The sequence below is a fragment of the Callospermophilus lateralis genome, chromosome 14, assembly GCF_048772815.1.
Source record: "Callospermophilus lateralis isolate mCalLat2 chromosome 14, mCalLat2.hap1, whole genome shotgun sequence".
NCBI classification, from domain to species: domain Eukaryota; kingdom Metazoa; phylum Chordata; class Mammalia; order Rodentia; family Sciuridae; genus Callospermophilus; species Callospermophilus lateralis.
The window spans coordinates 95,191,506-95,332,685 of record NC_135318.1 but is presented as its reverse complement, the minus strand read 5'-3'; the positions used below and the strand labels follow the sequence as shown (position 1 = coordinate 95,332,685).

The window sequence follows — 141,180 nt, the reverse complement described above, 5'->3', positions numbered from 1 at the left end:
TTAATTCTTCCTCCTTGCTCTCCCCCACCTTTATTTCTTGACCCCTGGGTCTGGTGTTTCCCTCACTTCCTTCCCAACCTCCCAGCAGCCCCACCAGAGGGGACAGCTGCTCTGGGTCCTCGGTAGAAGAGGGCACTCGTTAGCTACTGAGCAGTTAACCGGAAGATGCACTCATTGGCCCTCCTCCAAGCACCAGACACCCCTCCCGTGTCCTGCCTCCCCTGACCCTCAGGGCAGTGGAAACAGCTCCCGGCTGGCTGCCTGACCCCTGTCCCTGGGACCTAACTGGGCAGGACCAGCCATGGGGCTGCCCTCCAGCCCTTGTCTCAACGTCACCTAGTGCCTCTTCCACCCACGGTGTGCCCCAGGAGTCCTTGTCCCCTCCTGGACACCCCAACATTCACTTTCCCCAAATCTACCTTAAAGGGGACAGCAGAGGATGGGGTCATAGAAGGGACCTCTAAGAGGATCCTCGGTCCCGAGCAGTCCCCAGAAGCCCCACGTCCCCTCCACATCCCAGGCGAGCCCTAGCCAGCCAGCACTTACCTTGTCCCGCTGCATCCCGGGTGCTGGCGGGAACTGCTGCTGGCCGCCCTGCTCCCCAGCCCAGGCAACCAGGACTGCCCGGCACGGCTGGCAGCTGCCTCATGTTTGCTGGGACCCAGACGTAATTGTCACCAGTGGCTTCTCCCCCGCCCCCTGCCCACACCCCTACCCCACCCTGCCTCCCTGCCTCCCAGCGCTCCGCCCTCCTGCTCCGCCTCCCTCTCCCTCTCCCCCTCCCTCTCTCTCCCTCTCACGCACATGTGCACGAGTCTGTCTTGCATCTTTCTGGTCCCCTCCCAGGCTCTCTCTGTACATGGCTTCAAATCCTGGCTCTTTGTCCTGTCCTCCAGGTCATGTCCCCTCAGGTGTCTGTCCCTAACTCACTCTCTCTCTCTCTCTGATCACCCCTCTTCTTTGTTACCAGGGGAGGTTGCAACTGGGGGTGCAGAGGGTGCAGGGGGTGCCCCGGGTCAAGGAGCAGCAACTGGTGGGAGCTGTTCCCGGGGCAGGGGTCCTGTCCTGCCAGGGGGAGCTCTAGGAGCCTCTTGGTGGCATTTTCCAGGCGGCCCCTCCCTGTCCTGCGCCCCTCCCCTAGGACACAAAGTGGGGCACTTCCAGGAGGAGAAGCTTGCCCCTGGCTGCTGTGGCTTTGTAGGGGGGCTTGCCACCAGGACAGATTAACAGCCCGGGGCGAAATCGTCAGGGTGACACTCAGGAGTCCTTCCATCTCTTTCCTCTGTCCCTCAGGACCCTGAATCACCTCCCTGTCACCCCTGGTAATCCTTGCAGAGTGGGAGTCTCCCCGAAGCGTGGACTTTTCCTATTTCCCAAATACCACTGTCCTGGCTGCCTGGCTCTGAGGTTGGGAGAGCATTCAGGGCAGCAGAGGGACCTCACCAGATGCTCTGGGAGGATGGTGGCGGCAGAGGAGAGGTGAGGGCCCCGGGGATCCCTGGGGGGAGAGGGGGTCTTACTGCCGTTTGGGGGGGCGGGCTCCCTAGCTTCTTCTCAGCCCTGGGGAAAGCACCCAGGAGCCGGGTGCCTGAAAGCTCTGCCAACTTTCCCCTCTGGGTGCCTGGAGGAGCCCGCCTGTGCGGTGCCTGTGGTTCCCATGGCAACAGAGCCCTGGCCGCCCCCTCCTTTGCAGTGTGCTCAGGAGCTCACAGCCCTCCCCACCCCACTTTTTGAGCCAGCCAATTAGCCTCAGCGTTCAGATGCTCCGGGGAAGAAAACAGCCTGGAGCTGTTGACCCACTGAGGCAAGGAGGACTGTCCCCAAAGGGGAGGTGACAGTCCAGGTGTCTGCCAGAAGCTCCCTGAGGATTATAAGCTGGGCAGACCCCAGACTTCCAGTCCCAGAGCAGCACTGCCTGACAGAGGGGAGCCCCTCGGCAGCTGGGGTGGGGACCAAGCTCCCTGGGGGCCATCTGCCTCAGGGTCAGAGCCCTGCCGCTCCTCCTAGCCAACTTCCAGGAGCTGGGTCTGCTGGCATGTTGTCTTTGTGGGGGCCTTGGGAGAAAAGTGTCTTTGTCCCACTCTATGATAAGGACAGGAAGACCCGGAAAAGTTCAAAGGTCAGCCAGTCCCGGGCTGGTCAGTGCGTGAAGGCTACTCCTTTACCCCATGGAGCGCGGTGGGCAAGACCTGCCTGGCCCGCCAGGCGCCAAGTCCCATGATCCGCCTGGACACTTCCTCAGGTACACACAGGCTGCAGAACCAGGGCCACAGCAGCCGTCCCTGAGCCAGGCCCTCTGCAGTCCCCTGCTCAGAGGCCCTTCCTGGGGATTTGTGACCTGCACAGAACAGACTGGGACTCCCCTCTCTCCTGCTGGGCCATGGGGCAGGGGCAGGGGGATGGGGGTGGTAGAGGTGGCAGTGCTCTGGGAACTTGCCCTGCAGCCCCCTGAGGTGGGCGTCCCCCTTGGGACACAGAAGTGGGTGCATGTGCCCTTGCCAGGGTCCTTGTGTCACCACACTCTCTTCCTCCTCTGGCCCCCATGGGGGCCTTTCCAGGTCTCCAGGCACTGCCCCTGGGGTCTCTCTGCTGGGCCTCTGGAAAATAAGAATGAGAAATGACCAAAGTGGGGCTCCCCGCCTGGGCCCCACAGACTCCCCCCAAAACTCTCAGAGTGGCCGCATCAGTCCTGTCCAGGTGAGGGACTTCCCTACCCCTGCCCACGAGTCTTGGGGTCTTCTGGCCCTTCCTCAATGTCTGTCCATAACTCCTCTGCCTTAGGCCCAAGTTCAAGGCCCTCCTCCCCAGGACCCCCGATCTGTGGAGCCCCCTCCCCTGTCCTTTCCTCAGCCCTTGCTTCTGCTGGGCCCTGGCCGAGGAGGTGGAGGAAAGAGAGAAGTGCTGGGTCCGAGTGGGCCACTCCACCCCCGGAAGCCCCTGCCTGTCAGCAAGGCCCAGGGGCTGGAAGGGGGCCTCACCGTGCACATGGAGCCCCTCTTCACGGGAGCACTGAGAATGTCTGAGGCCCCCAAAGGCCCCTGTCTGGGCACTGCAAACTCAGGAGTGTCACATGACTTGCGCTGGTGCAGCTGTGGCTTTGGAACCTACCAGAAGCAGCTTAGCGGTATCTCCTTGAAACCTCCTCTGCCCACGGCCCTCCCAGAGCCCTAGGGACAGTTGAGGCCAAGGGCACTTCTTGGTAGGGAAATACAAATGGCTATCTATCGTGTCACATCACACAGCTTGGCCCCTCCGGTCCACTCTCCTGTCCAAGGTGGGAGTGGTGGGAGGCGCGCTGCCCACAGGGCTGTGCTCAGCTCCAGCTGACCTCAGCTTGGTGAGGTCGCAGACTCCACCTCTTTCTGTTTGGGGTGCATCCAAGGGTCTCCAGAGCCTGGCCCCCCTGTCTGGATTCTCAGGGGACCACGGAACCCGCAGTGCCCAGTGGCAGACTTGCCTTCTCTTGGCTCAGTTCTGTCCCTTCTCCAGGTGGCTTCCTGGGACTGAGCTAAAAGACCCCATGCCGACTGTCAAAAGGGCCTTCATGGAGGCCACCCGTCCTTTCCGTAGCTCTGCCACCAGCCACCAGCTCATCTCCCACCTGCTGGACTGTGCAGGGGAAGGGCCTGGACACATCAGCCACTGGATTTGTTAAACTGCACGGGGCCCGTGACACGATCTCAGGCTCTCAGGCCCACCTTCCTTGTGGCTTGAAGGGCACTCCTCACCGTCCCCTAGGGCCTAGTCCACATCCTCTAGTCCCCCTCCTCTCACCCCAGCCCCTGGTTGCCAGCCCCCTCCGTGTGGGCAGGACCCCGTGACCCTCCCCATATCCCACGTGTGTCACTCTGGTCAAGGCTGGGTGGGGGTCTTCTCCCTGGGCATACCCCACCTCCCTCCTCACCCAGGGCTCTGAAACTCAGTCACCATGTGTAGGACAGAGGACTGTAAGGTGCTCCAGGATGGCACTCCAGGACAGCCAAGGGAGGACTGGGGACCTCTGAAGGGGCTTGGTTCCAGTAGCACATGGTGTGGGGAGCAGGCGGCCACCAGCCTCCCGGGTCAGTCCCTGGCATTCCAGCCTGGAGAGGCAGGGCCCAGGGAGAGGCAGGCCCTAGGCGCTAAGCAGAGGGTCTTGGCTCTAGCAGGTGGGAACAGGGACACTGTTATTCTGAGCAGGGCCACAGACTGTCAGGCTGGGCGCGGAGGATTCAGAAGGCCGCCATCACCGTGGGTCCCTTTGGGTAGGTGGCGCCCTTGGTACTCAGCCCCTGTTCAGTGTCCATGTTCTGGTTTTCTCAATCAAGTAGCTGAGTAGCGCTGGCCACCTGGTCATTAGTTCAGGTAAGTGTGCAGTACACTCCCTGATGGGTACTCAGCTCAGCGAATACAGGTGAAGTCACATTGTCCCAGCCCCATCACGTGGCCCTCCTTCTGCACACCCAGCCACTGCTAGGGACCTCAGATGTCCTGGCCCATGTGGCGTTTCTTTGGCAAAATCTGCCACAGGGCTTTGTGCTGGGCAGCCAGGTGGAGCACCTGGCAGAACTCCCAGGGCCCCCAATCTGTCATCTCTTCTGCCACAGGGACACCAAGGACATCTGATTCAGATCTCCCTGGAGACAGAGCCTCCTTCCTGTGCTCCCGCAGGGAATGGAAACAGCGGCTCATCCAACAGGAAACCCCCAGGCTCAGCTCCAGAGAACCCGAGTCCAACTTATGTGAACTTGAACCAGACAGGTGACATCATGGAGCTTCATCTGCTCAGCACATATGACAACTGCCCCCTTCAGGACCCCTGACATCCGCTCCTGTTGGAATGACAGACGAGACTGTGACCACAGGGACTTTGTTTCACATATGAAGTAGAATTTGCCTTGCAGAATCCCAACATTCTAAAACCAGGCGACCTTCCCACATCATTTCCACCTCTTTGTCAACTGCTGAGTGCCGTCCCCAGCCCTGAACGACGGGTGCTCTCTGAACAAGCTCTGGTGCAAAACCAGCATTCAGCAGGGCTGGGCTGGACTTCTGGATGCTAGATTTGAAGTGTGGCAGCCACTGGCCAGTTCTCAGGAAGCATATCAAAGTCGACTTTTAGGACCATGACTTCTGATAATGGTGGAAAGGTGATTTGTTCCAAATTCCCAGCCGAGGACAACTTTAAAAGTTGCTCAGATGACTGCATGTATACATGTGACTGCATGTATACATGTGCACACACGCCCGTGCACACACACAGAAGCACCTGCACAGCAGCCAGCAGCTTTTTAACCTACTGATTTATTTAATATGCATAATGTATACATTTAATATTTACAATGTATACTTATGTAGGTCTATTTAAGGGTGATTGAGGGCACCAGGAAGCTAACCAGACAGCCACGGATCATAGTGCCAAGACCTGGGAAAGAAGGACATCCAGAGACCTGTGCCCAGCACCGCAGCTACTTTCTCCCTAGAGGGTCTGCTGATTCCAGAAGATACCGCAAAGGTGCAGAGTTTTGAACAACTTCTGGGGCGACAAACCAGGCCCACGAGAGGAGTGTGCCCGGCAAGTCTGTTGTACTCTGGGCTGGGACCCCAGAGACCCTCAAGCTAGGAATGAGTCAAGTGGAAATGAAGAATTCCGCCCAGGGACGGAAAAATCATCTCTTTCCCGCAAGTGGACTCAAGTGACCTGGTTTGCCAGGTCCTCAGACACCTGCAGATGTAAACATAGGTTTCCTGGAGGAAGAGAACTTCGTCCTAAGCCTCCTACTGGTTTCAGATACAGTGAGTACCCAACTCAGTCAAAATCCACCAAGTACCCAAAGAGGGATAAGAGAAATCTAACAACGGCCAGGGGAAAAACAGCCACTAGAAACAGACCCATGGGTCTCCATACAGGGGAATTACTCAACTTTAAAACAGCTCTGCTGCTGGGATGGAGCTCAGCGGTAGAGAGCTTGCCTAGCAAGCACGAGGCCCTGTGCTCAATCCCTCTCACCACAAACAAAACAAAAAGACAAAACTATGCTTAAATATATTGATGATAAGAGGCAATTATAATAGAGAACTGGACATGACTTTTACATTATTTCTACTTCATTTTTTTTTTTTTTTTTTTTTATGGTACTGGAGAGCTCTACCACTGAGCTACATCCCCAGACCTTTTCTATTTTTATTTGGAGACAGAGTCTTGCTAAATTGCTTAGGGTCTCACTAAGTTCTTGAGGCTGGCCTTGAACTTGTGACCCTCCTTCCTCAGCCTCCTGAGTTGCTGGGAGTACAGGTGTGTGCCATGGCACCCAGCTCAACTTTATTTATTTCAGTGTCACCCATTGCATTTTTAATATGCAGGGTGCCACTTCCTCTGCACAAGCCGGCCTGCGAGCAAACATCAAAACAAACAAATAAAACCCTCTGGGGAAAGCCAAGAAGAGCGACTGTGCCGAATTTGAGGATGCTTGTTGGAGATGTCACATAAGCACCACCCTGATTCCCAGTGGAAAATCTGTTGCTGGTTTGTAAGATGCAATTAAACACAGAGACTCCCTGAAATTCAGGAGACCACCGCTGTCATGGGCTTTGGCCTTCGAACACGGACCCATCTCCCCTTTCCCTTGTGCCCACCCAGACCCTGGCTCTGCCTCTGGTCCAGTTAAGTCGTGATGGAAAACAGCAGCCCTTGGCCAAGGGCATTCCGCAAATCACGTTTAATTGTCACAACCCTCCATGGGGCTACGGTGCCTCTATGCTATGAAAGGAGACACCGAGGTGAGGGACCTGCAGTGCATGTTCATGGTGCCCAGCCAGCCAGCACCAGAGCCAGGCTGGGGGCCAGGTCTGGCTGCTCCTGGGCAGGCACCCAGATGGGTGCTGCTCCCCTGCGGGTGGCTGGAATCATCCCTGGATGCCTGAAGTTAGAAGAGGCCTCGGAACTCTTGTCTCCACAACCCTCATTAAGCCCCAGCTGTGTTCAGGGACCCAGCCTGAGAGACCTGGCTGCTGGGACCCCAAACCGAGGCTTCCAGGGAACGGAGAGCTGCCATCTCTTCTCTCTTCTCTCCCTTGTGGAACTCGGTTCAGCATGGCGGGGATGACGGGGACGGGCTGGGATGGCCTCAGCCATGTACACAGGGCCCTCCTGGGAAAGCTGCTGGGGAGGACGCTGCCTCCTGAGAAGCCGACGCAGGGAGGGGACGCAGGGAGGGGACACAGGGAGGGGTAGGGCCAACACAAGGTCTCCTAACCCGGTGCAGGCGAGGCTCAGGCCTTAGAGGCCTCTCGCCCCACTGAGGTCCCTTAAGTCCAGGCAGGGGCCCAGGGCAGTGGCCCAGGGCAGTGAGGGCTCAGGGGTCACCTGGCAGAGGTGAGGGCAAGAGGCAGGAGCTTGGAGAGGAACAGAGGGGGCCCCGGGTGGGGACAGGGCAGGGCTGGGCAGGGCTTCTGTCCCACCCAAGGGGCTGGGGAAGGGGTTCCAATAGGTGAAGAACAGGTGCTTCTTGGTGCTGATGTATTGCAGCAAGGAGGATAAGGGCGAGACACCTGGAGGAACCTGCAGGCGCTGTATGGTTTGGGAGGTGAATGAAGGGGGTTATGAGCAGAGAAGGGTGGAAAGGGAACAGGCAGGATGGGGCCAGGGAAGGTGGAATTGCGGGACAGCCCAGGTCTGGGGCCAGGTTGGGCTCTAGGGCAAGAGCTACAGAAGTCCTCTAGTCCAGGCTGAATCAAAGTGGGGGGGACAGGCAGTCCCAGGGGGCACCTTGCCCTGTTAGGAAGGAAAGAGTGCTGGGGGGCGGGGACCAGGGCTCCCGCCTGTCAGATCCGCTGCCGAACGGCCACAGCCGGACCCAGACGCCCCCGGGTCCCCAAGCCTCCCCGCCCTCTTGGAGACCCCTGGTCCCAGCCCCTTTGCTCCCCACCCCTGAGCCCCCAGCATGGGGGAATTGAGGGGTGCAGCAGCTCACCTGCTGGGTCCTACAGCTTCAGGGAGGTGACCCGGGGGATGTGGAAGAGCTGAGTCTCCTCAGAGCTTGTAGAGCTGCGGCACAGCAAAAGGACAGTGTCCCCAGAACAGAACCCCAGCTCCCACACAGGGACAAACCCTGATGTTCCTGCCTCTGAGGCCCTCCGAGAGAGAGGAAGAGTTTTAAGGTGCTAGGCTTGGGTGGATGTATTACAGTAAGAAGGATGTGGGGCAGACATAGGGGAGGACTTCCAGGCCACGGAACTCCTTAGTGCACGCGTCTCTTCAGGCCTAGACTATGATTCTTCTCTGCCAGGGAAGTTTCAGGAGTAGGTAGGGCAGGGGATGAGGGCCCAGTGTCTATAAAGACAACTTCCTGGGCCTCCCGTGTCCCCTCTGTCCCCTGAGATCCTGGCAGCCCCTCACCTGAGGCGTTTCCGGATGGGACGGAAGTATTTGGAGGTCTTCACAGCAAAGATGACACTGGGGATGAGGAAGAAGGTGCACCAGGCCAGGCAGAACCAGAAGGCATTCTGGAAGGGGTGTGAGGTCGGTCAGCTGGCCAGGTGGCCTTCCCTGCTGCTCTGCAGCCTCCGCACTGGCTCAGCGAGGGGTGGGGACAGCTGTGACCAGTGCTGGGAGGGCAGGGAGCAGGCCCTGGGCTGGGGGCGCCTCATGGCCTGCTCACACTGCCCATCCATGGGGCTCGATGTCCACGGGCCCCGGTGAGCTGGGACACTCACCCAGGGGTCAGCCACCATGTCACACAGGATCACACGGCCATTGTCCAGGGCTGCGGAGAGGGGCTGGCAGGTGGCGATGCGCTGAGTCACCTGTGTTGGCACATGGGGAGACCCCTGCCCGTCAGGTGTGCGCCTCACATTCAGCAAGAGGTGGACAGGGACCCACAGAGGTCCAGGGACATGGCTGGGGCCCTGCACACCGTACACAGATGCGGGCAGCGGCCCTGGGCAGGCACAGGGCGCAGGCCCAGAGATGCTCCCGCTCCTGCTCAGCTCCTGCCCTTGGCGCTGGTGGCTCGGCCCGTGCTAGGCCCGCCCTGTGCCCAGCACTGAGCTCTCAGTGACCCTCACTGGACAGCCAACACATACATGTGCATGTGCTTGCACACATGGCCTCATCTGCTTGTACACACACGCATGTGCACTGACACACTCAGGCCAGGCCAGCCCCCTGTGGCCAATTGCAGAGCCAGGACAGCTCTCAGAGGCTGTGGCCAGCGGGCGCCTGGAAGAGGAGGTGGGCTTTGACCACGGAAGGGCAGGGGCACGGCGTGGACGGGTGGCCCTCCCAGCTCACACTGGCACTGGGCAGAGGTGGGTGGGCAGAGATCAGCCAACAAAACCAGGGTGCCGATGCCAGGTTTGGGAGTTTCGGTTCAACCCTGAAAGCCTGGGGCACCTCCAAAGGACAGGGTGACCAGCTACTCCCCTGGGTGTGGGTGACCCTCAGCTGCTCTGAGGCCAGGCAAGGTCCAAGCCGCCACTCACCTCCTCTCTCACCCAGGCCAAGTACTGCGAGAAGTAGCTCAACTCCCGGCTCAGGAAGCAGGCACTTTCCTGCAAGAAAGAGGAGGCCCAGGCTGGCAGGAGGCCCAGGAGGCCAGGAGGCCAGGAGGCCAGGAGGCCAGGAGGCCCCTGCCCCAGGCCTGACACCCTCAGGGCAGAATGGGCCTCCCTGGGAGCCACCGTGAGGGTCAGGGTTAAAGGAGAGGCTGAGGTGGACCCGGTCCCCAGCCCCACTCACGTTCATCAGGATGCGGGCGGCCCTGGCAGGCAGCTCTCTTTCCAGGTCAGCGACATGGCTCAGGACGCCCGCGGTCTGCAGCTGGGGGGAGAGGAGCCTCAGCTCTGTCCCCCTCAGGGGGCAGGACAGCAGCCAGCCACTCCCCACAAGTCACCGCTCACCTTAGCAGGGGTGGGGTCAGCGCTGAGGCCCTGAGGCTGAGTGGTGGTCCCCAAGGCCCCCCACCCCACCTCCTTCCCACCTCACCGCGGCCCTCCCTCCGTCTGCAGCCCACTGTCCCACCCCTGAGGCCACCTGAAGACGTGGGGCAGCGGATTCCAGGGCCCTGACGCTGAGGTTGAGCTCTGCCTGTGGAGGAGAGACCAGGGCTGGTGGCGGAGGGTGCGAGGGGTGGATGTGGTCCCCCGGGGCCTCCCTGAGCCTCACTGCCCTCTCCCCGGCAGGCCGCAGGCCCCGGGGCCTCAGGACTCACCACCAGGTTCTGCTGGGGGACAACCTTCTCCTGATAGAGATCTCTAAGCCCATGGGCCTCCATTCTCAGCTGCTGCCCCAACGAAGAATTGCCCTGAGAGTGGACAGAGATCAGAATGTCCCCCACAAGACAGAATGTCCCGCAAGACAGGCTCTGCCTGAGAATCCTTGACCCAGACTTTCCACGAAGGGGAGGTGGGAGTGTTAGGATCAGAGGCAGAAGATGAGATTTCCTCAGCTCCAGGGAGACCCGTGCCTGAGTTTTAGGTCTGCCCCTGGCTTGTGGGGCACCCTAGTCAGCCACGGGACCCTTGTCAGCTACGGTAGCATCTGCAGACACCAAGGGACGCTCCTTGCCTGCCCACCAAGCTAGGTTGCTGCAGGGTCTCAGAGATGTCTCAAAGAGAACTTCCCAAACTCTAAATATTTGTGAACACAAAATGCCAATTCTTCCCCTGGAGGGCATCTGTCATGGGGTCCCCACGACACCTGTCCCTGCATGTTCCGTGACAGGTGTGTGCATAGGACACACATGATATCAGGCCAGTTACCTCATTTGATCTGAGGTGACATCAGTCCTTTTTATAGATAAAGAAACTGAGGCTCAGAGAGGCTGAACGACTCACCCAAGGCCACACAGCCAATTGGTGGCGGAGCTTGAGTTGGAACAGATGATGCAAAGCCTCCAGCCCAGTTTGAGGACCAGGAGCCTCAGCTGTCACTGGTGAGGGGACCCTCAGTCCCCTGCCTCTGCCCTCATCCCCTCTCCAATGCAAGCATCCTGGCCTCCCGCACCCTCGGGCCTCCTCTGCCTGCTTCTCACCTGGGCCTGGGCCAGCCCCTCCAGCTCCTGGGCCAGTTGCTGCAGGTCAGTCTTCACCACAGGCCGCTGGATCTGAGGGCGGACGGGAGAGGCCACGAGGGATGAGTGCTGAGGCCCCTGGCGACATTTCAGACATTTCCCAAAACAACCACAAAAGGAGGCGCCCTCTGGTGGAGCCCAGGCGGAGCTGCCCAGCGCGGGCTGCAGGGGGCTCCGCACCAGGAACAGCGCAGGGGGTGGGCCGAGGGCGTGGCGGCTCCCAGCAGGGAGGACCCCGGAGCAGCCGGGAGGGTTGGGAGGTGAGAGCCTCTCAGAGGCCCCTCCACCCTGCGGGGACCTGAGGGGGCCGCTGTCCACCTGCACGAGGAAGGCCTGGTAGTTGACTTTGTCCAGCCCACTGCTCTGCAGCGCCTCCAGGTCCCGGTGGGCCTCCGGGCTCAACAGCTCCAGATTCTGCACATTCGGCTTGAAGTTCTGCAAGTTCTGCTGCAGGTTGTGGGTGTACTGGGGGAGGAGAGGGAGGATGGGGAGCACGCCCAGGTGGCAAGCCAGGGTCCCAGACGCTCCCCAGGCCGGCCGTCAGGGTCACCAGCCCTCAGGACCTCCGGGCTGGGTACGCAGGACCACCCAGACGCACCCCACCCCCTGCCAGCCTCCTTTCACACCCTCTAGGACCCAGCCTCTGAGCTGCATCTACTGGCCACCAGGCTGCCAGCACGGGCCCCCCCTGTCGGTCTGGCCCCTCTTTTTCACATAGGCAGAGTTGAGGTCTTTCCAGGGCCCGAGGTTCTGAGATCATCTTTTTTCATTTGTCTACTTGTCAACTGCCACCAGCCCCCGTGACCGTGGGACCTCGTCTACCTATTCTAGACACAAGCCCCGGGCATTAGAGTGGAGGCTCCCACGTAGTGGCTGAGGCCCAAGTTTGTGGACTACAGGAAGGAAGGAAGGAAGGAAGGAAGGAAGGAAGGGAGGGAGGGAGGGAGGGACACAACTGCATTTCCAGGAAAGATCCTTGGCATTTTCCTACCATCACGGCAAGAGATTTAGGGCTCATGAAAGTTCAGTCTCAGAGTTTAACAGAGAAAAACTGAAACCAGACAGGAGGGTTCATCTGCTGGATGATGTACAGCAAATTAGAAAATGCAGCCCATCTCTGCTCACTGCTTCCCCCAGGCTGCTTCCCCACCACCACCACGGTGACAGAAAAGCCCTCACCTCCTAGGAGGGGGTCTCAGTATGGGGGGGGGTCAATGCAGTGGCCCCCAGAAGGCTCGCCTGCCTCACCGATCTCTGCATAATCAGCTGTCGTTTTCTTACTTGAGGACGAAATTTCTAAGGTCACCTGGGACAGTTGCCGGATGGACTCTGAGGACCTTAAGTTCTATTTGTCCAGACTCTTCCCTGAGCTGGACCCTTCCCCTCCCAGGACCCAGGCCTGAAACCTCTGTTCCTGGAGCCAGGACTTCCAGCCAGCAGGGCAGGGGGTCCCCTGTGCCCAGGGGCCATCCTGGCAGCCTTCACCTCTGGGGCAGTGTCCCTGGCCTCTCACTAGGGTACGCCAGCTCAGTGGACCTCCTTTCTGGGTAAAGAAGTGGACAGGAGCGAGCTGAGGTCTTAAGCCAGCTGTCCCAGGTCACACAGCTTAAGGCTTGGAGTTGGGACTGGGCCCCATGGGTCAAGAACCGGGCGGACCTGAGAGGAGTTGGGGGCGTTCTCGGGAGAAAGCAGAATCAGGAGTCAGCCTGCTGCTTCCCAGGGCAGCAGGGGCAGGCCAGGGAGGGGTGTGGGTTTCCTAGGACACTCTCAGAAATGGCTCCACCTCCCACCTCAACCAGGCACCAAGGGAGGCAGGAGGGGAGGCTCACAGCCTCCACACATTTAGAGCCAAGTTCTCAAAGTACGTCCCCTCTCTCATGGGGTGGCATCTTGGTTTGTTCTAGAGCTGCCCCTGGCCAGCATGGGCAAGCACCTGCACCAACTTCCTGTGTGACCTCTGGCAAGCGAATGCCCCAAGTTCCAGGAGGCACAGGGAGAGTCCTGGGGGTCAGGCTGGCCTTGGGTGCTGGGCAGGGGCCCGGCTCCAGTCCTGGGCCAGGCCCCGAGCACCTCAACCAGATTCCCTGGGTTCCCAGAAATGGCGCCACCCCAGAAACAGGACCCGAGGAGGAGTATCTGCAGGAGAGGTTCCTCACGGCCTTCTGGAATGTTCTCCTACCTGGCTGATATCCAGGTGCTTCTCCAGGTTGTAGGAGTCATCCAGCTGCAGGACCTTCCAGAGGGCAGCCCCTTCCCTGCACTGCCTGGGGGGAGGGTGAACACAGAGGAAGGGAGCTGGTGGCCACATCACCCTAAGGGGACAGCCACTCTGCCCTCCCGGCACTGCCGCAGCCCAGGCTCCCACTCACTGATAGGTCTGGAGGATGCTGACATTCTTCCTCATGCCGAGAAGGTGGGACAGGTTCAGGGATGGGGGCAGGTTCCCCGGGGTGTCTGCAAACTGCGGATGGACAGGGAGAGACGGGGGTGAGCGTGGTGGCAAGGCTGCCCGCTCCCCTGAGCCCACCCTGGCAGAGCAGGCCTGGGGGGGAGCATCTCGGGGACTCCAGGGCCAAGGCTGGCCTGAATGAGCCCCGGGCCCCTCCTGGCTGGGGCGATTCCCATGACTCTCTGGGAGGGTGGTCGGTCAGCCTGACCCTCGGAGAGAGCCCAGGCCAGCCCCCAGCTCACCACCGGAACGCACCCAGGGCCCCAGGGCCCCGGGCCCCGGGCTCAGAGTGGGAGGAGGGAGGGGGCCAGGTGTGAGTGGACCCACGGGGTCCTTGTCTGGAGGCGCACGGGTTCTCCCCTGTCCTGTCTCCCGGGCCTTCCTGTCTCCGTGCCCACTCTGCCCCCCTCTCTCCCTCTCGCCCCTTCTTCTCTGCCCACGCCCCCCTCAGCCGGCTCTGGGTCCCCGGAGCGGTGACAGGCCCACCTGATAGAGCTCCCCGCTCTCCCAGCTCCGGCACACCAGGGTCTGCACGTTGCCGCCCACCAGGAAGGTGAGGAAGACCAGGAGGATGAGGGGCGCGGCGAAGAGGAAGCTGAAGCCCACCCCCCTGGGGAGGGCGAGAGGCAGGCTGAGGGGGGGCAGGGCGGCTGCCCAGGCCAGCCCTCCGACCCCAGCCACACCCCAGGGCCAGCATGGTCTGAGTGGACTGCAGGGCAGAGCCTGGTGGGGAGCGGGAGGGCGGACTGGGCCTCCTGGGAGGTCCCTCCTGGTCCCACTGCACCCCACCTTGTTGTTGGGGTCCTACTGGCCCTGGCAGCCTAGAGAAGGGGCCAGCTGTTGTGTGCACAGAGCCAGGTCTGCCTGGCACCTAGTGCCTGTGGAGGTGGCCTGATCCAGAACCCAGCCTTCAAAAGGGGTCACCAGGCATGGCTGGCCAGCAGGAGCAGCACCCCAATGGGCAGTAAGGACCCTTAGGCCAGGTGCCACTGACTTGTAGGCTCTTTTGTGAGATTGCCACAGCCCCATCCAGGCTCTAAGGCTCGGAGAATGAAACATGGTGGAGTCAGCCCCCACGCTCCCAAGGGCTGTCACCCTTGTGCAGTGAACAGCCTGCCCGACTGTAGGCAGCAGCACCCTCTTAGACAACAGCTAGTGTAGGGAAGGCGGAGAAATAGGACTCTGCCTTCTGGTGGCGGTGCTGCTGCCTGGATCCTGAGGCTCTGGTCTGAACCCAGTGGGAAGCACTCCCCTGAGGACCACAGTCGTCCCTGGTGTGTGTGTTTTCTGGCCATCCTTCCTGCTCTAGGCCAACCCCCTTATGCAGATGAGGACACCGAGGCCCATGGCTGGCCATTTGCCCAGGGTCTCCCAGGAAGTAGGGGCTTCTTACACCATGAGGAAGCGGGCTCCAGCCTCGCCCTTGGCTTCCGAGTGGCTGGGGTCCTCTCTGGCAGACAGTCCCCAGATGCCCAGGCTGAGGCCCAGCAGGTTACAGGCCACCACGAGCAGGACCACAGAGCACAGCACGCAGCCCACCGTCCACCTGTCGCAGAGGGGTTGGAGCTCTGGAGGGGCTGGTACGGGACCAGGGCTAGAGTGTAGAGGAGCAGGCGTGGATGCTTCCTGAAGCCCTGCTGCTCAGGTCCCGGCACACAGCCAGGTAGAGGCACGGAGGCCCGAGGAGTCAGGGGTCCTGACTTAAAACAGGCAGAGGTGCAGGGCAGTCAGGGGTGGCGGGGGCTAGAGGTGGGGCTCCAGCAACAGAGAGGCCGGACACCCACCCTGCCGGGCCCCAGGGCCCCAGGCTACCTGTATGTCTCGTATCTCTGCACCTCCTGCAGGTAGGGACGGCTGTTTTCTTCCAACTCCTCCAGGGCCCGGCTCCAGCGGGGAGCTGCTTCCAATTCAGGGAACGCTTCAGCCAGTGTCCCCATGCCTTCTGGCTTCTGGGCCACCGCCTCCTTCAGATCTGCCCGAAGCCACAGGGTCTCAGGAGATGCAGAGGGCACCCAGGGGCCAGGGAAGAACCCCTGGGACCTAGCGAGGGCCCTCCAGGGAGGACAGCCCTGACCACCACTGCCCACTCCTCTCCCCTGGAAGAGCCTGGCCCCGGGGGGCTCACCTTTGACCACAAGCTCCATCTGCATGGCCACCAGGAACGGGAGGCTGTTGAAGGTAGTGTTCTCCTGCAGGAACCAGGGAGTTGTGCCTCCGACCCTCCAGCTGGTGTCCCAGCTTGGGGGGTCCCAAGTCACCAGGCCTCATAGGGCGGGCATCCCTCCTGGCTGCTCTCCGCTCGGGTCACAGTCCCTTGGTTCTCTTGGTCTCTGCTTTCGTCTTGCAAAGCCCGGTCTGACATATCACCCTTCTTCTCCAGAGACCCCGTCCTTCCACTCCCAGTCCCTTCCCAGACAACAGGTCACCTCAGCCATCCCCTCCTGTCCCGTCCATCCTGCACGGGACTGCCAGCCCTGACTCCAGAAGTTCAGCTCCAATCTGCCATTCCACCTCAGCTCCCACTTCCTTCCTCCCAGAACCTCCCGCTCCAGCCACCTGTATGGCTGACTCACTGTTTCCCCAACTCCAGGTTCTGGGTCACAGGTGCTGACTCACCGGCACCCTCCCCCAGGGCTATCTCCACCCAGGAGAGCCCGCCTGCCTTGCAGAGCTCAGCCAGGGGCTTGCTCACTGACCCCCACCCCACCCCACTCCAGGCCTGCCTCCGCCAAGGACCGGTGTCATGAGCCCCCAGCCCGAGGTGACAGGGGTGGCCTCAAGTCTTAGGTTCAACTGGATTCCCACTTCAAAACAGGTAAACTGAGGTCCCCGTTTGTGAGTGCCCAGGCAGGAAGAGGAGTCGGGGGCCCAAGTGGGCGCTCACCTCCTGGACCATGTTGGAGAAGTTGGCCTCGGGGACACCCTTCAGGTGATGCAAGACATTATCCATAGGGGGCACCTGCAAAGGGGCGAGATGTCTAGGGGACAGCGGGAGGAAGGGGCGGGTGCCTCTGAGCCCTCAGGTGTCAAGTGGGGACTGCTTCAGCCCAGCTGCCTGAGCCAGTGTGCGTGAAGTCCAGGGCACCATGTGTGTCCTGGGGAGAGCTCTGACTCGCTGCCAAGGTGAAGGTCACTGGCCTTGGGCTCTAGTGCTCAGGAGGGGAAGGAGCAGCCTGGGAGGGGACCAGGGCAGTGGGCCTCAGGAAACCCCAGGCCATGAGGATGCTGGAGGGTCCCTTCAGAGCCCCAAGCCTCGGCCCCTGGCCTGCACCTGGGTGAAGTCAGCGGCCAGCTCCAGGGCTTGGGCCCGGTCCCGGGTGTCTGTGCAGTCCTTCCCGCACCCAGGCTGCTGCAGCAGGGTGAGCAGGCGGTCTCGGTGCTTCTCAAGAGCCAGCACCAGCTGCTGCTGTCCCTCCTGCAGCTCCACCAAGGTGCTGTTCAGGGCACGGAGCTGGTCCGTGGAGACCTGCAGGGCTGAGACCCACACCTGGCCTGAGCTGACGCCACAGCTCCTGGCCTCCGCAGCAGCTCTGCAAGAGGAAGGACAGTCCTCCCCTCTGGCCAAAGGGACCTGTGGTCATTCACCTTTAAGGTCACAGTGGAAACTGCCCCAGGGCACGTTAAACCAGGAAGTGGGCAGGGATGCCCGAGGACACGGGGATCTGGGATGATGGGATGGGGACATCATGGGGGTGGGGGTAGGCAGCTGGAAATTCAGGGCCGGGTGAGGGTGGTCCTGCCCAGGGGGACATCTGCTGGGCCCCACCCCATGCAAGGCACTGGCCCAGCTCACCCTGGCCCAGGTTGTGTACCGAGGCCAGCACCGAGTACATGGTGCTCCTGAGCTGGCTGTGAATGGTGGGGCCGATGCTCTCACCAATCCCTGGGGAACACAGGGCATAGGGCATTCTCAGACCTGGCCCCAGGAGCTGAGGGTGACCCTATCCCCACCCCCATCCTGCTCCCCAGGTCCCTGCCCTGGCTCTGCAGGGTGCTGTTGGCTTCTCCACCCCACAGCAGGGGGCCTGCTGTGCTGGGAAGCCAGCGGGGCCATCCCGCTGTGACACGGTGTACCAGGAGAAGGCCAAGATTAGGGCCCTGGGGCCTGCTGACGCCACTCTCACCGTCCAGCTCCTTCAAGACTTGCTCCTGGGGCACAGAGAACTGCTTAGCCACGGCCTCGAGCTCCTAGTCAAACACAAGGCTGTAAGCCACCTTTCCTGTCCCTTGGCAGCCCCTTCTCTCCTGGGGACAGCACAGGGGCAGTTACTCATGTCAGCGACTCCCCAGCAGGGGGTGGCCACGTGTGCCAAGGAAGGGCACCTTTTCCCCTTTGCAGGCTGTGAACACAGGGCACCCCCTCTGCTCTGTCCTGCCTGGGCCTGGTGCTCAGGAGGTACTTGGGGACAGGGGCATTACTTGGTGCTCACCCCGGGGACATCGGAGACCAGGCCCCGGAGGCTGCGTAGTGTCTCAGGCACAGCTTCAACACTGGGCCCCATCTGGTCATGTGTGCGTTGGTTGGTGACAAAAGCACAGACCACACCAGCCCTGCGGGAGGAAGGCGAGGAGGCAAGGTTCGCGGGGCATCCGAGGGTCCGGGCCACGGCCGGCCCTCCCGCCCAGCCAGGGCCGCTCCTCACAGCAATATGATGGTGGTCAGCAGCAGGAAGGCCATGAGCGTGCCACGCTCACAGGCCATGGCCTTGTGCTCAGTTTTCACACGGCCACCACAGCGCCGGCGACAGCGGCAACAGCAGAAGCAGAGGCCGGTCATGGGCACTGCCACGAGGTAGAGGCCCGCGGTCACTGCGCACACCACGTAGCCCGCCTCGTACCGCACCACCTGGCAGGGCAGCAACGCGTCAGGCGGTCCCGACCCCCCTCCCAGCCTGGCTTCCCCGGATGCAGAGGGAAGCGAGGGTGGAGGGTGTGCCTCTCTTCTTGGTGGTCAATGCAAGGAGGACATGGTGTCCCTCCCGGCTACCATCTTACAGATGAGAAAACTGAAGTTCGGGGAGGTTCCATCTCGCTGCAGAGCTGCGGCTGGAACCCAGGCCTGCCACTGCAGCACCCCTGGAGAGGGGGAGGGATGACGGAGACCCTACCCTGGCAAGCACCGGGCAGAGGGGACTGAGCTGCCAGACGACCCCTCCTGCTCAGCCCCAGGCCCCACCCCAGCAGGTCCGCCTTGGTTCTCACCTCATCCACCTTCAAGGAGGACGGCTCGTTCAGCAGGGCCTTTACCAACTCTGTGGGGAAAGAGCCAAGCTGAAAGTTCGGGGACAGCCACTGCCCTGGCCCTGCGTCACCCTTCCCCACTGCCAGGCCCAGTGGGATCTTTGAGGCCATCTTACTGGGCCTCAGTGCTGCCCCAGGGGAGTCCCTCCGGGCAGGTTCTGGACCTGGAGGGGAGACCGAAGCCCAGAAGGGGCCTGGCCTAGCAGCCCTCCCCTCCAGGTCCCACCCCACCCCTGGCCCTCTCAACCCCAGGTGCCACCAGACTCAGAGAATGAGCCAGGCTAATGTCATGTGCTTCTAACTCAAGGTCCTCCAGTTAGAGGAGAAACAGGCTCAGAGAGGGAAAGGGGCTGGCCCAAGGTCACACCAGAAGGTTCTGGAACTTTTTCCTATGGTACGCCCCCAGGACTTCTGGGAGGAAGAAAGCTGTCGGGATGCTGGGGACCCTCCTCTCCACGTGCCCATGGACAGGGAGGCAGCTGGGGACCAGCGGTCAGAGGTGCACCAGGGGAGGAGAGGGGAGGAGCGCACTCACCCGAAGGGAAGGGGTTGAGCTGCACCACGGACAGGAAGCGGCGCACCATGCCATAAAGGGGGTCCAGGGGCCCGGGCGCCCTGACTCGGGGGGCCAGCCAGCGGGTCCTGGCCGCTGGGGAGAATGCCAGGCGCTCCGAGGGGCCGAGCGATGTGCAGTCCGTGGCCACCGGGGGCGGCAGACTCAGTGCCAGCCCCAGGCCCAGCCCCAGCAGGGGCGCCAGGAGGCCTGGCGCGCACATTGTGGGGTCGGGCAGGCGGGCAGCGGTGTAGGCAGGTCCGTCTCAAGCGGCGGAGTGTGCGGGCGACCACGGGGAAGGCTGTGCATCCTTCGGCAGCCTTCCTCCCTCTGTCCCTGCAGCTCTCAAACCGGCCCGACAGGTTTGGGCTCCAGAGCTACCTGGGCACCCGGAGGAGCTGGAGCGTAGGACGGGCAGGGCAGGGGCGGAGGCCTGGGGTAGGGGGCAGGGCCTGGGCCCGACGCCTTGGGCGGTGGGAGGGAAACCTGGGTTCCCCTCGCTCCCCAGATGCTAGGCCAGGGTTCCATGGGAGCAGGTTCAGGCGGCAGGTGGGTGCCTCTGGACTATCTGGGGTGGCCCAATTTCAATCTGGTAAAACACAGCCACCCAGTGCAGCCTGCCCCAGGGGGTCACCAGACCAGATGCACAGGCCAGGGAACCGGCTCACTTTCCCTGATTCCCCTGGGGCCTGCTCTGTCCCCATGGGTCATGCCCAGACATCACTGCCAGGCCAACCTGGAACAGAGGGGCACCTGACAGGCAGGGTAGTCCCAGTAGGGGAGGACAAACCTAGGAAGGGTGTGCCCTTCTGCCCAGCCTTGCCCCACCCAGTCACAGAAAGAACTGATCCGGGAGATGCCCAGGGATGTGTCTTCACAGGTCTCCGTTTTGTACATGGCTTATGCCAGAAAGTTGCCCGTGGCTGATCAGGTCCTGGGGAAATCTTGCTGAATGGATGGAGGATGTCCTGGTGGCAATGTTCACACCAGAATCAGTCCCAAAGGCCACCCTGAGGAGCTGACAAGAGGAGCGTCTCCCACGACACACTGGGCACTCTTCAAAGTCAACCACGTACAGATGTCCCTGTTGACACGAAACTCGATGCGTTAATACATAACAAATAGCAGGTTCCGGAACAGGACAGGGCACAGGGCCATAGAACATGATCGTCTCTGGGAAAATCACGAGCGAATCTTGCTCATCCGTGTGTCCTCATTTCTGTGCATTGGATGCATGTGACTTGTGTTAAGAGAAGTAATAGGGGTTTGTGAGGTTTCACGCAAGTCCCTCCCATGTCGGGAGCCCTGGGGGGAGGGGATGGCTTGGTGGTTTGGGTGAACTTGGGACCCCCCCCCAAGTTCAGTCCAGGGCAGTAGCTCTATGAGGTGGGTAAGAGGCATGGGGTCTGGGGACCGCCCTTGATGGAGCTAGTGACGAAGAGGGGACTTAAGTTTGGTGTAGGGTTGGGCTGGCTACGAGTTCTGGAGCCTTGCTGTTGCTTCCCATTGCAGTTTTCTCAGAGCTGGGGAACGAGGGTGACCAGGCATGGTGTCCACTTAATAACGGGGTGCAGATGGGAAATGGGACCTCATCAAAGGGTGATTCAGAGATGAGGATCAGCACTGTGGTCACACACTGGGATGCCCTGGCACCTGGTAGAGTGGGAGCAGGCTGTGGGCTGGGGAGGTTCCTGTCCCGATTCTTCCCCTGCAGGCCTCACCCTGGTGGGTAGAGAGAGGCCCTGCCCACCTTGCCCCTGCCTCGCAGCCTTCTCCCCAGACTCACAGCATCTGTGCTGGGGGCTCCTGCCTCCCGGAGGCTGCCCAGCCTCTCCAGGGCCGGTCTGCTCCTCCTGACTCCCTCCCGCTCCAGTTCAATCAGTTAGAAAGAATGTCTCCCTGGCGATCACTTTCTAACTTTAGCCCCATCACCAGCAGGATGGAAATAGCTCCTGCCCGGCTCGATATAATCCACCTATGGGGAAATTAGTAACTGCCATTGAGGCTTTCTGTACTTTCTGCACACTAGTGGCCCAGAGGACAAAAATCGGGGGGAGGACCAAAATCCTCAAGGACTTGGGAAATAAGCAGATCCTCACTATTTACTGTCTCCCCTCATTATTATAATTAACCCTGTCACTGGCTGTTGCTACTGTTTTCATAGAAGGTCTCTAATTGTGCTTGGAAGGTAAGATTGCCCAAAGAAGAATCACAATCACGCCAAGCCTCTTCCCCAGCCTGGGGGCACTAAGGTTGATGAAGACACCAAATTCACCTGTTTGACAGGTGGAGAAATTGAGGCCTGGATAAAGAGATTTTCCTGAGTCAGGGGCCAGGCCAGGAGTCAACGCCCTAGGTCTCCTTCTTGAGCTGGATCCTGATGGAACAACCCATCATCAGATTCACTGGTCAGCCCCGCCTCCTCCATCCCCAGCCTGGGAGAGCAGGTGGGCTCAGGCCTAACGATGGTGAGGCTGCTATAATTGAATGTTACATGAGCCTGAAGCTGAACAAAGATCATCCAACAAAAGCCTATCTTATAACAGTGTTGGAAGTTTCCAGCAATTTCTCAGAATCTATACAACGGTGTCCTAGGTATACTTGCACATCGCCGTGAAATTGGAAAACCATTAAGTCCATTAAGTCTGGCCACTGTAAGTGAGAGACCATCTGCACAGAGATATTTTATCCTGGTTGGAGAATGGAAAAGTGCATGTAGGTCAAGAATAGATAGGAAAGTCCCCAAACGAAAGTTCTGTGCATGCTGGGTGAGTCGGGTGAGGAATGGGTGGCCTCGGGTGGGATGGAAAGGGAAAAGACTCTTCAGTGAGCGGCCTGTCCCTGGGAATGTCCTCCCCTGAGCCTCACCAAGCAGTAAGGATGGGGCGAGGCCCAAAGAGAGGCCACAGCAAGCCTGTAAGGTTTCTAGCAAAGTGCTGAGAGTTCCTGTGCCAACCACTGCAGGCCCCAAGAGGCTCCGCAGGGCTGCTGGGTGTGGACCAGGGTGTGGGGACCTCGGGCAGCTTAGAAGTGGTCTGAGTTGGGAGGCAGGACCTAGGCAGACAGAGATGACTGTGCTCTGGTTCCCTGGGGCAGCATGAGCTTCTAGAAGCAGCAGCCTAGCACCAACTAGAGAGATCCTCCAGAAAGACTTGCTGTAGGAAGCTTCAGGTCTCACAGCCCAGCATACTGGGTGGGCCCTGCACCCTCTGTGTGGCCTGGTGAGTCCCTAGGGACCAGATAGTCTCCATGTCCACAAGACTTGTTTGTCTCTGTATCAAATGGGAGGACAGCATTTTCTGGCCAGAGCCAGGTAACCTGGTTTGCAGAACCTCAAACTTCCCAGAAGCATTGTGGGGACTCCCTCCGGGAATCTGAATTAAACAGATAATGGACACCTGTTGAAGATGAGTCATCCGTGCTATTCTAATATAGTCTCAGTTCCATTTCAGTTGGTGTAATGAATTACCTGAGGCTGGATAATTTATAAAGAAAAGAAGTTTATTTAGGTCCAAGAGCATGGTACTGGCTTCTCATGGCGGATGGAGCCACAATGGTGGGCGAGTGTGCGTAAGGGATTGTATGTCGAGATAAGAAGCCAGAGAGCTGGAGGGGCTGGTCTTGCTCCTTTATAACAACTTGCCCTCAACTAACTTCCTCCACCAGACCAGCATTAAACTCTTCCAAGGGCAATGTCCCCAACGACCTAGTCACTTTCCACTAGTCACCTCTTAAACCTTCTTCCCCTACAACATCACCATGCTGGGGACCAAGTGCCCATGAACCCCTAGGGTTCACTCAAGCTTTCCAAACCAGAGCAGCATCTCTGACCCAGTCTCTTCCCCTCCTGTTAGGGCCAGGAAGGTGGTTGGTGGTCCCCTTTTGAGGTGCCCTGGGTCTGTTTCCCCTGGGGGCTCATGACAGCATGCATCTCCCAGGCCCTTGAGCTCTGTCTGACCCTGACACCCTGGTGCCCAGGAGCTCCCCACCAAGTGTCAGAAAGACAGATCTTACCAGGCGGCCAGGAGGAAGTAGTCCACTCCCGAGTCTTGGCGTGTCCTGGGAGGACATAGGACATGGCAACAGTGGCTGGGGTGGGTGGGGGGGGACCTAGGCCTGAAGGTGGCCCATCCAGCCTTAGGAGACTGGGCCGAGCAGGGCAGCGGGCTGGCCAAGCGAGACCTGGAGTCTGCTGGAAGCTTCTGGTGGTGCCACCTGCTCTGGATTGGAGCCCGTTTCTGCTCAGCACCCAGAAATCATCTTATCAAAACGGCCAACTACATGGAACCGGGTGGAAGGGCGCGAGGTCCTGTGGCAGAAAGAATCCTGACCAACCAGAATGCTGGGCTCAGACCACAGCTAGGGAAGGTGGCCCCAGAAGGTGGCAACCAATTCAGGGACTGCGGGTTCGTAACCGCTCATGGAAGCAAAGAGACTGTCATGGGTGAGCCGACCACAGGTGACGCCAGTCACTAGTGCAGACACCTAAGGCGCTTGGTAATGCCAGGCGGCCGAGAGGTCGGAGGTCTGGTGGCAGAGCCTGGTGCCATTGTCCTGCAGCGCCCTGCCCTGCTGAGCACAGTGGGCTCTCTCCAGAGAAGCCTTGGTCAGCTGAGGCAGGGCAGGGGGCCTCCAGGCAGGACCAAGGGCGCCCGGCCTTGAGGGGCCACCCAGGGCCAGCAGGGGAACAGGTAGGTTGGGGAAACAGCCAACATGACTCTGGTCTTCCACACTGGAGGGAGCCAGGAGACTTGCCGCCCCCCTGTCTCCTCCTTATGTTCTCTGTCCCTGTACAGAACTGGCCACCTGAGCCTGGTTCGTGGCCAGAGCAGGACAGGACACACCCAGCCCTCTCAGGGTCCTCTCCCCAAGGCATCCCCTCTCCCATGCCTCTGGTGCCCCCTGCAGGCTAAGGATGGGGCTTCAAGTGCCTGGGTCATCCGGACTGTAGGACACCTGGCCCAGGTGCCAGGTGTTCCTGCTCATTTAAATACAAACATCACAAAATGTAAACTGTGGACATGTCCCCTACAAGCAACGGTGTGTGAGTGTGCGGTGTCCCCCAAGCCCAAGGGAGTGACATAAAATTGTGAGGGGCTGCTGGATCTCATGCCCTCCGCCAAAGGCATGGCAGCTGCCAAGGATGGGGTGATGGCAAAGCTACTTATTCCCCTGGGGATTCCTCTTCCTGGTAACATGCAAGTCCTCTGTGGCTTCACTTTGGGGATGATCTTCTGGGGTTAGAGAGATGCAAGGGAAAGGTCCCCTGAGCAGGACATTGCCACCAGCCAGCAAGGTAGGACAGGGCAAGAGCAGAGCAGAGGCCGAGGAAGGGGCCCAGGGCTCCCAGCCTGCTGCCCTTGAACCACCTCAAGATGCAGGGTGGCATCCCAGAGTCCCCGCATGAAACCTTCAGGGGTGGGGTTCGGGCATTTGTGGGTTGTGAGCTCCATGGGGGTTCAGGTGGGCCAGGAGGACCGAGGGCCAGGGCACCCCAGGTCCCTGTCACAGGAACAGCCCCGGAGGGCTAGGCCCACTCACCTCCCACAGGCCTGCAGCTTCTTGGGAAGGAGGGGTGTCAGGTTTCCACTCCTGCCTGTGGCCATCTGTACCCCACCTTCCCAGCCCCCACAGCAGGCAGCGAGGGGCCGGGGCAGCTGGGTGGCAAGGAGCAGGCTGGCTGCGGTGGCCCCAGCTCTTCTCTGGAAGCCTTCAGTGAGCTTTGGGCCAGCTGGGCTCTGGGGACACCGGCTGTCCCCTGCATGGGTGTAGATGCAGAAAACTCCCTGCCTGCTTCTGGATGGCCTGTGGTGCTCTGGGGGACCGCTGAGGGCCAGTGACACACCGTAGAGCTCCTAGGGGACAGGCAAGGTCACTGACCCAAGCGGCTCACTGCAGTGAGGGCCTCCTGCTTAGGCCAATGGTTATGCCAAGTGCAGAGGACAGCGGAGGAAGGACTTCAGTCATGTGACAGTGGAGTGGTGACATACAAGTTTGAAGCCAGCCTCAGCAACTGAGCAAGACCCTGTCTCAAAATAGGAAATAAAAAACGACTGGGGGCGTGGCTCAGAGGTGAAGCCCCTCTGGGTTCAATCCCCAGGACACGCAGGAATGGGGAAATGTGATGCCAGCTTCCGCTCCCAGTGACGTCACCCTGAGGGTGGAATTCACTCACTGCCCAGCTCTTTTGGTTTGATGAGAAAAGACCTGCATTTTAATCCCTCAGATAGAAAGTGAATAAGCAACATCCACGTTCAGCATGTGGTCCAGCAACGTAAGCATAGTACTTAGAAATACAGAGTGCCTCAGGAGGCTGAGGCAGGAGGATCGAGGCTCAAAGCCAGCCTCAGCAACTTAGTGAGATCCTAGGCAACTCAGTGAGATCCTGTCTCTAAATAAAATACAAAAAGGCTGGGAATGTGGCTCAGTGGTTAAGTGCCCCTGGGTTCAATCCTTGGTTCCAAAAAGAAAGAAAAAAGAAAAAAAAAAAAGAAAAAAGAAATGCATAGAAAATATGAGCAAAAAATCAAGAGAAGGAAGTTGGTTGTGGGCAGGGAGGGTGGGGAGGGGTTTTGCTCACTGTCAGGATCATTATTTTCCTGCTGTTTCATCTTTAACCATATGCATGGGATATTTTGCCAATCATTTAATATTTTGAGTGAAAAGAATCAGGTCTCAGTAACAATTTTTTATTGTTGCTGAAACAAATAACCACAAGCTTTATGGCCTCAGACAAAACAATTTCTTAGGACACCACCCTGTGGGTCAGCTGGAAGATTCCAGGTAGAACCGCTTTCAGGCTCCTCCAGGCTGTTGGGAGTGTCCTGCTTCTTGGCTGTCCCTGTTTCCCTGTGGTCTGTCAACCCTGAGCTGCCCCCAGTTCCTGCAGTCCTCAGGTCCCTGCAAGGAGGCCCCTGCCTCTCATAACCAGCAGTGGAGCGCTAGGTCCTTCTTGCCCTTGGAATCTCTTAGATGTTTAGTATTTTTTTTCCTCTTCCACCTCATCTCTCTGACTCCTCTGATTCCTCGTCTGTATTTAAGGAGGAACCGTGGACCCATTTGGGTATTCCAGGATGGGATCCCTGTCTGTATTAGCCCTTTCTTCATTACTATAATGAAATACTCAAGGCAGACTGGCCTTATAAAGAAAAAAGATTTACTTAGCTTACAGTTCAGTGATTCAGGGCATGATGTAGATGGGCATGGTGGTGCACGTCTGTAATCCCAGACTCAGGAGGCTGAGGCAGGATGATCACGACTTTGAGGACAGCCTCAACATCTTAGAGAGACCCTATCTCAAAATAAAAAAGTCCAGTGATACAGCTCAGGGGTAAGGCATTGCTGGGTACCAGTTAAGGGGAAGGCATGACACTGACATTGACAACTCTAGCGAGGGCTTTCTTGGCCTTGTCACATCATGGTGGGTGTGCCTGTGTGTGAGAGAGTGCATCTCAAAACAGGAAGCCTGAGAAAAGGGGGGTCCCACATCCCTTCTGAGGGCACACCCCCATCGACCTAAGGACCTCCCACTAGGCCCCGCCTCTTAAAGGCTCCACGTCTCAATACCACCATCCTGGGGCTCAGGCACCCAACACATCCAACCTTTGGTGGGGGTCACAATTAAACCATATCCAAACCGTGGTACTATCTGAAAGTCTGACGGTGAGGAAATTTCATTATATCCTCAAAGCTCCAGCATAGTAAGTAGATGGAATAAAGTTTGAATAACCAAGGGATAGGAATCTTTAAGGGACATCTTCAGAGTTCTGCCTATGAAGTGTGTCTCTACTGTGAAGCTTCTCGCTGGTCCTGTGCTAATGTGAACTCTGACTCCCCAAGAGGTGACTTCCCCTTGTCAGGTGTCTCTTAGAATCAGGTTCAGTTGAACATGCCAGAAAACTCAAAATTTAACGCTGGGTAAAACAAAACAGAAATGTATTCACTCTCATATAAGACTGGAGGTTGGTCATCTAAGACTGATTTGACAATACCAGAAAGCATCATGACCTGTGACCTTCTCTTTCATGACCTGTGACCTTCTCTTTCTAGTCTATCATCCTAAAGCAGTTTCTAACTTGAGATGGATTCATGGAGAAAAATGGCTGTTGAGAGACCAGCTGTCACATCTACACTCCATGCTGGGCTGCTATACCTCCAGGCTGAGGTATCTTTCTTTAAACAGCCTTCCCAGAAATCAGCCCAGACCTTGAGCTTTAACCTCATTGCCCAGAACTTGATGTTAATGCCACCCAGGGTTTCATGTAGTCTGGGAAACACTGCCTCTGAGCTGGGTAGTCTGCTGCCTGGAATACAGGCACTGTTCCAGGCCCAGGGAGAGGGCAGCAGGGACATTGTGTGACCCGAGCCTGGGAGGCCACCCTGGGAGTCCCGAGGTATCTGACTGCAGCTGCCTTTGTTCCCAGGGGAGGTGCTTGACAAAGTCATCTGCTCCCTTCCCAGGCAGGACAGTGGGTGGCTGGTTGCGTGTCATATTCTGGCCGCCCAGTAGGTTTGTGTCTTGCTCTCCTCATCCCCAGTGACTGAAAGTGTCCTAACAGCAAATCACGGAGCATTGGAGAAAACAAAAGCCTGTGCTCAGCCGCTCAGTCGCCTGCGCTTGCCACAAAGAAATGACCCACTCCCCGTCTTCTCTCCTCCCTGCCCTGCTGGCGTGTGGTGGAGCAGGCGTGTCACCTCCCTGTAACTGCAATGGGGAGGGGCACCCCAGGCCCTGCTGGGCCACTGCCACCTGCCGTGTCCCTGGGTGTCCCTGGAGCAGGACCGGTCAGCCAACCCACAGCAGCAATTCCAGGCATTTCTGCCTGGAGGCCCCCAGTTCCTTGGCTTCTGTGTGCTGGTCAACAGTTCAATGCCACCTCTGTCCCCCCCACCACCCCCGGCCTCCTTGCATGTGGCTGGGGCCCATCCTGATCCTTCACGCTCTAATCTCCGCTGGAGGAACCTGAAGTAGTCTCTGACGCATGGTTAGGGGCAAGGGAAGGTCATTGCCACAGAGGGAGGAAGGGGCTTCAAATCAAGTGCCAATCACCTTGTTCTTCAAAACCCCGTCACAGTGCTCTGCAGAGGGGAGTGTCCCCAGGCTCTGTCCATCTGTGAGCCCTCTTTTCCTGCTGACCCCACACATGCCAGAGTCCTGGACTGAGGTTGGTCATCTAAGAAAGGCCAGATTCCGGGTAGACAATCTATCAACAAATGTATGAAAAAAATGTTCATCGTCTCTAGCAATTAGAGCAATGCAAATCAAAACCACTCTCAGATTTCATCTCACTCCAGTCAGAATGGCAGCTATTATGAAGAGAAACAACAATCAGTGTTGGTGAGGATGTGGGGGGAAAGGCACACTCATACGTTGCTGGTGGGATTGCAAATTGGTGCAGCCAATCTGGAAAGCAGTATGGAGAGTCCTTGGAAATCTGGGAATGGAACCACCGTTTGACTCAGTTATCCCTCTCCTCGGCCTATACCCAAAGGACTTAAAAACAGTATACTAGGGCTGGGGATATGGCTCAAGTGGTAACATGCTCACCTGGCATGTGTGGGGCACTGGGTTCGATCCTCAGCACCACATAAAAATAAAATAAAGATGTTGTGTCCACCGAAAACTGAAAAATAAATATTAAAAAATTTCTCTCTCTTCTCTCTCTCTCTCTTTAAAAAAAAAAATCAGCATACTATAGGGACGCAACCACATCAATGTTTATAGCAGCACAATTCACAATAGCTAAACTGTGGAGCCAACCTAGATGCTCTTCAGTGGATGAATGGATAATAAAAAAAATGTGGTATATATACACAATGGAATATTACTCAGCATTAAAAGAATAAAATCATGGCATTTGTAGGTAAATGGATGGCGTTGGAGAAGATAATGTTAAGTCAAATTAGCCAATCCCCAAAAAACAAATGCCAAATGTTTTCTCTGATATAAGGAGGTTGACTCCTAGTGGGGTAGGGAGAGGGAGCATGGGAGGAATAGAAGAACTCTAGACAGGGCACAGGGGTGGGAGGGGAAGGGAGGGGGCAGGGGGTTAGCAATGATGGTGGAATGTGATGGACATCATTATCCAAAGTACATGTATGAAGACACGAATTGGTGTGGATATGTTTTATATACAACCAGAGATATGAAAAATGGTGCTCTGTATCTGGAAAAGGAATTGTAATGCATTCCACTGTCATGCATTTTAAAAAATCAATAAAAATAAAGAAGAAAGGCAGCTTCCTGCACTGGAGAGGCGTGAGACAGGCCCTGGGTTGCCAGGGATGCAGGAGATGAGGTGGGCCCTTTGCTCCCACAGCTGGGGGCTTCCTAGCCCGAGAGAGAGAGAGAGGGAGAGACAGAGGGGAGGGGAGAGATGAGATGCTGACTGCAAGGTAGAGGCCCGTGCTCAGTGGGAGAACTGCGAGTCCTCAGCGGTTGTGACTGGTGTGGTGAAGCAGGTTGTCCCAGGTTGGCCAGGAAGGCCCTGGGCTGGGGAGGTGTGGGCCTTCATCAGCAGGCTGACACTTGGAAAGTGGGGCTTGTGGGTGTCAGCAGGGCCTGGAGGGGTGGCTGGGGGTCTGCCAGGGAGTGGCTGGGCACTCAGCACTCAGGCTGCTGGGGTGTCCTCCAAAGCTCAGGTGTGAGGCCACCAAGAAGGTCCAGAGGTGAACTGATTAGATTAGAGAGTGACATTCTAATCAGCAGATTAATCCCTGATTCCGATTAGCTGGGTGGTGACTGTCGGCAGGTGGGTGTGGCTGGAGGAAGCAGGTCTCTGCCCTCAGGGTTCGTATTTTGTCCCTGGTGAGTGGTTCTGCTTCCTGGTTCCTGGACTGAGCTGCTCTCCTCCGCCACACCCATCCACCGTGCCGTTCTGCCTCATCTCAGACTCAGAGCCACAGAAGCTGAGCCACGGGCTGAACCTCGGAAACCGGGAGCCAAAATAAGCTTTCCCTCCTCTAAGTTGTTTGTCGGGTCTTCCGGGTCACAGTGAGGAGAAGCACACAGAGACACACGTCATTTCAAAGTCAGCAGCCGGCTGGCCAGAGCAGGATCTAGACAAGCAGGCCTTCTGGAACATCTCGGCAGGCCCCCGGCAGCCTGGACAAGCCCAGAGCCAGGGCAGCCAGGCAGAGCCAGGGCAGCCGGTGGGAGGCGCAGCTCTGTGTGATGCTGGGGCCCCAGAGCTGGGCGTTAGCCGGGAGGCAGAAGCTTCCAGAATCAGCTCAAGGATTCTACATCTACCAAAGTATGGATCAGGCCACCAAACCGGGGTCAAATGCTGCTGCTGCTGGGTGCCTGTTGGGCTCCCCAGGGGCTCCTGGCAGATGGCCTTGGTTTCACATAGGGGAGGGGCATGGCTGGAACCCCCTCTTATGACTGTCTCTGGCAGAAAGTCCCCGGACTCAGCACACTCCCCATAGTACCCGCTTTGCTGACCTGCTTATCAAGGTCCAGCCCTCCCTCATCAAGTGGGTTCCTGGTACCCTGGGGCTATCTATTCCAGCAGCTCACAGCGAGTCTCACCCATTAAAGACTCACAGGTGCCCCACTGAGCACGGGGTGGACCCATATGTCCTCCACCAAGCCCTGACCTTGAAGCCAGTGTCTTGGTTTCTCTCTCCCTCTTTGCCTCTCTCTCTCTCTCTCTCTCTCTCTCTGGGGCCAGGAAGAACCTGGGTGTAAGAGCACTTCCAAGCCAGCCAAAGGCAGTGACCTGCCTTTTCTGGAACACAAACATTCATGTTCTTCCTGTGCCATCATGAAGAATGGCCCACTGAAAACCAGATGCTCATACTCCCTCCCCACTAAAATACTCAATGCCACACAAAGAAAGTTCTGCCCAAAACATTTGGTGACTGGGGAAAGCTGCACATTACAACCTCCTTGGTGGTTAGGTTGGGGCCATGTGACAGTTCTGTTGAACAGACTATAAGTAGAAGTTAAGTGGGTGATTTCCTGGCTAAAGCTTAGCAAAGCAGGTATGAAGGCTGCATTAGTCCATTTTCTGTTACTATAACAAAATACCTGAGGCTGGGTACTTTATAAAGTAAATAAGTTTATTTCACTCATGGTTTTGGAGCTTCAAGTAGCACTGTACTGGCTCTGGTGAGGTCCCCCTTGGCTGTATCACATCACGACAGAGGCCATCAGTGGGGAAGAGAGAAATCACATGGTGAGACAGGAAGCCAGAGAGCAGGAAGGAGCCAGTAATGACCTTCCTCTATGCCCCGCCTCTTAAAAGACCCACCACTCTCCTAACATGGCCATACTGGGGACCAAGCTTCTAGGACATGACCTTTGGAGCAAGGTCCCATGTCTTCCTTCCCCCATAGTGGGGATCCCAAAGCTGCATATTGAGATGCCAGTGACTGGACTCCTGAGTCTTGGGAGAGCCACCAAGTCAACAACTCCCCCGTGTGTACCGAAATACACACCTCAGTCCCAGTGGAGGTAGCAGAATACAGACCCCAAATATGGCAGGTTGACATAAGGACCGCCTCAAGCTAAAGGCACCTTGAAAGACGTCAGGTGGAAGGAGGGCTTTCTAACCCACCTTTCTCTTCCTGAGAACAGAGAAAACTCCCACGTGAAAGATCCAACGAGGAATCAGCCAGGAGAGTCCTCTACAAGCAAACCTTGTTAACATGACTCTTACCTCCCTTTGTCTTCCCCACGTGAAGTCGGCTCTTTCCACAAAGGTCTGTCTGTTCAACCTGATACAAAACACGCAGGTTTTCCCAGTTTGTTGGATCTTTATTTCCTCATAAAGGCTCCTGTGTCACATAAAGCTTACATTAAATTGGCCTGCTCTATTCCTGGCATCTATTTCTCTTGCCATGGATCTGCCCTATATCAATCTAATTCTCAGGCTCAGCTGGGACCCTAAGAAGGGATGCGTCCCCTATACCAGCCAACATCAGACATTGACCAGACTGAAAAATGAACCCTAACTGAATGGAGACGCTGAGGTCTGGAGCTACCTGTTACTGAAGCACAACCCAGACTATCCTAGCTAACTGTGGCCACCATATGCATCCCTCTAGGTTTCTTCACACGCTGGCCAACCCTCTCACAACCCGGCATTCACGACGGTCCCCAGTGACATCTGACATACCACTCTGATCCCAGGACACAGCCATGCTGAGGCTGTCTCTGTCCCCAACCGCCAGTCTTTCCAGTCTTTCATGCCTCTTCCTTCCTGACTCAAAAGTCTCCCCTTGTTTCCCACCAGCTAAGCCTCCAGCTGAATCATCAGATGGGGGCCCCAGAGGGCCTGAATACCTATCTCCTTGGCTGCACCCCTCCTCTGGTAGTGCCATCCACTTGACCATGTGTTTCTGAGCCATGAGCCTGTGTCACTGGAAGCACTTGGAGCAGGCTGGACCGGGTGTGGCTCAGGACAGTTTTCCCCTGTGAAGGCCTCACTTGGGGCAGGACCACCTGGAGGGAACATGTATGTGTTAGTCAGCTTTCTGTTACTATAACAAATTCCAGAGCTAAGCCAACTCACAAGAGAAAAGGTTCATTTGGGCTCAGTTTTGTGGGTTTCAGTGCAGGATCGGTTGCCTGTTGCTTCCGGGCTATGATGAAGGAGCACATTCCGGCAGGAACCTGTGGCAGAGGAAGCTGCTCACCCTCATGGTGGCCGGAAAGCAAAAGGAGGGGGCAGAGGAAATGCCAGGATCCAATATCCCCTCCAAGGGCCCCTGTTGCCAATTCCTCTCACTAGTACTCGGCTCCTGAAGGTTCCCCCACCTCCTACTGGCACCAAGGGCTGGGGACCAAGCTGCCAGCACAAGGGCCTCTGGATGACATTCAAGATCTGAACTCTCTCAGTTCATTTCCAGGCAAGAGGTCTAAGGTCTCACCTTCACCTCTGATCCGGGGGTGGGGGTCTCCAGTCTTCCCACCTCCTGGGGGCAGAAGGCGAGAAGGCGGCCTCTGGGGAGGAGCGGCCGACCTTTCCAAACGCCTCCGCTGGGTCGGGCGCCTGCTGCAGCTCCAGGTTCACGCACCTCGGGGAGAAGTGACATTTCAGCAGCTCCTGGGACTCTACAGGCCATGGACATCTGCGATGGTGACACATATATGCTCCCTAGATACCATTTTTGGAAACACGTAAGAGTTGTTTCCACCCCCTGGTACATTAAGTAGGTAATCGTGGTGACACTCTCCACTCAAAGGTGACTGACGTCTTCTTGGAAAGCGCGATTCCGAAGCATCTGACCCCCCCCCCCCCCCGCGGGCTCCAGACTGACGTGCAAACACTGCCCCCTGGTGACGATGGTGGAAATTACAGAGCAGCTCGTGATAGGTAAATGAACCCCTAAAAAAAAAAAAGCAAAATCAAAGCCAAGTCTCAGGACAGCAGCCCTGGAACCTGTAAAGGGCAAAGAGCTCCTAGTTCTCCTCTTGGCCAAAAGGTTCCCCTGAACCTTTTCAAGGGGACCTTTTGAAATTAAATTCATTCAATCTACTCAACCAACTCTAATCTTTTGCTAGGAATCAGTATTTTCATCCTTTTTAATTTCTTTTAAAACTCAGAAATGTGACATGCACTTTCACATATATTTATCCAGACGTTAGGACATTTTCATACACATTGCATGCACAAGTCTTTACTGTACATTTCTGATGAACATTCACACTTGTGTAATCCAAAGCAAGACAAAGACAAAAACAAACAAACAAAAACACTGTCATCACCCTAGAAAGACCCCTATGCCCTTCCCAGGCAGCCCTCCCCTGCGAGGTGATGACCCTCTGACTTTACGTCACTCTATCTCACTCTTGTTTTTTTAGAGCTTCACATAAAAGGAATCACATGATGTCGTACCACAGCTTGCTGACTTCTCGCACCCAACATCATGTTTTGTAACCTCCCATGTACGGGTAGCACCTTCTTTTTCTTGTTGAGTGGCAGGTCATTGTGCAAACATACTGCAATTTGTTTTTCTATTATACTGCTGAGGGACATGTGTGTTGGGATATTTCTGGTTTGGGCGACTATGAATGGCACAGCTAGGAACACGCTTGCCCAAGTCTTTATGTGGACGTGTTTTCATTTCTCTTAAACAAACTTCCAGGACTCAGACTCCTGGTCAATGGGTAACTTTATAAGAAACTGCGAAGCTGTTTTCTAAAGTGGCAGGAACTTTTTTACCTTCCCACCAGCAGAGCTTCCTTTCATTTTGAACGTTGGGAAGAATCTAATTCCACATGAGCAAAAAAAAAAAAAAAAGATAATCAACGTTAACATAAACAATATTATCAACAGTGTTGGGTGAAGTATTCTGTAAAACTCTTCACACTTTGAAGTGGGCATGCTGGGTAGAAACATAATAAACCAGCTCAAGAAGTCATAAGAGTTACCCCTAGAGGTCAAAACAAAACAAGGTCATTCCTCACTAAAAGGAACGGGGGATTCTTGGAGGATGGGGATCCCAGATTTGGTACAAGGAATAGACAAAGAGAGCTTCCATTGTATCAGGAAATAAGGAGATGTCCAAAGAAAAGTGCAGAGCCAGCAGGAAGGGCTCCCACCTGAATGGCAGAGGTAATAGTTCCAGGACAGATACACTAACCCCCCTATCCATAGTTCTACTTTCTGTGGCAGTTTCTATTACATAGACAACTACAGTCTGGAATTGTTAGATGGAAAATTCTGGAAATAAACAATTCATACTTTTTAAATTGTGCTCCCATCTGAGTAGCATCATTCTTTATCCTACTCGAGAATATGCATCTTCCCTTTGTCCAGTGCATTCACACTGTAGTCACCTGTCAGTCAGTAGCTGTCATGGTTATCAGAGTGACTGTTGAGGTATCATAGTACTTGTGCTCAAATAACCCTTATTTTACTTAACAGTGACTCTACAATGCAAAAGCAGTGATGCCAGGAATTCAGATATGCCAAACAAAAGCTTTAAAAAAATAATATAGAGAGACTTCAGCACTACTTTGGGTTTCAAGCATCTACTGGGAGTTTTGGATAAATAAGGACTACTATGTGTTAGGGTCTGTAAACAAGTCAAGATGGCGCCTGGCATTTTGCCAGAGGGAATGGTTTGTGAAGTAACGCCAGCGAGCTATTAAGTGTGGAGATTTCTTATTGGTTGACTGCTGTATCTAGTTTATGCTAATTAAGATAAGCTGTGTGGAATGTATATCTACCCCTCCTGTCCTGCAATAAACGGCTCCCACTCCTGCTGTATCAATGTACACAAGTTGCTCGTCACCTCCCGGCTATTTTGCCCAGCCAGCTGGGCTGTGGCAACAGTGTTGAACAAAGGACTTGTGTCAAGAATATACACACAGAACTTTCACAAAGTAATGAAAATATAATTGAAAGAAATGGATGAAAGACTCCAGCAGAGGCTGAGGGTACAGTGTGTGCTCGGCATGTATATGGCCCTGGGTTCAATCCCCAGCAGACTCACCCAACCCAAAGATTCAGAGAGCCACTTTGAAACTGAAGCTATCCAAACACCCAATAAGCATTTTAAAAATGATTATCATTAGGAAGATGAGAAGCAATGGCCTGTCTTGACCTAAAGCTGGGGATGGCTTCCAGGCTTCTGCATACAAAAGGATTCATCAGGCTGGACGCTGAAGCTCTGTCCTGTTAGGAATGTTCAACCTCAATTAAAGCATATTTTAAAAAGAATCCATGAACGCTTAGTGATACTGAAGCAAGGACAGGAGGTGCAGATGGAAAGCTCTTTCCTAAGAATAGCAGCTACTGCGTGTGGAACGAATAAGGGAACTGGGAACCCCACTGGCAAGCACTGAGGCAGCGGCCAGCTCAGGCAAGGGTCATTGGCGGCGACCACAGACACCAGGTGAACCGAGGCTGCCATCAAGATTTCCTTAGGCTGCTTATTAAGTATGAAGGGAGGGAACTTGGGTAGCTATCAGTGCAGTGGTCACATTCAGCCTTAGGAACAGGACCAACTGGTATCTTGAGCCTCTTGGTGAGATTTTTTAAAAAAAAAATTTATATTTTTAGTTGTAGTTGGACACAATACTCTTATTTGATTTACTTATTTTTATGTGGTACTGAGGATTGAACCCTCGCATGTGCTAGAAGAGGGCTCTGCCTCTGAGCCACAGCCCCAGGCCTCTTGGTGAGATTTAATGAGAGTCATATAGGAGCTGTGTAGATTTTTTTTTTTTTTTTGCCAAAAATGCTTAATCTAGATCTAATCACAAGAAAGGCAAAAAACAGTGTAATAACACTGTTGATAATATTGTTTATGTTAATGTTGATTATCCTTTTTTTTTCTTGCTACAAAATAATTGCCCTGGACTCCCCAAAATATTTGTGTCATGAAAGACAAAACAAGGTGGAAAGATTATTATTATTATTATTATATTATTATTATTATTATTATTATTATTATTATTATATTTTTAGTAATGGGGATGAGTCTAGGGGCCCTTACCCCCTGAGCCCCATCCCCAGCCCTTTTTTAAATTTTATTTAGAGACAGGGTCTCGCTAAGTTGCTCAGGGCCTCACTAAGTTGCTGAGGCTGGCCTTGAACTCCTGATCCTTCCACCTCAGCCTCCCAAGCCACTGCACCTGGCAGACAGATCATTCTTCACTGAAGGGGACTGAAGAGGCAGGACTAATAAGTGCAGCATGTCACCATTGATTGGCAACTGGACAGGGGAACTGCAAATGGCATCTGGAGATCACTGTGGATAATTAAAACTGAGTAGGTCAGGTAGTATTCTTGTATCAGCATTAGCTTTCTCAGGTCAGGTACAGCAGGTAATGTGGAAGACAGTATTCACTCTCCTAAAAGACACCTGCTGATAAGGTCATGTGCAAAGGAACAATAAAACACCATAGAGATTCCTCAAAAAATTAAAAATAGAATCACCATATGATCTATGGATCCTCTTTGGGGATTGCTATGGCTTGGGTAAGTGTCCCTCAAAGGCTGGTTCCAAGCCTGTGGCCTTACTGGGAGGTGGTACCAAGTGGGAGGTCTTCTGCTCCTTGGGGCCGTGCCTGTGTAAGGGACATTGGGACCCTAGCCCCTTCCTCTTTCATTCCTGGCCACGAGATGAATGTGCTTCCTCTACTAGGTGCTCACACCAAATATACTGCCTGGCCACAGGCCCAAAAGCAATGAGGACAATCAACCATGGACTGAAATCTCCAAATCTATGAGCCAAAATAAGCCTTTCTTCTTCTTAAGTTGATTATCCCTGGCACTCTGTTATAGTAACAGAAAGCTGACACAATTATGTATCTAAAAGAAAGGAAAACAGGATCTCAAAGAGACCTTAGCCCATCCGTATTCATTGTTTAAGCAGCCAAGAGATAGAAGAACATAAATGGCCATTGACAGATGAGTGGATAAAGAAAGGTCCAACGCACCAGATCAGCCACCCATGGACTGAAACTTCTGAAACCAGGAGCCAAAATAAATCTTTTCTCCTCTAAGTTGTTCTTGTTAGGTATTTTGTTCACAGTGACACAGAAAAACTACAGAGATGTAGAGAGAAGAGAAAGGAGGAAGAGGAGGAAGAGGAGGAAGAGAAGAGAAGCAGCAGCTATCAGGCCAGACTGCAGCGGTGGGTGCACAGGCATCCGCTTTGTACACTCGCTGAACGCGAAGCGGGAGTTTGTCGTATGTCTACTTTGCTTGTTTGTTTGAGAATTCATGTTTATGGAATAACTGCTGTGATACAACCTGGAATTTATGAATTCCAAAATAAATAAAATTTCACTTTTGGAACATTTGATCTGTTACTTCTTAACACCAACAAACTTGGTAACAGCCTGATGCTGACAATGGGTTGACAATTCTTCCCCCACCTGCGCTTCAGTCTGCTTAACAACAAGCCCTTCACTGCTTTTGTCATTTGCTCAGGGGGTGGCCTACTGTCCTCCTTTCTGTACAGTCTGGGCAAACCGACTGGTGACAATGAAGTGTCAATGGAGTGTCAATGAAGTGGTCCCCACAGCTGGAGAGACAGTTTTCAAATGGAGAGTTAGGCGATCCCAGGGCTTTTGGAGCCCAGCTCCATGAAGTGAAGCACCTGAGCAGTGAGCTGCCCTTCCTGCTGTTCAGCAGCCACCAGGTGCTGTGACTCCGCTTCGTCCACCATTCTCAGAATTAGGCTTAGAAACTTTGGGTGAGGGCCCATGCACGTGCTATAGGTATACGTTGTTAAAAGTTGAGTCTGCAAAAGTCAAAACAACTATTTTAAAAAGACTAGTAAAACTGACAAACACCTGGAAACAGAGTCAAGATTAAAAGGATGTGAAGCCACCACACCAGGAACGAACAAAGGAACACAGAAGACAGAACAATAAAGTCGAAATTCAAGGCACAAGGGACTTAGTGACAAAGGATATGCTTTTAGGAACAGCTAATGAAACATTCAAGAATAGAAAATCTGACGAGCTCCTAAAAACAGCTGGAACACACTCTGTAAACACAATGATTCCATTTTAGCAGGAGAATGCCACCAAACATTCAAGGAATACAAACTCCTCCAGGGGTGGGGAAAAGACTATGTGGGGGAGTCTGAGGAATGCACGATTCTTTTTTTTTTTACGAAACCAGATTTATTAAAATTTCTCTACAAGTCAGCCACGGCCGTTTCACCGTTCACATATCTACACATATACAGGAAGGATCTAGTGTTTCTAGCTGTTCCGGCTGAAGTCCCTGCCAGCCGGGTAACGTATCACAAGATACAACAGTCGCACAACCACGAGCACACGAGTGTGACAGATGCCGTCCTCCCTCCTCTCGGAGCCCCACGGCTCTGTCAAGGCCACCTCGCCAACAACCATTCACATTTCACGTGGTTCTAGACACGCAGGTTATTCAGACAGACACACACAACACGACATGCAGACAAAAATCGGACATAGGTATAAAAGGTAAAATATATGTACAGAGTACACAGTACATGAGGTATACACAGCATTCTTACAATGCAGGTTAGTAGTTCGCGTAGGCATAGCCCTTGAAGATGCCTGCCTGGTTTGTGCCATTTCTTCAAATACAGTATATTTGTTTACCCGTTTATCCACCTGATTTCGGCACCGTCTGAGACAGCGACTGACTCTTCATCTGTCCTTGTTTTTTAATGCAAGTTGAAGTCTCTCCGTGAAGCTCTACCTTTTGTAGGGAGTGAGTTTCTGTCTCTGGAAGCATTCAAACAGAGGTTGGATTCTCACCTGGGAAAGAAGCTGAAGGTGAGGATTTCTGCAGTGGGAGGTGGCAGCGAGGAGAAGTTGGATGGGATGATTTTCAAAGTCCTTCCAACTTGAAATACTTGGGGCTCACTATTCCACCCCAGCAGCCGGCTACACAGATGTATAGTCAGAGACCGACCCCACCACTTGTACCAACAACCCACCATGCAAAACCCCAAGTGCACCCAGGATGCCCACACAGGGCAGGGCACAGTATCATTCTGGAACTTAGTGTGGAAATCCTAATGCTGTCCAAAATTCACTTTCTTTAAAGCACAAAGAGGTTTACCCTTTGCTCCTGGGAGAGCAGGGTGGGGAGTCTCCTTTCTCTTCCTGGACAAAATGTTCCACCCTGAGATGATCTTGTGGGGGAAAATTAAAGGCTAAGCCCCAGCACACTAGAAGGAAACTGAAAATGCCAAAGGTTTCCAAGTGATCAAATTTTTTTTTTTTTTGTTGTTGTTGTTGTTTTAATGGCAGTCTCTATTGGAGCTCAGAGTTCTGAAATAGCCAAGAGTTCCGCATTTTTTCTGCACTTTTCAACGATTAGCTGGCAAGTACTTTCATAGCTGCAGGGGGCAAGTTTCAAGGTCAAGGACAAGGCATTATTGCATGTGAGGTGGGGGCAGGGTAGGAGTAGAGTGGGGTCAGGGTTCAGGCAGGCTCCTGAGCTCCTCAGTCTGCTCAGACAACAGAGCAGTGTGACCATGAGGCAAAGACAGATGTCGCAACAAACCAAGAGCAAGAGCAAGTTTTCTGATGGGAGAAACTGCATCTACAAGTCCAGCTAGGAAGGAGTTTTTTCCTAAGATGGCAGTCTTATTGACCCAAGTGATCTGCCACCCCATTAAAACACGGTTATTGCCCAAAATGCCACTGGGTGACTTCCTGCCTTTCCCATGTGAATGTTCAAGTTCATGACACTTGACCACACAGCGTGGGATGTCCACGCTACCCTCTTTGCCACCTTTGAAAGACACAGAACCCCCCAGATCTGACAAAGAGAGAGTTGAGGGTAGTTGGTAAAGAAGGGAACGACTCTGCAGTTAAAGTCAGAGGGTACGTGCTGCTCAAATCAAGTCACTCCTCCCCAACTGTGAGAGAGGGTTCCACGGTGAGTTCTGCGGAGACAACCTTGGTGCCGTCCGGACTTCTGGCTGGCACCATGCCAGAGGGCCCGTCCATCTTTAGAAATGGAAATGCCATGAGTGAGAATTATGAGGTTTCTGAGGTTTTGGGGATTAGCAGAAGAAGGAACTCACGTCACTGTCCTCCTCGTACTCTGGAACAATCTGGTCTGAAGTTCCTATTTCCGAGTCAATGTACCCAGGCTCCAGGGCAGACTCAAACCAGGGATGGAGTAAGATTTCAGGAGCAGTGAGTCTCTCGGAAGGCTCTCGTCTCAGGAGGCTGCGAATGAGGCACCTGGCTTTGGGGGAAATGTGGTCGGGAATGCAGAACTGTCCTCGTCGGATTTTGGAGAAGAGAGCACTAGGGTCCGAGTCATGGAAGGGGTATCGTCCGAGCAAAAGGGTGTAGAGCATCACCGCGAGGCTCCAAACATCCGCCGCCTTTCCAGAGTAGGTCCCGGTGGTGTTGAGGATCTCGGGGCTCACGTAAGCGGGGCAGCCATGCTTGTCTGACAAAGCATCATCTTCGCCCTTGATGATGTGCATATCTTCCAGGCTTTCCAGTCTGAGCTGGGTTCTCTCCCCCGTGGAGAAGAGAACTTCCTAAGCTTCAGGTCCCCCAGCACAATAGCCGACTGGTGGCAGTGGGCAACGGCGGACACAATCTGCTTGAAGAGCCGGGCAGCCTCCTCTTCCCGCAGCCTCTTCCGGCTTCGCACATAGGAGTGCATGTCCCCAAAGTCTCTCTCGAAGAACACGTAGGCCTTGGTTTCCCCAAGGATCACTTCCACAATGCCAGTGATGTTTCTGTGCCATGGCAGCTGGATGTAAGGCCTGATTTTGTCCTGGTAGTGTTTAATGGGAAACACCTTGCAGCGCAGCTCGCGGCCGGTGTGGATGCATAGCGCCCGGGACACGTGCTCGCGCTCGGCTAGGGGCAGCAGCAGGTAGTCGGCTATGCGGCTGGGCCCCGGTGCGCTCCCGGAGCCGCCGCCCGGCCCCTGGAGCGGTAGGAGGGGGCTGTGGGCTGCAGGGCGAGCCGGGGGGGGGGGGGGCTGAGGTAGTCGGGGGACTGGAGCACTCGGAGAGGCGCGGGCACTTGGCAGCCACCGCCGCCGCGTCGTCGGAGTCCAGCAGGCGTTTGGCTGGGTTGCCCCGAGTGGCCGGGAGGAGCAGGGCCGGACCGCGGGGCTGCGAGGCGCCGTTCATGGCAGAGCGCACGGGGCCAACCCTCATCGCGTCCGTGGCCGGGGCGGCCCCGGCTTCGTACGTCCCCTGCTCCGCGCAGGAAGGGGCTGCGGGCTTGACGCCGGCGCTGCGACTCCTTCCAGCCCGCGGGATGGAGTTTGCAGATCCGGCTTGGTTCGGCCCCCACGAGGGGCCATGCACGATTCTTTAACACTGAAAAAATATGTCAAGGTAACTTATCATGTTAGTGGAGAAAACCAAAGATGCAGATTTTACTACTGCTTAAGAAAACTTATTTTACTAAGATATAAGAAGACCCATTCCATTGTATCTGAAGTCATTTTTATTGAGCTATACCATCAAAAAGCACGCATGATATAAATAATGACATCAATAATCAGTTATGCAGCACTTGATAGCTTACAAATCACTTTTGTATCCATTTCCTACCTAATTCTAACCACTCTCAGGTGGCTACATTAACACACACACATATGTGAGACAGATCTCAAAGGGTGAAGTGACTTGACTCAAATCTCAGTTATTTTCATTCTTTTGTTGGTTCTCTATGATACCATTATCAAATTAAAATAAAGATAGCCACATATAGGTAATACATAATGGGGAAAAGTCCAAAATTGTTAACTCAGTTTTCCAGTGATTCTCACAAGCTCTTAGGACAAAGATACAAATGAAAGACATATATGGCTATTCTTAGCCATATCTATTTTTCCTTCTCAAACTTGTCATCTACAGTTAAACACTGGTGTTTCCCCAACTCAAAAGCATGTCTCCCCCCAGGGCAGATGAAGCAGCCAGTTTCCATCTTCCCAGTGGGCAGCTGGTCGTGGGGAACTGGGGAGCACTGCTCTCGAGGCTCATCTCTAATTGTCTGTGCACGGCCTCTGTGTGCCCTGGACTTTTGGGTTGCACTCGATACAACCTGACATGCCATTTCAGTGTCCCCAGCAAGGCTGCGAGGGAAAGATGGAGTGGTGCTTCCCCCTGGCCCTCTCCCTAAACACAGCCAAATATCCTGGATATTCCATACAAAACAAACACAAGAAGTTTCTAAAAGGAGAACAAGAATGGACTGTTAGGGACCAGGAGCCCAAGGACACCACAGCAGTGAGCTCTTGGGACTCTTCACATCTCTTCTTTGCCAAATTGCATTGTGGAGAAGCTGGCAAACCAGGAATGCCAACAGGTATGGCTTTGTTAAAGACCCAAGAAAAGTCTACCCTTTCTAGCAAAAGGAGCAGCCCAGCAAGACAGAAGACCTTGAGGCCCTATTCTTAAAGTACACGGGAGAAATCTGAAGCCTTATCCCCACCCACAGACGGAGTGGGTGCATGCCCTCCACCCTCTCCAGGCTTTACAAGCTCCCCATCCCTCATCCCACCCTGGGGTGGTGTCGGGAAAGGTCAAGGGGACATATTTTCTGTCCATCCTCACACTTGCAGTCTCAGTGGAGACCACATGGAGAGACAAGGCTTCCACCTCTACCCCAGGACAAGACGCCTCTCCCTGTCCGTGGGCCTAGTGAAGTCAGGACTTAGGCCAGCACCCAGCAGTGAGGAGCTCACCCCACCCCACCCCACAGGGGACAGCTCTAGGCATCCATGGCCTCCCCAGCCAGGGTGATCTGCAGAGGCCGGGTGGGGAGCTATGAACCCCACTGCTGCCCAGCAACCTTGAGGACCCTGATTCCCATAATCAGAGGCCCATGATAAAACTGGACTTGTAACACCAGCTTGAGGTAATGAAGCAGCACCCCAGCTTCTCCACTAGTGGAGGCAGAGGAAGCCCATGGAAACAGAAGGCTCAAATAGACATGGAGTCTAATGAACCTCAAAATGTCCAGGTTCCAACACAAAACTCATCACACCAAGAGCCAAGGAAATCCCGATTTGAGGGGAAAAATTGTCCACAGATGCCAACACAAAGAGATGACACAGGTGTTAGAATTGCCTGGCACAGATTTTAGGGCTCAAATTAAAAAAAAAAAAAAGTTTCAGGAAAGAAAGTGAATAATAAAATGAAACTGAAAAAATACAACTGAAATAAAATTCAGTGATAGGCTCTAAAGCACCACTCCATCTTTCCCTAAAGCACAACGGAAGAACCCTCTGTGGACTTGAAGAACAGAAAAACGTCCAATGTTAACAATAAACAGAATTACTGGGACTGAACTGTGCACTCCCCGCCACAGTTCATTACAGAGACCCCATCTCCAAGGTGACTGTATATGGACAGAGGCTCTCAGGAGGTAACCAAGGTTAAAAGAGGTCATAAGTGGGGTCCTGGTCCAATAGTTTTGGTGGCCTTATGAGAGGAAGGGACGGCTCTCTCTCTCCATACACATGTATTGAGGTAAGGCTACATGAGCACACAGTGAAATGGCCCTATCTTCAAACAAGGAAGAGAGCCCTCACAGGGAACTAAACCCTGCTGGGCCTTGCTTTTGAACTTCCAGCCTCCAGAACCATTTTACATTTCTCATTTGGGCCAACCAGTCTATGGCAACCTGAGCAGACTGATTTTGGTACCCCAAAGTGGGATGCTACTGACAAATATCTAAAAATGTGGAGGTGGCTTTAGAACTGGGAGCTGGGTAGAGACTGGAAGAACTTTGAGGTACATCCTAGATGCATGGAATTTAAAGGCTATGCTGGTGTGGCTTGATGGGTAGACGGTGATGGAACGTGTTAACAGAACTAGAGGAAAGATGATCCTTGTTATAAAGTTGAAAATAACTTGTCTGAACTGTATGTTAGTGTTTTGTGGGAGGCAAAACTTGGGAGTGATGAAATTAGATATTTAGCAGATTCCTAAACAAAGTATTGAAGGTACAGCTTAAGTCCTTGCTGCTTCTAGGAAGAAGTAACAGGAAAGATGAATTGGAGAATGAAATGCTAAGCAAGAAGGAATCTGAACTTGAAAGTTTGCAAAATTGTATTCATACAGCAACGAACAAGAAAGTTTGTTAGGAAGAAGAACCAAGGATGTGGCTGAACAACCATTTGACAGAATTCCTCTTGGTTTCAACAGGCAGACATCTTTAGCTGAAGCCTGAGGCAAGACTGCCCTGCAGAGCCTTGGGGGTGCGGCCATCTGGCAGAGCTGCAGGGGCAGGGCTGACACTTCAGTGGGTCCAGAGACAGTGCATTAAGCCAACAGAGGACTATCTTCAAGTCTAAGGATCTAATGGGGTTTGCCTTGCTAGGTTTAGGACTTGCTTGGAGTCCATTACCCATTCCCTCTTCCGTTTCTTCCCTTTGGTACAGAAATGGTGCCTCTATGCCCAGCCCACAGTTGTATTTTGGAAGCAGTAACTTATTTGGCTTCATAGGTTCACAGCCGGGGAGGAATTTTGCCTGAGGATGAATCTCAAATCTCACTCATACCTGATTTAGGTGATATTTAGATTAAAGTTTGAATTTTAGATTTTATAGTTGACAGAATGAGTTAAAATTTTGGGTGTATTTTTCATGCATGGACAAGAACTCTCTGTGTGTGTGTGGTGGGGGGTGCTATAGACTGAGCTGTGTCTTCCCTAGAATCCATTTGTTAAAGTCCTTACTCCCAGTGTGACTGTAATTGCAGAGGGCTTTTGGGAAGTAATTATGAATAGGTGAGGACCTAAATATGGGGTCCTAACCTAAAGGAACTGGTGGCCTTATAAGAAGAGGAAGAGACTCTCTCTCTCTCTCTCCCAGTCCACGCACTGAAGAAAGTTCATGTAAAGACAGAACACAGAGGCATCCACCTGTAAGCCAGAAAGAGAACCCCAGCTAGCAGCAGAGTCACATGGCACCCTGACGGAGACTCCCCAACATGCAAAACTGCAGGAAATAAACTTCTTGAGCCGCCCAGTTGGCGGAGTTTTGTTATGGCAGGCTGAGGCAAAAATATATTTAAAAGGGAAAAAGAAAAAGAACAGAGCTCAGGGCTCTGAAATTGTGGGATTGCAACCAAAGATCTAATAGTTCTGTCATCAAGAGACCAGAAAAGAGAAGAGGCGGGGCAGTGGTCTGAAAATGTATTCTGAAGAAATGATGGCTGAAAATTCCCTAAATTTTGCAAAAAATATAAATGTACACATTAAAGCAACACAACAAACTCCAAAGGTCCACTCAAAAAACCACACCAAAACACAACACGATGAAGCTTCTAGAAATTAAAGACACTGCTCTCAAAATGTTTTCAATAATAACCTTCAAAATTTCAATTAAATGTTTTACACAAAGATGTCATTTGGCTCTAATCAAGAGAAAAACAGTAAAGGACAAGTATTTCAAAGTCTTTTCAAGTTTTCACAATCTAATATGCAATGTCAGTGCAAGTTTACAATTAAGTTTTACTATGGTATAAAAAAAACCTAAGGTACAAACTACCAACAACTGAGGTAAATCTTCATAAATAACATTCTCAGGTAACTCAGATATGTTAAAACAGACCGAACACATCAAAGGTCTCTTCTGTTCTCTCCCTTTTGAGCTATAGGCCATGATCCTTGGAGTGAACTTGATTCTCAGTAGGGGACATCTCAGTAAGTAAGGTCTAAAGGACAGAAGGAGCTGCAGGGCCCTCAGGCCGGAATTCCTTAGCTTCAGGATAAAGGTTCCCTCACAGAAACTCTGGGACCCACCAACAAGCAGGGGCAATGGTGCTCCTGGCTGTGAACACTTAGTTGAGCCGTTGTCTCCATCAGTACTGCTTGGGCTCTCTCCCCAGGTCTTTCTCTCTCTTTTTTCATCTCCCTGCTTTGTATCCTTGAACTTCAGGCTGAAGGACAACTTCTGTTCCTCCACCATCCCGACCCTGGACAAACTGTGAATTTCTCATCTCTAATTTCTACCCCTGCAGCTCAGTACTGATCTCTTGAGCCTTATGAGACAACCCAGCCAGATGCCCCCTTTCCCCGTGGCAAACCCTATTTCTCCCTCAAGGATCTGGTAGTTCACATACACGAGAAATAAATTTCCTCCTTCCCCAGGGGAAGTCACAGTGCCCTCCATCAGGACACCTTAAAACATGTAAAACCTCTTTAGCAGTCTAGGTAAGCTACAGCCATATCAACAAGGACTTTTTTATTCTTTATGGTCCTCACAGCATGTCTGGTAAACCCGGTAAATACACCCTTAGGTGCATTCACCCAGTATGGATCCTCTCTGTTGGCCAAAGGCTGGATGCTCATTAAGGGCCACTGCGTGTTCCTTGGTTTTCCCTCCCCCGTGTGTTTTTTGGTGCTGAGAAAGGGAGGAACTCTGGCTGAAGGCCTTCCCACAGGCCTGGCACTTGTAGGGTCGTTCTCCAGTGTGTGTTTTCTGATGTTTTGTGAGAGATGAGCTCTGGCTGAAGGCCTTCCCGCAGTCCTTACACTTGTAGGGTTTCTCTCCAGTGTGTGTCCTCTGATGACGAATGAGCGCTGAGCGGTCACTGAAGGCTTTGGCGCAGTCGGTGCATTTGTAGGGCTTCTCCCCAGTGTGAGTCCTCTGGTGCTGGGTCAGGGCAGAACAGTAGCCAAAGGCCTTGCCGCACTGGCTGCACTCATAGGGCCTCTCCCCGGTGTGAGTCCTCTGGTGCTGGATCAGGCCTGAACGGTCACTGAAGGCCTTGCCACACTCGTTGCACTTGTAGGGCTTTTCCCCCGTGTGGATGACCTGGTGCTGGGTGAGGAAGGTGCTCTGGCTGAAGGCCTTGCCACACTGGCTGCACTCGTAGGGCCTCTCCCCGGTGTGGATGCGCTGGTGCTGGGTGAGGTAGGAGCTCTGGTTGAAGGCCTTGCCGCACTCGCTGCACTCGTAGGGCCTCTCCCCGGTGTGGATGATGTGATGGCGGATGAGGGCAGAGCGGTGGCTGAAGGCCTTCCCACACTCATGGCAGGCGTAGGGCTTCTCTCCAGTGTGGACTCTCTGGTGCAGAGTGAGGTGAATGCTCTGGCTGAAGGCTTTGCCACAGTCCTTACACTCGTAGGGCTTTTCTCCCGTGTGGATTCTCTGATGCAAGACAAAAGCCGAGTAGTAACTGAAAGCTTTGTCACACTCATCACACTTCCACGGTTTCTTCCCTGCACACATCCTCTCATGCTTGATTATATCTGAATTTTGTTTCAAGTTCTTTTTAAACGAATCAAAGTTATGAAGTCTCTCTCCTTGTTGTTGGACTAGTAATGACCGCCGGCTCAGACTTCTAAATTCATCACACTGGTAACTTCTCTCCCCAGAAAGTTTCTTCTGGGTGACGACTTCTTGAATTGAATGTTTCTCGTGATTCTCCTGCTGACTCTCTAAAGAGTCTTCACATCCACTGGAACCTTCCTTTGGAAATCTTTCTATTAACACTCCAGGGGCTGATTCTTCTGCAGCAAAGTCCTTCTCTGGAGTTAGTTCCTTGCTTTCTGGTATTGTCTCCCAGTCTGAAAGAAGCAAAATTATACAGGCATCATTTCCTATTCTGAGAAAAATACCTGCTATGGTCAAAAAATAATAAAACCAACAAACATTGCTTTCAGGAAACAAATGAACTTCAAAGCTCTCAAAAGAAGCCTTCTGATCTTGAGGACAGGAGGAAGGCTGGGAAAGAAGAGGAGAGGTAGGGGATGGGAGGAGAGGTAGGGGAAGGGAGGAAGAGAAGGAGCAGCAAGAGAGCAGGGTGTGGAGAGGAGGTCAAAGCCCCTGTGCTCAGATTGGTCCCTCACCTGTTGGGTTACCTGCCCCAAGGTCCTGGGCTTCCAAGTAAGAGTGAAAATCTTCACTGTTGAAAATGTTTAAAGCCTTCTAGGCTTAGGTGGTGCTATTGTTTAGATACGGTGTGAAGGTCCCCAAGGATTCACATGCTGGAAGCCTGGTTCTCAACACAGCAGTGTCGAGGTGGTGGAACCCCTAAGAGGTGGGGCCTGATGGAAGGTAAACAGATCACAGGCACCTCCCTCAGAAGGGGATTAATGCTGGTATCAGGAATGCACGTATAACTGCAGGGGCTGGTTGTTATACAGTGAGGCCAGCGACATGCTTGGCACAAGCTTTGATCCTTCCCATTTCTCTACCATGTTAAATGCAGCCAAGGGGGCCTTTGCCAGGGTGGAGCATATGTTAATGCCATGTTCTCAAATCTCTAGAACTATGAACTAAAAAACCCACATTTCTTTATAAAGTAACCAGCCTCAGATACTTTGTTGTGGCAACACAAAATGAACTAATATGGATGGTCTTTACTATCCATCCATGTTTCTAAATGAAATCAATCAATGCAACACAATATTATTAACTTCATATTATACTCAGGGAAATGCTTGGTATTTTAAAGAATAAATAGGAAGAAAAAGTTTAGACAAATGGACTTTAAGCTAAGCAAAGTGGAAAAATTTAAACCCCAAATATCTGTGGAGAACACATGTGTAGTGGAGGATGCTGAGGAACTTTCTTAGTGGTATTAAAGATTCAAGCTGGAGAATAGAGAAGGCAAATAATTTAGGCAGGTGGACTAACAAAGGCCTTGAAAATGGGTAGAGGAATACAGCACTGGCAAGGTAAGTAACCCGCTTGGGAAATCTAGCAATGATATGCTTCCTCAAGTACACAAGGATAAGATTAAAGAAACTACAATTAGCTGATAGGCTATTGCAATGATCTAGTTTGAGAGAGATAATAGGGTTAAATCCATGACATCTTAAAAAAAAGTCACCAGTATATAATCAGTGACATTCACTTGGGGTTGGGGGTTCAGTTCAGTTGCGGAGTGCTTGCCTAGCAGGTGCAAGGCCCTGGGTTCAATCCTCAGCACCAGAAGGCAGGACAGGGAGCAAGAGTGTTCACTTGCTTAGCATACAGCCAACTCCTAAACATTTTTATTTTTAGTACTGGGGATTGAACTAGGAGTTTTTAACCATGGAGTCACATCCCCAGCCCTTTTTAATATTTTATTTAAAGACCAAATAACTAAAAAGAACAAATAATTTTAAAAAATTATGGAAAAAAAATAGAGACAGGGTCTCACTAAGTTGCTTTGAACTTGCAATCCTCCTGCCTCAGCCTCTGGAGCTGCTGGGATTATAAGCAGGCATCACTGTGCCCAGTTTGTTCTAAACATTTCTCTTGGATGATTTCATTTTCCCCTTGCCACAGTCCTAGTTAAGTGCCATGACAACCCCCATTTTACCGAGAGGATAAATCACTTGTCAAAGATCACAGAGCACTGAGTAGCTACGATGGGCTTTGAACCCACAAGACTGGTTCTGAAATCTCTACTCCTGCCCACCATGTTAGGCTGCCTCTGCCTGGACAAGGGAAAGGCAAAGGAAAAGCCAGAGATCAATTTAGACATTGGCCTAGACTGAAAAAAAGCAGCAGCATCCTGCAGAGAAAAAACAAGTATGAACAATCCTGACTTAGAGCCTCTCAAGCAAACTCAAGGAAGTTATTAGCAAACATTACAATCACCATATTTGGGGAAAAGAATTAGTTTGAAAGGGTGAAAAAGATTTACTCAAATTTATTCAAATTCAGACTTTATCAACTGACCACCACCCTCAGAGCTGGGATGTGGCCCAGGAGAGGCCAGGACTCCACTTGAGCATCTCCGTGGGTGGAGGGAAACTCGATGGCTCTCCACAGGCCTTTCCACAACCATCTGTGTTTTATTTCTACTGTTCCCAACGCTCACTCACCTGGACTGTCTGCTTTTGAGACTTCTCTCTCCAGCTCGTCCCTACAGTCCAACTGAGAGATCACATCAGGCTTGGAAATTGGAAGTCCTGTTCATGGGAAAGGAAGGGGTGAGGAGGACAGCTTAGCTCCTCGGTCTTAAGGGAAGACAGCACAAGAGGGGGAGGTCAGCTCTGCACTTCCTCCCTGCAGTGCTCAGAAGGTTGAGAGACTGAGAAGGGAGTTAAGTTCGGAACAATCCAGTCACTTGTTTTTATCTAAGAGTAGTTTTCACTAAAACTCTGTCCTGACATCCTTGGTCAAGGAGCAGAGGAGGATGCTACAGGTCCAGATGATGAAGGTGCCCATTTCTAACTCTAGGAGAGTTAGAACTATATCCTGAAACAAAATGAAAACAAAAAACCAAAAAGACAGGCCTTATAGAAATTAAGAAGCTCCTAGGAACCAAGGAAGCCCAAGCACTAGAGTTGAATGCAAAAGGGGCTGGGAAGCCCTCCTTACCCAGCAGGACCAGATTGCGATGCTTTTCAGACCTATCTCCTGAAGGAGTGTTCAGCTGTCCCCACTGGTGGAGAGCCTCAGCCACATCCCTGATCGTCAACGATTCCTGAAAAAACAAACACATCGGTGCTTATCAGTGGGCCTCCTTCCAGAGGCTTCCGGGAAGGACCCAAACTGACAGCATAGGAGGAGGAGAAAGGAAGGCTAGGAAGGCTAGAAAAACGATTCTGCCACACCTTCCAACACCAAGGTCCTCAGGCACACGTGCAGTCCACAGATCACTGTCTCCATCATATACCAGACCTCGTGTCACCTACAGGCAGGAAGGAGAGCACCTTCAGTGTGAAACCTGAGGGACAGAGTTCTTAGTTCCCTATCATTGAGTTAAATTAAGAACTGGAGAATTCCTTACTATTAAGAGTAAGGGAAGAAAATGTAATTATGAATTAAATATTTTATTTATAGTATGGCTTTTTAAATACAAGTTCACAAAGTATAACTATTTTCTCTCTAGTTTTTAGAATAAACTCAGTCCAATATATTAAAAATTAAGATTTTTGCTTCATGTGCCACAAATACGGATGTATTCAAGCTCAAATTATTATGGAAGTCCCCATGGTGGTCTTATCATTGCCCACAAGGGCCTGATGGCCCAGCCTCTTGCTCTCTATCTCCTCATGCTCTTCTAACGCTCTCTGTGCTCCAGCTGAACGCCACCTTTCAGCTTTCTGAAATGTGTGCCAGTCCCTATTAACCCTCCCTGATGCTTCCTGTTCTGAATGTTCTCTCCTCTCCACCATCTTTTCAGCTACTTGAATCCCAACATTTCAGATCTCAGCTCAGGGTCACCTCATCAGGGAAACCTTCTTCTTCTCTGGCTATAGCACCATGCTCCTTCCTTTCTTTTGGGTACACGTGCTGAAGGGACTTTGTGATTAACATCTGTCTGGCCCACTAGATGTAAGCTCCACAGAGCAGAGGCTAGGTCTGGTTTTGCTTATCAAAACAGCCCTAGGACCTGTCACAGAGCAGGAACTCCAAAAACATTTGTTGGTAAAAATGGGAGTTCATAACCCACTTGAATTAAAGTGTGAAATATGATATGTCAAGAACTATGTAATGTTTTGAACAACCAACAATAAAAATTAAACAAAAAAAAAGAACCATACTATGAGACAGTTACTCAATATAACAAGTCCATTTATAAGCCTTAAAAAAAAAAAAAGAGTTGAATGAAGGGAGAAACAAATAAATAAGAATTAGCAGAAACAAGTTTAAAAAGGGTACTCTATAAAAATGTGCATAGGAACAAAGGAGGGGAGGGAACAGAAGTATATCTAACACTGAGAATGCTGCAGAAATGTTTACCCTAATCTTTATCCAGATGACAGGCACCAAGTTTAGTGTGTCTACTAAAGTGTGGGAAGAGGGAGCAAGATAGATAATAGGCTCCTTTGAATCTGTTTATTGCTAATAAGACAAATGCCTAATCATTTTTCTAATCTAGTAAGGGAACTTCTATACATTTACACACACTAACTTGAGATACACTATAAGACAGACCAGCCCCTGGGTTGCTAGCAAAATAAGTCTTTCCTTATTTGAACTACCACTTTTGCCACAGGCCCCAGAACATAAACTGCCATGCACCTTTCACAATGGATACACAGTCTGAGAAATGCAAATGTGTGGTGAGGCAATCCCACACTGGCGCAAACATCATAGAGGATAATTAAAGAATACTAAGACAACTGTGCCAACACTGAGGGACACAATCCTACAGGGCAGGCCTCGAATATGTAGCCCGTTGCTGACTGAAACATCCCATGACTGCACCTGAACAGTTATTTCTGTTTATATTTAGCATTCTAATGTATATGACATAGCTCTCTCTCCAAAAACAACTGATAAAGCAATGAACAAAATGAAATAAAGTTAAAAGAATTACCTACTTTGAAGACCACTTGGCTAAAATAAACTCTTATTGTGACACTTGAAGTATGAAGCACTACACTTTTTAAGGGAATATTACTCAGAAGTGATCAATACGAACAATATAATTTGTAGTTTTCTTCCTTCACAAACAATGCCAATGCTAACCTAGCTCCCCAAGAAAACATCCTCAAGCAAACTCCTTTAAGAGCATGCGCTGGGGCTCACAGGCAGCCCAACCAGACACTGCCTAGCAGATACTGCTGACCTCCTCACCCCTATTCCTTCTGAAAGTGATCTACAAACTGTAGATCTGTACTGAAGGGGCTGCAGATCTCCCAGTATCCTAGCCAGATTCTACAGAGGCACCTTCACTAATGGTCTCTCTTCAGTTATTATGTTTCATCTTTCTGTGTCTGTTGGGCGGGGCGGTGGGGGGGTGGATTTACTAGGGATTGAACTCAGGAGTGCTCTACCATTGAACTACTCCCCAAAGTCTTTTTTATTTTTTATTTTGAGACACCATCTCACTAAGTTGCCCAGACTGGCCTGGAACTTGGGATTCTCCTGCTTCAGTCTCCCAAGTACCTGGGATTGCAGGCGAGCACCACTGCGCCTGGCTGGGCTGGGTTCATCTTGCTTTGCCTCTAAAAACCTCCATGGGCTTATCTGCCTTTGGAATCAAACTCAGCAGAGGTTTTCTTGTGATCTGGCTATAATGCATCCACATTTCCTTTACCCCCACGGTGACAACCCTTGATGACCTCCAACTCTCTCATCACTTGATGTGAGGGTTTGTTTTGCCAAAGACATTTTTTTTTCCTTAGAATATTCCTGTATTATTCTGCTCTTCAACTATGCACACTCTCTTGCTTTCTAAAGTGTAGCTTTTATTCCAAACCTTCTCCAAATACTGTAGATAATGGGAAAGTTCCAGGGCCAAGTTTGACTTGCAGCAGTCATTTCTACATTTAATATGTGTGTGTGTGTGTGTGTGTGTGTGTGTGTGTACAACTGCATGGAGTATTGCATACATGACATACATTAAGGGTGTTTGAGTGGCAAACCACTTCCTAGCACTAGGCATATAAATGGCAAACCACTTACGCCGTAGGCACAGCCCTGGGTATGAGACTTTGTGTTGTAGTCCCTGCGCTTGCTCCATGGTCCACCCCTAGACTGGTAGCTGCAGGGACAGTTGGCCAGCAATTTCATTGGTGGCTGCTTGTAATCTGCTTAGCTGCTGCCCGAGTATATATACATGGTAACTGCACAATAAAATCAGACCTGCTTCCTGCTTGGTCTCCAGAGGTCTTGATTAGTGACTCCGCAGCCACACTCTCCTGTACCCTGTTCTGTGGACCTCCTCGTTGGACAAGAGAGAGCCCGTGTGTGTGTGTGTGTGTGTGTGTGTGGGTGTGTGTGTATTATTTTTCCCTTCACACTGTTTATTTTACTTATTTATGTCTTACTCCTCAGGAAACTCCACAAGGCAGGGCAAGTGTGTGTTATTACCTTATATCTCACTTCAAGGCCAATTATACTACTGAGTGGCTAGCAGATGCCAACAAGCCCTTAGAGGAGAAGAAGCAGTACTGGGAAGGAAAATTTTGTGCAGGTCAGGAGCATTCCCCGTGAAGTTCATCACTCGTCCATTCCAGGAGGAATTCAGAGGTCTAGGATTCAAGGTGGAGCAATTTCTTAACAATGGAAAATATAACCATGTTAAGAACAAAGGGAAAAAGAAGAAACCTAAACTTACCTGTGACCCAGGAGTCAGCAGTATATCAGTTACTCCATTTTCTTTTGGCTTTGCAGTACTGGGAAGGTTTGAGTCCTCAGAAAATGACCCTACAAGTGGAGAGAGAAGTCATATGACAATTATTCTGGCCTTGCAGTGAAGTAGCAGAAACTGCCATGCAGCAGCTAATTCACTAAGAGTCAACACAGGGAACCAAAGGAGATCCCACAACACCCTGGACACAAACAACAGGGCCACTGCTGCCTCAAGATCCTACTGCCTTCTCTAATCTTAAGCTCCAGTAAACGCACCTGTGAGAAAGTGGACACTAAATACGTATTTCTATCTCTCATCTGTTGGGTTGTTAAAATAACACTCTCGGTCCGTGTACTGTTAATCCCTGCCTCAATCAGTGACAAGTCTCTGTTGTGTTCCAGGCTCAATGGATGAAGACTAAACTAATTCTTTTTGAAAACTAGCTTTTCGGATACACTCCTGGCTGTGTTGGAAAAGCAATGGAACTCGAGGAAAAACAACATCAGAACAGGATTCTAGACTATCCGACAGCCTCGCTTCCCCTGTCTGTCAAGAGTCCGTCTCCTTTCTACTGCCTTGTAGGGCTGCTGCGAGAACAAAAGAAAGTCAAGACACACTCTGCAGTCGGATCTGCAGACCTGGGGCAGGGAGACACCCTACAGACCCGCAGGCAACCGAGGGAACCGGTCTCCCTGCTACGCGTCGCGAGGCCAGCGGGTGGGCAGCGGCGCTCCGGGGAGGACGTGATGCTTCCCCGTGCTCCCGCCTGCCCCAGCCGGAGGGCAGTCCTCCTCCGGTCCCTTGTCTCCAGCGGGCACCGCGCCCGCATCGCTCGATTCTCACCTCTGCCCTCCGGCTCCATGGCGACTGCCTCCCGCGGCCCACGCCGGGGGCAGGGTCGGGGATCCGCCGCCCCCGCTCCAGGCCTCCCTCTGCCCTCTTTCCGGGCACACGGACTCAGAAAGACCCGCTCTCAGCCCTCCTCCAGCCTGGGTCGGGCCTCTAGCCCGACACGGACGAAGCCAGAATCCGGCAGGTTAAGAGCAGCCCGGCAAGTGGCGCCGGCCGACCGCGAGGCGGAACTACAACTCCCAGCATGCTCCGTGGGCGCCGTGGCGTCGCGCTTCCCAGAGGGCCCCGCGCGTGCCGTCGCGCTCGGCGCCCCGCCCCCCGCAACATAGGAGCGCTTTCCCGGGGCTGTGGGTGGGAAGCTGCGCGCGACAAGCCCCACCTCGCGTGGGACGTTGACAGCGCGCAGCTGTGGCTTGCGAGCGCGGTGCTTCTCATCCCCGCAGGCTTCCCGTCTTATGGCTGTGCGCCCCCCGAGGGGAAGTGCCCGGAGGCTGCGTTAATTGGGACCGTTGTGTTGCAACAGAGATTGCTTCAGTTTACTTCCAGTAACCGACGATGCTGGGTCCAAGTCGCCCTGCTTCTTGAGGAGAAATGGAATATCAGTGCTGGAAAAACCCGGAAAGAGTTCCCAAGAACCACCAGTAACTGGGACCGCTGACCTCAGGGAGACCAGCCCGAAAATACGAGCTACTAGACCCCCTCGAGCTCCCGGAGTCAGCGGATCTTCAGCTACTGCATGCTCTCTTTTATCATCCCGTAATTAAGTAGCCGGCTTGCTATCCAGATCATAGTCCTAAGGAGGAAAATCCAATTTGCTTAGCTGATCTCTGTGTGCAAGCACTGTGTTCAGTGGTCCTTTCTCTAATAGAGTACCATAACTTTTAGCTAGACTAAGCCTCCTCAGGGTAAATATTCCTGCTTTTTGCTGGGGACAGAGAGGAAAATTGTTTCTTAAGGAGATGAGTTTTTCTGCATGCTGGCTGGAGATGTCCTCGTGGACAGTGTGGACAAGGTTAACACCCTAGGAAAGGCACACCAATGAGATAGAAGGAATGAGCCCCAGACAGTTTGTTCAAACAGAACTTGAAAGAGATATAAAATATTTTGTATAAGCCACTGCTATTTAGGGTTTCTCTTATAGGGACACACTTATCTCCTAATTGATCTGTGGATTTAGTGTAGTCAACTAGAGGCAGAGGAAGAAGGAGCCTGCGTGACCTCTGTCAGCTCAAACAGCAGTGGGAGAGAGTCTCTCCCTTTCCATCAGCAGGAGATAAGGGATGGGCTGTTTCCTTCAGAAAATATATTTGAAGGGCACCCCCAGCTGACCTGTCTGAAACACCAGGGAATGCCTTTTTTCTTGTTAAATATCTTCACATAAATTCATTTTTTTGTTACTACACCAGTCCTCAGTCCTTATCTCATTTTACTTATGAACAGCAATGAGAAAAGTTGACTACTATCTTGCTCCTGGAAACACTCTCTGGTTTTCTTCCTCCCTGACTAGTCACTCCTCAGTCTTTTTAGTTATGTCCTCCTCTTCTGCCCAGTCTCTGAACCTGTGGTTTTCAAACTGCCATAATCAGAATTACTTGGAGTCTTAAAGCAGTACTGGGTACCACCTTCATTCAGCTGGTCTGGTGTGCGGCCTGAGAATTTGCATCTTCATCAAGTTCCCAGGTAAAGCTGAAGCTGCACATCTGGGAATCAACTAAATTTCCAAATGCCCCAGAGCTCAAACTTTGAGTCTTTTCTTTTTGTGTCAACATTTAGGTGATCTTTTTCAACCTAGATGCTCTAAATGCCATTCAGTTGTGGTCAACCTTCAATTTATATCTCTAGCCTGGGTTTCTTCCTTGAACTTGAGGTATCTCCTCAGCTTTCTTTAGTTGATGTTTAATAAATGTCTAACGTGGCATATTCAAAACTGAACTTTTCTGTCTCTCCCATTGCCATACCTCTTCCACTGCAGTTTACCCACCTCAGTAAATGGTAACTCCATCCTTACAGTTGCTCAGTTCAAACTGAGCCATTGTCCTTCTCTTTATCTCACACTCTACTTTCAGTTCCTCAGCAGACCCTTCTGGCTATATTTTTAAAATATTTGCAGAACCTGATCACATTTCAGAGTGATTTCCTGATCCAAGTCTACATCATCTTTTGCCAGAATCACTGCAAACAGCTGCTAACTACTCCCACTTGTACTCTTGCCCTAAACATTCTATTCTCAGCACCGTGGCTCGTCCATCTCAGGGTAAAAGCCAAAGTCCTTACTATGGCCCACATCCCTTCATAATCTGAACCATTTGCCCCCACTAGTTCTTTGAACACATCTTCTATGATTCCCCCTCACTTGTTCTGCTGCAGATAAACTGTCCTCTTTTTCATCCTTCATTCAAGTGAAGAATGCTTTCACTGGGCAGCCTCTGTGTTAGTTCCATCTGGATCTCCTTCCCTCTCATGGCTACACGCCTTGCTGTTTCACCGCCAAGCCTTTATTTACCTCTGAAGCCTGCCCTGACAACACTTCTTCTTCCCACAGTATTTTGCTTTTTCTAACATATACTTGTTTATTTTGTTTATTAGGTGATCCTGAAACTGGAGTTCTCTACTTCTCCTGGCACATGGAGTCTGTTTACGCCGCAGGTCTCTGCAGCTGAGAAACATGTTGCTGCTCTGAATGGCAGGCTACGCCCTCCAGTGTTGCAGCAGACTCCAGCAGCTCACCACCAGTTTCCTCTTTTGGCGTTCTTGTCTCATGAATTCAAAGAATGAAATCCACAAGGGTGAGTGTAAATGTAGGATTTATTCAAGTGGGCAATGGGGACCTGACAGGGGTTGCTGTCTGAGTGTGCTGATCTAGGGTTTATATTAGCACTTGAGGGAATGCTATTGGTCCACGCTTATGCTAATCAGAGTTTGGAAAAGTATTAATGCCCCCAGTAAGCCCTGCAATCCCATTTGGGACTGCCCTAATCCGATTTTTCTGCCATTCCAGGAGGGAAGTGAGATCATGAGATCCTGGACCTCAAGGTTTGGGCTGCAGCACTGTGTGAGTTTCTGCAGCAGCACTGTGTGGGACAGGCTTCTGCAGCAGATGACCACACCCAGCCCTGGGTCAGGCCACTGGGGCAGGACAGGTCAGGGCACCTGGCTTGCCTCCATATGGTGGGCTCTGCAGGACTGTGGCCCCATGCTTGCCATCTGTGCTCCAGTCTGCCTGGGTCACCATTTCACAGTTCTGGGACAAGGGCTTGGCTTCAGCCCTAACACACAAACATTAGAGATTAAGCTCCATAGATCAAGGAGTATCTTTAGAATATTCACTGGTATGTAGATGATCAATAACTGACAGCATACCCTTCTATGTAGTGTGTAGAGAAGGCAAAAATGCCTGAAGCTAATATGGTCCATGTTGGTTTTCTTGGCTTTCATTTGTGTTCTTCTGGAAAAATTTGGACTTCCCTCATAACCCTATTTTTGTTTATATAGGCTCTACTTTAGAATAATGTGATCATGAGCAGTAGCAGTCCCCCAAGCACAAAAACTGGTGTCACCTGGCAGTAGAGAACAGTTGGAAGAACACTTTGGAAAAAGCCACTGGTATCCAGTGAGTTCACATTACACATATAGAGCACAATTCTTCATGTCTCGGCTTGTACACAAAGTAGAGTCACATCATTTGTGTCTTCATACATGTACTTAGGGTAATGATGTTTATCTGATTGGTCATTTACTTTTATATGAAAGTTGATATTAAGAGAAAGGAATGAGGAATCTGTTAACATGGAAGAAGGCAAAACCGAAAACACAAAGGATGGATTTCTGTGGCAAGGAGGTGAAGGTTTAAGAGAGAGGTGCTAAAGGTCCCAGGCCGTGAGGAGAAAGTTAGATTTGCAGCAGAAAGTTGGGCTTGGAACGAATCACACAGGGAGTAAACAAGGCCTGTATCCTGGGCCTAGTCCCGTTACCCTGGGCTGCCAAGCACCTGCTCTACCTCAGCGGCCAGAGCCTTCTCAGCCATTGACTGCACCAACTGTGGCTGCACAGCTACCGGCACAGGGGTGCCTGGCCCTCCCTCTTGCCACAGGCCACAGCTGCAGACCTCAGGTTTCTGGCTCCTCCTCACATCAATTCCAGGCTTGTCAAAGTGCCACCCTGTAGGCTATGGGCCCTGGCTTCCTTAGGAGTGGCTGAATGATGCAACCTGAAGACAGAGGGAGCTGATCAGATAAATTCCTTCTGTTTACCTTCACCCACCAATTCCTCCACATGTGGTTTCTGCAGTATTTGGAGAATTCTTGGGAACCAAGTGGATGCACTTTCTGACTCATCTCGCTCCTCAGCATGTAAAGTAGAGGCCAATGGGTAACAGATCACTTGCTTTTCTTCCCTTTCTTCTTGCTCCACTTCCTTTTTCTCACTCTTGCTGCCTTGGGTTTGTCCCTCATGAATGAGGTACAGTTCTTGCCTCAGGGTTTGTTTCCTAGGGAATCTAGGCAAAGACTGGAATCCTGGCCATCTATGACCCCTGGTCCCTCTAGTGGCAGCAATGTTTCAAGGAAGAACTGTGGTCATGAGCAGGGATTCACAGTGAAGCCTGGAGCGGTGGTTAGGACCAGGGGATGAAGGAGGGGACAGGACTGGATCAGGTAAGAAGACTCTGAAGACAAGCCACTGGAAGAGACAGAGGTTCTCTGGACCTAGCAGCTGGAGTTTCAAGGAAGCAATTCCCCAAGGGACCTAAGAGTCTGTGGCCAAATCCTTAAAAAAATCTAATACAGAGCAGCAGGAATTTAGTTGTAAAGTTTCCTACCATTCATCAGAATGCTAATGGCAGAGAAGCCATTGCAAATAGAGTCCAGAAAAGAGCCCAGAGAGCTGTTGAGGTGGCTGCCAACCTCACAAGAACAGCCATGGTGGATTTCTGGAATCTCATAAATGCCCATCTGGAACGTTACCTGGTATTTGGAAATAGCAACCATGAAGACTGAAGAAGGCAAAGGTATCTGAGATGTGGAGGTCTACCTCGGCCATTTCTATCCAGCCAGGTGGTCTATAGCAACTTTGCTCAGACATGGGACATTCAGGGTCCGTTCAGCCTGACCCTGGCTTGCAAGTTTACACTTGGTATTTTCACTCACAGGAGCTAAAAGAATCTTATGATTTTATAAAATTCATAAAATTACTTATTCAACCGAGGGGCATCTTACTTCAACTTAGTCTTCTATCAAATAGACGTACTGATAAGGCTTTTCAAGGAAGTTATGGAAAACTGCTGTGTCCTCTCAGGGTAGCTGTAGAAGGATTTGCAAAGAATTATGCTACCCTGTGGGTACGGGGATGATCCACACCTCCTTCTCTTCTGTCACCATCAACCTGTTAAAATTAGCTAAAACCCTGATTCTGAGGTCAGGGCAGCCTTACCATGAGGTACTGCTCACCTTTGCTCTGAGGCCCCTTTTCTGCTGGATCTATGTACTGCTTTTGAAAGTCCCAAGGAAATCTTCTTTGGCTATGAATACAGAGGTTAGTTACATAAGATTTTATTCGCTCACATCCAAGTCCAGAAGTAGGAAGTCCAGGGCTTGTGTGAAAACTCCATAAAATTACCAGGGAATCGGGTTCTTTTATTTATTTATTTTTCCTCTGACAGTCCAGAGGCATGGCTTATATCCTCAGCATCACAAGAAAAGTTGCTGGTATTCCAGCCATTAACTCCACATACAAAGTAGAAAGAGAAGAGCCAGTCCAAAAAGTAGTTTCCTAGCTCTCACTGTTTTAAAGTTCCTGTCCGAAAGCCCCATCCAACAAATTCCAGTTATATCAGGATAACATTGGTCCTATATTTGATATATCATTTCTTTGGCCTGATTAGCTAGACCTGACTGTAAGAGATGCCAAGAAATATAGTTGGACACTCTACTAAACTAAATGCAGAACAGAATCAGAGTCCCTATTGTGAAAAAAGAGGTGAGGAATTATTCTGTTTAGACAAATAACAGCCTCAGCACAGTAAATGTTACTCAATGCTCAATGTGAACATTCTGGCTACTGCAAGTTGCTTATGAGGGTCTACAGAGTGGCTCAATGAGCTAGACTGCTGACACTGGGGTATTTGGCTTCACGTCTTTTGCAAACTCTGCATAGATTTCCTACATATGCAGGATGGAAAGGAGTCCATGCCCTTACATGGGGTCAGATACATGATAATCATGGAACTTTTTTGTGGTCTCTGCTACTGAGATTCACCATTATTCCATTTGTCCTGCCTAACATTCCAGGTTCTTGCTCATCAACAGGATGAAAGAAGAGGTCCATGCTAATTCTCTAGCCTTCATCCATAGGAATGCCAACCTGGTCCCCCAAATTAAAATGATTGTAATTTTTAAAAACACCTGAACATTAAGACCCCATCCTCCTCCTCAGTCTGGTGCTCACGCCCTCTGAGCTACTCTCTGGAATTATTGCTTCATTGCTCAGCAGGAATTCTCAAAGGTACAGCTGCAAAGAAGCCAATCTTTGCCTCTATGGTGACAGTGTCAACAGGACAGTCTGAATCTTGGTTTCATAGATACTGACTTGAGGGCAAGAAGGAGGACACCATGTCTAACAGAACTTTATGGCCTGGCTTATTGTCATCCTCATGTCTTTTGCTTTGGTACTGAAGGGTTCCATTGTGGGTCAGTGGTAAAGCACTTGCACAGCATACTCAAGGCCCTGGGTTCATCACCAGCACTACAGAAAACAAAACAAAACAAAAAAGTATTGACTACTCATGAGTGAACTATGTCGAGAGCTACCTTCAGTATGGTCATATTCTCTGAGATTAGACAGTGCCCCATTTCTGACTATGACCAATGTCTTCAGTCTAGAACTGCAGTTGGATGCTACAGTTGGACTTTGAAATCTCTGGTATGTATATTTTCAAAATAATTTTTTAGTTGTGGATGGACACAATACCTTTATTTTATTTATTTATTTTTATGTGGTGCTGAGGATTGTACCCAGAGCCTCACACATGTTAGGCAAACGCTCTGCCATTGAGCTGCAGCCCCCAGTCCTGGTATGGATATTTTCCCCCTTCAACAGCTACAGGTGAGTAGATGATGAGAAAACAAAGAAGGTATATCAGGGTGTTCATGGAATGCAGAGCCAGCCTAAGGAATCCTGGTCATCAGTGAGATTGAACAAAGGTAAAAGCAAGAAGCACTACCCTAGAAATCAGAAAAACTGGGCGATGGGTTAGTCTACCAGAGATCTGGTATGGATACCAGAAGAACTATTCAGGGAATCCAAGTGAAAGTGTAAGTGAAGAATGAGAGCACACAGTGTGACCCAAACCAGAGCTCTAGGAGAGTGGATTAAGAGCTAATGGCACAACTATAGCAAAAGCATTGCAGTCTTAAGTCCACGAGCAAGGAGTGGATGCCAACTCAGCCACCTTCTCCTGTCCCAGATGGACCTACCACCCTACCACTGATGCCTGTTTCCCAGGTAGCTTTGGGCCCAGTTCTCCTGAAGGATATTTTAAGACCCTGTAGTCACTTGCACCTGCTACTTCATTCACCTTCCCCCTCGACTGGGATTTGCAATGATATGAGTCAGAAAGTCCCATTAAGTTTAAGCAAGTTGAGGTGGCATTTTCCGTCTCCTACATGTGGAAGTGTCTGAATACAAATGTCCATAGCTGTTTTAAAAATTATTTTGGTGAAGTATAGATAACATAACACTCATTATTTTAACCATGTCAACTTCACAATCCAGTGAATTATGTGTATTCACTTTGTTGTATAAATATCACCACCACTCATCTCCAGAATGCTTGTCCTTTTGCCAAACTCAAACTCTGCCCATTAAACATTAATTTCCTATTCCTTTCTCTCCTGTTGCTGCAAACTCTCCCTTTCTCTCATGAATTTAACTCTAGAAGTTTCCATGTATAATAATATGTATAATTATATATCTGTAATTTCCTTTTGGGACTGGTTTATTTCACATGGCATAACGTCTTTAAGGCTCATCTATGTTGTAAACTGTTTCAGAATTTCCTTCTGAGGCAGACACCCTTTGAAATCAAATGCAATTTCCTGATAACTGTTGATACTTCCTTATTCTGAGGACGGACATCAAATGAAGACTGACATATTCTCTGACTAGACACAGCCTAGCTAAATCTGTATTTCCTACCTCGTGTCCCACAGTGCCTCTACTTCTCTTATAAAAAGCTGTCCACACCCTTGAGTCCCTGAAGATGGACTTTGAGACAGAAGGGACTCTTCTGTCTTCCTGAAAACTGGCTTTGAATAAACCCATTTTCAAGCTGGAGTTGTGGCTCAGTGGTAGAGCACTTGCCTCACAAGTGTGAGGCACTGGGTTTGGTCCAAGCATCACATAAAAACAAATAAAGGCATTGAGTCCATACACAACTAAAAAACTATTAAAAAAAGAATAAACCCATTTCCTTACCAACCTGTTTCCCTAGGTTTTGTGGAGTGGGACAAGAGATAAAGCCTCTTGCCCCCCAGTTTCCATCTTTTTGAAGGCAGGATATTATGTGATTGTAGGTGTGTGCCACATTTAGTTTACTCATCCATCTATCAATGACTTCTTGGGTTGCTCTCACCTTTTGATTATTGTGAATAATGCTGCTTTGAAAGTGGATGTACATGTGTCTGTTCAATTCCCTGCTTTCAATGATTTTTGATAAATATCAAGAAGTAGAATTGCTAGATCCTATGGTAAGTCTCTTTAATATCAAGAAACTGATGGGCTATTTTCCATTTGCACTGCTCCATTTCACATTCCCACCAACACTGTGCAAGGGTTCCAGTTTCTCCACATCCTCACCAACACCAGCTAGTTTGGTTTTGCTTTTTATGATAGCCATCGTGAGGTATGTTTGGGGGATTCTCATTGTGGGGAGCTGCATTCCCTAATGATCAGTGATGTGGAGCATGTGTTTATGTGCTTATTGGCTATTTGTGTATGTTCTTTGGATAAATGTCTATTCAAGCTTTAACTAATTTTTAAATTGAGTTTTTTATAATTTAAAATGTTTTATTATGAGTTATAACACATTTATAAAAAAAGTGTAACTGCTATGTGATTACCACAGGTAAACATATTGATCAGCAGCAGTTCCAGAAAACACATTTTTATCTACTAATCCTATATCTCTCCCAACACCTGGCTCCCCACCAACCAGGTAAGGCCTCTCCTGACTCATTGCAAACCAGAAATAAAGCCTCCATACATGGTCAAATATTTTTGACAAAGGCTCCAAAACCATTTAATGGGGAAAAGACAGTCTTTTCAACACACAATGTTGGAAAAACTGGATATACACATGTGAAAGAATGACATTGGACCCTTTCTTTATAATTGTATGCAAAAATTAACTCAAATGGTTGAAAGATCTAAATATAAGAGATAAAACTGTAAATCTCTTAGAAGAAAACAGGAAAAGCTTCATGATGTAGGATTTGGCTATGATTTCTTCAATATGGCACTGAAAGCCCGGGGAACAAGAAAAAAATTGTATTACATCAAAATTATAACTTCCATTCATCAAAGGACACCATCTATACAGTGAAAACCAAACCTCAGAGTAAGTAAAAATAATTGCAAAGTATCTCATAAGGAGTTAATGCACAAAATATGGAAATCTTACAACTCAACAACAAAATAACCCCAGGGGGTTTTCAAGATGGTGGAATTGAAAGGGTCACCTTCTTGGCTCCTCAGTGGTATGAAACCAAGAAAGCAGACTGGCCGATTCTCAGGAAGGTGGGTCAACAACAACAACAACAATAAAAAAAGTCAGAGGACTTTACTGGAATTTAACACTGAACATTCAAAGCAGATCGAGGACCGAGGAGGTTGGATATAATAATATAAGAAAGAGATCTCCATTGCCAGAGCAGTCTCTCCACAGGCAAAGTGCAGGGATAAGGAAATTAAAGGAACCCTCATTTTTAGGAGGCCTAAAACTGTCTGGTAAGGGGAGTTTAGAAACAAAGACACTACCTGACTAAACTTAAAGGTGTGCTGCACAACATCCTTGTTTAGGAAGGAAGTCCCATCTCAGCTGCAGCATAGGAATTGGCAGCTGGGGAGCCAATTCCCAGCTAACTTGAGTTTGGCCTGAAATGTAGGCCTGACAAACCCACACTGCACAACATGCAGTGTGCCTAAGTGACCAGGAGGATATCAAATGTGGAGCAAGATTTGCACAGGGGACGACTGGTCATGGAAACCCACCTGTTTTTCCTGGTTTTCCCCCTCCTCCTACAATCTGACTACTTGCATGACCGGCTGGGACAGATGTGACTGGCTGGGAATTCAAAAGGGTAGGGAAAGGGGAGATTGAGTTTGGAGACTGACCCCGAGACCAGGAAACATGGAGTTTACAGGTGATGTAGTGGACTAAGAATTGGCTCCTCTACCACAGGAGTGGAACCCAGGGGAGATCTTCCAGTGTGGACCAGCAATTGCTGGGCCTGGAGGTGTGCTGATTTAAAATCTCCAGACCAACTGGCATTCAGTGAAGAATGTGAAATATACCTAAGCCTAACCCCATTGCTAGGAGTTCCACCTATAGGATTACCTCTCTCCCTCCAGCAGCCCCACCCTGACAGTGGAGCAAGCATCACCCTCCAGATGACCCCACCTAACACGGGATCAGAAGGGAAGTTGAGAATCTTTTGAATTCTGACGGAAATAATTAACTTCTTTACCTTTTCACCAAGATCTTTTTTTTCTCTGTTTATTTGTGACCTTAATAGTTCATGGACATTTATACATATTCATATTTTTCTCATTTTTAGCACTTTTGAAGTCATCTATTTTTTTAGGGAAACCTTCCCTCAGTCTCATACCTTCCAAATACCTCTCCTTCTCATCAAAACTAGAAGACAGTGCACCATAGATAGACATGTGCCATTCATACCTTCCACTCCCCACTCAGTTCTTTTTTTTAAAATTTGTTTTTTAGTTGTAGTTGGATACAATATCTTTGTTCTATTTATTTATTTTTATGTGGTGCTGAGGATCAAACCTTTCACCTCGCCACATGCTAGGAGAGTGCTCTACTGCAGAGTCACAGCCCCAGTCCCTCCCCACTCAGTTCTTCACCAAATCCATTCCAACGTGACTTTGGCACCACCATCCAAGTCACTGATAACCCCCAGGGAACACTTCTTGGGCTTCGTCCTCTGTAGTCTCTTGGCATCATTAAGGGCTTTTTGACTATAGTTCCTCTTTATTAAAAGTCTTTTCTTTTGACTTCTGTGACAGAGCTGTCCCTTGGTGCTTCTCTTGCCTCCCTGTCTCCTACTCATTCTCCTTTGATGACTCTTCCTTATTTCGTGTTTCTTAACTCTTGGTGTTTCTCACGGACCTGCCTAGACCTTTGTCTCTTCCCCAAGCTATTCCCCTACACTCACATGGCTTCAGACATCATCTAGGTAGACAGGTCATCTTTTCATCTTTAGTTTGCTCACTCTGCATCTCCACATATCCTTTGACATTTCACAAGCATCTGGAGCTCAGTATATCCAGATAGATTTCCTTTATATCCTCACATAGGACACCATGGTGCATGCACAAATCCTCTTGATCCAAATTTTACCCGATATGTGTTGAAGTCATCAACTTGCACAGGTGTGGTCAGATAACACCTCATCTCAGCTGCACCCTAGAGTCCTTTCTGCTCTGGAGTTTCTCCAACTCTTCAGCAAAGAGTGGTGACAATCCTTGGTGTTTATGACAAGTGGGGAATGGAGCTAGCAGACAAATGCCCCCCTCTTCTATACCAAAGCAGACAATTCTGAGGCTCATTAGCCTGACTCCCCAGGTCCCAGTGGAACAGAGGTTTGGTTTTCCACAGCCGTGGCCAACCTGGCAACCTTACATATGAGCTTTTTTTTTTTTTTCCTCTTCTCTTTTTGACTGACACTAATTTATTAATGTAATGAACAATATCAGTATTTTAATTATTTAAATCTTGATTTATCGGATTATAATATAATACAAAAATATGAGTGGCAGAAGAGTAAAAGCAATAAGGGAAGTTAAAGTAACACTACTTCTAGTGGATCGACTGCAGGGGCATAGAGAATGTATTGGCTAGAAAAGTGACGGCCCATCCATCAAGAAGCAACTTATGAGGATCTTCCAAGGCAGAAACAAGGGGGAAGCTCAGAAGAAGCTACAATGGACCCCTTTGTTAGCTTTTCTGTAATATTTATGGCAGTTTTACTTCCAGGATCTGGCTTTTTGACTAGCTAACCCAAGGAATCATAAATCATAGAAAAATCATCCCCCTGCCCTCCAATTCCATCATCATGGCCATAGTCATCCTCACTGATTTATATTTACAGTTCTGGGATTGGGGAGAGCTGTGGGCTTCCCTTGGGCACACTTAGCCAGCATTCTTCACTCTTCACAATTTGCCCACTCTGATAGAGCGTCTTCCCTTCTCCCTGGAATTATCATAAATGGACCCTAATATCCTGCTTGGAAGAAGGTGAAATGATCACATGACATCTTTCTTGTTTTCACCAACTGGCAACTGTATGGACTTCCTCCTCCACATCCCTGTTAGGGTGTCAGAAGTTCATTAAGTACAATCTCTTTCCTCCTTGAGTCCTGATCCAGCTCAGAGAGAACAAAGGAATCAGGCATGTGGCTGGATGACAAGGAGAGATGGATGGTGACAACAGGCTTCCCAGGCTAAACTCCACTGTCACTTGTCCTCCTGGAAGCAGAAGACTGCCTCAGGCAGGTGCACAGTGCTTGCCATGTTAACATCTCCAGTGGCCAAAATAACCCCTTAGCCTTTTACTTCTAAAATTCCCTGAGATTATCCAAAATGGTACTGTCCAATAGAGTAGCCACTTCCCATGTTAAGTTGGATGGAACCCACACTACCCATGTGTGGTTACTGAGCATTTGGAATTGGCTAATCCAAATCTGAGACAGGCTATAAGTGTAAAATATTCACCAGATTTCAAGAACAGTTTAAGGGAAGAAAAGAAAGGTAAGATGGTTTACATTTTCTTTTTAAAAATAAGGGCTTTAAAAGGCTAAGATATTTTTATATTGATTTCCTGTTGAAATTGCAATCAAAATTTTTGAAATTTCACTTGAAATTCAAATATCAAATGAAATAAAATATGAATAAGATTATCATCAACTTCACTTTGTAAAATGTGACAGCACTTTATTACCATTGGACAGCAGTGACCTAAAACTGGGGAATAGAGCTCTGAGTCTCTGCACACTGAGCTGGGATTGAGTTCTGGAGGGTGAGGGTGCCTAATTTTCCAGGGCCAGGGCTGTGCCCTTATCTGCCCACATGGGTGCCATGTGATCTTCATTCTCCTGCCATCAGTGTGAGCTAGATATCTGTCTCCCCAGAACATTCCCTCTCTTATAAACGCATTTCATGCTAGAACTCTTCTGAGGCTCCCTTTTACCCTATTACACTCCACTTTGACTTCTACCTGCTTACACAGGAATCTTGTCTCACTAACACAAACCACTTAGGACCTTGACATTCATTGCAGTCAATCTTGTAGGCTTCCTCAGGAGTCTTTGTTCTGACTTCTTATTGAAAATGAACATACTGACATTGTCTGATGGTCGGTACCTGGCAGCCGTCTTTACCTCTGTGCTATTTATTATGTAAGACTTGCAGAGGGGGTTAACTTATTCTTAGATGCCTAGGCCTAGGTAGAATGAGAGGGTGGGTTCATCTGGGCTGGCCAACCCTCTTGCCAATCATCCTGATACCCCAGATCAATTTCTGCAGTTGGTGGTCCTACCAATTGCCTGTCCCAGGCTGCAGGTCCCAGGTTTTCTCCATCTACCATATTCTGCTATGGTTTGAATCTGGGTTGTCCCAAAAGCTCATATATTAAACGCTTGGTCCTGTTGGAAGGTGCTGGAAATTCCAAGAGGTAGGGCCCAGTGGAAGGTCTTCAGGTCATTGGGGCATTCCTTCAAGGGGCACTGTGGGATCCCATCTTCCCTCTCTCTTATCCCAGACAGGAAGTGAGTGGTTTTGCTCCACCATGCCCTTCTGCCCTGGTGTGCTGACCTGCCACAGGCCCAAAGTGATGGGGCCAATTGATCATGGACTAAAGCCTCCAAAACCATGAGACAAAATAAACCTTTTCTAAGGTGTTAGCTCAGGCATTTGTTAAAGTGACAGAAAGCTGAGTGACACATCTCATCTCCAACTTCTGTAGCTTTGCCAACCCTTCAATTTGAGGAGTTGATGCATGCAGTGCCTCTGTTTCATTTGGGAAAGTGGTAAAGTACTCAATTCCCTCTTTAAAATTTAGGAAAGGCCTGTTTGGTACCAGAGATAATTATTTTGTTTTCTGAAACCATTTTAAAGTCTTAGATTCAAACCCTACAAACATTACCCAATCTTTTCATTTTAATATCTAAGAATACTGACCTACTTTCAATTGATCAATTTCTGATTCCAAGATTTGATTCTACTAATGGCCAGTAGGTGAAGCTAAAATGTAAGGCCTCCAACACTGTAAGTCATACTGGGGAATATAAATTGAAAGGCAAAATGGCTCTTTCCTCAATTTTTAGCAACAGATGGAACACTAGTCCACATTTTAGAAAACACTGTGCACATCACTTCATTTAAAATGGAACGCAGGGAGCTGGGGATATAGCTCAGTTGGTAGACTACATGCACAAGGCCCTAGGTTCTAATCTCCAACACCAGACACACATTTAAAAAAAAAGTGGGTAAAAATGGAACACAGGGCAAACTATTGAATTTATATCCCCACTGTTTTAGTTATTACTGCACTCTAAAGTCATGAGAGGCCTCCTGATGCTCTCCACAGGCTGAATTCTTACACGGGCTATATAGAAAGAGGAGGTGGAGTAAGTCTACACCACATACACCTCAGCTCAGGCTCTGTTCCTGGTCTGTACTGTGAATGGGGAAACATAGAGGGAAATCCACTAAAATTCTGAATTTGTTCCAATCTCATCTTGCTGATAGTGGCAGAACATCTTGGGAAGTACATGACCCCCAATGTGTTTTGAACAAGACAGTAAAAGAAAGACTCAGAACACTGAGACAGTCAGATGCCAAGTTTGTTAATCGTTCCTTTTATTTTCTGATTGACACTGTTAAATTGTATCAGCTATTATCCACATCTATAGATTCTGTGACACGTTTTTCTTCAAGTTGTTTCAGAAGTCTACACATGAAGTCTTCCTTGCCACCTACCTGCTCTAAGGAGGATCAACATTAATTAGTGTGTTAGTAGGTTGGGAGGGGTATGTTTGGCAATTCAGTTTCTTGAATCTTTCACTTCTGGGGAAAACTACCTTGCTCCCTGGGATTCATAGGATCAGAGTCCACAGCCTTTCAGAACCACATCCTTTCCCAGGCTTTTCCCTAACATGGAATACAGATGCCCCAAATCCAGTGTGCCTAGTACCTGATCTTCAGTAAAACAGAAATAAAGGGCTGGGCCCAGGGAGTAGAAGAGTTTAGGAGTAAGTATATGAAGTTTGGTGATGGGGACTGAATTAAGGCAGATATTAAATGTTCAAAGGAGTTTCCATTAAATAGGGAGCTATTTTAGGTCTTGAATAGGCAATTGTGGGCAATTATGATAGTGGTCCCTAGAGTTAGTCAAATACTAAGGTTCCCATTTACATTCTGAGCTGCCAGGTACTGGATGCTAGTGCTTAAAAATACCTCCTAAGTTCTTCTAGCTTTCTCTTCATGGTGTCTTTGAAGGTTGAATATTCTAAATGATGAAAATGGGATGAGACCGACTGACCTACTTCAGATTGGATGTGACACAGATCTTTGTTCATTTAGGAGCTGTTACTGCAGCACAGCTTAGCATATCACTCTTCAGTCACATAGAGGGAAAAACTAGAATTAGGAAGTGCCTATTGTTGTCATGGGAGCCTGGGACAATAAAGGTATGGGCTGGACTGTGAAAACTGAGGAGAAGGATATATATCCAAGAGGGGTTTTGAATGGAGAACTTGATATTCATTCAGATAAATACTTACTGAGCTCCTATTATTCGCAAGGCACTGCATGAGATACATGTAAGTCACATTTCCAAGTGCTTACAAAATAGTTGGGGCTATAACACATGTACGTAAATTATAAAACAAACCTTAGAGCATAATGGTAAAGAAAACAGACTCTGAAAGCAGACCTGGCCTCACCTTTCAGAGCCGTGTCACCTTGGGCATGTGATTTAATCTCCCTGAACTTCAGTGTGCTCATCTGTAAAATGCACACAGCAACAGCACCTGTTTCACACAGCTGTGAGAGGATCCATCAATCTAGTCCTTGTAAAATTCTTAGCTGAGCGTTTGCCCCATAATAGGTGCTCAATAAGTGCTACCTACGAGTAGTAGTATTGAGAGATCTAAAATCTGGGGCAGAAGAGAACAAGGTCAGGGCCCAAAAAAGCTCTAAGAGAGGGACTAACAGCTATAAAAACTGCTCTGAAAGAACAGTGCTGCTCTGGTATAACTGTGCCTTCCTCTGCTGTTGCGGCCTCTAGGTATTTAAAGTCTTTTTGTTTGTAGTGCTGGGATCAAATCCAAATCCATGGCTGGTCTTCTGCCTGCTAGGCAAGTGCTCTACCAATGAGCTACAGCATCATTTGAATCTGCAGCATCATTTCCTGATGTCTGCATCCCACATCAGTCCTATCCCACAGTAGACACAGAGTGCTACTCAAACACTGGGGGGCAGAGGCAGGGCAGAAGAACAGTATCTGGAGTGGGCAGAGTGAGCAAATGTGTGGGTTTGCTTGTGACAGGGGAAGCCTATCTTGTATTTGTATGGTGCTCCTTCGCCAGACTCAAGCTTCCACTCAACTCAATCTATTCCCTGTTTTGCGTAACGCCGCTGATGCTGAATAACTGAAGATTTCGAGCTGAAGACTTTCCCACACACACTGCACTCAAAGGGCTTCTCCCCAGTGTGAACTCTCTGATGCCGAGTGAGCCGGCACCTCTGGCTGAAGGCTTTCCCACACTCACCACATTCGTATGGCTTGTCTCCAGTGTGGATCTTCTGATGCTGTGTAAGGGAGGAACGGTCAAAGAAGGCTTTCCCACATTCACTGCACTGATAGCGTGGCTCCCCTGCATGAGCTTTTTGATGTCTGTTCAGGGATGAGACGCCATAGAAGGCTTTTCCACACTCATTACATTCATAGGGCTTCCTGCCTGTGTGGATGAGCTGATGGCGAGTAAGAATGCTTTTCTGGCTAAAGGCCTTTCCACACTGACGACACTCATAAGGACTTTCTCCAGTATGAATTCTCTGGTGTCGAGTGAGGGACGAGCGGTCAAAGAAGGCTTTCCCACACTCGCTGCATTTGAAGGGCTTCTCTCCCGTGTGAATCCGCTGGTGCACGGTGAGGGATGACCGGTCAAAGAAGGCCTTGCCACATGCACTGCACTCGAAGGGGCTCTCCCCGGTGTGAGACATCAGGTGTCTGCTGAGGCTGCTTCTGTGACTGAAGGCTTTCCCACACTCCTGACAGTCGTAGGGCTTCTCTCCAGTGTGAGTCCTCTGGTGGCGCACAAGTGAGGAGTGGTCAAAGAAGGTCTTCCCACAGTCACTGCATTCATGGTCTCTCTCTCTAGGGAGGGCTTTCTTGGGTGGGGCTGACCCTTGCTGCAAGCCTGGATCCCGGGACAGCAGTTTCTTGCAAGGTTCCACTGTGGGCCTTTCCTTCTCCACTTCCAACCCACCAACCAGTGCTTGAACTTCAAGTTTAGGACACAGAAGACTTTGCCTGTCAGTGCTTCCCCTCCGTGTTCCTTCTGGTTTCTCCTCTTCTGAAGCATCTTGAATCTTGGGCTTGGTCCCCCAGCCTGGAACAAAGAGAAGACACAGATGTGGTTTCTTCCCTGGGGTAGGAAATGTTCCAGTGGAAAGAAGAGGAACTCTGATGATTCTGAAAGTAACACATAGGCACAGCATTGCTTGCTCCCACAAAGAGTCTCATGCTCCAGGCCTGAGACTTGGGAACGAAGCATAAGTGGGGAAGCAGGCATTGAGAATATAGAAGAATGTCCACTGAGAGAACTGCTAGGATAACTAGGAGAGTAGGCCAAGTGGAGAGGACAGGGACCAACAGAAATATCAGAGTCTGAATGGGCAAGGTGATAGAGCTGAGAAAATTAGTGACTGGTGAATACAGATGAATAATACTAAGGTGTAGAGGAGACTAGGGAGAGCAGACAGGTGGTACAAAATAAGCACTGCAGCAGAAGACCTGACCGTGGAGCAAAGATGATACCCAATGTTCCTCCCACCCACCTGAATAACAAACACAGAAAACAAAATTGCCCTGACCCGTTCGTACTCAGTTACCTAGAGAGACATTCTCTGGACACTTTCTGTCCTCAGAACCATGAAGACCCTCTGTCCTTGGCTCGATCCCTCTCTTCAACTGAAAAATCACATCAGGTTGAGGAACTGGAAGTCCTGCTCAAGGAGAAAGAAACAAGCCAGGTGGTTGTATGTGATGAGAACACGCAGCTGCTCCCAAGCTGGTTCCTGGCCTCTAGGTCTTTCACAGAGATGATGCAAAAGGCCAGAATGCAGAGCACAATGCAGAGGAATCTCTAATGGGAGGTCAGGCCTGAGTCTCTAGAAAGGAGGGATTGGCAATCCACTTGAGTTCATGTGGAGTGAGTGGGAAGCTTCCTGCATGGGCACTGTAGGGTGAAGGTGCTTGGCTCGGGGAGGTGAGAATAAAGAAGGATCATCTTGGGTAGAAAAGCGTAAGGAAGATGCTCGTTTTGTTTATTTACATTTATTATTATGCTTTTTAAAAACAAGTCAATTGTTAATTGCAGAAAATCAGAGGTAAGTACAAGTAAAAAGAAAAATCACCTTTTATACTTTGTATTCATATTTTCTTCCTATTCATTTTGATTCCAAAGGTACCCATAGAGAAATAAAATAAAATACCCATAGATAAAATTGGACAATGGAATAATACTGATTTGTAAACTGGATTTTTTTCACTTAATAATGAAATTATTTCAATTAGCACTTTAATGGCTACATGGCTTTAATTAGCCCTTTTAATGGTTATAATACTGCACTGTATGGCTTAATCTAACTTATCTGACGAATCACCTGCTAACAGACATTTCAGACCGTTTTAATGTTTTGTTACTAACACACAATGGCACAATGAACACCTGCATGCTGATAATCGAATCCATAAGCCTATTATTTCCCTAGGATCAATTCCTGCCAGCAGACCTATCCATTTTTAGTTATATTAAAATAAACAAACAGATCCCCTCATGAAAATAGGCTTGAGCTCCAGATTCCCTTGCATGGGAAAGCCCCACCGCAGGAAAGAGAGTGCTTTCTTACTGGTCCCAGGCACCCTTTACTTGGCGAGGTGCTGATTCTCTGCTAACAACATGGCCATGCCCCACCTCTGTGGCTCCTTGACTCTGACCTAAGGAATTCTATGCTTTCCACACTTCACCTGCCACAGCCTGTGGCAGAGACTCAGCAGTCTCCCTTGGTACCTCCTGGACATCTTATTCTGTTGGGACACTGTGTGGCCTGCTGAAGCTAATTGAGGGATGTGTATGCTTGCTTTTTTGACCTGCTTTATATGAAATCTCCAAGGCCTTTACTGTCCTTTTGTACTTATTTTCAGTCAGTTTCTAAAGCCGTGTGCTTTTTCAGCATCTTATTCTTTTTTTAATTTGGATGGAGTCTTGCTATGTTGCCCAGACTGGTCTTGAACTTCTGGTTCAAGTGATCCTCCTGCCTCAGCCTCTTGAGTAGCTAGATGACAGACGTGTGCCACTGTGCACAGTGTACAGTGTACAATTGTGAAGCTGCTGAGAGGTTCTCATTATCTACAGGGTCCCCACTTTACTTCTCGTTAACACCTGACATCAGCAATAGCTTTTAATTGCCTCTGTCACACAAGTCTTTATAATTCCAGAGTGCCTCCCGTGGGCATATCTCTAAGACAGTCCTCAAGGCAAATGCCCCAAATCAAACACATCTCTGGTGACCTACAGACACACAACCACTGTGTCCCCACCCTACATCCCCTCCTTTTGAAGGGAGACACTTCTTTTCCTCCCATTGATTTTCATGAGGGGAAATCTCCATTTAGCAAGATGGTCCTTTCCCTACTGCTTAGTCCTCAGGACAGTGCTAAAGGTGTCACCTGGCTGGCAAGCTGAGAGAAGACTCAGGCACATGTAACTCTTCTACTAGCCCTCTGGAGAGCCAGCTCCCTGCCCCCAGGATACACTCTGCTCTGTCCCCTGGCCCCCCCTGTTTTGTGAGGGCAGGTTGCTGAACAAGGACCCTGTGGTTGACTAGCACATCTGTCCAGTGCTGGGCTCAGTGTGAATCCCACCACTGCCATACACCTAAGCCACGTCCTCCAGCTCTTCCATTCTCTCCACAGTGACTCAGAATGCAGGTATGGGAGGATGCACTGATTCCTTGGCCCCACACCACTGTGGGCAGCTCCCCTTACCCAGCGAGACGATGCTCTCATAGTTCTCCAGCATCACCGCCTTGTAGAGGGCTCTCTGAACGGGGACCAGATGCCTCCACTCTTCGTCTGTGAAAATCACAGCCACGTCCTCGAACGTCACAGATCCCTGAAACATAATCACATACCCCCTTACTTATGAGCCTTCTTGTCACTTGGGCCAGGCTGTCATGGCATAAAGATGACAGTCCTGGAGGATGTGGCAGGGCACGGGGGCATGGCTCTGACAAAACAGGGCTCTGAAGTATCTGGAAAAGGCACCAAGTCACCCAGGACAAGAGTTCCCAGTTGCAATCCTGCATCTTTACCCTGGTTTTAGAAGCCTGGATGAGTGTCTGTAAGTCCTGGGACAGAGTGGGAATTCACAACTTTCCACTCTTGAACAGGGAGCTGCATGTTTCCACCCAGTAAGACTTTCTTCGGGACCCTGGAGGCCTTGCTGAGGTGCCCTACAGCATGGTCCACAGCACCCACCCTACCCAGCACCCCCTGGAACACTGGAGCCCACTCTCAGTGCATGTGTGGATACGCTCCTGGATGGGCGGGGTAGAGCCAAGACTGCTCCCAGTCTTCCCCTTGGCCCTGCGCTGTCGGCTGCTAGACAGACCACTCAGAGCAACAGCTGCAGTGGTCGGGTGCCTGGTGACGAGCAAGGGGACCAGGCTTGAGACAAGAGATGGACACTGAAGGACACCTCAGGTCAAAGGGAAGTCCTCCCTGTGGAGTGCTTGGTCCACCTGGTGGGGGATGACCAAAAGTTCCAGGAGAGAGAAAGACAAGTGATGACATTCCTGAGACTTGTTAGTTGTACTCCAGAAACACAAAAGTCCCTGGCGAAGGAAGTATCTCAGGGGTACAGCGCTTGTGTAGGCCTGGGCTCATTCCCAGCACTGGGAAAAGAAACATGAGGTCCTCCTTACCTGGCACGTGGCAGGTGGTGCTGCAGCAGCCATTCCCTCCTGTGTGCGCTTCCAGAAGCAAAGGGCAGAGTCCTGACAAGGCAGGGTGTGGGTGAGAAGGCAGCCATGAGAAAGGTCTGTCCTGATATGTCACCTCCTGACTTGCAGAGCAAGGACTCTCCAGTGCCAGTGGCCATGTCCCCACCCCCTTCCCAACACCCACAGAAGAGCAGCCAAGGTAGAGCTGGGCCAGGAGCAGCTCTGGCCAACCCCTGGGTGGGAGCTAGGCCATGGGTACTGTGAGTTAGACTACACGCGGTGCTTGTTTTCACAAGTTCCTTGGGAAAGAGATCTGTACCAGGAGTCAAGAGAGTGGTAAGGCTTGCAGTCAGAATGGCAAGAATCCCAGTAATAATAAACACTGGGGAGGAGGGGCACAAAAAGAACACTTCACTCTGCGGGGGACTGTTCATTAGCACAACCACTGGAAATCAACATGGAGATCCCTCAAAAGACCAGGCACGGACCCAGCTACCCTACCATATGACCCATCTGTACTGTTCCTTGGTATTTATCCTGAAAAATTAGTGATACATGCATGTCCATGTTTATAACAGCAGAATTCCCAACAGTCAAATATGGAACCATTGAGGTGTTCATCAACAGATGGATGAAGAAAATATGGTATGAATATACACCATAAAATGTGGAGTTTTACTGAGCCATAAGAAAAATGAAATTATGTCATTTGCAGGAAAATGGATGAAACTGGAGACCATTAAGCTAAATTCAGAAGGTCAAGCACCCTATGTTCTCCCTCACACACAAAAGCTAAAGAGGAAAAAAGGTAAAGAAAGGTGGGGGAGCAGAGATCTAGTGAAAATCAAAAGGAGACCAGCAGAGGAGAGGGACCAAGAGATGGGGGGGTGGGAAGGAAGAGGGAAGTGATGGGGCAGGGGAGATATTGTTATATTGTATGCATGAACAAATATGTAACAACAAATCCCATCAGTATGTATAACTATAATGCACCAGTAAAAAAAAAAAAAAGTGGAAAGAGAAAAATAAGCATTAAGATTCAGAGGTTATATATCCAATACTGCCCTGAGTGTTCACTGGACAAAAACCATAAACAATTCTGTAAGTGACTGCATGCAGGAAACACACCCAGCAAAACCCACAGCCTCCCCAAAGGAAAACACACTCCACTCCAGTTCCTGCTGAAGGAGCAGTCCTCCCCATTTTGTACCATGTGACCCTGCATCTCATTCCTGGAGCCACAATGACTGGGTGGGTGACACAAGTATCAAACTAAGGAGTGATCCAGCCTGAAAAGATGTCATCCTTGCACGGGAACGTGACCAGGGAGTGTCAAGACAGCATGTGGCAATGAGTTGAAGGAGTCTCAAGGTCCCCAAGTACCCATGGAACCAGAGGAAGAAGAACCCACGGGCAGTGGGAGGCACAAGCAGAGTAAAGTTCATGTCAGTGGGACGAGGAGCAGGGGGCAAGGACAGCCTGACCCTCTAATGGAGACTGAACCAGGCCCTGAGAGTCCCTGGGAAGCGTTTCTGGGGTTGGTGGGTGAATGGGGAGACAGTAGGCCAGGGAAGATGGGGGAAGGTGGGCTTGTGGCTCACCAATAGCTTTCCAGCAGTCAAGGGAAAGGGTCACTGCTCCCTGTGAGTCATTAATTCATCCACTCAACCAGCAGTTATTTGGCACCAACTGTTTATAGCAAGTAAAACATGTGCAAGGAGCATTCCTTGCTTCCAGGAGCCAAGAGCCCTGAACTCAGGTCAGGGAAACAAAAAGGCATTTCCCTGCAGGATAGGTAAGTGCTGTAAAACTGTGAGGGCCCCACAGGGCTCCCCTGACCAGCCCCAAGAGTGGGTGGGGACCCTGCAGCTCTCCTGGTAGAACCAGAATTTATGCAGTTTTGAGGTGGGGAGGGAGCAGGGAAAAAAACACTAAAGAGGTTATTGAACACTAAAGTTATTGAACACTAAAGAGGCAGATCTTCACGTGGAAAGGATTAAGAACTGAAATCCATTTGGAAGAGCAAAAGTCTAGGCTGTGAGCAGGGATAGGAAAAGATGGAGGAGCATAGGCCACCTACATCAAGGGCTTTGCACAACCCCTGCCCCACAGGCAGGGGTCCTGGAGGGACTTTAGCCTGGGTGCACCATCGTCAGACCATGCTTCAGAAAGATCACTGACTTGTAGTGAAGACCTGAAACACAGTTGGCTGTCAGTATCTGTAGGTTGATTCTAAGACCCCTATAAATACCAAAAATAAATCCCACCCCACCCCCAAAAGGGATGCTCAAGGGCTTCATGTAAAATTTGGGGTCAGGCCTGAGAATATAGCTTAGTGGTGGAGCACCTGCCTAGCATGCACACCCCAGCACTACACACACACAGGGATTTCTAGGAAATATCAACTTTATCTGCAATTTTTAAAAATATTTAATTTTTAGTTGTAATTGGACACAATAACTTTATTTCCCTTATTTATTTTTATGTGGTGCTGAGGATCAAACCCAGGGTCTAGCACATGTGAGGCGAGCTCCCTACCCCTGAGCCACAACCCCAGCCTCTGCAATTAAAAACAAAACAAAAAAAAAAAAACTGAAGCCAGGTGCAGTGGCACACGCCTGTAATCCCAGATCCCAGCAGCTCGGGAAGCTGAGACAGGAGGATCACGAGTTCAAAGCCCAGCCTCAGCAAAAAGCAAGGCACTAAACAACTCCATGTAGACTCTGTCTCTAAATAAAATACAAAAAATAGGGTTGGGGATGGGGCTCAGTGGTTGAGTGCCTCTGAGATAATCCCTGGCACCCCAAAAATAAATAAAAAGAACTGAAGATGTAAGTCAGTGATAAACTGCCCCTAGGTTCAATCCCCTGGTACAAACAAAACAAAACACAAAACTGAAGGAAAGAACATACACAAAATATTAAGCGAAGAATGCACAATCTTGAGATTAGATATTTGTGCGTGCACGTATGTATAGAAAAAGGAAGAACACATTAAAATGGAAATGGAATTTGAGAAGTGGAATTATGAGGGATTTTTATTTTACTTTAACAATTCTTCATATTTCCTGATTTTTTTTCATTCACTTTGGTGCACAAGAAAACAACAGGAAGGAAGAGGGGTATGCAGCCGTGACAGCAGCCCGGGAGTGCTACCCCTGGAAGGCTCCGCCCACAATGCTGGTCCCTGGCCAGCCTCGGGGGAACTTTGATTTTGAAAGGGTCCCCCAGTTCCCTAAGAACCCAGGACAGTCGGCTCTGCCTAAATCATGTGTGCAAACCGATCTGGTTTATGGTAACATCTGCTTTCCTGCTGAAGATCTAGAATTCGGGTGTGTGTTAGGCAGAGGGCGCTGTGAGCAACCTTTGATAAAAACCTTGGACCCTGAGCTTCCAATGAGCTGCTGCGTTTTGTTGTCAAGGAGGGATGTGCTTTGTGTCACCTCTCATGGGAGGGAGGGAAGCAAGCAAAGCCACACATGGATTCCTCCAGATGCTGCCGGTGTCCTCCTTTATGACGGGCTGTGTATCCATGCAGGGTTGCAGTCACAGTCTGAGCCACAAGTACAGCTACAGGCTGAGTCCCCAGTCATTATGAATCTGTGAATGTGGGGTGATCTTGTGGACACTGCACTCTGAGTAGCTGTGGCAGGATGGAATTAGAGGAGGCAAGAATGGCGGAGACCAGTGAGGAGACTGATAATTAAGGAAAAGTGATCAGCAGCTGAGCAAAAGCAGTGGCAGCAGAAATGGAGAGAAGGGACACCATTGTCAAGATACCAAGAACAATAGGTAATAGCCTGGAAGCAAGGTGATGCCTTCTGGGTCACTGATCTGAGCAGCGGTCGTTGGTGCAGGTGAGCAATAGGGAAGTAGGCTGAAGGGATGGCTATTGAGGACAGTTGGGGATCAATCCCACATCCTGAAATAACAAAACTCAGATGACTTTGGCTCCCCTTGGCCAAATTACAAATATTGGAATAGATAAATGAAATAGCTCAGTATAGAAAAGTTAATATAAAGTGTACCAAAAGTGGACATAATACAAAGCCAATGCTTAAGTCTTCAGTTATATCAAAAGTACTTTCTATCAATTACAAAACTTTTCATAGAGAATAGATGTACCCTTGTGGTACACAGTTATTCATTCATGTAAGCAGAAAGAAAGGAACCCAGGGGGCAAGGATAAGCCAAGTAATTCCAGAAACAGAAACTGCTTGTCCCACACAGGGAGGACAGATCAGAACATGGGCCACTCAGAAGAGTGAGGCAGAGGAAGCTATGCTCCTGTCCACGAGCCAATCCGACTCCAAACATGCCAAGTAATTGTGGAGACTTAATCCTCCCTCCCTGAGATGGGCCCTCCAGCTTGATGACTAATTACCAGATATTCACAAGAAACCATGAAGTTTTAAAAACTGCCAAAACTCAAGACCAATATGTATAAATTACTGGTCTGTTAGCTTCTAACTCTAAAATGGCTCTATTATATTGTTGGATAAGTTTGGGGATTTTTCTGACTTATTGGTCTATAATCTAAGCAGATATCCTTTTGGGAAAATACCTCATTATGATATACAATTAAAAGATGCAAGACAGACATGGATTATTTAATAATGTATTAACACTGGCCACCTCAAGGGTGGTTTGCAGAAACTGAAACTTATGTGACAGGCAAAATCTTAAAGAAAAAAATCTAACTTAGAGTTTAGTGTAACAACAACAACAAAAATCTGAACCTAAGAGAGATTGGGGTTTGACTCTCCTTAGGAGGAGGCAGAGAGTGATATAAATGCAAATATAAACAAAGATATATCCTCAGATGATAATCAGAGTCTATAACTAAGACAGTTTTCTTTTCCTTTCTAGTCTGTTAAGTCTTCCATGTCTAGGAGGGTGTTCAGATATTGACTCTTGAGCCCTACGAAGACATCTGAATTAATATTTAGAAATACAGATGAGTACAGTCATTAGGAGCCCAGGCTCTGGTGCCAGATTGCCTGAAATCAAACTCCAGCTGTGCTTCATCCTACCTCTGTGACTTTAGAAAAGTTTCCTACCTTCTGTCTCAGTTTGTCAATCTGCAACAGTGGATTAATGATACAATGTGTGTAGCTATCTTGATGCTTAAGTAGGATGATACCTAAAAAGCATTGAGAATAATGTGTTAAGTAAATGTTAGCATTAGCTAAAAGTGATGTGACCATCTGGGAAGGCAGAAAAAATTAAAATGGAAAATATTAATTACATTATGTTGTTGCTTTAGGTCTAAGTGTAAGTATATTAAGAATTTTGGAAGACAAGTTATTTATATATGTTGTCCAAAGCACTGAAACTTTTTGTAACAAATAAACTACATCTGAAGTTATAGTTGGAGTTGCTCAATGCTTAAAGACATTTTTCAAGATTTTATTAGACTGACTTTAATAAGCTGAGCATTGAACAAATCACAAATGGTGTCCAACATGAAATGTCCCCAAGTATTAAAGTAGCAGGTCTTCCCAAAGCGCTCATCATGCCAGGTAGACTTCACTCCCCACAGGTCTGGACCATAGCAGCAGTTGCTTCAGTAGACTCCTGCTGAAAACTTGGGACTCCACAGCACACCAAGCTCACGTGGAGTCACTGTCATCAAAGGGTCACCTCTACTGCTTTCTCTTTTCCTATTCCTGGATTTTGGAGTATCAAATGAATCAAATTCAAATCCACACTCTATATCTTTAAGTGACACTTGTGGTTGCCTAAAAAGCTTTTAACACTCCCATCTTGGCCATGTACCTATTCCAAACCTGTCTTCTCTTCTACATACCTATTCCAAACCTCCACGGTTACAATTCGACTTCAGCACAACTTTGTCTTCTACTACACTGAAGATGTGCAAGAGCGAATTTCCAGGGAGGCAAGACCATGTGGTAGAAAGCACTTGGAAGGCAGGTTTAGTAGTATTAACCATGAAGCCTTGGGCAAGTTACTTAAGGCAACCATTGGCCCAGATGTTTACTATCTAACTCCAGAATAGTTATAAATAGGAAATGAGACAATATAAAGTACTTATCACACAGTTTTTCCAATAAATGAAAGTTCTCTACCCTGCTACTGCCCATCACCAACCCATTCATTCATTCATATCACTATCAACAACTATTAACAAGTATCTGCCATGTGCTGGGCTGTAAGGTGTGTGAGGCCAGCAAGACAGATCTGTCTCCTGGACTTGAGTTTATGTACTACCCTACTGACCAACTTTCCTTCTCAATTGTTTCCCTCAGAATCTGCTACCTGCTAATGCAGGCTCTCTTTTCCTAGCATTTCTCAGCTCTCTAGAAGCTTCTTCTCACCCCTTCAAGATATAAAAACCTCCTCTAGTTGAATCCCATGGTCTCCCTCCAGCAAAACAGTTCTCATTTAGGTTTTCCTTCACGATCCAACTTCCTGGGTGAGTAACTCACCTTCTGACTCCATGTCTTCACCATTGATTCCACTCAAACCCCTGTCAGTCACTCTTGCCTCTCACACATCTGAAACCACATGCTTCAAAATGAAAACTCTGGCATGAATTCCAAAGATCTTTTCCTTCTTTTCTTTACCTCTCTACAACTTCTGACTGGATAAGTTTCTGCCTCTTCAACCAGATACAGTAGCTGCCTTGATGCTGCTTGGGTCTCACTTTTATTCCTACCTCTGAAACTTCTGTCTTCCTGGCTCTTTTGTCCCATCTTTGCCCTAGAAACAAGGATGATTCCCATAGGTTGGTCTTTATGCAACGTTTTTCTTTCTATCCCGGGGATATTCACCCACATCCAGGGCTCTATTTTCCACCTCGACAAAGATAGTTCCAAATTCCAATCAACTCCTTTTCTGAACTCATCTTATATTTCCAAATGGCTACAAGTTTTGAATTAGGCATCAGCTGAAAACCACCTTCCCCTACACAGTTTCTATTAATTCCTCTCCCTGCTTTTTCTATCAGATGTTCTATTATCCTCCCAGATGTCCCAAATCCAAACTCTTACACCTCGCTCTCTTTTCTCCCAAATCAAGTCACCAGGCCCTTTAGACTCTTTTGCAATGCCATTCGTACCCTTTCCCTACCACTAACACCATGAAAATTCAAGTCCATAACTGCTTGCTTCAGAACGGAACCCTGCCATTATTCTCTTCCACTCTAATCCTGAATGTGACCACTAGAGTGACTATCCCTGTCAGTCTTCTGGTCAGACCCATAAAATCTGGTCTGATTATTGGGTCTGGGGGACATCCTGTGCTCTGGCCTCGGTGTACGCTTCTTCACCCTGTCTCCTGCTATTCCTCCAAATTTGCCCTCCAGTAAAATTCATCTCCCTCAAGTCTGCCTAATACTTTGGTACTCTTTTTACATCCCCCCCCTCCTCCACTAACAATTCCTACCTCCTACAGGAATCCAGCCCCTCGATCGCGCCCTCGGGCACAAACTCAGGATAGGAGATTTAATGACGTAAGTAAGGCGCTTTTTGGGAAAGAGGCAGGGCTAGGTGGGCGGCACTCTAGACTGGGTGTCAAGCCCACCCATGGTCATTAGGCCCCCGTTAGGGGAAGAAGAGACGGCAGAGAGGAGGAGGACCCCGCAACCTCCACCCCGAAAGTCCAGGATCTGGCGCGCAGTGGGTGAGCACCGCAGGACCGCGGGCAACAGTGCCACAGCACACACGGCAGGGGACAACTTTGCGTCCGCACCTTTCCAGCAGGGACGCCACACACATCTGCAGACTGGCTCCGCCCGCGCCAGCCCGTCCTCTCCTACAGCACCTCCCCCAAACCCCCAGCGTCCCCTTCTCTCGGCTGCTGCGCTCACTTGGCTCCTGGAACATACAGACCCGCAACCCTCACCTCCAGCACAGAGTGCTCGGGACCGGGAAGACCGCACCACTTCAGGTCGGACGGCAGTGCGCCTGTGCGAAGGCCCTGGCGGCCGCACTCCCAACCACAGGCGCTGTCTTCGCGGGACTCCAATTCCCAGAAGCCCCGGCAGCCGGCGCGCCTAGAGATGACGTATAGGACCGCGCAAGCGCACGCGCCGGAGAAAGGCTCCGGGGCTGACACGACCCCGCCCGCCTAACGGTCTCCCTAGCGGCAGAGGTGCAGCTGCGGATTCCTGGGAGGCTTAGGGTCGCCCTGAAGTATGCCCACGTGTGATGCCACATTCCTCCAGCCCTCCATTTATAGAGTTGTCCGAAAGAAATGCGTCCCTAACCTTGGGCACAACGAAAGCGATATCCAGTCTTCTGGCTCCGCTTCCGCCTGTCCATTTGCAGGAATTTGATTCTGAGATTTGGGGTGAGAGGTTTGGAGTTTGGTTCTGAAGACTGCGCTATGGCTGAGGGAGGGTCTGCGCGCATATTTGTACCGGAAGAAAAGAAGGGCCCACGGTAGTACGTGTACTTAACTGGGCAGCGGGAACTGAACGCCCAACGGTTTGAACACACCAACCTGCCTCTCGTGGTGCTGCCGGAGAGGCCCAGGCTGGAGACGTGGCCGATTCTTAACCGCGGAAGAGTATGAAAAGATCCAGAGGTGACTCTACTGCGCAGCTAAAGAGCCACCGAGCTACATGGAGCTTTAGAGAAGACTAAAAATTACACAAAGAAGGTGAAACTCTTACTTCAGGAACAAGTCTACTTTTTCACTTAAAAAAAACCAAAAAAACCTAAATTGCTTATTGTAAAAAAGTTGCTGCCCAAAATGAGCTCATGACCCAGTGATAAAATTAATATTTGAAATTACAATACAATGCAGTATGTTCAATAGGGGAAGTACAAGCGAGGAAGCAACTAACTATGGCTCAGAAAAGTGTATCTAGTGCACTTGAATAATGAATATTTGTTAAGAACGTGCAGTCTATGCAGAGTATAGCACATGCAAGGTATAGACTAGAGGATGAAAATGCAAAGAATTAACAGCAAGATGAACAGCTAGTGGATAAGGTTCAAGGGCTGATTATAGTATCCTGGGGTCAGGCTGAAGCAGACTTAGTTGTACTGCCGGGCTTTCCTAGGATTGTAGAACTTGATTAAAGTCATGACATCTAAGATATATTTTCTTGCTATTTTGATGGTAGTTTTTAGTATACATTTAGCCTTATATTGACAGGAAACTTTGGAGGTCCTAAATGAGTTTCCTCCTAGAGTTCCTCATCCACTGGCAGGGCCTACATCCTAGGTTTTATTGTCCCAAGACACTGTCAAAATGGAAGTTTATGACTCCATTTCCCTACAACTATATGCTTATGTATGTTACTAAATGGGATGTAAGTGGATATATTGTATAGCATCTTCTAACAACCTGCCTTAAAAGACAACTAAAAAGGAACTGTTATTCACATGACTACAAGAATGACTCAGGGCTTTATACCAAGTGACAGAAGCCAATCTTATAAGGTTTTACATACATGGTGATTCCATTTATAACGTGTTCTGGAAAAGGCAAAACTGTAGGACAGAGAACAGACCAGTGGTCATAAGGGATTGAGTGGGAGAAGCACTTGACTATAAAAGAACACAAAGAGAATGTTGGGGTGATGGGGAACCTATAGGCTGGTGGGGACTGGAATTCCCCTAAAAGTGTTTTGAGATCAAATGGCCCATCTAGAGCACTGAGCCAGGGAGAGAACATTCCTGTTAGCACTGATCAGTACCCGGGCAACAAATGTACATTGTAGCAAAGGCCTCTGGGTCAAGATTTGTCTCAAGGGACTGAATTTAAGAATGGAGAGTTCCAGTGGGATGTAGTGGCTCACATCTGCAATCCCAGCTACTTTGAAGGAAGGATAAGCACCAGGATTTCGAATTCAAGGCCAGCCTGGATAATTTAGCAAGACCTGATCTTAAAAATGGGGGGGGGGCACTTTCAGACACTGTAGCAGGCCATTAGAAGAGATAACAGGGACAGGCAGAGCCCCTTAAGTTCATCTGAAGCAGTTCCAGCTCTTCCTAATTATGTGGAGATGAAAATCTCATTTGTCTGTCCCTTTGCCTTTTGGGCTCCAGGGCACAGGAGACGGGAGCAGAAACTCCTGTGCCACCCATGGCTCCCAGGCAGTGCCCCCTGCTTGGGAGGAAGAAGATTTGCTTGCTGGGCAAACCCTGGCCATCTGTGCCACTGGAAGTGCTGGCAGAAGAATGAAGCACACTGAAACAACAAGAAGGGGGAATGGCCTTTCTCCCCTGTTTTTGTGAATTATTTATCTTGAACCCCTAAATAGAACTGATAAAGCAACTGCCCTGTCCTCACAAGCCTCCCCTCTTTGGCTGAGGGCTTCCTTCAAAAAACACACTTTTCATGCTCAGTTTGTTTAGGCTGTTGCAGCTGCTAACAAAACACCTTAGACCAGGTAATTGATAAACACACAGCATTTGTTGCTCCCAGTTCCATAGGCTGGAAAATCCAAGAACAAAGTGCCACTAGCTTAAAGGTCTTGTGAGGGGCCCCTTCTACACCTACCCACAGCCTGGAAGGGACAAAAGGAACTAACAAGCTCTCTCAAGCCTCTTGTGGGCACTAATCTCTTTGTGAAGTGCTGTTCTCCTGACCTTTTGGTCTAAAAAGCAAAGCAACAACACTTCAATACCATCACCTTGAGGGTTAGGTTTCAAAAAGAATTTTGGAATTTCACGCATTCAGCGCATCCTAGACCCATTTCTTTTACGGTTCAAAATGATACTTCTAGAGCACCTGGGCACCCAAAGTCCTCCTTTCTTCTCCATCACCCTCTGTTGAACTGGGGACCGTGGAAGAAAGGTAGAGAGGCACGGGACAGCCTACAGAATAGCGTTATCTGATATTGCACCAACCAGGATCTCCACCAGGCCTGGACACTTAGAAGAAACAGGACAGCGTCCTGGAAATCCTGATCCGATCCGCAGACTCAGGGTAGAGCTCGCGTTTGTTCCTTTTCAACAGATTTCCAGCAGCTTCTGATAAGACAGTCTCAAAGTGGGCTATGGGGCTCCGCTTCCAAAAGAACTTGAGAGAAGGGAGAGGCCCCTAGGTCCCAGCTGGTGGGGCAGAGCCGAGCCCTGGCCCCTCCCGAGCTGGCGCCCACTGTCTGCGTCCTCAGACTCCCTCCGCAGGTGCCAGCGGGCTGGTGCTTGCCCTGCTGAAGCCCGCGCGCTGGCGCCGCTCGCCAGGCCTACCGGCCCCCTCTCGGCTTGCTCTGGGCAGGCTCAGACGGGCCTCGGGCGGGCAGGCACCGGTTTGTTCTTTGAAGGTTGCGCTCCTCCATGTGCGCTAGGCACCCCGCCTAGGGCCCCGGCGAGTGCTTGGGCAAGCTGGGGACAGTTGGCAGGGCCGAACCTCTGCTGTCTCGGGTCAGCGGAAGAGCGCAGGGCAGGGGTTGCAGGTGTGGCCGCGGCCGTGCCTCCTGCTGGTGTGAGTCCACTGCGAGTGTGGATCCGCGTGGGAACTGAGTTCCGGAGCCGAGTCCTGAGGCGGGGACCGCAGAGCGGAGCAGGGGGAGGAGACTGGGCTTGGAAGGAGTCTGAGTTTGCGCCAGGGCGGAAGAAGAGCACGGACCGGGCAGCGGCACTTTGTCCCCCGAATCCTTCTGCTGGGCCTCGCCACGTGCAGTGGGGATGCCTCCTGTCTCCTGGCGGTCCCTGATCCCGGAGCATTCCGGAGGACCTTGGGGCTGCGCCTCAGCCCCAGCTATGGACTCCGCAGCATCAGGTTTGGCTCTGGAGTGCCGGGGGCCAGGAGTTCGCCTGGGGAGTTAGTACTGGGCCTAGCAAGAGGCGGAACCTAGGAAGAGGCTGGGGAATCCCGCCCAAGGGTCACAGCCTGCCTGTGGCGATTCCTACCTAACCTGTCAGACTCAGGAGGCTGAAGTCCTGGCATCCAGAGACTGTGGAAGACTGTCCCAAAGGCAAGAGCAGATGGATAGGGCAGGAGAGGACCTGCTCTCTTCCCAATGTGGCCGGGGAAAGTGAGGGAGTGACTCTTGGGCAGGGATCAGAGGACAGATAGGGCCATTGGGAGCCTTGTCACCCTCCTGCTCAAGCACTTCACTAATTAGGTTGGTTCAGCTGTGTATGAGATCAGCAGGGCATGCAATGGGCGCCTCCTGTGAGACACACCCCCAGGATTAACACCCCCTAGAGGTTTTAATTCCTCTTTTCTAAGTTTAGAACACCCTATGCTTTACCAGGGCACATTTAAATTTGTTCTTTCTTCATCACACTTGCTCAAGGTCACAGAAATGGCCAATGGAAAATCTGGGCAAATCCCTGAACTTCCCACCCATTTTCTTTATGCCCTTGCTTCTCAGTGAGGCCCACAGACTAGCAGCACAAGCATCCCCAGGAAGCCCTCTAGAAGTGCAGGTCCTCAGGCCCTGCTGAACCAACCTTAACAAGTCTCACCAGAGTGATGAGAGCTGTGGGAGCCACACACACCCTAAAGCTTTCAGAGTGCTGACCTATGATGTGCTGCTGCCGCTGCCATATTGATTTAGCCTTAACCACTTCTCTGGCATGATTTCAGTTAGTGTTTTGTTTTAAGGCCTTTAAAAAGACAGAAAGCTCTATAATAGAGGAACTCTGCAGGTATGCTGCAGATATCTAATGGTGCCTGGGGACACTGAGGTGGCTCCTCGGGAAGCTGGCCTCTGAGAGCTGGGGTCCCAAGGATGAGGGGAGAGGATCATGTCTTCCCCTGAGGCCTCATACTTTCTGTGATCTTGCCCTGGGCCTTGTTCTGCAGTTGTCAACCTGCTTATACTAACTGGCTGGATTTAAGATTCCTTGAAGCCCCCCCCCCCCCAAATACCTAGTAGAGGACCTGCATGAGAAGCCAGTGAGGGAATACAATGGGGTGGCCAGCCTGGGGTCACACTCCAACTTCCTGCAGCCTGTTGTGGGCCCTGGACAGGTGTGGTGGAGCCTCACACAGCTGTGTTCAGGAGCACTTCTGAGATGCACAGGCTAATGGCTGCCTCTCATTTTGCTTTGTGTTTCCACCTGTGGCCCCCAAACCCCTGAGGTGCTGTGTAGGGGATCTCCTGCCTGGGGAGTCTGGGAGATGAACATTCCATAATGCTCAGACTCCCCTGTGGCTGCTTTTACTTTCCCAGCTTTCACTTCTCAAGATCCTGCTCTTCCCCCTGAGAGACTCCTGGCAGAAAATGGAGCAGCTAGTTTATTTCTGAAAGGTAGGCCTCAGGTGAGTTGGAGTTTTCTTAAATTTTCCTCAAATTCTTGAACTACAGGTTGCTTTGCCTCCTTCTTTCTAGAACCTCTTTGTTCACCAAAGGGAATTGACCCTAGTTTCCTGCTCTGCAGGAGCTGATCCGGGCAGGTGGAGGATGGCCTTGTCAGGGCCCTCTCCTCTCCACTGTTCTGCACCATCCCTCACTCACTTGAATCCTTCAGGCTTCCTCTGGCTCATTTCTCTAAGGGGCACTGTGATGACTGACAGGTATTACAGCAGAGGCCTGGCCACAGCAGTGGGAGAAGGCTGACACCCAGGACACCATACCCCTATCTGTTTTGTTACTCATAGTTGTTCACTTCTGTCTCTTCTGCACACAAAATGCCTCCCTGAGGGAGAGTACCCCAAAGTCCCATTTAATTTGAGGATCATGATTAAAGTCCTCGATGGTGTGATAGTGTCTGCATTGAGTCCAGATGTTTCTCCCCTGGATCAGGAGCCCTCTTAATAAAAGGATAAGCTATCTGAATGAGTATTTCCAACACATTAACAAGGGCGACATGAAGACCACAATGAACACTTGGTCAGAAAGGGGAAGCATGGGAGGATCTCAGTAGCCTAGGACCACAGAGATGAAATTCCACTGGGCAGGTGCTGGAAGGCCTGTGATCCTGAAGGGAAAGTATCTGGGTTGTGACCTGCTTCTCCTCTGGGTGGTGCTTCCAGCTGGTGATTCTCCTGGGCTGCTGGCTGTGCCCTCAGAAAGTCTATTTGGTAGTATTCTCCATAGTCACATCTCACACGTGAAGATGACACTGGACAACAAGCTCTCTTGGGACTGAGCACTTTTTCATCCTGCTTGAGCAGGGTGAGGGCCCAGGAATGGTTTCGGATTATGAATACCTGATGCATCTCTCAGCACCTTCAACAGGTTTTTAGAAATGCCGCAGTCTGGCTGGGCACAATTCACGAGCCACTTATCAAGCAGAAACGAACTTTATTTTTAAAACACACACACCGCACCACACGAGCTCTTCAGGAATTCCCTCAGAGTCCAACTGCCACCACCGTCTTCCCACAAGCCTCTCAACCCCCCCACTCCTCCTGCTCTTGAGGCCGATTGGCTGGGTCGTGTGGGTGGAGTCAATGAGCAGCTCCATGGTCTGAAAGGGCAGGGAAACAACCCAATAAGCATCACTGCAGAGGAGCCAATCAGCTGGCAGCTGGAAGTTTGCTGGGGCTGCTGTGAGCCAATCATCAGCTGGCAGCTGGAAGTTTGCTGGGGCCCCTTCGGCTGTGGCTCTCAACATCTCCCCCTCTCTGTTTAAACAAGCATGTGGCTTAGGGACCGTGCCTGCCTTAGGTTGTCCAATAGTACATATGGTCCTTACCCGTCATCGGATGAGCTGACCTCAAGGCATTAGCCTCCTGTCTTAGGTTGGTACCATTGCAATTGGATCTTACCCGTCACTGACTACTGGTCTAGCATACAGCCACACCTGTGGATAGGCCTTTGTACCGGGCGGGGGGGTGAGGTTCTTTGCCTCACCTCTGTTGGCCCCCAAATTTTAGCTGAATGACCATCACAAGCAGAAGGGAGGAGGATACACCAATCCAATTGATGGCTCCTTTTGGAAAAATTGTACCACCAATGATACCATCAGCAAAAATAACTCAACACTACCACAAGTCGCTGCACCAACAGATAGTTCACAATGCATACAAGTGATACATAGTCCAGGCAAGTTCTGCAAGCAGTTCAGTGATAGCTATTGCAGAAGCTGTAGATTGGTTTTATCTTTGTCTTCACTGGCACTGGGATGAAGATAGGAATTCTGGCAATAATGGCTAAAGAAAAAATTATGTAACATTCCAGAAGGCACTAAAAGAAAACAATTTTCTGAACAATTTACATTATCCTGAACAGAATTATTAAATATAATGAAAAGGAAAGGTGAAAGTAAAGAAACAGATCTGTTAACCTCCTTTTTTGTTCACATATTAAAATAATCCTCAACAGCTGTTTACCCAATTTAAATTAAACCATTTAAATCACATGAATAAAAAAAATTTGGATCCATTTTTTCATGAGCGCTCATCATATATGATACATGGACATACATACATACAAACACACAACACAAAACACAAGTGTGCACACATAATACATACAACACATAACATAATAGTAAAGGCCTTATAACTTTTTAAAGGTGAAATCTCCATTGCAATGTTTAAAAACTCTATAGTCAAAAAATAGAACTGATCAGCAAAACATTAACCTAGGTCTGTATGAGCTCAAAAAACAAAACAGAACTTCATGATGTGGGAAAGGGCAATAATAAAATAGATATTGAAAAAAAGCATCCTGGTTCTGTTGCAGATGTAAAGATAGCCAAACTGGAGTTCTGGATATCAGCTGTTATGGATTTGAGCCAAATCATCTTCTTTTTGGTCTGTAGAAATCGCTTTAGTTAATCTCTCTGGAATCCAAATCGGCTGCTGTTCTCCCTGTGGAAACACACAAACAGATCCCCGACTCCAGACAGTTACTGGGTCAGGACCTTTCCATTGTCCTGTTAGAATATCCTTCAAAGTACCTTGGGCTTATGTACATTTTTTGGACACATATGCCTTTCCGCAGCACTAAGCCTTGATGAATCCAAATTTAAAAAATTTAGAGTAAAAAGTGTTCTTTTAAGTTTATCTTTGGGGATATCTTTTCCAGTGGGCTTCCTGTGGCAGTAGCTTCACCCACAGTTCTTGTTAAATATGCATGTCTTTTGGACTTAATTGAGGAACTTCTTGGGTTCCCCCCAGGAAGATATGCTTTTTTTCTTTTTCACTCTGAGCAATTTGTTCCCACTGAGGATTTCCTGAGAGCCATCTGCAGTGACTCAGCTGCTGAAAGGAAATGTTTGACAGCCACACCATGAGATGGCTCTTCAGATTAGGCTTTTAATTATCCTTCTGCATGCAAAAGCCACTGTGTGTATTGTCTTTGGCCAACTGGGAAGGAAAATTGGTTAAGTCTCCCACCCTATAAGTCCTGGTATTTCTGGATACTTCCAGGTGCTCTCCGGTTTGTTTTACACACCAGGATGCTCTTGAGCTCCTATTTTTCCCTATAATACTTTGTCAAACATAACCAGCAACAGCAGCTCTTACTATTAATTTTGTTTCCAGCCTCTGCTTGTAACATCACAGGCTCATACTTACATCAAGTTATTGATGTCATGGTTTTACCAAACAGTTCATTACCAAACCACCATGGGTAACAAGACCAAGAGTTAAGTTAAAATTACTATTTTAACTCATTCTTGAAGATATATATATAATTTAATTTTTAAGTACTTCAGGGTAAAAGTAATAAGAACTTATACTACTTTCACCAGTTCTGCATTTTAGTTCATATTATATATATTACCATATATTATGAGTCAAATGAGAGGTACTGTAATTACTGAGGTGACAGCATAATTCTGGCCAAGACTTATGGAATGGGTCTATCTTGCAGTAGTGGGGACCTGGGATCAAGGGCCCCAGGCACAGGTTTGTAGACTCCAGAACAGCATAATGAGTAGGCTATGAGGGGAAGGATTCATTCTAATCAAATTCACAAAACTTATTGATTCATTGTAAGGCCACTTGATTTACTTTTGTTGTACTATGTGCTGGCAGGTGAGTAGAGGTCATATATTAAAAGCCCCAAATAATTTGACTAAGTAGAAATTGGCAATAAAATTATGGTTCACAAAACTGGGAGTATTGGCCCACACTTGTAATCCCAGCAACTCAGGAGGTTGAGGCAAGAGGATCCAAGTTTAAGGACAGCCTGGGCAACTTAGTGAGGGCTGGGGATCAATCCCTTGTACTACAAACAAACAAAAAATTAAAAAAACATATATATATATATATATATATATATATATGTGTGTGTGTGTGTGTGTGTGTGTGTGTATGTGTGTGTGTGTGTGTGTGTCTGTATATATATATGTGTGTGTGTGTTGTGTGTATATAAATATATATTCTATATATATTCTATATATATATACACCCACATATATATTCATATTTCAAGAATACTTAAAAATTACTGATAACATGCATTTAAGAATGCAGAGACTATTGGTGTATTAATTCTAAATTATTCCAGTTAAAGATAACTAAATTGAGAATAAAACCTGTTGACAAATGAGGGAAATATTACATTTTTCTCCCCACCTAAACAGAAAGTGTCTATAGCCCTGATCCTCCAAGACCCTGATTATGTTTGTAGTAGCTCGATGCTGACATGTTAGTGGGCATTGGATGGGATACCAAATAATAAGGATGACACAATACCTAGAGCAGCCTAAAGTGTTTTTGAAATGACGAAACACACAACTCTCTGGGCACTGGCCCAGGAAACTCCTGTAACACCTTCTTGCTCATCCTGAGGTGCTGCTCAGGTGCCCGTCCATGATGTTCTGAAAGCAAGTGTGCTCCTCAAGGGAACAGGACTGTCTTCTGTGTTGTAGGACCTGATAACATTTGAAGACGTGGCCGTGGAGTTCACTTGGGGGGAGTGGGGCAGCTGGCCCCTGCTCAGAAGAAGCTGTACAGGGAAGTGATGCTGGAGAACTTCAGGAACTTGGCCTCCCTAGGTGAGTGTGGCTCCTTCCAAGCCCAGGACCTGCCTGTGAGGCCACAAGATTTCCTTGATGCTCAGAAGCTGGGGATGTGAGGCCGGTTGGCTGAGCTTTCTCTGAGATTCTAGAATCAGACATTTTCCTTCTCTGTGGGGTCCAGAGATACAGTATCTCTGCTCCTACTTCTAGGAAAAGTCCTGCTTTTTACAGAGTTAAAATAGGAATTTTCCTAACTGCTGTTGGTGTTTCACAAGGCCTGTTCTCTCCACCTTGAGAATCAAGGTCCAAGGGACCCCTCACACCCAGCATGACCATCTTCTTTCTATACCATCAGGGCTTCCAGTTCCAAACCACCTGTGATCTGGCAGCTGGAGGAAGGGGAAGTGCCCTGTGTGCAGAGAGAGAGAGAGAGCTTTTAATGGGTACCCACTTAGGTGAGTGAGGCCAAGCTATTCTGCACAAACTCAGGCCCTGCTGGGGGTGGGAAGGTGCCCTGAATCCTTGGTTAGAGGCTGTCCTTTGAGAAGGTGCAACCACTTTGCAGGAGCCCTCCACTTCCATACCTGTTTCTGGTGTCAGAATAGGAGATGTTCATTTTCTTTTCTAGTGTTTACCTTTTCTTTGGCACCCATGCCTTCTGGGTTGTTGGTGTCACAGCATCACTAGACATATCACGGTCAATATTTGATGGATCAACAGTCAGACAGAGCCAGACAAAGCCAGGTGTGGTGGTGTACACCTGTAATTTCATATGCTTGAGAGAGTGAGGCAGGAGGATCCCAAGTTTCAAGTCACCCTGGGCAATTTGGTGAGAGTCAAAGCCTGGGGATGTAGCTCATTAGGCAAGTACTTACTCGCCTAGTTTTTTAGTTCATATTATATGTATTGCCATACATTATGAGTAGAATGGGAAGTACTCTAATTACTGAGGTGGTAGCATAGTTCTGGCTAAGACCTGGGTCTACCTTGTAGTGGGGACCTGGGATCAAGTGCCCCACGCACAGGTTTGTAGACTCCAGAACTGCATAATGAGTAGGCTATGAGGGGAAGGATTCATTCTAATCAAACTCACAAAACTTACTGATTCACTGAAGGCCACTTGATTTACTTTTGTTGGGTGTGGGCAGAGCCACTTCCTGGCAGTTGTCAACCTGAGGTTCTTGGTCTCTTGCTGGCTGTAAACTGGGGGTGATTCCGCCTGCTGGAGACTGCCACATTCCCTGGGTCATCATGTCCTTCCTTCACCTTCCAAGCCTGCAGTGTGGGCAGAGTCCTCCTCCCACGGTACCTGTACCTACCCAGGGAATGTTCTCTGGTGGAACAGCACAGTGTGCTCCGAGGTGTCAAGGGAGGACTTTTTGGAGGACACGAGCTTGTCTCTGAAAGACATACAGAACCTTGGAGAAAGAAGTAGGTGGGTGAAGGTACCTGGGAAGCAGGGGCAGCCACTTGCTGGCACAGGGTGAGCACCGAGCTGAAGTGACTTGGGATCATCCTGTAGGCACTGCAGAGCCTCTGGAGGATAAGGGCTGAGGAGAGATGCCAGGAAAGGAACATTTTAGGAAGATTAGTGCTGAGGGGCTCTGAAGAGGCAGGAGTAAATGACTGGATAGACACCTGCCACAGTTCCCTAGGCCTGAAGAGATGAGGAGGGGTGGGGTCTGCAGCCAGGTGACCCGCACCTTACATTTCTCCTGTCTCTTTCTGTCCCTGTCCCTCACACTTCGTCTGCTTCACCATCACACTTCCTGTCTCCCTCTCATCTTTAGTCTTTGGACTTAACCTTGTGTACTGGAACCTGAACATGGTTCCAGTTAACCTGCTCATCGCTTATTTTTGACTCTTACCCAATCTTCTGACACGAACCATTCCTGAAAGAATCTGCAAGTCCCTTTAGATATCGTTAAAGGTCCATCATCTTGCACTCATTGTTGTTTACTTCCTCTTGGCACATGGAACAGATAATAGTAAAATGTTTTTTCCACTTACAGACTGGAAAATAAGGCCTAAAGCCAAGGAATCAATGTCAAGTCAGGGAATTTCCAAAGAATTATTCCAGATAGCAGCAGCAGAAAAACACATTCAAGATGAGCTCTCATCCTCCAAACTGAAAACCACTTGTGCTTGCAATGATCACAGGTTAGAGATGCATCAGGTCAAACAGAGACATCTGAAGGAGATGCCAGTCACTCACAAATCTACTCCCATCCTTAGGATGGATCATGAATGGAGTGGACGTGGAAGAAGTGTAGACTTGAGACCAGTCCTTAGGTCCAACCTTAACCAACACAGTGTTGCCATGAGAGAAAGATCTTATAAATGTGACACAGAACTGAGACAGTTTTCAAAGAGAAGTAACTTTCAGGGAAGCCAACCAGAGAGAAAATCTTGCAGGTGAAATGAATGTGGGAAGTCCTTCCACTTCCAGTCAGAACTAAGGCATCATCAGAGATGCCACACTGGAGAAAAACCCTATGAGTGCCGGGGAGTGTGGGCACGCCTTCAGCCAGAGCCCCTCCCTTGTCCTGCGTTACAGATTCCACACCCAGGAGAAGCCCTACAAATGTAACATGTGTGGGCGGGCCTTTAGCCAGAGTGCATCCCTGATCAAGTACCAGAGAACTCATACTGGAGAAAAGCCCTATGAGTGCAGGGAATATGGGAAAACCTTCAGCCAGAGCTCCTCCCTCATCGCACATAACAGGTTCTCCACAGAGGAGAAGCCCTACAGATGCAACGAGTGTGGGAGGGCCTTCAGCCAGAGCTCATACCTCACTCAGCATTACAGGTTTCATACCGGGGAGAAGCCCTATAAGTGCAATGCATGTGGGAAGGCCTTTGTCCACCCTGCATCCCTCATTAAACACCAGAGAGTCATGCTGGAAACCCCCCACCATGAGTTCCATGAATGCAGGACAGCTTTGAGCTGGACAGGCAGAGTGCAGAGACCCTGGGAGTGTAAGGTCCTTCTGCTGGAGGACATCTTGTCTGCTATCAGCAGTACACACTGCAGAGCAGCCCTTGAGTCACATCCCACTCTTACCAAACACCAGGAGTTGGTGCTAAGGAGAAGCCATGTGACTGCAGTGGAGGAGGGACGCATCAGGTAGAAGACACATATTACTCAATAGCAGATATTTATAGTGGGGGAGCCTTGCCAGGGTAATGAGTGTGATACAGGCTTTAGTCACATCCTGTTCATTAAAAAAAAAAATCAGACAACTCCTGGTGGAGAGGGATGCTGCAAGTGTGGAGGAACCTCCCATGGTGCGCTCCCTTTGTGAGCACCAGAGAACACACAGAAGGGTCAGCATGTGGCACATGGCAGTTATCCCAATGACCTGGGAGGCTGAGGCAGGAGGATTCCAAGTTCAAGGCCAGCCTAGACAACTTAGTGAGACCCTGTCTCAAAATAAAAAATTGAAAGGGCTCAGGAGGTAGCTCAGTGGTAGAGCACTTGCCCAGCATGTGTGAGGCCCTAGGTTCCATCCCCAGTATCAAAACAAAGTAAAAATCCCAAAGCCACATACCCTTTGAAAGCTGGTGGATGTGGCAAGCCTTCATCAGGGCTCACCCCTTATTACACATCAGAGAATTCATACTGGAGAGAACCCTGGGGGTGTGTGTCAGGGGTGGAGCCATCCCTTCAGAAGCCGGAGAGCTCCCCCTGCTGGTTACAACCCTGGAATGTGGACCGTGTGGGGAGCCTCTGTTGGCTCTTCTGCTCTTTGTTATACTGGATAATTTGTAGAACAGTCACCTTTTAGGCAAGTGGGTCTATCAAGCTCCTAGTCTACCATGCTAGAAGTTAGTATTATTAAGACTTTTTTTTTTTGAGATATATCCTGCTGTTTTGCCCATGCTGGTCTTGAATTCCAGCAATCCTCCTGCCTCAGTGTGTGGGACTACAGGTGCATGCCATTGTGTCTAGCTCTAGAGCAACTCTTTGAATTTGGTAAAACTGAGAAAACCCCTAATATAACTCAGAACTCAGCATAAATCAATTCTTCACCCCAGAGAAAAACCCTGAGAGCTGAAGGAATGTGAGGAAAATTCCTTTCAGATTTGAAATCCACCACATGAGCTGAAAGGAAGCTGAAAATGGCCTGCCCCGTGCCTTCTACCTGCGGAGGCCAATGTTTAACTGTGCCTGTCCTTTGTCATCACATCCTGTGGATCACGGGGAGGGGTGTCACAGGGGCCGGAGTGACAAGGCTGGACAGCCATCAGTGACCTAGCCCAACCATGATTAGGCTAAGGAGATGGATCTTTAGAGAGCATTGCCCTGCAGACCTTCCTGGGCTGGCCTCCTCCCGTGAGTTCAGCTGTAGATTGGGGATGAGACTGAAGGCCCTTGCTATAGGACACCCTGTGTCCTTGTTTCTCTGTAGCACATTACCTTCTCTGTGAGGCCACAAGTAGTCTGTATCTGAGCAAGGAGCAATTCTCATTGTAACTACATGCTACTAGATTTGGAATTTTTGGAATGAAATCTTCTTTTAAGATTAAAACCACTAAAATATGGCTGTCATAAAAAATAAAAACCTCAAAAACATAAAAACATTATTAAGTGAAAGACAGCAGATATCAGAATCCATATTATTTGGTTTTATCCTTAGGAAATGTCCAGAAAAGGACATTTTTCAGAGACAAATGAGATTTAGTGGTGTCCTGAGAATGGCAAATGAGAGTGACCACAATGTTATGGGGACAGGGGGGGTGTCCTAAAATTGAATTATGGAGATGATTCAATGTTTTGGTAAATTACTAAATCTCTAATGTGTGGGGAGCCACAATGAATGACCACACCTTCCAGAGGGTCTCTGGTCTTATGATAACCATTTAAGTAATTTTCTGTTCATCATCTCACCACTCTTATCAGTTGCTGAAGGTCATGTCTCATGCTTCCTCTGAGAAGGGAGCTTCTAGTAGGTTCTCACCAGCTGGGAGTTGCTTGAAAAAGAATTTGACTTTCCCACGTTTTCTCAATGCACCTGGCTGATTTCACATTTGTGTACTAGTTGAAAAGCTTTCCTTCTAGGAAACTGCCAATGAAATATTTCCTTAGAAAAATGTAATGGTGCCTACTGTTTTTCAAATTCAGAAATAGATAGCATTGTTTCATCTTTAGGATAGTGTGGTGTGTTTGTGTGTGTGTGTAATAGAAATTGAGTGCTTTTAGATTTTGCACTGTAATAGTTTCTGATGCCAATTGCTCAGAATTGGGATAAACTTCATGGGTTAAAAACATGGTAGTTTACAAGGCTGCACTACCAGATTGAGGAGTCCCCAGACCATCTTCACTTCTGACAGCTGGCTACAAATTCAGGGGTTCCCACTACCCCTGTATGTTAGATAACTCACTAGAATGACTCTCACAACTCAGGACAAAGGGCTATGTTTTTGTTGTTTGTTTTTGGTGCCAGGGATTGAACCCAGGTGTGCTTAACCACTGAGTCACATCCCCAACCCAACCCTTTTTTATTTTTTATTAGAGACAAGATCTCTCTAAGTTGCTTAGGGCCTTTCTAAGATGCTGAGTCTGGCTTTGAATTTGAGAACCTCCTTCCTCAGCCTCTGGAGTCACTGGATCATGGATATGCACCACCATACAATATTACATTGTCATCATAAATTTAATGATAGCTAAAAGAGACACAGTAGAACCAGCCTAAGGAAGAGATGTAGATTGGGCAAGGTCTAGGAGCTTCCAAATAAAAAGCTCCTGTCATTTCCCAGGAACACATTAGGCTACCTGCACACTTATGTGTGACAATACACAGAGTACTGCCAACCAGGGAGGCTCACCTGAGTGTCAGTGTCCAGGGTTTTAATTGGACTTTTATTTCATAGGTATAGTGGATTCTATCCCTGACCCCACAGTTGAACCCAGTCCCTAGCTCCCTTCCCTTCCCTAGAGGATGGACTGATACCACATGGCTCAAAGCCCCAACCCTCTAATCATTTGGTTGGTACTTCTGGCAAGGCCAGGCTGCCACTCTGCATATCATGCATGTTCCAAGGGCTCTCTTGTTGCTCAGGAAATTCCAAGGAACCTGTGACAAGGATCGACCAAATACTTTATTATACAGCACCCACCTTCAAACCCATCTTCTTCACTTATTATTCAATTAAATATGTAACAAACATGAAGATTACAGACATTCCTTAATAAACAACTGCAGTGTATTACTCCCGCTTATAGACTCCCTGTTGAGGAGACTGGAAACCAAAGTCTTTGTCCAACACAGCAGGAGTGAGCTCAGCTACAATTACTAAGGAAGAAGGGGGGACAGGAATCTGTGCCAAATACTCCAAGACATTTGGAGGTCACCTCAATGACCTTCTCTGGGACTTGGTTTTCTTTTCTAGAAGAGAAAGGGCTTTGCATATGTGGAAATAAAGGCATTTCAAATAAGAGCAGTCAGAGATGATTCAGAAGTTCCTATAACCAAGTCATCAGCCACCATCACCTGCAGCAGACATTCAAATGCATACAGGGAGTGAGACACCTTTACAATGGGAAAAAATAATGAAAGGAAGCTCAGGTGTGCCCAGGTTGGGAGCTGTTGGCGTGGAAAGCTGGGCTGACCTAGCTGGGAGCAGGACATTTCATGTGACTGCTTCAGGGAGATATGTGACTTTCCATGGTTGGTTCTGAGTTGGGAGTGGGGGCAAAAGACAGAGGAGCTGCAGTGATCGACCAAGTTCAGGCCATGTCTGAGATCACTGCTGCACAGGTCGCCTTCTGGCTTCCAGGATGGTTGCTGTGGAAGCGTGAACCAGACCTGTGGCTCAGTAGTGTGGCCATCTTCCGCTTGTGTGCTTATGGATGCCCCTTCTGGTTATTCTGTTGCTGGAGAGAGGCTGGCCAATTCAGGGACCGCTAGAGATGCAGTTTCTTCACCACGTGGGGAATGTTCCATTGTTCATGTACACTGTAGCACATGATCTTGTTATATCATCTTCATAATCTCTGATAAGAAATGGTAGCCATGCAGAAGAATGGAGCAAATTGGTCCCCTTAATGTGACGTCTAGCCTGTTCATTGATCCAAGTTCAGAAAGAAGTAACAGCAGTGGTGCAGATGCCACCATGTCAAGCCAATGAGAAATCCAGAGCAATGCAACAGCCCATGATCTGTATCCCAAGGAAAGCTGCTGTCAATAACTTATTCCAGAGTTAGCGATAGTTTTTTTTTTCTTAATAGTGCTTTGATTGTTAGTGGTACCTTGAAAGGTCCCTTGCAAGGAGGTTCAACCTTTCCCCTGTGACTCTTCCAATAGACAACACCTTGTGGTTTAATATAACAAAGAGGGTCTTTAGGAAGATGCTGTGGGAAGGATCTAGACCCAAGCACTTTGCAGTACTTTTCTATGCCTGGGAATAGCAGGATAGAGTTTATCACTGGAGGCAAAACCCTCTTTGTCCCAGGTGAGTGAATCTTATGGTCATAAGGAGTTTCTGTGAGTAGTACCTTTAGCTAGGAGTTCAAGGGATTCTGAAAAATTTGCTCATTTTAATTTAAGGATAATGTTGGTTCTTTCAAGCTTTCTGGGAGATTATATATGGTAAAAACAGTGTCATTTTAAAACATGGGGTAATGCCTTATGGAGTTCTAATGATTCCTGTAAAATATGTGCCTTGATCACTTGATATGAAAGTTAGGATGCCTCAGGTTGGGGGAAAAAACCAAGCAGCTACTAGTGGTTGTAAGGACTGTGCATGTTTATCGAGGAAATGCTTCAGCTCATTCTGAAAACAGATGTATATTGATGCATATATATTCCAACTCTTTAAGAATGGAAGCTAGGTAAGACCCACCTGAAGGTGTGCAGGGTGGCCCTGGAGGCTTTGACTCCTGGCCATGCCCCACCTTTACAGGATTTCCAGAATTATGCTGACAGGTGATCCATAACCTGAAAATAACCTGTTAAAAAGCTCCCTTTTAAAAGTTCCTTCTCCAATACTAATTTAAGATAGTAACCAATTTGTCTGTATTATGATGAACAACTGCATGGAGAAATTTAGATAATATCCATGTGAAATAATCTGATACCAGAAAGCAGCCATTTTGGGAGCACTAGAGATTATCCAAGTGAAGGTTATAATTTTTAATATTCTTTTTTCAGAACCAGGGTCTTCACGTTGACAATGTGTAATGCTCTCTTTGAATCACTCTAGATTTGCTCTTTGGGGTTCATTTAGGAGCATAACTTTGGCTGAGGCTGCTACTTTGGCATAACTGCTTGCTAGAGCATTTCCTTTCACATCCACAGTACCACTTCTCATTCTATCTTTGCATGGGCCACAGTCCTTATGATAGCTGCCCCTCTAAGAAGGAAGGAAGCTGCATCTACATGTTCCTTAATTTGTTCATTTTTATGGGGTTCTAGCAGAGGTTAGGAAACCCTCCTTATTTTCTAAGCATCCTAAAGTCACATGCTGCTGCCACACATACCTGCTCTCAGTGCATATGTTTGCTCTCTAGTATTTGATGAGTTGACAAACTCTGTGTAGCAAACGCAATACATTTTGCCATCTGGTCTGACATCCCCATCAGGTCGACTACATTCTAAAGAGAACTCAAATCAGTGATCACGTATTCTGCTTGATAACCTCCAGTTTCAGTTCTGAAGGAGGATCCATCAAAAATAATAAGTCAGGATTCTTAATTGGAACTTCTAATAAATCCAAGTGAGCTACAGAGATTCCTTGATTAAGGGAAGACAAGTGTGAGTGTCCCCTTCTGTTAGAAGCTAGAGAATGTCAGGATCCAGAGCGCTAGAGTGGTATAAAGAAATGTGAGAGGGAGAGAACAACACATGTGCTAAGAGGCTAATTAGCTAGCTGAAAGTGAAAACCTCTTTATTCACAGATGACATGATTTCATACCCAGAAAATCCTAAGCATCCACTAAAACCTATTAGAATACAAGAGTCCCACAACATTGCTAGAAACAAGATCAATATACAAAAATCATTATTACTTCTGAACATGCACAATGGGCAATCCAAAAATGAAATTGAGAAAATAATTCCATGTATAATGTCATTAAAAAGAACAAACTACTTAGGAATAAAATTAAAAAAGGAAGTGCAACATTTATATTCTGAAAGCTAAACACATTGGTTGAAAGAAATTAAAGAAGTCATAAAAAAAGAAGTGGAAAAACATCCCATGTACATGGTCAGAAGACACACCATTGTCAAGATGACTGATCTATACAGTAAAGCACTCTCTATCAGAATCCCAGCTGTATTATTTGTGGAAATTGACAAGTGGATTCTAATATTTACATGGAATTGCTAGATATCTAGAATAGCCAAAATAATTTTTAAAAAGAACACAACAGAAAAACTCACACTTCACAACTTTGAAATCTACTACAAAGCAACAGCAGTTAAGATAGTGTGGTACAGATGTTGTAGATCAATGGAATAGAATCAAGAGCTCAGAAGTAAACCTACATGTCTATGGACGGCTAATTTTCAACAAGTGTGACAAGACCATTCAATAGGGAAAAAATAGTCTTTCCTTTCTTCTCCTTATCTTTTTCTTTCTTTTTTCCCTCCCCTTAATCAATGATGATGTAACACTTGGAGGGCCATATGCACAAGAGTAAAGTTGGACCACATCTCACCAATATGAACACAAAATGGATTAAAGACTTAAATGTAAGAATTCTTAGAAGAAAACATGGAGGCAAATCTTCATAATCTCAGATTTGACAGTGGATTCTTAGACATGACACCAAATGCATAAGCAATAGCAATAAAATAGAAAAACACAATCAAAACTCAAGTCTTTCGTGCTTCAAAGGATACTTATTAAGAAAGGATGTGAAATCCGAGGCAAAGTACTTAATGTACAGAATGGAAGAAAATAATTACAAATCATGTACCCATAAGGGGCTTGTATCCATAAAATTCAAAGAACCAATAAAACTAGATAATAAGAGACAACCAGATTAAAACAGCAACGCTTGAACCTCCAAAACTATTGGTGAGAAATCAGAATCCTAAGCACTGCTGGTAGGACTGTAAAACATTGCAGCCACTTTGAAAAACAGTCTGGCAGAGTTACCATGTGACCTAGCAATTCTGCTCTTAGGTACATATCTAAAAGAAACAAAAGCATGTTTACACAAAAGTTGTACATGCATGTTTATGGCAGCATTATTTATAATAGACAAAATGCAGAAGTAACCCAAATGTACATCAACTGACAAATGGATAAGATGTTGTATATCCAGGCAAACAGAATGTTACTCAGCCATAAAATGTAAGGAAGTACAGATACCTGGACAATATGGATAAACTGCAACAATGCTATTCTAAGTGAAAGAAGCCAGCCACAATGGACCATGTGTGACTGCATTGATAGGAATTTTGTTGAAGAGGCAAATATATAGAGATAGAAAGTAGACTAGCTATTGCTTCAGGCTGGGGTAGCAGATGGGGATCAGGGGAGTGGCAGAGGGTATGGGGGTTTCTCTTTGGAGTGATGAAACTGATCTAAAATTGACAGTGATGATGTTGCACAGCTCTGTAATACACTAAAAATGGCTCCAGGGCCATGTGGATGGTTGACCACACAATGACAGATGAGCTCAACAGTAGATTATAAAAGGAAGACACAGAATGTCCCACTGGGCAACATGGGGATGCATGTGGGTGCAGAGTGGACCAGCAGTGGCGGTGGGAGGCAGTTTTGTAGAAATGAGGATAAGGGGACCCCTGGCTCCTGGGGGAGGAAGTGACTGGCTTGTCTGAACACTTCTGCAAGCCGACTTCAACCTCACACATCTTACAAAAATAAAACAAAATAAAATAAAATGGATTAAAGACTTAAATGTAAAGCCTCAAACTACAAAAACTTTTAGAAAATAACAGGAGAAAAGCTTTAGACCATGAATTAGGGAGATGGTTCTTAGACATGACACCAAAAGTACAATGCATGAAGGAAATTAATAAACTGGACTATCAAAATAAAAACCTGTTGCTTGGTGAATGGCCAAGTGGCCTTGGTAAAACAATTAAAGGGCAAGCTGTGGATTGTGAGAAAATATTCGCAAATTATCTATTTGAAAATGGACTCACCTAGAATAAATAAAGAAATCTTCCAACTGAACAGTAAAAGAAATCATCAGGGCTGGGGCTGTAGCTCAGTGGTTAAGCTCTTGCCTAGCTTGTGTGTGGTCCTGAGTTCAATCCCCAGTACTTGGGCGAAAAAAAAGAAAAGAAAAGAAACCAAATAATCCAACTGGAAATGAGAAAACACACGAACAGACATTTCACCAAAAAGGATATGCAAATAGATGGTTAAGAAAAACAAACACACACATGAAAGGAGTTCAGTGTTATTAACTATTAGGGAAATATAAATTAAAGCCATAAGGAGATGTCACTATATACCCATTAGAATAGCTTTTAAAATGGTGATAATCCTACATGCTAGTGAGCATGCAGAGAACAACTATCCCTTACACGTTGCTGGTGGGAATATAAAATGCTAAGACCACTTTGAAAAACAGTTTGGCACTTTTTTTGTTTGTTTGTTTTTTGGTACCAGGGGTTGAACCCATAGGTGTTTAACAACTGTGCCACATCCCCTGCCCTTTTTTATATTTTATTTAGAGACAGGATCTCACCGAGTTGCTTAGGACCTTGCTAAGTTACTGAGCTGGCTTTCAACTCATAATCGTCCTGCCTCAGCCTACCAAGCTACCGGGATTACAGGCATGTGTCATGGCACCCAGCTGGCAGTTTCTTTGAAAACCGAGCATATACTGACCATACATCTAGGACTATTAGTACTTGGCATTTATTCCAGAGAAATGAAATCTTATGCCCATGCAGAAACAGGTATGGGGTTGGTATATACTTCAGAGAATTGAAAGCAGGGACTCAAAGACATACTCATGCACCCATGTTCATGGAAGCATTAGTCACAATAGACAAAAAGTAGAAATAACCCAGTTGTCCCTTGACAGGTGACTGCATAAACACTACAGGGATGGAGTTATATATATGCAACAGCTGTATACATGACATATATATGGAGTTATATGTGTGTGTACACGCATGTGCATGCAAATGTTATTGATCTCTAAAGGACGATTCTGCCAAATGCTACTAAAGTGAAATCAACCAGAAAAAGGAGAAATACTGTTGACTCTACTTGTATGAGGTACTCAGAGTAGGCATACTTCTTGAGACATAAAGGGGAAAGGTAGGGCTGAGAGACAGGAAGGGGGAGTTAGCATTTGGTAGGTACAGTTTCAGTTTTTCAAAATGTAAAGAATGTTTCCCCCAGTGCTAGGGATTGAATCCAGGGATGATCTACCACTGAGCTGTATCACTAGCTCTTTTTATTGTTTTTATTTCAAGATGGGGTCTCACTAAGTTGCTAAGGCTGGCCTTGAATTTGTGATGCTCCTGCCTTAGCCTCCTAAGCAGCTGGGATTACAGGTGTGCACCACCACACCCAGCACAGATGAAATGAATACTATGAACAGAAGGTGATTATGATAGCACAACAATATGAATTTATTTAATGCCACTGTTCTGCACACTTAAAATGGTTAAGATGGCAAAGTTTACATGTATTTGCTACAATTTTTAAAGTTTAAATGTCTAAAATATGTACATGAGTGTTTATGATAGCTTTGGTTGGAATAGCCCCAAACTGGGAACAAGCCAAATATGCTAGAAAGGGCAAATGGTTAAACAAATGGCAGTAATAATAAGCACTTAGTAATAAAAGTGAGAAACTATAAAACAACTTGAATAGACAGCAACAGTCTAAAAGCCAACTCAAAACATCACACACTATGTGACTCCATTTATTAATGTTCTCAAGTTTACAAAATTATAGATATGAAGAATAGATTGGTGGTTGCCATCTTCCAGATGGTGGGAGGGTGGATGAGTGTCTCTACAGGTGAAAGGAGGGATCTTTGTGGAGACCGAAGTTTTGTACATTGATTGTGTTGGTGGTTACATAAGTCTACTTATGCTACAATTGCATAGAACTCCACACACACACTTTCTAGATGAGTCCATGCAAAACTGATTAATCTGAACAAACTCAGTGGGTTACACCAATGCCAACTTCCTGGTTTTCACATTATAGCTCTGTAAAATATTACCATTTCAGGAAACTGGGTGAATGGTGCATGGGATCTTTTTGTATTAATTTTGCAACTTCCTGTGAATGTATAATTATTTCAAATGTATAATTATTTAGGTATAAACAACATGCCAACCAAAATAAAAAACAAACTTGCTATTGACCTTACAGCATTTGAAGGCTTGACCACAACACAGACCAGAAAGTTGCCACGGATCTGACCTGGGCTGTCCATACTGAACTGGCTTTTGTCTCACTTAGTCACAAAGGTCAGCAGTGCACAACAACCGTGTCACTTTTTTTTTTTTTTTAATATTTATTTTTTAGTTGTAGTTGGACACAATACCTTTGTTTTATTTTTATGTGGTGCTGAGGATCCAACCCAGGGCCTTGCATGTGCTCTACCGCTGAGCCACAACCCCAGTCCAACTATGTCAGTCTTGACAGGCTCTGCTTCTAGTTTGCCACTATTTTTACTTTGCTGTATATCTGAACATTCTAATCCTGATCCGATCCTTAGAGACTATCCGAGCAGGAGTCCCAGTTTCTTACAACACATTCCTGCCGTCCTTTGTGGCAGGTTTGTGCATCATTTGTGCAAGAACACACTGCATAAAGCGGAGCCTGAGATGAAGGGAAAAACCACGGGATATGCGTGTGTGACGACCACACGTTGGAATCAGAATAAATGCAGAAATGCCTGTGAAACCCGAGCAAAGTACTTCATCTCCAAACTTCCAGAGCTTTCCTGGAGCGGGTTTCAATTTCTCCACACTTCCTCTGTCTTATCCACCCTGTGGATCCTCCCTACACTTAGACTCTCCCGGCCTTGGGTACCTTGGAGAGTTCGCTGGGCCAGCCCGACCTCCCGGGCCCTCTCTAGCAGCCACCTCCAACTCGCCGACCCCCGCCCCGGGCTGGCCCCGCCCCAGCCCCGCCCCCGGGCCGTAGCGCGAGGACCCCGCGGAGCTGTCCGCGGCTACGCCTGACCCAACCTACCCAGTGGCCCATCCGGATAATCCTTCCAACCCGATATGGGCTACGGCGTGGTCCCCGGGTCTCTCACCTCCAGCCGAGGGCTGGGGCCCGCCGTTTGACGAGGAACCTCGCGGCAGGCGAAGGAACGGCTGCCCCGGAGGGAGGCGGCGCGGGTCGCGCTCCAGCATGGCGGCGGCGGTGCGCGCTGCGGGCTGCCTACCTGCGCTGTGCCGCGTGTCGACGGGTGAGCGCGGGGAGGGGGCGCGGGAGCCGGGGGTCGCCGGGGCCTGCGGGAGTCCGGGCGGAGGGGAGCGAGCAGCCTCCCGCGGCTCTCCCATCCAGCCCGGGACCGCTGGGTGACATTGCGCGGGTTCCTTGCCTCTGGGCGTCGGGGCACTTGGCTGTAAAATGATCGTGAAGTGCACTCGGTTCTTCTTGGTTCGTTTCGGTGGAGAGGAGGGAACTGGCGAGCCTCGCTTTCCCGGCGGGCAGGCGCGACCCCCGGGGTCACAGGGTGATGCCCACCGGGTTCGAGGCTGAGAGGCGCCCGCGGGGCTCTGAAGGTGATGGTGGTTCTCCAGGTGGAGTTGGAGAGCACTGGCCTCGGTCAGCTTAATTCCAGCTGGCCGGTGGCCTCAGTGCAGAGACGGATGACCCGGACGTCAGCCCGCAGTGTCGCCGCACCTGTCCCCCGGGTCCTGGTGGGTTGTGTGCACCCTAGGAAGGCGCCCTGCTGCTCTGCTGCGTAAGGTTGGCTCCAGGGCCGCTGTGTGGCCGCCACCTGCCTGCCACCTGCCTTCTCTGTCCTATTTTGTTGTTAAGTCCACAGTCCAGCATTTCTAATTCTGGAACTCAAAGCCCCCTAAAACCCTCAAAGTTCATTTTTTTTTTTGGTAACTCATTTTGCAGCAAAAAATTTGACCAGCAATCTTGGCAGAAAATCTGACCTTAATATTCTTTTCTTTTGTCCTTATGATTGTCTCTTCCCTTTTATTTTTCTTCCCCCATCTCCTACTATTTCAAGGCTGTCTTCCTTCCTGAGTCTAAACTGTGTGCCAGCCACTGTCTTCCTCTGTTCATGCGTTTTCCCTCACTGTCTTCCCAATCCCTTTATGGAGTAGATTCTGTTATTACACTCTTTATACAGGTGGTGGAGGGAGCCACACAGATTGAGCAAGGGACATAGGTTTTTGCACCCCAAATTCCTGACACCAAAGTGCGGTCCCCCCCCCCCTTTTTTTGTCTTCTTGTGTATAACTATTTTTTTTTTCAGCTTCATTGAACTATAATTCACATACTGTACAGTTCATCTATTTGAAGTGCACAAATATTTTCACAAACCTGTGCATTTATCGTTATAATCTAATTAGAACATTTTTATCACTCCAAGAAGGAAGCTTTTTAGCTGTAGCCGCCACTGATCTATTTTCCACTCTTCCTAGCTCTCCTGTTCTAGACATTTCATATAAGTAGAACCACATACATGGCTGGCTTATTTAGTGCAAGGTCATCAAGATTCACCCACATTGTAACATGTATCATCCTGAGTTTCTTAGGGCTTAATTGTAATGTATCCATCACCACACTTTATCTGCTCATCAGTTGAGGGACACTTGGGTTATTTTCCAGCTTTTGGCTACTATGCCTAATGTTGCTGTAAACATTAGCATGCCATGTTTTTACATGTTTCTTTTCTCTTGAGTATGTGCCTGGGAATGGAGTTGCTGGATAAAATGGTAATTCCACACTTGAGGGTCCGCCACAATGTTTTCGAAGTACCTGAGAGTACAGTGAGGGTTTTGATTTTTCTTTAGCAACATTTCTTATTATCTGTTCTTTTGATTATAGCCATCCTAGTGAGTATAAAATGGTATTAATTTGAAATTTTGATTTGCATTTCCTTGATGGATAATGAATATATTTTCATGTGCTTATTAGCCATTTTTACATGTTTTTTGAGAAATGTCTGTTCAAGTGTTTTGGCTCTTTTAAAATTGGGTTTTCATTTTATTATTGAATTGTAAGGAGTTCTATAGGTGTCTAATCAGATGTATGATTTGCAGAATTTTATTCCATATGTTGTTTTTTAAACTTTCTTGATAGTTTGTGGGGTTTTTTTGTGTGTGTACTGGGGATTGAACCCAGGGGTGCGTAATCACGGAGACACATCCCCAACCCTTTTATATATATATTTTTAGAGATAGGGTCTCACTGAGTTGCTTAGAGCTTTGCTAAAGCTGGCTGTGAACTCAACAATCTTCCTGCTTCAGCCCCTAGAGCTGCTGGGAATATAGGCATGCACCACCAAGCCTGGCTTGATAGTGTTTTTTGAGGCATACAAGGTTTTTGTTTATTTGTTTTTGTAGTGCTAGAGACTGAACCCAGGCATGCTGGTTCTTCTACCATTGAGCTTTATCCCCATCCCCGAAACACAGGTTTTATTTTAAATTTTGGTGAAGTCTGATTTATGTTTGTTTTTTTTTTTTTTCTTTTTATCACTTGTACTTTTGGAGTTATGTTTAAGAAACATTGCTAGACCCGAGGTCATGATAATTTACCTCTGTTTTTCTTCTAGGAGTTTTATAGTTTTAGCTTTTACCTTCAGGTCTTTAGTCCATTTTGAATTAAGTTGTACATAAGGTGTGAGGTAGGGCTCCAACTTCATTCTTCTATGGGTCGACACCCTGTTATTCCAACACCATTTATTGAACACATTCCTCTTTCCCTATTGAATAGTCATGGTCCCTCTGCCAAAAATCAGTTGCCCATAAATGCTGTCCAAATCTGTTCTGGAGAACCGCACTGTATGAAGGGTTGCACAGGGAGGTATAGTCAGATCCTGGTGCTGTGGGGGCTCCAGAGGGTACAGGTTTCACAAAAGCTGCTGAGCCTCCAGGATCTGTTGGAGACACAAAAGTGTATGAGAGCAAGTTCAGGACTAACTGTGTGTCTGAATGGCTATGGGGAGGGTGGGGCAGGGGCAGGGGGAGACTGGTGTGGAAGCTTGGGGCCATGTGGCAGTCCTGCAGGCTGTGCCCAGAATTTGTAACTTGGCAGCAGGGAGCCAGGGGAGGACATGTCAGGGCTGTTAATTGATGAAGCCTCTTACTGTAGAAAGGTGGTAAATTCAAGGGGAGAGGTGGGAGACCCATTAGGAAACCTTTAACCTGTGGCTGAGGGGTGCTAAGGCCCGCATAAAGAAGTGGCAGCAGGACCACAGCAGAAGTGTGGCCCACGGCAGGGGGATTTTTAAGGTGACTGCCAAGCATGGTGCCTGGTTGATGGGAGGTGAAGAGAAGGTGCAGCATGATGGCAGCTGCTTGGCCAGTGGTCACTGAGCCCGGAAATCACTCATCCACTTCTCTTAGTTCTTTAATTCTGTGGATGGTATTATTCTGTGAATGTTACTGTTTTATTTATTTTTGGGGTACTGGGCATTGCACCCAATTGTGCTTCACAGAGCCACATCCTCAGCCCTTTATATCTCGAGACCTGAATTTGCACTTCCCCTGCCTTAGCCTCCTTGGTATCTAGGATTGCGGGTTTGTGCCACAGTAGCTGGCTCACGTTATTATTTTAAATGTTCCTCTTCATGTAGGAATGTATCTTTAAAATTTATTTACTTTTTTTTTTTTTTTTTTTTTTTGCCGGAGGCCTGGGGACATAGCTCAGTGGTAAAGCACTTGCCAAGCATGTATGAGGTGCTGGGTTCTATCCCCCACACCACAAAGCAAAACCACTTTTTGCTGAGTGCGGTGGCCTTCACCTGTAATCCCAGCAACTTGGGAGCCTGAGACAGGAGAATTGCAAGTTGGAAACCAGTTTGGGCAACTTAGGGAGATCCTGTCTCAAAAAACGAAGGGGGGATGTAGCTCAGTGGTGAAGCACGTGCCAGTGGGCTCCAGGCCCTGGGTTCAACCCCAGCACTGGAACCAAAAAATATTTATTTACTTATTTTTAATTGACAGGTCGTTTCTGGTGCAGGCAGCTTTCCCTGAACACCTTTCCAACAGCTTCTGTTTTGGCGCTGAAGACCACTCTCAGCAATGGTGAGATTCATTTGGGAACTAGCTGTTCTCATAAGATTTAAGAAGAGTTTCTGTAGATTTTAAAATGTGAATGGACAAGGCACGTACGTCCTTGATGATGGTAATGTACAACCTTGAGTATTTTTTTTTTATTTTTATTTTTATTTTTTTTTTAATTTTTTTTTTTTAACCTTGAGTATTTTTCAAATTTTTTATGACTGCAGTTGTTGTAGTTCAAGGCTTTAAAAAATAATGGTTGTCATTGTTGAGTAGGTATTGTGCACTAGGCTTGAAACATGTCACCTTGTTCAGTCCTCACACTGGCTTTCAGGAGCTTATTCCCATTTTAGAGATGATAAGGTGAATCTCTTGAGAGGCCAAGTGACTTGTTCAAGATCATATAGCCAGGCCAGGTGTGGTAGTGCACACCTGTAATCCCAGTAACTTCGGAGGCTGAGACAGGAGGTTGCACGTTCAAGGCCAGCTCTGTCTTAAAATAAAAAATAAAAAGGACTAAGGATGGGGCTCAGTGGTTAAACACCTCTGAATTCAATCCCCAGTACCTTCCCCCAAAAAAGAATGAAAGAAATCACACAGCCAGTTATGGCAGGGCTGGTCCCAGAGCTGTTTGGATGCTGTGATGCCCCCTCCTTTGGACACAGACTTCCCTGACATAGTGCAGGGCCTTTCTTCAGCTGCCTTCTGGGAAGTCCAGGCCAACCTTGCTGTGCAGGTAAGCCTGGCCCTTTCACCTGGGCTGTGCGGGTTGGAGCTGTGTCCTTGAGCTTCTGGGACCCCTGAATGCTGGGCTTCACTGTTGGTCTCCTGCCTTTTTATCTTGGAGACCCGCCTGTGAGATGCCTTGGAGATCCTGGGAGAAGTCCAGCTGACAGGGCTTTCTGCATAGTGGCAGATTTCCTACGACCTGTCACACCCACTGTGAATCAACCAGTTTGATTTGTGGCTTGGTTGATTCACTCACTGGTTTATAAACAACTCATTTGCCCCTTAACATGTGCCAGGCACTGCCCTGACCTGAGCTGGTAGGGGCCTGGGAAAGGCTTCTGGGAGGAAGACCAGTGAACACCATTCTTGGCTGAGGGGTGGCCCAGGATGGGCTTTGGAAAGGAGCACTGATTTGGAGCAAGACTTCCCACCTCTGACACCTGGATTTCCTCGTCTGTAAATAGGGGTAGCTATCCCCACTGCAGGTTGTTGTGCTATTCCTTAAAATATTAACTTCCAGGCTGGGGGTGCGGCTCAGAGGTTGAGCCTTGCCTAGCATGCCCAAGGCCCGCAGTTCAATCCCCAGCACCATACCAGAAGTAAAAAAAAAAAATTGAGTTTCCAAAAGGTCATGAAAGGCTCTGAGCTTTCATTCCTAGTCCTTTCCTGCTCCTTCACATCATCTAGGGACACTTTCAATACTTTCACCTTTCTCTGGTTATATTTCTAAATATGTTGTGTCTGCTGTTCTTTAATCAACATTGTTATGCTAATTGGAGATGTAACAGTCTATTCTTACCCTTACTTTCTTCCAGTATAGGTAGAAGCACAGTTTGGACTGTATCTCTGGGCATTGTTTTTGTTATTAAATTATGTGCACATTCAGAGCTGAGCTAGGTAGTATTCTACTGTTACAATTTTTCCTGGAATTAATAATTGCCTGATTTTTAAGAAGTTGATTGCTTTCCTTATCACTATATTTTTCTAAATGCTGCAACAAATCAGTCAGAAACATATTAATAATTTTTCTAAAATCTCTCACCATCCAGTTTGGTTTCATAGAAGAGACCCAAGTGAGAAGGAAGGAGTTCTTGGTGTGGAAAGTGATGTGTGTTGAGGTGGAACCCTGGGGGCCCCTCTGTCCCCACCTGAGGGGTTCTGGCCTATCCCACTGCAGGCTGCAGGGTTGTTGCTTCCTGAGTCTGGGGTCTCATGACCTAAACTTAATAAGAACTCAAAGGATCAGAACAGAGTTGATAAGTGAGGTGATGATGACCTGTAACTGAGCTTCAGAACGTGACTCAGCCTGAACTACTGAACTTTCTTCTTTAAAAAATCATAACACGATGTAAGAAAAGCCAGTTACACAAGTGTGCATGAAAATTGACTGTTGTTTTGGTGGTACTGAGGATTGAACTGAGGGGCACCCTATCACTAAGCCACATCACCTGCCCTTTTTATATATTTCTTTCTTTCTTTGTTTTTGTGGTGCTGTGGTTTGAACCCAAGGGCCTTGTGCATGTAAGGCAAGCACTCTACCAACTGAGCTATATCCCCAGCCCTATGTTTTATTTTGAAACAGGTTCTTGCTAAGTTGCTAAGGCTGGCCTCGAACTTGCAATCCTCTGCCTCAGTCTCCTGAGTCATTGGGATTACAGTCATGTGCCACTGCACCTAGAAAAAGTGACTATTTCTAATGTATACAAATCCCTGGGTTCAATCCCCAGTTCCCCCACCTCCCATTAAAAACAAACAAAAAACAAAAACAAAACAAAACAGTGACTATTTCTAAATTCTAAAGTTGATTTCTTTTTATTTTTGACATTTGACTTCTTTTAGGCTGGGTACATTATTAGCTATGAGTGATATTTCAGTCTTTCAAAAAAATCTGTTAGTAATTTTTACACTTCTTGAACTACATCAAAGGTTATAATGCTGAACAGGGCAAGATGAAATGTCTTAATATTAAGATACATGTTGAAGATGAAGGTGTTTACAAGAAAGGCTAAAATGTGTGTAGCAGAACGAGATTTGGAATGATAAAGTTCTGTCTTGTTAAAGAATGAAAACCCAGGGCTGGCGTTGTAGTTCAGTGGCAGAGCGCTTGCCTAGCATGTGAGGCAATAGATTTTTTTTTTTTTTTTAAAAGAGAGAGAGAGAGAGAATTTTTTAATATTTATTTTTTAGTTCTCAGCGGATACAACATCTTTGTTTGTATGTGGTGCTGAGGATTGAACCCAGGCCGCACGCATGCCAGGCGAGCGCGCTACCGCTTGAGCCACATCCCCAGCCCCCAGAGGCATTAGGTTTGATCCTCGGCACCAGATATAAATAAATAAAGATCCATCAACAATTTAAAAAAAAAAATGAAGACTCAGTGTTTCCTAGCTACATTTTATTTGGTAGTTCATCAGGTGGGCTACAGGTCTAGAGGACATCTGTGTGCTAGGTGCGATCTCGCTCCACACAGGTGAGCAAATCATCTGGAATTGGAATTAATGTTGAAATCTCATCCAGTACCTTGTGACATTGGCAAGGCCTATATTTGAAACAAAAATGGTCATATTAAGTGCTGTTCAGTAATCAAAGATTATCCCTTTGTGTTTTGGTCTCTGTATTCAGTGGAACTATTTCCATGGCTTCCTACTGCCCTTAGATGTCACTCTCCCCGTCCTTACCTGCCTTTTTTCTCTGGCCCTGTGAGTCATGGTTGGTGCTGCTGATGAAGCCACAGTTACTGTCCTCTGCATGGCTTCACTCAGACTTGAAAACAGCTGTTGTCATTTTTTCTTTCTTTTTTTTTTTTTTTTTTTGGCTTTCTATTTATCAAGCTAATACCCTTAAGGCCACTTTCCCTCCAGGGCTGTTTTAACCCTGTCACTTCTCTAGTGAAGCACAGAGCTCAAGAATCTGTGCATGCACTGATCTTGCCAGCACTGTCCCACTCCTTCATCACCACCTGTTCCTGTCACCTCTGCCTTCATCCTCACATGACACAGCCATCCCTGGGACTGGTCAGATGGCTTCCTCTCAGACATGGCTGTTCTAAAACATTTTTTTTTAAGTAATAGATGCATGTGGTTAAAAAAAAAATATTCCCCCAAATGAAAGTCTTGCATATTCAGCCCTAAATGCCCCTGTTTTCTTCCACAGAGGCAGCCGCTCTTCAGTTTCTTGCATGATCTTCTGGAGTTGTCTACAACATGCCTTCCCTGCCTCCCTGTGTTTTGAGCATAAAGGGCAGGGTACCCTCTACACATTGAGAGTCTTGTTCTTCTGAACAGTTTCACTTGAAGGTCTTTCCTCATCTGTCCACTGCCCAGCTGCATACAGCAGAGGGCGCCATTTGCCCAGAGCAGCCCAGGAGCTTGGGCTGGATAATGCAGAGCAGAAACCCTGGCTGTACAGAGCTTTCTTGAGACTGGGACATCCACTGAGCGAATGAACCATGACCTCTCTAGGATGGGCATTTAGGTGGCTTTCATTCAAAAGTTTGGTTTTATTTTTTAAAGAACAATTGTCCTCAAAATATGATTCTTAAAAGATTAGAATTTTTAGTGACTTATTTTTATCAGTAACAGTTATTTGGTGCTGGCAGCGCCACAGCCAGGGAGCGTCTAACTCAGTTTTGTTTCATCTCTCTGTAGGCCCTTTGTCACTGCGGGGAGCCAGAGACAGTGGACACTTCACCAGCTTGAGCCATGCACTGCAGACACAGTGCTGTATCTCTCCTCCCAGCAGCTGGTCAGGCCAGCAGTACAGACCCTACAGCTTCTTCACTAAATGTACGTAGACTGCCACACACTTCCACCTCCTGCAACAGGAAAGTAGGGGTGCTTTCCTGTCTTGATTTTTCTTCTGTCTTAAACGAATTAACATTTTAGTGATTATTAAACTAAAAATGCATGTCCGGGAAGCCCCTAGAATTATCTCATGTGCTACAGCTGTATTTGGAGAGCACTAGTTTACTTGGAGCCCCTTATTTGGGGCACCTGAGGCCTAAAAGTATTGAATTGTGCCCCAGATACCCTGCTGATTTAGAGTTACACCAAGAAGGCCCTCAATATTTTTAGCTGGGCCTTTGCTAGGACATATCATTTAGAAAAGTTCAAGAGATGTCACTATTGAGACCAAGCAAGTCTACTGGTCAGGGACTTACTGGGATTTAATGTTAGCTATCTTTTGTGGAAAAAAGTGGAATTGTCTCCGCTTGTGTTTTCCAGATGTATTAGTTTTATGTTCACTATACGATTGATTTTATTTTATTTTCATTATCTCAGTGACATGGGTGAAGCTGGGCTTTGCTGGCCTTTCTATTCTTAGGAGAGTGTAGATCTTTGCTTTATAACTACAGAATTTTTAAAAACCCCGTTCCCTTACAGTGACAGCAGATGAGCTCTGGAAAGGTGCGTTAGCGGAGACGGGTGCTGGGGCAAGAAAAGGAAGAGGCAAAAGAAGCAAAAAAAAGAGAAGGAAGGATCTGAACAGGGGTCAGGTCATTGGTGAAGGTAAACGTGTTTGGTTGTTTTGACAGTTTTCAGATTTGGTCCTGAACTTGGGGTGGGAAACTGATGATCTTGGGAAGAGGAGCAACCGGAAGCAAGCTGGGTCTGAGGGAGGCCTTGGGGGGCCCAACGGCAAACTTAGTTCTAAAAAGAGTCAATGTGCTTTTAAAGTGTTTTCCCCAGATTTTATGGATATTTGGCAAACTGGAAGCATTCTCATGAAGCGCACAAGGATCCGTGGTTTAGAGTCCAACCAGGGGGCTTACCAGCTGCCCCAGAGTGTCAAGTACCCCTGTGGGGCACAGCTGTGATAGGCCCTGTGCTGCACAGCCCAGTGCAGGCGGGTGGAGCTCCCAGAGAGCTGGCAGGCTTCCCCTGCTCAGAGAAGACAGTGACCAAGAGCAGACCTGTAGTCACAGGGCCTGCTGCAGCTGCTCAACTGGGCTGCTGTCACACAGAAACTGCCATGGACAGCGCATGGTTGGACAGGCCCAGCTGTGTTCCAGTAAAACTTTATTTACAAAACAGCTGGTGGGCTGCACTTGGCCTTGGTCCTTCACGTGCTGATGTGATTGTTTATACTTGTGCTTTTCAAAGTAAAAATAGGATGCTGAACTTGAACTGACTTATTTTTACTGTTGTGCAAACCCATCGTTTTTGATACTAACAACCTTTCAGAAATAAAGGAAGCACCTTGTGCTGCACTTCTCATATTGCACATCTGCTTTTATTACTTGTATCTTATTTTACTTTTTAAATATTTGCTATTTATTTTTAATAATAATGATAATTATTATTATTTTATTATTATTATTATTTTTTGAGACAGGTCTTGCCATCTTGTCCAGGCTGGTCTTGAACTTGCAGGTTAAAACCTCCCTCTTGCCTCAGCCTCCCACCTAGCTGGGACTACTGACATGCACCACTATGTCTGGCTATAATTTATTTTTTCAAATTATAAAAATTGTGTGCATACCTTCTCAGTAAAAACGCAGATTGTAGAGAAAACTAAAAGCCCCTGATGTCCTTCCTGCCGTCCACATTCCCATTGTCTCGCCTGAGGAGCCACTGGTCTCATTTTGGTATTTTCTTCAGTTTTTGTGGGTGCGCGTGTGCGCATTTGTATAAATTCCTTAAAAGAAATAGATGCTTTCTTTAAAAAAAAAAATTATTATACCATATGGTATATGCAGTTGTATAATCTGCTTTTTTTTTTTTTTTTTAAACCCAATAAGAGGTCTCAGGGCTGGACATGATGGCACACCCCTGTAACCCCAGCGACTGGGGAAGCTGAGGCAGGAGGACAAGGTCAAGGCCGGCCAGAAGAACTTAGTGAGACCCTGTCTCAAAATAAATAAAAAGGGTTGGGGATGTGGCTCAGTGGTAGAACACCACTGGGTTCAATTTCTAGAACCAAAAGTAATAATAATAACATGTCTTAGAAATCATTCCACATCAGAACCTGGAGAGCAACGTTTTTTTTTGTTGTTGTTGTTTTTGTTTTTTAAGAGAGAGAGAGAGAGAGAATTTAATATTTTATTTTTTAGTTTTCGGTGGTGCTGAGGATCGAACCCTGCGCGGCGCGCATTCTAGGCAAGCGCACTACCGCTTGAGAGCCACATCCCCAGCCCAAGAGCAACGGTTTTTGATTTTGTGCAGGATATGGCACCTGCTGGCTGTGTGTTCAGCCGTTCCTCTGTTGCTGACTCGGCTTGCGTGTGTTACAGGTCGTGTTTCAGCAGACATCTTAGCACTTACAGGCCTCACAGGTGTTTCTCTTGGTAAAAGTGAAAATGCAGTCACATGCCTGTAGGGTAGGTGTGCATAAAACTGTGACAGTGCAAGGTCACCAGCCGAGTGATCGCATCAGCTCCAACTCCACAATACTGTGCTGGTGTCTGTACACGTGTTCCCTGGCATTAACAACATGAAGAGTGAGCACCTTTTAGAAGTTGTCACTTACCTATAATCTTAACCCTCCAGGGCGCTACGGCTTCCTGTGGCCGGGTCTGAATGCCCCTCTCATGAGAAATGGAGCCGTGCAGACCATTGCCCAGAGGAGCAAGGAGGAGCAGGAGCAGGTGGCGGCTGACATGCTCCAGCAGAGGGAAGAGTGGGACCGGAAGCGGAAGATGAAAGTGAAGCGGGAGCGAGGCTGGAGTGGGAACACGTGGGGTGGCCTCAGTCTCGGTCCCCCGGACCCTGGTCCCAATGGAGGTAGTGGAAGCCTGGTTCGCTTGCCTTTGGGTAGAGGACGTGTCGTCTTACAGTGTTTCTGAAAATAATTTATTGTTTACTTGTCTGTTTAGATTACCTTTTTTGAAAAAAAATTTGACCTCTTTGACTAACTTTCCACATTGTTATCCCAGTTGCATTTGTGGGGCACTAGAGGCCTGTAACCAGGAAGTGTTCCTCCAACAGGGTGGAAAGCCCTGGGTCCCAGTGCCTTAGCAGGTGCCTTAGATGGTGGTGTGCATTGTAGATCTGTTGGCGCAGTGTTTCCCAAACACGTGGCCTCAGGCTTGGAGTGCTGTTTAACAGCAGAGTTGAGAGACCCCAGAGAGCTGTCACTAAGCCTTCGTAAAAGCAAATATGAAACGAAAATTGACGACACTTAGGCTGAATTAGAAAACAAAGCCTCCCCCTCCCCAAAGAAGGCAAATTAACCTGAAAATCTTGCTCTTGCCAGTGAGTGGGAGAGGAGGAAGCAAACAGGAGTTTGGCTCAAAGAGGAGGAACGGTTGGGCTGGAGAGGATGGGGCGAGCGTGCAGGAGAGTGGAGGTCTGGGAGGGAGAGGACCTGCCCACGAGCCAAGTCCCCAGTAACCAGATCCAGAGTTTAGACAGACAGGCTGCTGTTAGCCAGCAGGGGCAGGGTGCAGGTTTGGGTGAGCCTGTGCAATGCGGGTGGAAAGGTGGGGAGGTCACCTGGTATCTGGTAGCTTTGGTCAGGAGTCATCAAGCCAGATAGTGGCATTGGTGAACATGGCCACCAGAATATTTCTTGATGAGAAGGTGGCACTTGGCACTGGCTTCACTATCACCCAGCGGGTGGGACCTGGGCAGTGTCCAGGAAAGAAGATTGACTCTGGAGCTGACTGCTTTCAAAGCCGACTGCTGGGTACAGAAGCTTTTATTCTGCTCTCCTATTTTATTATGTAATTGAGGTTTTCTGTAATAAGTAAAAGCAAGAGAATTGGGGAGTGTTTGAAACAGCTGTGGTGGTGAGCAGAGGCTGAATCAAGAGAACTGAAAGCTGAGGAGCCGGGAGTTCCCGAGCCGGTCAGACCCACAGTTGAGAGTGGTGAGCGTAGGCCAGGCTCTGATCTCTCCCGGCAGCACCAGCAGGCCACTTGTGACCAGACAGCTGCCTGGGTTCTGGCCTGGAGAGGGCGGTAGAGACAAAAGTGTAGGGATTGAGGACGTTGGCGAGATCCATGAGAAGTGAGGGACTTTGGTGTCTTGTCGTGAGAGAGGCTATGAAGACCCCAGGAGACCAGATGGGAAAGCAGCAATGAAGGCTGTGGAGGTGTTGGCGCTCCAGGAACCTGTGCCTCAGGAGCTGGCGGCAGGGAGCTGGAGATGGGGAGGCTGTAGTCAGAGCCATGGCTGAGCTCATGAAGTCAGGCTAGGCAGTCCCCGTGGATGATGGGAACTGGGGCGCAACCTGGAGAGCGGCACCAGAGAGCTCAGGTTCTTCCCATTAGAAGTCTGATGGCACTTGGGAAAGGCTGTCACACGTGAGCAGCTTGGATGCTCTTATCTGTGTGCTTTTTCTTCTCTCCTTGTAGAAACCTATGAGGACTTTGATACCAGGATACTCGAGGTAGGCCTGCCGAGCTCAATTCCCAGGGTCCTTGCTGGGGTCGGGTGGGGTGGGCAGGAGGAGCTGAGCAAAGCTGTGGTTACAGTGATCTCTCGGACACAGACTCAAGTTCAGGGAGGAATTAACACAATTTGAAGTTCAGTTCCTTCATGTTGGTGAAGTTAATCCCACTGAAAGAGTCTTTCATATGTAGGTTGTTTCCTATAAGATCATTCAAAAGTGTGGACTCAGCCTCCGTTTTCCTTAAACTCCTTCCTAGGAAGGAAAGGGGACAACTGTCGTTTAAGCAGTTTAGTTAATAGTTTCATAGTTCCTGGCCTTAAAAATAGGCTGAAAAAATTGGAGATTTTCTTGAAGTTTATAATAAATAGGTGTTTCCAAATTCCGTATTCTTGTTTAAGCCTGATCCTTAACATAGCAATCCAGTCCTGCGAAGTTTTTTCTTTTCGTTGCATTTCATCATTTCTAAGATATTTTAGTACCTTTGATACTGGAATTTGTCTTATAATCAGTGTTAAACTATTTCAGAGTTTAATCCACAGTGTTTTCTTTCCTGTGGTACATTGACTACGATGGGGTATATTGAGGTGTATAGTTGCAAATTCTTTTCAAGGTCATCTCAGTTAACTCTCCTAATAACCCTGTGAAGTAGGAGGGGAAAGTCTTATTTCCCTGCTGTTCTTGAGGAAATGCTCCCGAGGGAGGTTTCATTTGGGGAGTTTGCTTCTGTGCCTACAGACTGAGGTGTGGGCCCCTCACCAAGCCTGTGTGACTGAGCCAGCAGGTCCTCGTCCTCGACCTCAGTTTTCTTCAGCTGTCCTATTGATGAAGCATTTTGTCTTTTAGGTAAGAAATGTTTTCAATATGACAGCCAAAGAGGGAAGGAAGAGATCAGTCCGTGTCCTGGTGGCTGTGGGGAATGGGCAGGGAGCTGCAGGTGAGTGGGGTGACGCTAGACACAAAGAGGCCTGGCTGCCCGGCTGGAAGCCAGGGCCCTGCTGCCGGTCTCACTTTTCCCTACTAATAGAGTTAGTCTATTAGTCTAGAGGTCTGGGCTCACAAACTTGGTGGTAAACCACAAAGCTTCTCAGAGAAAGAAAGAGGAGCTCTTAAGGCCTACATCTGAGGACTGGGTATTTTAAAGGGCTTAAGACACCATTGTATTGTGCATAATAGTGAAAAATTAGAACAAGTCCAATTGGGCCTAGTTACAGGATAGCTGTCCAATGCAATATTCTTTTTTTTAATATTTATTTTTTAGTTATAGGTGGACACAATATCTTTATTTTTTATGTGGTACTAAGGATCAAACCTAGTGCTTCACGCATGCCAGGCGAGTGCTCTCCCTCTGAGCCACAACCCCAGGCCTCCAAAGTAATATTCTATAGCCATTAAAGAATTGTGAAAAATTACTTACACAATAAGTAATTTTTGTTAAAAATTTGTCATGTAATCATGATTTTTTTTAAAGGCATTTACATGCAAAGAAAAAAACTAGAAGACTATACACTGTTCACTTGGGTTAGCAGGTTTGTCAATCATTAAATTTTCTTCTTTAGACTTTTAAAGTTTCCCTACTGAACATCTTGTTTTTGAAATGTGTTCACATAGAACTGAAAAACTGTTAGTTGCTTCCTTTTGAAAATTTCAAAGCAAAAGCAAAATACGTGATAGTGCGTTGCTGTAAGAGACCATGGTTAGCAGTTACTGTCGTCTCTTTTCAAAAATATCTTTTCTGAAATTTTGTGTCCATGTTACCTCCCTTTACCTTTTTATAAAAAGCTTAGCAGAGATCTTATTATAGCCATGAATTTGCACCTTGCTCTTCTTGCTTGGTTTTGCCCTCAGAGGTCTTCTGTTAGCATAAGCAGATTTCTGGTATTGGTTTCATAGTGTTCCAGTGTGTGCATAGACATGATTTTTGATCCAATCCCTATTGTTTCCAAATTTGTATCATTTATTAAAAACAACAACAATAACATTGACCTTTTTGTACATGGAGTTTGTTGAACTTTTGGAAGTATAGAAATAGGAGAAATATCTTGAAATTGCTGCCACACTAGATGTAAATGTCAAGTATTGCCAGATCGCCTCCTCAAAGGTTGCAGCAGTTTATGTCCCTCTGTGCCACCTGTCCTTGCCCTGAGTAGTATTAGACTTTACTGATTGTCATTGAAACATCTCTCCTAGTTTACACCTGCACTTTCTAAGTTAGGAGAGTGCCGATGCCATTTTGCGTGTTCATTGGCCGTTGCGCTTTCACTTTGGAGATCTGTCAGTTCAGGTGCTTTGCCTGTTTTCTTAATTGGGTGGTTTTCTTGTCCTTATTGATTGGGATTAGCTTCTTGTAAGTTAAGGACATGAGCCCTTTTTGTCTATCAGATATTTTGACTTAGTTTTGAATTTTTTTTCCACATCGAAGCTTTAAAATCCACAGAAGTTTTAAACCTTAACATAGCAAATTTATCAGTCCTAGGTCACTTCTGGTTTGTGTTTTGCTTAGAAAGTCTCCATTTGAAGATTATAAGTAAGTCCACTCATATTTCCCTCTAGGACTCCCATGGTTTACTTTGTTCTGTTTAAACTAGGAACTGGAACTCGAGCCCCTTTCATCCCAGGCCTCAGATGTCTTGCCTATTTTATTTTCCTGTGTATAATTTTAAAACAAAGTACTTTTTTCAAATTAAATAATAAATGGTGACAGCAAATAATGGAAGCATTTCTGCAACTTGTGATAAACCTCATTTCTTAGGGTAAAGCATTTACAAATTGGAAACTATTGGGTTTATTTTTCTGGTTAATTAAAATCTAAATTCTACTCTATAACAATGTATTTTCCCCCATACCTTCTGGTCATTTTAATCTCTTTGCACAAGTGTCCAAAAACATTTGCCTTTTATAAATATAGAGCATACTTAATTTTAAAAGTTGAGTATATTTCATTTTATTAGAGATTTATAAAAGGTAATGTTATATATCTAAATGTGAAGTCTGTAGGTTGCCTCAGAACAGATGAGCACATCTCTGGCTTTCTTCATGGCTGGTTGTGCATAGCAGGTGTTCTGTGGGCAGTTGAAAGAAGGGCGTGAAATGTTGTAGAGCCCAAACTGGGAGCTGGGGAGAGGCACAGGCTGGGTCAGAGTAGCTTTCCTTTTCATAAGTTTTGCTTTTTCTTTTGAAGGTTTTGCCATTGGGAAGGCTACTGAGCGGGTGGACGCTTTCAGGAAAGTACGTGCATGTTTTTCTTTGTTAACATTTAGTAGAAGATGAAAAGCTCTGTGTTCACATGGGGGCATTGCAGGCACACAGTCACGTATCACGAAGGAATCGTCAGTGTATGTGTGATAATGATATTGTGGCTAAGTCCTTATCTTTTAAGGTGCATAGGTGGAATTTTTTGTAATAAAATACTTTATAAAATAGTTTTGAAACCCAGCGAGAGATTTAGGAGAATGTGTTCCTTCTTTTCTTCAGGCAAAGAACAAAGCCATCCACTATTTGCATTACATAGAGCGGTATGAAGACCATACAAGTGAGTGTGGGTCTTTTCCTGTAAGATTTGCAGAATGCCACTGTGTCATGGTGTGTCTTTGACATGCCCTGTGGGTGTCTTTGTGTTGCTCTGACTGCATTCTTACAAATGTACAAAATGAGGAGACAGCCTGGCCTGTGGGGGGTGGGGGGTGGCAGGAGAATGAGTCGGGTCAGCGTCTGTGTGTCCTGTGGGCTGGCTGCTTAGGGCAGCACCCGGTGCTCTGTGGCTTTTGCAGACATTAAAGCCACACGCCTGACCCTCCTGTGTCTGCTTTACCCCCCAGTATTCCATGACATCTCGTTGAGATACAAGAGGACGCACATCAAGATGAAGAAACAGCCCAGAGGTAACTGGAAAGCTCTGACTCTCTGTTGAATATAAAGCAGAGAAACCACAACAATTCCATCCTCTCCCCTGGCGTTGTTCGCCTCTCCTTGAACTCATCCTGAGAGTGACAGATGGGAAGGCCTGAATTAGGCTGAGGAAGGCGAGGCTCCTGGGGAAGAAGCCAAGGTCGGGCTGCACAGGCCCAGGCCTGTTCCTGGTGTGGCTGAGGAGGGCGGAGCACGTGGTGGTGGTCGAGTTGGATGAGTGGGCACGTGGTTCCTCCGGGAGCCTTCACCCAGCTGGACAGTGTTCCTTCCTGCCAGTCACGTGCTGCTCCTCTACAAGTGTCATGGTGTTAGGCTTGTTATTTGGTGCTGGGGATTAAACCAGAGCCCCGCACCTGTGAAGCACGTGCTGTCACAGTGCTCCCCCCAGCCCCTCACCGTCGAGTGCTGTTGAACTTCTATGATCTATTCATTGTGGCACTGGGTGAGCAGAAATGGCCTTTCCTGTCTTGTGGACAGGTCACAGGCAGCGTTGGTTATGGGGACAGTCACGCCCAGTGCACTGTTGGTGTAGAATTCTTAAACATTTGGATTTGCATTTTGCTTGCAGTTCTGTAGTAAGAACCTGTTTCGTTTGACTGTAGTTTTTTTAAATCTCAGGAGTTCAGGTCAGGAGCTGGGCACAGTGGTGCACACCTGTAATCCCAGTGACACTCAGAAGGTTGAGACAGGAGGATTGCAAGTTCCAGGCCAGCCTCAGCAACTTAGTGAGGCCCTAAGCAACTGAGCTACTGTCTTGTGCCTTCCTCAATGCTGTCAGGAGGAGGAGGAGGGCCACCTTCATCAGGGTGGCCAGAGGTGGCCTCTGAGCAGGGGCAGTGTGAGTGAGATCCTGAAGGAAGAGGAGCAGAGGGGGCAGGCCTGGGAGAACGTTCCAGGCTGCCCCAGGTGCAGTGTACCCTGGTGCACAGGCCATGTGAGGACAGTGCAGTAGGCGGGGTCAGGCACGGTGTGTGTGTGATAATGATATTGTGGGGGAAGATCGTGCAGACATCTTTGTTTAATTGAGAGAGCAATGGCAAGTGAGAGGCTGTGCCAGGGAGCCTTGTGTTGCTGAGGATCAAACCCATGCCTCACACATGCCAGTCAAGTGCTCTGCCTCTGAGCTATAGTCCCAGCCCTGGCTTGTGTTTTTGAAGCTCTTCTGGAGGATGGATTGCCGGTGGCCAAGAGCAGGGCACATGGCTAGAGGGGAGAAGACCACCCCAGCACTAAAGGCCATCAGGGAGGTGAGAAAATACTCCAGGAGCCACCAATTCAGGAGATGCTGCCACTTAGGCCAGAGGGTGTTCCCAGGAGAGGGAAGTGGTGTCGCTGCCAGGGCAACTGAGTGCTCTAGGAGGGTGAGGACAGGCGTCTCCCTTGATGGTAACCAAACATGGACACGGGAGCTGGCATGGGCAGAGGGCCAAGAGTTTTCAGGCACTTAAGTCTTAATCTAAGTAATATCCTGGTTTCCCCCCCACTACGTTTAAGGTAGATGTTCTGTTTAATTTTTGTACATACCATTGAATAAATGTCGTCCTGGAAGTCACACCAGCTGGGGGTGGTGAAGCCAAAATGTCATTCCCTAAACCCAGAGCCACACGAAAGACAGCATGCTGGCAGGTACTCAGTCCGTTTCCTGTCTCCTAGGATACGGCCTCCGCTGCCACAGGGCCATCATTACCATCTGCCGGCTCATTGGCATCAAGGACATGTATGCCAAGGTCTCTGGGTCCGTCAACATGCTCAACCTCACTCGGGGCCTCTTCCATGGGCTCTCCCGCCAGGTAACCTTCCCTGGGGTTTGAGCAGGTCTGGCTGTGCTGCAGACCAAGGTGCTGAGGGTCTCCTAGGGGCTTCCACAGCCACCTGAGGATGTGGGCATTCTTTGCTGTGTGTGGCGCATCCCCTTAGACCCACTGAGAGCTTGCAATGGTCGTGTGCACGTGTGGATATGCAGCAGCAAATCCCGTCATCTAGAGCTGCAGTAATGCACCAGTAAAAAACGTGGAAAGAAAAAATTTTAAAAAAGGAGAGTTCATGGTAATTAACCAACAGATGGAGTTTTAAAAGTTATTTTTTGTTAAATTTTTTTTAGTTGTTGATGGGCCTTTATTTTATTTATTTGTATGTGGTGCTGAGAATCAAATCCAGTATCTCATACATGCTAGGCAAGCGTTCTACCACTGAGCCACAACCCCAGCCCGCCTGGGTGGTTTTTGAATAAGATGATACACATAATTGTTTTACATACCTCTGTTTAAAATGTGAAAATTAAGCTGGGCATGGTGGCACACGCCTAAATGTGAAAATTAAGCTGGGCATGGTGGCACACGCCTGTAATCCCAGTGATTTGGGAGACTGGAGCAGAAGGAACCCAATTTTGAGGTCAGCCTCAGCAACTTAGCAAGACCCTGTTTCAAAAAAAAGAAAAAAAGAAAAATATATGTATATGCATTTATATACTATGTATGTATAATTTATGTGTATATACATATCATTTTTATATCTGTATATATATGTATATATTATTTATATATGCATATATAGAGATTTTTTTTAAAAAAGAAGGCTTTGAGTAAAAGATCTTTTTGGAACAGCTTTTGTGCTGTTGGTTTTTAGCTAACATCCTTCAAAGCATTTCTAAATTCAGGCTCGGGAGGGTTAATTGTTTAATTGTTTGGTGTGATGAAGCTGTTGGTCGCATTTACCTTTCATGTTTCTTCCATGTGCTGTCGTTGTTTTCTCTTGGCATTTTGAAACTTCTGTTGTGGATACTATTTATCATCTCTTCTAAAATGTCATCAGTTAGGATGAGTTGCATTTTTTAATGTGCCACTCAAAAAGGCAAAAATACCACTAATTTAGGTGAGATGCCTTTGATTGTAAGATACCAATTTAAATTATTTTATTTTATTTATGAAACAGCCTATCTTTTTTTTTTTTGGTCCCAGGAATGATCCCAGTGGCACTTAACCACTGAGCTACATCCGTAGCCCTCTGTTTTTAATATATATATATTTTTTAGTTGTAGATGGACACAATATCTTTATTATTTATTATTTATGTGGTGCTGAGGGTCAAACATAGGGCCTCATGCTTGCAAGGCAAATGCTCCAATGAGCTACAACCCCAGCCCATCTCTAGCCCCCTTTTTTTTAAATTTTGAAACAGGTTCTCACTAAGTTTTAGGGCCTTTGATAGTTGTTAAAGCTGGTCTGGAACTTAGGACCCTCCTGCCTCAGCCTCCCAAGAGGCTGTGTTTACAGGCATGTGCCACCGTGCCTGATGAAACAGCTTCTTTTTTCCAATTTTGAACACTTAGAGAATTAGGGTAGTACAAGCAGCCATAGTCTGGAAACATGAGGTTACGCATACCAGATTTTTCAGGAACTATGAATGAACCATCCACTGGATGTATTTGCCTGTTTCTAGACTTCTGTGGCACCTGCTGCAGTGACCCCAGGGCTCTGCTGCCTAACCAGAGCTAGTCTTGTTTCTCAACATCACCTCACCAAGTTGTTTTGAACCAAATCTCAGGTGCCATTTTATTTCATTCGTAAATATTTCAGTGTATCTCTAAAGGATCAGAATCAGAAACCACTTCTCAGGTTTCTGATTCTGAACCTTTAGAGGATCTAAAGGATCCATTTACTTCTATGGTAGAGTGCTTGCTAGGAACACTTAAGGCCCAGGTTTGATCCCCAGCACTGGGAAAAAAAATTTCATTGTACCCTTACCATTCCTAAATATCATGACTCAGTATTATCAAGTATCGAACTGTTCATTCAAATCTATCCATTCGTCCAATTTAAAAACATTTTTTTACACAGTTTGATTCAATCCCGTTGATTTGGTTCAATCCGGTTGAGAAGATGTCAGCACTTCTGAAGTTTCTCCTGTGTCTTTTAAGGCTCTCTTGGTCTGTCCCTCTCTCTTCCCCCCTTGCTGCTGTTGTGTTGAGGAAGTCAGGTGGTTTGTCCCATAGTGTTTCCAGGGTTGAGCACCTGTAGGGTCCTTGATGTCCTTTCCCCCCTGGACCTCCTGTGAGTTGGTTGTTAGATCTCAGGGCTCTGCGAGGTTCAGGCTTGGTGCTTGGCCCAGCAGGCACGTCCTTAGGGCGTTTGGAAGGCGAGGCCTGGCGTACCCCAGTTTGGGGTGGGAAGGTGGGCTGAGGTCATCCCCCTGTGACAGCCACTGTGGTTTAACCACCCAGAATCAGCTGGCACTGCTCTTTCCCCCAAGCTCTCTGGTGGGTACTGCACCCGCACCCCCACCCCACCCCTGTGGTGGCGCCTCTCGCTCCTATAGCCATAGGGACCCTCGTAGACCTAACTGCTGTTCTCACTGTGGTCTTGCCCAGGAAACCCACCAACAGCTGGCCGACAAGAAGGGTCTCCATGTGGTGGAATTCCGGGAGGAATGTGGCCCCCTGCCTATTGTGGTCGCCTCCCCCCGGGGGGCCTTGAGGAAGGATCCTGAGCCAGAAGAGGAGGTTCCAGACATCAGGCTGGACTGGGAAGAGGTGAAGGCTGCCCAGGGAATGAAACGCTCTATTTGGTCAGGTCTCAAGAGGGCCGCCACCTGACCTTCCTGCCACTGACCTTCCAGCCACCTGACCTTCCTGCCACCTGGCCCCCCAACTGCAACACCGTGCCTGCTGCCCTAGGCGCCTGGGGACTCTCCCCTCACATCTTGCCGTGTCACCTCTTTTTTTTTTTTTTTGAGAAAATTTCAACATTCTTTATTTACAAATAAATAATTTTAGTTTTGATTTATTGATCACATGATCTGTGCCAGGCAGTGTGACAGGGACGTTACACACAGACCTCGTTCAAGACTACTTTAAATACTTGCTAAAACCAACAAAAGTAAATGGAAGAGGGAGAGAGGAAAAGACCCACCCAGGGGTAATGTGCACAGGGACGTGAAGGGCTGTGGTGGCTGAGGCCAATGCCCACTCGTGCTGGTCCATCCCTGGGAGGTGACCTCCCGCCTTGTCCCCCACAGCTGCACCCACCTCCAACAGGGCCCAGGCTGCCCTGGTGGCAGGAAGTGCCTCGTTGTTCCAACTTGCACATCAAGTGCCAGCAGCGGGAACCTCTTGTCACACGTTTGACGCCGCTTATGTGGTGTCTGGAGAAATGTCTCTTCACCTCTTTTTGCCCATTTGAAAAATTGGGTTATTTGTGTTTTTATCATTGAGTTGTAACGACGCTTTAGTGTTGTGGACACAGGTCCCAGTTAGGTGTGTGACCCACCATGTTCCTCCTCCGTGGGGCAGATCATCATTTCCTGTTTCTTTGAATACTTTCTCTGACCCATCCTCCTCCGATCCACTGCCAACACAGGTAGGCCCTTGTCACAGTCCCCCAGCCTGGCGCTTTCTCTGTGATTCAGATTGGGTGGTTCCCATTACTGTCCAGGATTAGTTCCTCTTTCCTCTCTCTTCTGCTGTCAGACCATCCACCCAGTATTTTTATTTTGGCTGTTGTATGTTCCAATTCTAAATTTCCATTTGATTCTTCCTGATATCTTCTATTTCTTTGCTGAGACTTTCCATTTTTTTGCTGTTTGGTGTTGTTTGTGATTTGCGCTGAAGCATTTCCACGATGGCTGTTCTGAATCCTTGTCATGTAGCTTGAACATCTGTGTCACCTCAGTATTGGTTTCCATTGTCCCCTGGGTAGAGTTGTACTTTCTGGGTTTTGGCATAATCAGTAGTGGTATCTCACACATTTTCGTTACTGTGTTCTGAAACCCTGGGGTTGATGCGGCTTTCCCAGCAGCCTCCTCTGCCACCCTGGTGGTGGAATGGTCACCTTGGGAACGTGACCATGACCACCAACTGCAGAGGACGTGCAGGCCCTGCTGCGGTTTCCCCCAGGCCTCTGACTGCACCTGCAGTACTGGGAGAGAGCCATCCTGGCCTGGCACTGCTGAGTTCCTCTGTGGCTCCATTGGGGTGTGGGCAAGGCTGCATTTGTTTTTCTTGCAATATTTGACTGGATGGAGGCAGTTATTGATTTGAAAATTTCTGTCTTGTTGGGTCACCCTCCCTCCAGTATCTAACAAAAAGATATTTTAGATGTGGGGAATGAAGCGATCCTGTGTACTACTAGAAAATGGGGCTAGTAGGCTAGGAGGGGTCACTCCCTCAGGACCAGGTACCTTCCCTGAGTCGAGGACATGGGTCTGGTAACTGAGGGCTGTCAAAGGTAACCAGAGTTGATCAGGTTTCTTTAACCAGCAATAAAGAGGAAGTCTCAAAAGTGAGCAGGAAATAAAATAAAAGATTGAGTACAAAGAAGCAAGGATACAGAGCACAGCAGATTTCCTATCCAAAAAAATGGAGACTAGGAGATGGTGGGCCAACATGTTTAAGATACTGAAAGAAAACAATGCCACCCTTAATGCTTTTTTTCTCTTTTCTTTGTTGGCATCAGGGATTGAACCCAGGGGTGCTTAATCACTGAGCCACATCCCTAGCCCCTTTTATTTTTTATTCTGAGGGTCCTGCTGAGTTGCCTAGGACCCTGCTAAACTGCTGAGGCTATCCTTGAATTTGGGATCCTCCTGCCTCAAGTCTCCCGAGCTGCTGGGATTACAGGCATGCACCACCACACCAGCCACCCTACAATTCTTTGCCTGGTGACAATATTCAAAAACAAAGGCTAAATGAAGGATTTCCCAGAAATCATAAAATCAGAAAGAATCAGCAGACCTCTACCATAGGAGTCAGTAAGGGAAATTCTTCAAGCAGAAGAAAGATGGTTACAGGTAGAAACCTTGATTTGCACAAAGGAAAGAAGAATTCGAGGTGGTAACTAGGCAGCATGCACCTGCATGCTAGAAGGATTGCAAGTACCTGTTTCCCCCTGGTTTTATCATATTTAAGAGTGGTTAAAGCAAAAATAATGCCAACATTTTTAACACATGTAGATGTGCAATGTTTGATAACAACACAGAGACCAGGTAGGAGATGTGGAAATAAGTGGGTCACATGATTCTTGCACGTGGAGTAACAGGATCATTTGAAGGTGGACTGGTTAAGGTAAAGATGTGCACTAAAACCCTATTGTAAAGGAGTCACTAGCGTGACACAAAGCTGTAGCTATTAAGCCAACAAAGAGAATGAGGTGCAATCTTAAAAATAGCTCTTTGTGCTGGGTGCAGTGGCACACACCTGTAATCCTAGCTGCTCTGGAGGCTGTGCAGGAGGTTCGCAAGTTCAAGGTCAGCTTCAGCAACTTAGCAGGACCCTGTCTCAGAAAGGGCTGGGCAAACATACAATGCTCTTGATTTGTTGATCATACATATTGCTTTGATTAAAGTCCAAACATAACAAGTCTTTAGAGACATTTTGTATCAAATGAAAAACATTGTGCTTTTACAAGTTACTAGGTAATATTGAAATTTAGTACAAAAAAGCAAAATGCATGGGCTAGGGCTGGGGCTCAGTGGCAGAGCGCTCGCCTTGCACATGTGAGGCAGTAGGTTCAATCCTCGGCACCACATAAAAATAAACAAATAAAATAAAGGCATGCTGTCCATCTACAACTATAAAAAAATGTCTGGAGATGTGGCTCAGTGGTTAAGCACCCCTGGGTTCAATCCCCAGTATATTAAAAAAAAAAGCAAAATGCAAAAAAAGTGTATGTGGCACCAGCCCAGCCCAGACCAGAGGAGGAAGCCGGGTGCCAAGCCAAACAGGAGGAGGAAGCTCGACCCCTCCCCACGCTAGTCTGGAGGAAACCCATCAACACTTAAAACCAATCAAAGAAGGTGTGGCTACCAGCACGGTTCTGCAGCTGATCCGGGTACCCTGTTTCCAACTCCCCCACCCTTAACTGCAATTACTCAAAATATTTCCTACAAGCTTTTGGGGGGTGTAGCTATCAATGCAAAACAACAACTGTACAGGTACCTAGTTTCCACCTCAGAGGCTAGAGTAGGGAGGATACAGGGGGAAGTTCATATTTTTTCACACTGGCTATACCCACCACCCTGAACACAGAGGCTCAAGCTAGGAATAGACAACGCCACCTACTGGAAGCAAGGAAAACAGAGTTCTGAGAGACTTTTTTTTTTCTCTTTCTCTCTTTTCTTCTCTCTCTTTCACAACCTCAACATATGTGAAACCAAGAACTGTGCATGAACAACCAAATCACCAAAATAATGTAATATAGAGGAATTGCATATACCCCACCTTCCCCCCATTTTTTTTCCTTATTTCTTTCTTACTTTCTTTTTCCTTCTCTCTTTTTCTCTGCAAAAGAGGGATTTTGGAGCTATACAAGAACAATATAAATATATAAGGGGAAAACCATTAACACAACAGTTTAACAAAGCTAGAAAGAAACATGAGCAGAATGAAAAGACAAGGAAAGAAAGGACCACAAACAATACAGGTCAATTCAACATTAGATGAGATAATACCTGCAGCTGATGGAATGTCAGATAACGAATTCAGGATATACATGCTTCAGATGATCTGGAGTCTCAAGGAAGACATTATACAGCAAATTCAGACAATGAAAGATCACTTTGACAATGAATTACATAAACAAATCCAAGAAGCAAAAGATCAACTCTATAGGGAGACAGAGGATATTAAAAAAAAAAAAAAAAAAAAAAAACAAATCCTGGAAATGCAGGAAACAATAAACCAAATTAAAAACTCAAGTGAGAGCTTTACCTGCAGAGTAGAACACTTAGAAGATAGAACTTCAGACAACGAAGACATAGTTTTTTCAACTTGAAAAGAACATAGACAGCTCAGCGAGAATGTTAAGAAATCATGAGCAGAACATCCAAGAATTATGGGATAACATAAAGAAACCAAACTTAGGAGTTATTGGGATACAAGAGGGTTTAGAGGTCCAGACCAAAGGAATGAGCAATCTATTCAATGAAATAATACTAGAAAACTTCCCAGACTTAAAGAATGAAAAAGAAATCCAAATACTAGAAGCCTACAGGACACCGAATGTACAAAATCATAAGAGATCCACACCAAGACACATAATAATGAAGATGCCCAACATACAGAATAAGGAGAGAATCTTAAAAGCCACAAGAGAGAGGAAGCAGATTACATTTAGGGGTAAACCAATCAGGATAACGGCTGATCTTCCAACACAGACTCTGAAAGCTAGAAGATCATGGAACAACATATTTCAAATGCTGAAAGAAAAAGGGTTCCAACCAAGAATCATGTATCCAGCGAAATTAAGCTTCAGGGTTGAAGATGAAATAAAAATCTTCAACAATAAACAAAAGAATTTGCAGCTAGAAAACCAGCTCTTCAAAACATCCTTGGCAAAACATTACAGGAAGAGGAAATGAAAAATAACAATGAAAACCAACAGCGGGAGGTAGTACAGTAAAGGAAAAACTAATCATAGAGGAAAAACAAATCATGTTAAGTAACATACATAATCAAATATGGCTGGAAGTACAAACCATATCTCAATAGTAACCCTAAATGTTAATGGCTTAAATGCACCAATCAAAAGACATAGGCTAGTAGAATGGATTTTAAAAAAAGATCCAACAATATGCTGCCTACAGGACATTCATCTGATAGGAAAAGACATACACAGACTGAAGGTGAAAGGTTGGGAAAAATCATACCACTCATATGGACCCTGGAAGCAAGCAGGGGTGTCCATACTAAGCCAAAGTTAATCAAAAGGGATAAACAAGGACACTACATACTGCTCAAGGGAACCATACACCAACAAGACTTGATGATCATTAATATATATGCCCCAAACAATGGTGCAGCTACATTCATCAAACAAACTCTTCTCAAGTTCAACAGTCAAATAGACCACAACACAATAATCATGGGAGATTTTAATACACCTCTCTCATCACTGGACAAATCTTCCAAACAAAAGTTGAATAAAGAAACCATAGAGCTCAATAATACAATTAATAACTCAGACTTAATTGATATATACAGAATGTACCACCCTACATCAAGCGGATACACTTTCTTCTCAGCAGCACATGGCTCCTTCTCAAAAATAGACCATATATTATGTCACAGGGCAAATCTTAGCAATTACAAAGGAGTAGAGATACTACCATGCATTTTATCTGATCATAATGGAATGAAATTGGAAATCAATAATAAAATAAGAAAGAAAAAATCCTACATCACATGTAGAATAAACAATATGCTACTGAATGAACAAAGGGTTACAGAAGACATCAAAGAGGAAATAAAAAAATTCTTAGAGGTAAATGAAAACTCAGACACAACATATCGAAATCTCTGGGACACTATGAAAGCAGTACTAAGAGGAAAATTCATTTCATGGAGTTCATTCCTTAAAAGAAGGAAAAGCCAACAAATAAATGACCTCACACTCCACCTTGAAGCCTTAGAAAAAGAACAAATCAGCAGCAAATACAGTAGAAGGCAAGAAATAATTAAAATCAGAGCTGAAATCAATGAAATCGAAACAAAAGAAACAATTGAAAAAATTGACAAAACTAAAAGTTGGTTCTTTGAAAAAATAAATAAGACTGATAGACCACTAGCCACACTAACAAAGAGAAGAAGAGAGAGAACTCAAATTACTAGCTTGCGGGATGAAAAAGGCAACATCACAACAGACAATTCAGAAATACAGAAAATAATTAGAAATTATTTTGAAACCCTATACTCTAATAAAATAGAAGATAGTGAAGGCATCGATAAATTCCTTAAGGCATATGAGCTACCCAGATTGAGTCAAGATGATATAAACAACCTAAACAGACCAATATCAAATGAGGAAATAGAAGAAGCCATCAAAAGACTACCAACCAAGAAAAGCCCAGGACCGGATGGAAATATAGCAGAGTTTTACAAGAACTTTAAAGAAGAACTAATACCAATACTCTACAATCTATTTCAGGAGATAGAAAAAGAAGGAGTACTTCCAAATTAATTCTATGAGGCCAATATCACCCTGATTCCCAAACCAGATAAAGACACCTCAAAGAAAGAAAACTACAGACCAATATCCCTAATGAATTTAGATGCAAAAATCCTCAATAAAATTCTGGCAAATCGGATACAAAAACATATCAAAAAGATCGTGCACCATGACCAAGTGGGATTCATCCCTGGGATGCAAGGCTGGTTCAATATTTGGAAATCAATAAATGTAATTCATCACATCAATAGACATAAAGATAAGAATCATATGATCATCTCGATAGATGCTGAAAAAGCATTCGACAAAATACAGCATCCCTTTATGTTCAAAACTCTAGAAAAATTAGGGATAACAGGAAATTACCTCAAAATGGTAAAAGGTATATACACTAAGCCTCAGGCCAGCATCATTCTAAATGGAGAAAAATTGAAGGCATTCCCTTTAAAATCTGGAACAAGACGGGGATGTCCTCTCTCACCACTTCTATTCAACATAGTTCTTGAAACACTAGCCAGAGCAATTAGACTGACGAAAGAAATTAAAGGCATAACTATAGGAAAAGAAGAACTTAAATTAGCACTATTTGCCGATGACATGATCCTATACCTAGCAGACCCAAAAAGTTCAACCAAGAAACTTCTAGAACTAGTAAATGAATTTAGCAAAGTGGCAGGATATAAAATCAATACCAACAAATCAAAGGCATTCCTGTATATGAGTGACAAATTCTCTGAAATGGAAATGAGGACAACTACTCCATTCACAATATCCTCAAAAAAAAAAAAAAACACTTAACAAAAGAGGTGAAAGAGCTATACAATGGAAACTATAGAACCCTGAAGAAAGAAATAGAAGACCTTAGAAGATGGAAGGATTTACCTTGCTCATGGATTGGTAGAATTAATATTATTAAGATGGCCATACTACCAAAAGCACTTTACAGATTCAATGCAATTCCCATCAAAATCCCAATGACATTCCTTGCAGAAATAGAAAAAGCATAATGAAATTCATCTGGAAAAACAGAGACCCAGAATAGCTAAAGTAATTCTAAGCAGGAAGAGTGAAATTGGTGGTATGGCACCAAAACAGGCTGGTAGACCAATGGTACAAAATAGAGGACACAGAGAGAAATCCACAAAATTACAACTACTTTATATTAGACAAAGGTGCTAAAACCATGCAATGGAGAAAGAATAGCATCTTCAACAAATGGTGCTGGGAGAACTGGAAATCCATATGCAATAAAATGAAATTGAATCCCTTTTTCTCACCATGCACAAAAGTCAACTCAAAATGGATCAAGAAGCTAGGAATCAAACCAGAGACTCTGCTTCTGATAGAAGATAAAGTTGATCCTAATCTTCATCACGTGGGGGCAGGCCCCAAATTTCTTAATAAGACACCTATAGCACAAGAGTTAAAACCAAGAATCAACAAATGGGACGAATTCAAACTAAAAAGTTTTTTCTCAGCAAAAGAAATAATATGCGAGGTGAATAGGGAGCCTACATCCTGGGAACAAATTTTTACCCCTCAAACATCAGATAGAGCTCTGATCTCTAGAGTATACAAAGAACTCAAAAAGTTAAAACAACAAAAAAAGCAAATAACCCAATCAACAAATGGGCCAAGGACTTGAACAGACACTTCTCAGAAAAGGATATACAATCAATCAACAAATACATGAAAAAATGTTCACCATCTCCAGCAATCAGAGAAATGCAAATTAAAACTACTCTAAGATACCATCTCACTCCAATAAGAATGGCAGACATTATGAAGTCAAACAACAATAAGTGCTGGCAAGGATGCAGGGGAAAAGGTACACTCATACATTGCTGGTGGGACTGCAAATTGGTTCAGCCAATTTGGAAAGCAGTATGGAGATTCCTTGGAAATCTGGGAATGGAACCACCATTTGACCCAGCTATTCCCCTTCTCAGACTATACCCAAAAGACCTAAGAAGAGCATACTACAGGGACACAGCCACATCAATGTTTATAGCAGCACAATTCACAATATTTAGAATGTGGAACCAACCTAGATACCCTTCAATAGATGAATGGATTAAAAATGTGGCATTTATACACAATGGAATATTACTCAGCACTAAAAAATAATAGATCATGGCATTTGCAGGCAAATGGATGGCATTAGAGCAGATTATGCTAAGTGAAGTTAGTCAATACCTAAAAAACAAATGTCTTCTCTTATGTAAGGGGGGGTGACTCAAAATGGGATAGGGAGGAAGAGCATGAGAAGAAGATTACCACTAAATAGGGAAGAGAGGTAGGAGGGAAAAAGAGGGAGAAGGGGAGTTGCACAGAAGATGGAAGGAGAACCTCATTGTTACACAGAATACATGTATGATGTTGTGATGAGAAAAAGAAAAAAAATGTGTCACATTAGATTGGATAGAGAGAAAGGATGGGAGAGGAGGGGAGGAGTAGGGAGGATAGGAAGGGCAGCAGAGAAGACAATGTGATTGATGTATGTACATTCCATGTATGTAGTTTATGTCAAAATTCATTCTGCTGTCATGTATGACTAAAAAAAATAAATAAAATTTTTTAAAAAAATAAAAAAAAGAAATTGAAAAAAAGTGTATGTATATATAGCTAATAAAATCACCTGAGGAATGTAATGCTTGTTTATTTTGTGTGTGTCCTTGCAGCCTGTTTTACATGTATGTATGACATGACATACGTGTGTGTGTGTGTGTGTGTGTGTGTGCGTGTATCTTTTATATATAAAAGAGACTGAAATGTCTATCCAGGCAGAATATGTGACCAGATCTGAGCCTGTGCAGGGAGTTTGGGTGACCATTAACTCTACACTGATCTGATGGACCACAAGTCATAATGTGTGTTATCTACACTTCAGTCAGCAACAGTAACCAGTCTCCAAACATTAGTTTCCCTGCACACTCTGTGTTCATGATATTACAGTGCTGTAATACCTTCTTTGTAATTGGCAGTTTTCCTTGCGCTTAGTTAATACAGTCTGACATTGATACAGTGACTACGGCTTTCTTCTCACTAGAGTTAGCATGGCATTTCCCTCTTCAATACTTTACTTTTAATCTACGGCAGTCCCCTCTTAACCGTGGTTTAGCTTTCCACAGTTTCATTTACTTGTGGTCAAATGCAGTCCAAAAATATCAAGTGAAAAATTCCAGAAATAAAAAATTTCCTAAGCTTAAAATTATATATCATTCTGTATAATGCTGTGAAGTCTTGTGCTGTCCCTCCTGAGGTATGAATACCCTTTGTCCAGAGTGTCAACACTGTATACACTCCCTGCCCATTACTCACTCTTGGTAGCCATCTTGGTTATCAGATGGACTGTTGCAGTACCTCAGTGCTGACATGCCCATACCCTTGATTTTACTTAAGAGTCCCAAAGCAGAAGAGGAGTGATGGTGGCATATTTATTGTAGTATATTATGGTTATTCTATTTAACTATTAGTAATCATTGTCATTTTCTTAATTTATAAATTAACTGTAATTATGAAGACATCGGAGAAAAACTCAGTGTATATAGGGCTCAGTGCCATCTGCAGCTCAGGCATCCATGGGGGGTCCCAGGATGTATCCCTGGGTGGGGGCACCACTGTATATTTCAATGGACTTCTAGACGCCAAAGGGTGGGAACCTGTTTTTTGAACCCCTCTGATAATCTCTGTTAATTGGTACATTTAGGCCCCTGACATATAACGTGATGATTGATGCATTTGAGTTAGTATCTGCTGTGCTTGGTACCGTTCTGTGTAATCGCCCTGGTTCTTTGTGCCTGTTTTTGTCTGTCTCTTCTTTCCTGCCTTTGATTCCATCTACTCTCATTTCTGAGCACACCTGTTACACTTCTTTTTAAAAACCTTTTATAGTGGTTGCAATGTCACTGACAACTAACCCAGGTCCACTTTCAGATGACACTGCTGGGTCGAGACGGTGTCAGTACCTCACAGCAGCAAAGCTTTCCTGGTGCTCCTGCCACCCCGCGTCACACTGTCATCTCACATGTACGTATACAGTTCTCATTGGGGACACTTGTTAATTTTGTTTTGAACCAACTTATCCAAGAAGAATTAAGTTGTTTTTCTTTTTTTATGTAAGTCTCTTTCCGGCCAGGATCATAGTCCTTGTCTTTAAAGGACATCTTTTAGCATTTCTTGCCAGGCAGCTTCCTGGTGACACAGTCCCTCCGTGGTGTGTCTGAGAG

At 47.8% G+C, this 141,180-nt stretch overlaps 5 protein-coding genes, 1 non-coding gene and 1 pseudogene across 8 annotated transcripts; 3 read left to right on the top strand and 4 right to left on the bottom strand.

The window, feature by feature from the left end:
- Nucleotides 1-7,962: 7,962 nt before the first annotated feature.
- Nucleotides 7,963-19,517, bottom strand: Prom2 (prominin 2). The gene is made up of 23 exons (XM_076832794.2): nt 19,277-19,517; nt 18,703-18,752; nt 18,144-18,346; nt 17,931-18,051; nt 17,625-17,688; nt 17,294-17,383; nt 16,772-16,974; nt 16,385-16,459; nt 15,626-15,689; nt 15,313-15,472; nt 14,894-15,046; nt 13,987-14,110; nt 13,421-13,512; nt 13,231-13,315; nt 11,370-11,516; nt 11,013-11,084; nt 10,191-10,283; nt 10,013-10,066; nt 9,719-9,799; nt 9,463-9,531; nt 8,695-8,784; nt 8,378-8,484; nt 7,963-8,026 (listed from the first exon to the last, which is right to left on the bottom strand). The coding sequence occupies exons 1-23, from the start codon at nt 19,515-19,517 to the stop codon at nt 7,963-7,965; spliced, it is 2,502 nt and encodes an 833-aa protein (XP_076688909.2).
- A 20,727-nt stretch (nt 19,518-40,244) lies between these two features.
- Nucleotides 40,245-41,927, bottom strand: LOC143380637 (tribbles homolog 1 pseudogene; annotated as a pseudogene).
- Nucleotides 41,928-46,070: 4,143 nt separating this feature from the next.
- On the bottom strand, nt 46,071-55,781 carry Znf892 (zinc finger protein 892). Its single transcript, XM_076832632.2, has 5 exons — nt 55,568-55,781; nt 54,710-54,798; nt 51,016-51,121; nt 50,517-50,603; nt 46,071-48,266 (listed from the first exon to the last, which is right to left on the bottom strand). Exons 1-5 carry the CDS (start codon nt 55,584-55,586, stop codon nt 46,990-46,992), a joined length of 1,578 nt encoding a protein of 525 aa, XP_076688747.1. The 5' UTR covers nt 55,587-55,781; the 3' UTR covers nt 46,071-46,989.
- Nucleotides 55,782-70,433: 14,652 nt separating this feature from the next.
- Nucleotides 70,434-70,565, top strand: LOC143380833 (small nucleolar RNA SNORA51). The gene has a single exon (XR_013088708.1). It is a non-coding gene; the product is annotated as a small nucleolar RNA SNORA51 (small nucleolar RNA).
- A 140-nt stretch (nt 70,566-70,705) lies between these two features.
- On the bottom strand, nt 70,706-88,533 carry Znf2 (zinc finger protein 2). 2 transcript variants are annotated; one of them, XM_076832634.2, is made up of 5 exons: nt 87,925-88,533; nt 77,082-77,153; nt 76,144-76,270; nt 73,986-74,099; nt 70,706-73,483 (listed from the first exon to the last, which is right to left on the bottom strand). In XM_076832634.2, the coding sequence occupies exons 2-5, from the start codon at nt 77,112-77,114 to the stop codon at nt 72,477-72,479; spliced, it is 1,281 nt and encodes a 426-aa protein (XP_076688749.2). In that variant the 5' UTR covers nt 77,115-77,153; nt 87,925-88,533; the 3' UTR covers nt 70,706-72,476. The 2 variants fall into 2 exon arrangements, with proteins under 2 accessions (XP_076688749.2, XP_076688748.2); XM_076832633.2 differs by lacking the exon at nt 87,925-88,533 and adding an exon at nt 84,965-85,036.
- Nucleotides 88,534-88,636: 103 nt separating this feature from the next.
- On the top strand, nt 88,637-95,318 carry Znf514 (zinc finger protein 514). Its single transcript, XM_077105210.1, is given in 6 exon segments — nt 88,637-88,811; nt 88,813-88,901; nt 90,201-90,289; nt 94,798-94,849; nt 94,852-94,923; nt 95,243-95,318. Coding segments are annotated over 6 exon segments (435 nt in total). The 5' UTR covers nt 88,637-88,704; the 3' UTR covers nt 95,269-95,318.
- A 13,709-nt stretch (nt 95,319-109,027) lies between these two features.
- On the top strand, nt 109,028-130,791 carry Mrps5 (mitochondrial ribosomal protein S5). 2 transcript variants are annotated; one of them, XM_076833445.2, is made up of 12 exons: nt 109,028-109,264; nt 112,989-113,069; nt 117,422-117,559; nt 118,157-118,282; nt 120,263-120,496; nt 122,071-122,105; nt 122,952-123,042; nt 125,287-125,333; nt 125,580-125,637; nt 125,924-125,986; nt 127,668-127,804; nt 130,381-130,791. In XM_076833445.2, exons 1-12 carry the CDS (start codon nt 109,207-109,209, stop codon nt 130,603-130,605), a joined length of 1,293 nt encoding a protein of 430 aa, XP_076689560.2. In that variant the 5' UTR covers nt 109,028-109,206; the 3' UTR covers nt 130,606-130,791. The 2 variants fall into 2 exon arrangements, with proteins under 2 accessions (XP_076689560.2, XP_076689561.2); XM_076833446.2 differs by lacking the exons at nt 122,952-123,042; nt 125,287-125,333.
- Nucleotides 130,792-141,180: the final 10,389 nt, after the last annotated feature.

Excerpts from the sequence above, each read along its gene's own strand:
- Mrps5 (XM_076833445.2), top strand. The coding sequence starts at position 109,207 with ATGGCGGCGGCGGTGCGCGCTGCGGGCTGCCTACCTGCGCTGTGCCGC. Across the intron at positions 117,560-118,156 it reads CTACAGCTTCTTCACTAAAT|TGACAGCAGATGAGCTCTGG; the intron begins GTACGTAGACTG and ends GTTCCCTTACAG. Across the intron at positions 120,497-122,070 it reads GGACCCTGGTCCCAATGGAG|AAACCTATGAGGACTTTGAT; the intron begins GTAGTGGAAGCC and ends CTCTCCTTGTAG.
- Znf2 (XM_076832634.2), bottom strand. The coding sequence starts at position 77,114 with ATGGCTGCTGCAGCACCACCTGCCACGTGCCAG. Across the intron at positions 76,271-77,081 it reads CACCACCTGCCACGTGCCAG|GGATCTGTGACGTTCGAGGA; the intron begins GTAAGGAGGACC and ends ATTATGTTTCAG. Across the intron at positions 73,484-73,985 it reads TCCAGAGAATGTCTCTCTAG|GCTGGGGGACCAAGCCCAAG; the intron begins GTAACTGAGTAC and ends TCTTTGTTCCAG.
- Prom2 (XM_076832794.2), bottom strand. The coding sequence starts at position 19,517 with ATGTGCGCGCCAGGCCTCCTGGCGCCCCTGCTGGGGCTGGGCCTGGGG. Across the intron at positions 18,753-19,276 it reads GCTCAACCCCTTCCCTTCGG|AGTTGGTAAAGGCCCTGCTG; the intron begins GTGAGTGCGCTC and ends CTTTCCCCACAG. Across the intron at positions 9,800-10,012 it reads CCGCTGCCCCACGTCTTCAG|CTGCAGACCGCGGGCGTCCT; the intron begins GTGGCCTCAGGG and ends CTCTCCCCCCAG.
- Znf892 (XM_076832632.2), bottom strand. Across the intron at positions 51,122-54,709 it reads TGCTGACTCCTGGGTCACAG|GAATCGTTGACGATCAGGGA; the intron begins GTAAGTTTAGGT and ends TTGTTTTTTCAG. Across the intron at positions 48,267-50,516 it reads CTCAAAAGCAGACAGTCCAG|ACTGGGAGACAATACCAGAA; the intron begins GTGAGTGAGCGT and ends TGCTTCTTTCAG.